The sequence below is a fragment of the Cavia porcellus genome, unplaced genomic scaffold (genome assembly GCF_034190915.1).
Source record: "Cavia porcellus strain 051 isolate PalLab524CR breed Dunkin Hartley unplaced genomic scaffold, mCavPor4.1 scaffold_8, whole genome shotgun sequence".
Lineage (NCBI taxonomy): Eukaryota > Metazoa > Chordata > Mammalia > Rodentia > Caviidae > Cavia > Cavia porcellus.
The window spans coordinates 16,619,934-16,764,112 of record NW_026947491.1 but is presented as its reverse complement, the minus strand read 5'-3'; the positions used below and the strand labels follow the sequence as shown (position 1 = coordinate 16,764,112).

Here is a 144,179-nt window from a genome sequence, read left to right as displayed (position 1 = left end):
CTTTGCCATTTTTATGTCCTCATCTTAGAATTATGTATCCATTGCAGATGCTCATTTTTAGGTTGGTCTTTGAATTAGGGGGGGTGCCATGGTTTATGTCAGTGGCCCCAAGTCTCATGCATTTATGGACTGGGCCAAATCTAGCATTTGTGATTGGATGGTATGAGTGTTTCACCCACCCTGAGGTGGAGCCAGGATACAATGTATCAAATGTATTAAATGTATTAAATGTATACATTTAGACCAGAAGAAAGTGTGTCTCTCTCTCTCTTGCCCATTCATGCTTGCTGTTTGCAGCTGGCCATTAACGGATGTCCCACCATGTCATGCTACCTTGGAGCCAGCTGAATGTGGACTGAAACCTCCAACCTGTAAGAAATAAATCTGTTCTTCCTCCATTTGGGGTGTTGGGTGTTTTGTCCCAGCAAGGAGAGAAAAATAACCAAGGCAAGGGGTCTGACTTTTTCATTTCTTTATATCTTTTGGATATAAATTCATTGCCTAAGGGACAACTGACTAAATTTTTTTCTCAACGTGTTAGTTTCCTCTTCACACTATTGCTGATTTCTTTTGATGCACCAAAGCTTTGTAATAAGATGATATCACAGTTGTTGGTTCTTTGAAGTATTTCCCATGCAATCTGGATTTTGTTTTTGAACACTCTACCTACATTTATGTCTTCTGGATTTCTACCTACATTCTCTTCCGGTATATTTAATGTTTCCATTCTAATATTTATATTGTTGATCCTTCTTAATTAGTGTGTGGAAATAGCCACACACTAATTTTAATCTTTGGCATGTGGAAAATCAATTTTTCAAGCACTATTTATTAGATACTTTCTTCTTGTGAACAAATTTGGCTCCTTTGTCAAAGGTAACGTTTGTTGAGTGTATGTGGAATAGTTTATGAATCCTCTAATCTGTTCCACTCATTTTGCCATTTTTGCCCATACCATGCTGACTTTATCATAGAAGTTTGTAGTAGGATTCCAAGTCAGGAATTGCAATGTCTGCTACCTTACCTTTAATGTTGAGAATTGTTTGTGCTATTCTAGGCCTGTTTCTAAATTAATTTTATGAATGTTTTCTCTAGTTCTGTGAGAAATGCTAATGGTACGTTGATTGAAATTGGGTAAAATCTGTATAGCAACTTTGTGAGTATGGTCATTTTCACTAGGCTGGTTCTTCTACCTAAGCAAGGTGTATCTTTCCATTTCCTGATATCTTCTTTGATTGCCTTTTTGAAGGCAGTTATTATGAATGTGTAGATCTTTCACTTCCTGCATTGTATTGATTGCTATTTAATTTTTTGCATGGTATTACAAAAGGTGTGGTTCCAATAATCACTCAGTCAATGAGTTTATTATGCATGTACAGGAAAGCTGTTGATTTAATTTTGGACAGACATTAGTTAATGTATTGCATATTGTTATCTTCAAAGTAGTTGTTCAGAACACAGGATTTAGCATTAAAAAGATGATTCACACAATCTAACAATGAAAACAAAAAAAACTATTCCTTTTTAACAGATTAGTAGTGTAGTAATGTTTATATACACAGATACACACACACACACACACACACACACACACACACACACACACCTTTTCCCTTCTTTCTTTTCTCCTTTTCCCATTCCAGTTGTTCTTTCCTTTCAAACATTTGTTTTCCCTATCATTTTCACAATATCTATTGTATATTTGGGGCCTGATTTACTCTTTCCGCTTTTTTTAACACTATGGTGACACCATACATATATTCATACATCTAAGTCTGATTTGCTCTACTCATGAATATGGACTCAAGTTGCATCCATTTATCTATAAAAGCCTTAAGTTTATCCTTTTTTGTAGCTAATACTCCATTGTCTCAGGCCGGGGATTTATCTCAGTGGTGTAAGCACCTGCCTGGCAAGTGTGAGATGGTAAATTCAATCCCCAGGACCAAAAGAAAATAAAAGAAAAAAAAATACAATGTCTTTTTGATCCGTTCCATGTTTGATGAGCATTTGGGTTGGTTGCAATATTTAGCTATTACAAATTGCGCTCCTATAAATGTGGATGCACATATATCACTGTAGCATGATGATTTCAATTCTTCTGAGAAAATACCCAGAAGGGGAATAACTGGATTGAATGGAATCTCCAATCCTTGTTTTTTGAAGAATCTGAAGACTGATTTCCACAGTGGTTTTACCAGTCTACACTCCTACCAAAAATGGAAAAGAGTTCCTTTTTCCCTACCGCACCACTGGCATTTGTTATTCACTGATTTCTTGATGACAGCCATTCTGGAGTGAGACAGAATTTCAATGTTGTTAATTTGCATTTCTTGAATCATCAGTGACATTAAACATTTGCTCATGTATTTTTTTGCCATTCATATTTCTTCTGAGCAGTGAGTGTTCATCTCATGTGCCCATTTTTGGATTTGGGGAGCCTGAATTTTTCAGTTCTTTATATGTTCTAGATATAAAACCTTTGAGGAACAGTTGCGATTCTTTGTGTGTGTGTGTGTTTGTGATTCTTTGGATTTTCTTTGCACTGTTATTTCTTTTGATGTGCAAAATCATTTTAATGATGAGATCCCAGCTGTTGATTCTGGTAAATATTTCCTGGGCATTATGATTCTAGTTCATGAACTCTCTGCCTGCCCCTATATCTTCAAGATTTCTTTTTTTTTTTTTAATTTTATTTAAGGAGGAAAAAAAAGCAGAGAAAGGGTACAAGTTATACAGATTTACAGAAAAAAATAAACAGTAGGAAATCACTAGTTAATGGATTACATATTGTCATCTTAGAAATAATTGTTCAAGTCACAAAATTAAAGCTTATAAAATGGACATTCCAACAGTGAGACTGCAAACAGTTCTGTTCAATGATCCAACAAAACTCAGTGATATCATTATCTATCTTATACACTTATATATACATGCAGTTATATCGTTTAGAGCACTTTCTTTTCCTCTCTTTTGTACAATGACAATTACCCATTTTGGGTTTTGTTGCTCCCACAGTTCTTATTACTTTTTTGGAAGGGAGTAGAACCAAATGTGACATAACAGAACAGAGTCAGTCAAATCAAAAGGGTGGACATAATAGATAATGTAAAAGCATAATACAAGGTGATCAACAATGGTTACCATAATGCCTCCCGCTATCTCTAATAGAATTGCCTATATCCTCAGTTATAATAAAATTGAACAAAACAGTAAAGAACAAAACCGACAAAACCAAAACATTGGAGACATTGTAGGTCTTCAAAAGTAGATAATAGTCAACGAGAATGGGCATTATAATGAATCTCACTATCTTCACAGCTGTTGCTTAAACTTTCGAACCTGGTACTATCAAGCAAAACAGAATAGGGGGACATCAGTCAAAAACAAGATGGTGAGAGTAATACAGGGCTTTAAATCAAGATAATGGAAAGTCAAAGTGGGTTACTATAATATATCCTGCTATTTTTTATTTGATTTTCCCTTAATTAAAAGGATAAAAATAAAGTAAATAATGAAGTGGAGACTGAGATAAAAGAGGGCATAACAGCAAAACAGCACAGATCAAAACATAACCATTTAAGCAGAATAGTGTTTCACCACAATAATCCTGATGTAAAAGTAGTTACCATATTGTCTCTTTCCTTGAAATTTTGAGCACAACTTCGTATACTGTAGCATCAAATATATCAAAACAATGTAAAACCATTCAAGAGAATGACAGCATTACAGGGTATTTAGAATCAACCAACAGAAAACGAACAATGGTTTCTGTATAATCTCCTTGTCTATAAAAGTTTTTGCTTATACTATCATACATAATAAAATCCAATAAGATACAACCTGTTTAGACCAATGGAGACAGAAGAACAAAAGCTTGATGAGACTTCAAAACAAGAGGATACTAAATCAGTATTACCTATTAAGATGTCATTTTCTCCAAAATAGCTGTTCCTATCATCCAATCTTCTCTGCCTCATTTCTGTTGAACTCTTTTTCTGCCATTAGTTGTCAGTTTGTCGTCTTCATTTTGTTTTCTGCTCCATTCATTGTGGCCTCTCTGCCACTATTTCTGGATTTTTCATATTTTTCTTTTTTAGAATATCCTGCAATACTCTCTGTAGAGTTGAATTGGTGGTTGCATAATCCCCTAGTTCCTCTTTATCCTGGAAGCACCTTGTTTTTCCATCAATTTCCAGGGATAGTTGTGCAGGATATATCAATCTTGGCTGGAGATTATTATCTTTCAAAGCTTGAATTATTTCCCCCCACGCTCGTGATTTGATGGTTTGTGCAGAGAAATCTGCTGTAATTCTGATAGGTGTTCCCTTGTAAGTGGTCTGTTTCTTGTCTCTGACAGCTTTTAATATTCTGTTCTTGTATTGAATTTCTGGAATTTTAATTATTATATGCCTGGGTGTTGCTCTGTTTGGGTTGTAGGTGGCTGGGGTCCTGTATGCTTCATACAACTGAGTATCTTTACCTTTTGCTAAATTAGGAAAATTCTCCTGGATTGTTTCTGTGAGTAGCTTTTGTAGTTCATTTGTTTGTGTCCCTACTTCTTCTTTTATGTTCTTAATTCTTACGTTATGGATCCTCTTATCATCTTCTATTCTTTGTATTATTGCTGTTTGTTTCTTTGTTACTTTTAAGAAGTTTTTCATTTCATTCTCCCATATTACAAATCTGCCCTCCAGTTCAGATAGTCTGTCCTTAGTTTCTTTCAAGCTGTTTTGCCAGTTTTCGATAGAGTTTTTCGTTTCCTGGTAGTCTCTTTGAACCTGCTTCACATATTCTATGCTTTCTCTATTTTATCCATCAAACAATTCTCCCCTCTTTCTTATCTTCCATTCCACCATCCGTTTTTTCTTGGGTGGTGCTTAGCATTTCTCTAGCTATTCTGCTTATTTATAGCTTCAGGTCATTAATAACTTGATTCCTGAACTAATCTATGAGGCTCTCTAAATGGCACTTTATGTCTATTGGTGTGGTGTCCGCTATTGCCTGTTTCTCAGGATTAGGGGCCAAGGATCCTTTCTTGTTACTGCCTCTTCCCATATTCTTTGTTCCTTATATATACAAGCTTATATAGGAGGCCCAGCTTCCTTTCCTGTCAGCCACAGTCTGATTGAATTGCGCCGGCTAGGTGTTCCCGCCCACTGCAGCACACCAGGAAGTTGTAGATCAGGCAGCCTATGTGGGGCCCACCCCTCCAAGTCACCCTCAGGCTCTGGGATCTGGGTTGTGCCAGGCTACTGGGTCTCCACCAGCAGTGTCACGTAGGCTAGGCACTTCTCACCAATCCCCCTTGAGAGGGGGATACGTGGCTGAAGTTGCTGCAGCGCCCTGCTCCCGCAAGTCTGCCCAGTCCCAGAATGTCCTCTGTTGGAGTCTCCCAAACCGTGGGAAGAGTGTCGGTTTCTCTTATTCACCTCACCACAAGTCAATGCACAGCTCCCCGCCCGTCCTGTTTTCAACTCCGTTCGCCGATTCCCGTTCTCAGAGTTTCCACGCGTCTGTCTCCCTGCCGAGCCGATGTAGACGCAGCCGCCGCGCAGCGGGAAACCCAAATCGTGGCTTCCAATGCCGCGGGCTCCAGCTTCCACAGAGGCTTTTCTGTTCCTGTTATAGCACCAAGATTGCACTCCAAGTTGGTTTCTTTTAGCCCAGTTCATTCTTGGGTCAGCAGGGCATATCTCCACCTGCTCACGACTCCTTACTCCGCACCATTCCTGAATTCCAAGCTGGTTCTTTCAGAGAGCCCCCATAGTTGCTGTTATCTCTCCGCCATGTTCTCCCGGCCAAGATTTCTACCTATCTTTTCTTCCATTAGATTTAGTGTTTCCATTTTAATATTTAGATCTTTGATCCATTTTGACTTTAATTTAGTGCATGGTGATAAATATGTGTCTAGTTTTAGTCTTCAGTATGTGGAAATTTAATCTTCCAGCACCATGTAATAGAGGTAATCTCTTCCACTGAATATGTTTGGCCCCTTTCTCAAAGATAAAATGGGCATCTAAGGAGATCAAAATGACTATTCAGTGGTATCCTTGTACCTCCGGGACTCCCCATACCTAGAATTAATATTTCTTTCTAACCCAGCAGAGTATGAGGTCATTAGAATAAGATGCAAAATTTTGCTGGTAGATGATCTCAGTAACGGTGAGTGGTGCCACTGTTACTTCCACCCTTTTATTCCTAAACTCATGAATGTTAGCTATGGGAAATACACCCTATAGTGGATACTGATTCAAAGCATGTACAATTTTTAGGAGAACCTTTAGTTTGTTGCCATGATACTCAGGTCTATCTATTTGCCAGTACCATGCTGATTTTATCACGGTAGCTTTGCACACCCAATGATTCTCAAATATGGCACCATCTTTTGGGATGAACAGCCTTTGACTGAGTGGCAGGTTGATCAGACTGAACTGTGCTTTCATCATGAAAAGGTATGCTTTGTGCTTATTGTCATACTTAAATTGGATTTGCTTTTCCTGCTTGCAGTGTTTCTACCAATACTCCTATTCATGGATTGACATGATGCCTTACCACCTATCATCAAATTCCACACAGCATTGTAACTCACACCAAGAAACACATTTGATAGCCAATGAAGTGAGGAGAGGGGCTCATACTCATGGAATTCACTGGGATTACTGTATTCAACACAAAGAAGCAGATGATTTGATAGAAAGTTGGAATGGTCTTTTGCCAAGACACACTTGCAGCATCAGTTAGGTGGCAATAGCTTGCAGGAACTGGGAAAGGTTCTCCTAAAAATTGTACATGCTTTGAATCAGCCTCCACTATAGGGTGTATTTCCCATAGCTAACATTCATGGGTTCAGGAACAAAAGGGTGGAAGTAACAGTGGCACCACTCACCGTTACTGAGATCATCTACCAGCAAAATTTTGCATCTTATTCTAATGACCTCATGCTCTGCTGGGTTAGAAAGAAATATTAATTCTAGGTATGGGGAGTCCTGGAAGTACAAGGGTACCACTGAATAGTCATTTTGATCTCCTTATGACTCTAAGGAATCAAGCAGGAAAGGGCATTTCACTGTTGAGAGGGCTGATGGACCAGATTGCCGAGAGAACACTGTAACAATCCAATCCAGACAGAATGTCAAATGGTCTAGAACCTTCAAGAATGAAGGTATAAGTCACTGCACCAAGAAAAGAACCAACATCTGCTGAGGGGCTTGCTGAGGGTCAAGGAAATACCAAATGGGTAGTACAAATAAGATCTAAATGAGAGCTATGGTGCTGTGATCAGCTACAGAAACAAGGATTGTAACTGTAATTCTTTCTCTTAATATGCTTCCAATGTAATGTAGTGTTAATAAACTTAACATTGGTTAAGTCTTATTAAACCCATGTTATAGTGTTCAAGTTATGAAATGTTAGCATCACCAAAGAAAACTTCCCTTCTGTTCTGGGAAGGAAACAAGTTTGTTTTCATTTGTATTCTGGACAGTCAAAACACATTAGGTGTATTTCTGAGCTTATTTCTGTATCCGGAGTATGGTTTAAAGAAATATGTCTGTAAAATATCAAGGGTGGATTGTGACAGTTAATTGTGACACCTTGAGTACTGTATGTCCAACTAAATTGGTCCAGCAAAATTCTGGGTGTGGAAGACCTACTCTAGGGAGGAATGTTGCCAGAATGTTATTTTTAAAAATGAAGAGTTTTTTTGTTTGTTTCTTTGCAGGATCTCCAGTATTCACTGTCACCTTGGAAGCCATCTCCAGGTTTCTAGCACAGACTCTTTAGTCTCCCGGAGCAGACCCCTCAGCCTCCAGTTCACACCATTGAACTTTTTGGCACAGACCCTTTGATCTTGTGATATGGCCTCCCGCAGGGTACTACAATGCCAGGCCTTCAACTGGAGTTGTTGTTGTTTTTTTTGTTTTGTTTTGTTTTTTTTGTCGTTTTCCTTTTTATCAGTACCAGGGATCGAACTCATGACTGCCTGCTTGCAAAGCAGGCGCTTATGCCGCTGAGCTAAATCCCCAGCCCCCACTGGAGTTTTTTGATATGCAGTGCAAAGTACTCCTTTTGCACTCTTGCACATTTGATTTGTGAGCAGTCTTTTAAGCCAATATTGCACATTTTTATGTATGTCCCACATTAAACTTCTCTAGTAAGTGCTGATACATTACTACAAATCATGATATCCTTTTGCAGACAAGTCATAGTCCATTTGATGTTGCACAATCAAAAACAGGAGTATGATTTTTTTTTTTACAAGTCATGGTAAAATTACCAGAAATTTGAAGTCATAGCAATATATAAATGAAAAGTCAAATGCGGATGGAAAGAAAACAAAATTTTATGTAAATTCCAATACTGACAGTGACTTGAAAGCAAACTAGATGAAATTTTATACTTGATATAATTATGCTGGGATATATTCAGCTGTACTGTTATGATATGAAAAGCCAACCATTTGCAAATCCATGTAGTGTGAAAACAATTCAACTTTTAAAAACCCCATTTCACATTTTCCTAAATACACATACATATACACACATACTGTAACTTGAAATTGAAAAAAAACTTTTTGCAAAGAATATGAAGCATATATACCAAAAAAATTAAAATCAAAACTGGTGGGAAATCTCATCAATTAAAAAAATTTATTTTTTAATGACCTATACTTTCCAATAGTAAAAACAAGTCAAAATCAAAACTATGCAAACAATAATCCTACTTAGAAGTGAGAAATACATTTCAATTTCCCTTGTTTAATCAGATACTACATATTAAGTTAGAAGATAATGGCTTAATCAAAAATATATTATGTCAAAAAATAAAATATACATGTCAATATTTTTTATAGTAAAGACTACAGATACTTAGTTGAGACATTTACAAGTGATTTACTGAAAAACATAGAAGGAATATATTCTAGGATTCTCCGTCCAGGAGTGTATTTTCTGCAAAATTTGTGAAGAAATGACGGCATATAATTTTTCATTTCATTTGCACGTCACCAATATATGAGCAATTTTCAAAAAAACTTAAGTATATAGGGTTTCTCACCAGTGTAATTCATTTCATGTAGCTGATAAAAACTATTCATTAAGTACTTTTACCACATTGCTTATATACAACAGGTTCCTACCCAGGGTCCCTACTGAGAGAGAGAGAGAGAGAGAGAGAGAGAGAGAGAGAGAGAGAGAGAGAGAGAGACAGAGAGAGAGAGACAGAGACAGAGAGAGAGACTGAGACTTACTTATAGAGGGGGCCAGAGAAAGAAAGAGACAGAGAGGGAGAGAGAGAAAGAGAGAGAGAGAGAGAGAGAGAGAGAGAGACCAGCAAATCTTTTTCCACATGGCTGACATGCTAGATTCTAACCTGTATGAGTTCTTTCATGTATTTGACAGTACCTGTGTGTAGTGAATGCCTTCCCACATTGCTTGCACATATAAGGTTTCTCTCCTGAGTGACATTTTTCATGTACGTTATAAGAACTCTTTCTGGCGAACGCTTTTCCACATTTATCACACAAATAAGGTTTCTCCCCAGTGTGAGTTCTTTCATGTATTTGACAAGATTGGTGAGTAAGAAATGCCTTCCCACATTGCTTGCACACATAAGGTTTCTCTCCTGTGTGACTTTTTTCATGTATTTTGAAATAACTTTTTGTAGTAAATGCTTTTCCACATTGCTTACACATAAAAGGTTTCTCCCCAGTATGAATTCTTTCATGTCTTTGATGGTCTCTGTATGTAGTGAATGCCTTCCCACATTGTTTACACATATAAGGTCTCATCCCACTGTGAATTCTTTCATGTCTTTGATGCACACTACGTGAAGTGAATGCCTTCGCACAGTATTTGCACACATAAGGTTTCTCTCCAGTATGAAATCTCTCATGTATGTCATAAGAACCCTTGGTAATGAATGCCTTCCCACATTGTTTGCACACATACGGTTTCTCACCAGTGTGACTTTTTTCATGTATTTTATAGGAATACTTTCTAGTGAATGATTTTCCACATTCCTTGCACACAAAAGGTTTCTCCCCAGTGTGAATTCTTTCATGCATTTTACAAGTATTCTGCATAGTGAATGCCTTCCCACATTGTTTACACATATAAGGCTTCACCCCACTGTGATTTCTTTCATGTATTTGACAGTACCGGTATGCAGTGAATGCCTTCCCACATTCCTTGCACACGTAAGGTTTCTCACCTGTGTGACTTTTTTCATGTATTTTGAAGTAACTTTTTGTAGTAAATGCTTTTCCACATTGCTTGCACATAAAAGGTTTCTTCCCATTATGAATTTTTTCATGTCTTTGATGGTCTCTGTATGCAGTGAATGCCTTCCCACACTGTTTACAGACATAAGGTTTTTCTCCACTGTGAGTTCTTTCATGTCTTTGATGAACACTATAGGAAGTGAATGCCTTTGCACAGTACTTGCACACGTAAGGTTTCTCTCCAGTATGAAATCTTTCATGTATGTTATAAGAACCTTTGGTAGTGAATGCTTTTCCACATTGCTTGCACACATAAGGTTTCTCTCCTGTGTGACTTTTTTCATGTATTTTGAAATAACTTTTTGTAGTAAATGCTTTTCCACATTGCTTACACATAAAAGGTTTCTCCCCAGTATGAATTCTTTCATGTATTTGATGATCTCTGTATGTAATGAATGCCTTCCCACATTGTTTACACATATAAGGTTTCAGCCCACTGTGAATTCTTTCATGTCTTTGATGCACACTATGTGAAGTGAATGCCTTCGCACAGTATTTGCACACATAAGGTTTGTCTCCAGTATGAAATCTTTCATGTATGTTATAAGAACCCTTGGTAGTGAATGCTTTTCCACATTGCTTGCACACATAAGGTTTCTCACCAGTGTGAATTCTTTCATGTATTTTATAAGAATACTTTCTAGTGAATGATTTTCCACATTCCTTGCACACAAAAGGTTTCTCACCAGTGTGAATTCTTTCATGCATTTTACAAGTATTCTGCATAGTGAATGCCTTCCCACATTGTTTACACATATAAGGTTTCACTCCACTGTGATTTCTTTCATGTATTTGACAGTACTGGTATGCAGTGAATGCCTTCCCACATTCCTTGCACACATATGGTTTCTCTCCAGTGTGGGTTCTTTTATGTCTTTGGCAATAACTGTGAGTACTGAATGCTTTTCCACATTGCTTACATACATATGGTTTCTCTGCAGTGTGAATTCTTCTATGTCTTTGACAGTTTTTGTATGTGTTGAATGCTTTCCCACATTGCTTACATACATAGGGTTTCTCCTCCATGTGAAAACTTTCATGAATTTTACAAAAACTTTGAGAATTAAAACTTTTTCCAAATTGCTTGCACATACATAGTTTCTTCCCAGTGTGAATACTTTCATAAATTTGAATATCACTGTGAATCCTCAAAGCTTTCATACTTTTCTTACCCACAATGGTCTTATCTCCAAAGCAACTTGTTATATTACTTTCAGAGCAGGATTTCCCATTTTGCTCATATTGATAAAGAATATTTCCAGTCTTTGTCCTTGCATGATTCACAAAGGACTGGAGATCACTGCAGGTTTTTCCACATTCACCAAATTCAAAGAGCTTGTCATCAAATCCCAAAAACTCATCTGGCTTCATGTCAATGTGAGGTAAAATGGGTTCATTTTGTGATAAATGCCCAATTGGGGGCTCTCTACAAGCAAAGTTTTCAACTTGGTTGAAAGCAGCTTGCTGCATGTCCATATTAACAAATGAAGCCCAAAGGAATACATTTTCATATTGATTACAAGGTTTATGTTCATACCATTTTGCTACCTCTTCATTTCTGTAAAGAAAAAAGGAACAAAGATTTTGAGCAAATTTATAAAAAGCGCTCTCTACAAATAGATTTTTTTAAAAGTCTGTCTATAATTTACCAGGACAAATTCTGTCTTGATGCTTGCTAAAAATTTTTGAGGAAAAATTGACTAAATGACCTAGAGGATGCCTCCAAAACACATTTCCCAGATGATGGTTTGCATTGGGGAATTTTAAGGTGATAAATATTGGCAATATGTTAGATCTAGCTTCAATTAAGTCATTGATCATATTGATCATTTTTGGCACCTTTTCCCTCATCACTCTCTCTTTCTCTTCTTACCCAGGTCATGTTTGCATCTCCAACAAATTAGCCTTTCTGTTCTCTATGACTTCTCCTTAATTTTACTACCTAATTTATACTTTGGTAACTCATATAAAAGTGATACTTCAGTTTCTGTGTCTAACATTTCATTTCACATGATGAGATGGACTTTTTTGTCAAAAGATAATGATATTCTTCTCTATGTCTGAATATACAGCTCATTTTTGCAGTGCTGAGAATTAAATAAGGGTTTTAGCACTAAACTCCATTTCTAGATTTGTCATGTCTTGTTTTGAGAGTCTCCCTGATCATGAATTTGGAGAGTGTGAACTTCATGTTGCCATTCTGCTTGCTTAGCTAAGCAGAGCACTGGGATTGTAAGAAGGCACCACTGTTGAGTTTCTCCCACACGCTCATTTATCCATGCATTCCATGGTAGGCAGTTAGGCTGCTAGGAGAACTGTGGTGCTGTGAATAATTTTCACAATCTAAGTATTGTGAATACTCATGCACACCCTGATTTCAGCATGACTATGCATGTACAACTAAGATATGAATAAATCCTTTCAGAATGTACATAGGGAGGTTTGCTGGATCAAATGCAAACTTGTATTTTAACATCTGAGACATCTATATATTATCTAAATGCTTATATTTTATACTCCTTCCAACATCATATAAGGGTGGCTTCTAAGAATTTTAAAGCATGAAGGCACTCAATTCTCTGGAGTATGCTTGGAAAACATCTATTATTGTACCACCATTAATTTGCCTTTTGAATACTGTCTCCAGGGAGGCAATTTTTTAGATAATGCAGGTCTCATACTCATATAGATAGATAGATAACTTGAAGATAAGTTTCTATCAATGTTCAAACTTTATTTTCAAATAAACCTATGCAAATCCCTAAAACCAAATTCATAAATTTTGATGACATTATTGTTAAAGTTTTTATACTAATGTATGAGATACTGTCATTTGTTGCATCATCTCTACCAAGTTAGTTTCCTATATTGGAAAAACTCTTTATTCAATGTCAGATTATAAAAAATAGCAACCTGTACGCATACCAGGAGAATTTCCATGAGATTAAATAAATGTGAACATAACATCATTTGTCTAGTTTCCTTGTTTGTAATATTTCTTCTGCTCATACATCAATTCTTAGAGAATATTACTTTTCCTTATGAATGCAAATTACCTTAGATTTCTTGGGAAATATTTGTATTCTTCTTCATGTTGCTGATTTCTCCAGGTATTTCCTGAATTGTAGCCACAGAAATACAAAAATATACATCATTATACAAAAATTGGCAGATGACATTACATTCATAAATAGTACAATGTTAGAGCCCTAGGATACTCTTCAAAATATTTTCACATTCTATTTAATGAATCACTATCAGTAACTAAAACCAATGCTCTCTGACAGTGTACATGAAAAAACAATATCATTCTTACCTACAGCAGTCATATTTACAAATGTTTCCCACATCACATCTCTGTAGAACTTCTTTTGGGATGGATTCAACAAAGCCCATTCCTCTATGGTGAAGTTTATAGCTACATCCTCCAAAGTCACGGGCTCCTAAATAAATCATAGACACATTTCCTAAAAGAAGGTTGAGATTCACATCCTAGGATATCTGAATTGCTCTTATAAAAGCTGAATTCAGTTAGATTCCTTCAAACATTAACTCCATATCTTGATCACAAACCGATGTGTGTTGGGAGCTGTTGAAGCTAGAAAATAACCACATGTGCAGGGCTATAGCATGGCTGGGACATGATCATAGCAAAAACAAAAGAATGCCTGGGGTAAGCCACCTGGAGAAGTTGCTACAGCCCAGAAAAATATCGAGACCCTAGACAATCCAAGCAATGAGTTTCTAGGCAGCAGGATTGAAACTGACATCATCCTTATGAGTATATAAATAAACATGCTACATTGGTTGAGTTCCTTTCCTCCCACCAGGAAGATAAGAACTCCACCTGACCCGGGCTTTGTCTCTTCTTTATTTTCTCATCTCTCCCAGTCCTTCACCCCAAGAACCTCAAGAACTTCATGGGTTGCAGCACATGTGTATACACATATATTCACATAACAATTCTGATACTAGATTACAACTCACTGTTACAGAAATACACAAATAGTAGCATAGTTGCTTGAAATGATCATAGATATTATACTTCTGAACTCATTGTAAACAGAGGTTAGAGACAAATTCTGGAAAATTACCAAAACACAGCATCGGATATTTAATGAATGGTTCTGACAGACCATATATTATACCTCTTCAAATATGACTATTCATACAATTAAGTCATTCTGTCTTTGATTATACTTAAGTAGCATTCTGAAATTTCAACCAGGCTTCATAGAAAAAAATCTTAACTGAATATTAAATAAGGCTGGTGTATTTTGGTCCTTATTTATACTTATGGTTTCTCACACCAGAGAAATTATGAGATATTTACATGTGTATCCAATCTATTTCACTTAAGTATATCAAAGTACATTTATTTAGCTAAAAATGTCTCAAGCTTATCAGACCAGTATTTTTTTCTTATTCTATCATTCTAATTCGATATCACTTGCAAAAAAAATCAATTAATAGTAACAATGTTAATCATACAAAAGACAAGAAAAAACAAAACAATCTTGAAGTAGCACAAGTCCAGAGGTAGTGGAGTAGGAGCATGAAGAAGCTGAAATACACACTTCCTTACAATGCTGTGTCCATTCAATTGTCTGATGAACCTCACATAATCTTTTCATCATCCTAACAATAATATATTAACCTCAATTAACTCTTTCAAAATTCCAGAGAGAAAACCAAATAACCTTTGTTGCTGAAGTTGTCCAAAGTCAAAGAGTGCACAAAATTCCATCCTGTGGCCATCATATGAATAGTTACATGAAATCAGGGAAATACAGGTGAAGTAATTACAGTTGATTTTCTTACCTCCATCTTAATTCTATGGATCTTTAAACATATTTATGATAAATGCAAAACATGCAAAATGCAAATATTTCTTTGCTTCCTCAGATGTTAATTTTTATTGTGAGCTGAGCTGTTGAAGCTGAAGATTGATCACATGTATGGGGCTGAAATAAGTCCAGCCCAGAAAAAGCAGAGAAACAAAAACAAACTATATAAACAAGTTGTTCCAGCACTGGAAAGGCAGAGGGCCCAGGCCTGCCAGGCAAACAAGTTGCTAGGCAGTGGAATGGAAATTGATACTCTTCTTTGGAGGGTATAAATAAACATGCAGCACTGGTTGAGCAATTCCTTTCCTCCCATCAGGAGAGTAAGGGCTCCATCTGACCCCAGCTCTGCTGTTCTTTATTTTTCTCATCTCTCGCCAGTCCTTAACTCAAAGAACCTCAGGAGCTGCATTGGGTCCCAAAAAATTTTACATTCAGTTTTAAACTAAGAAAATCACAATCATATGGTGAAATCTTGAAAAGAAATTCTTAAGTATTTGCTTGTATTTTAAACAAAAACTTCCTCCAAAAGAAGCAAAAGAGAAGCTAGAAGCCTGTTTTACTGCCATTCGCAAGGGAACTCACACTCAGAAGGGTAAATATATTCCTAGGATTATACTAATTCTTGGTGCCTCAGTAGCCCAGAGTATCTCAATTACAGATGATAAGACAGAGAAAGATGAAGTCAGAAAGTTTAATATGAGGATTTTTCACAAAATAGTCATCATCACAAGGAGAAACTACTCTCTTCTCCACAGTCTCAGTAATACCCAGAGGCAAAAATTCACCAACAATCAGCAGAAGTTGGACCTTTGACTTTTCTTAATTTTTCTTTTGAACTCAAGTATGTATTTTTGCTGAGCACTAACCCATTCCACAACAACAAAAAATAGTGTACCCCAAATCCATACTCCACCCAAAATGACTAAAATGTTAACAAATTCAGAGCAGAGTCCTAGTACCCCATGGCCAAAGAAGGTTGCACCCAAGGTAAGTGATGTTGCTTTCATTTTGAGTCATCATTCTGAAGTTCTACAGCTGTGGCATACAGTCACACCATTTCCACACCAGTAGAAAGAACTATATTGTGTCAAACTGGCTTATTATAATAAGAGAATGGAAAATTATATACAGAAAATGATGATACTCTCACATTCTATCATCTAGAATCTAGGGGAAAATATCACTTAAAAAATACCACACCAAAAGGGCCGGGAATTTAGGTCAGCCGCATAAGCGCCTGTCTGGCAAAGCATGAGGTTGTGCATTTGATCCCCAGTACAAAAAAGAAAGAAAGGAAGGAAGGAAGGAAGGAAGGAAGGAAGAAGAAAGAGAGAAAGAAAAAGAGAGAAAGAGAGAGAGAAAGAGAAAGAGAAGGAAAGGACCCAGATCCAATCTCAAATTTAAGATACTTATTTACAGCAAGAAGTTTCCAAGGAAGTCTTTCAGAATGACCAATGAACATTCTCAACATTATTTTTTATTCAATCCAATACTATTGGTATTTTTTCACTTTTTAAATACTTTTACTTTCTATTCTTTCCAACTTACCTTCCCTGTTAATTTGAGCATTTGAGCATTTTTTTAATTTCACAATATCCTTTATGTAGAGTACTACTTTATCCTTTATGTAGAGTACTACTCCATTGTATAAAAAAATCAACACCTTCATTTTCCATTTCTCAGTTGATGGGCATTTGGGCTGTAAGTTCTGGCTATTACAAATTCTACTACTATAAATATGGGAGTGCACAAACCATTATGGTATGATGCTTTTTAATTCTTTAAATTTTTTTTATTTAGAATGTAGTAAAAATACAACAGAACAAGATAAAACAAATGCAGTTGACACAATGTAGTGACATTGGTACAGAACTTCAAAGCAGGATACTGGGATAGTAGTAATAGGTATTATATATCTCATTATCTTCACAATAGTTGTCCAGTTGATTAGGTTTAGCCAAATCAAACCAGTAACAGATCATTGTAAAACCAATTGAAGGAGAATACTGAATAAAGCATAACTAGCATTACAAAACATAACAGTGAAAAAAAACCTTTGCCTTCAAACAGAACATAAAAGGAAATCCCCCTTATTTGCTATATTGCATATGGTCATCCTCCCAAGAGATCCTCAGAACTGTCGTCAGTTGCTGACGAGAGAGAGGGGCCAGGGGGGATGTTTGATTCTCAGTCTGCTGGCTGGGGCCAAGCGCACTTACCAAGAGGAAGGGCAAATTGCCTTCTTGTGCAGCTGCCTAAATCCCAACATGGCTGGGTCTGGAGTAGCCGCTTCTGATGCTTTTCATTCTTTCAGGAAGACACGCAAAAGGGAAATAGCTGGGTCAAATGAGACCTCTGGTCCTAGTTTTTAAAGCAGTCTCCACAATGATTTCCACAGGGGTTCCACCAGGCTATATACCCACCAATAATGAAGAAGGGTGCCTTTCCCTCATATCCCTGATAGCATATTTACTGGTTGAGTTGATGGTATCAGTCATTATTTCTAGGGTGAGATGGTGTCTCAGAATTATTTCAATGAGCATCTCTCAAATGACCAGTGATGGGGAACATTTTTCTATATTTATTTGCTGTTTTTAATTCTTCATCAGACAAGCATGTATTCATCTCAGATCACATCTTTGGATTGGGTTTTAATTCGGAAGCTTGATTTTTTTTTACTTTTTTTAGTTCTTTATATGTTCTCTGCTGTAATCCTTCATCTGAGGAATAGCTCACAAAAATATTTTTTCACACTATGGTATCTCTCTTTACTCCATTGGTCTCTCTTGCTGTGCAAAAGCTTTTTAATAAAATGACATTCCAATTGTTTTTTGTGACTGTTCTGCAATCGGTATATTGTTCATTAAGTGTGTGCCCACACCAATGACTTCAAGATTCGTACCTATTCTATCTTGCAGTTGATTTAATATTTCTCTTTTAATATTCAGATCTCTGACTCCAGTTTTGAGCACAGTGAAAGAGATGGGTCCAATTTTAGTCTTCAAAATTTGTGAAGCCAGCTTTTCTAGAACCGTATATTAAACATGCTATCTTTGAATATGTTTGGAACTTTTGTCAAAGATAAAGTGGCTAAGTATGACTGGAGTTTGCATCTTCTAATGTGTCCCACTGATACTCAGGTCTGATTTATTTTAAGTGTCATGCTGTTTTTAATCACACAAGCTTTGTAGTATAATTTCAAGTCTCAGATTGTGATGCCTCCTGCCATGTCTTTGTTGGCCAGAAATGAGTTTTGTATTCTAGCTCTTTTCTGATTGCAAATGAATTTTAGGATTGTTTTCTCTAATTCTAAGAGATATGTTGTTGGAATTTTGAACTGAATTGCATTAGTTCCTGCAAAACCTGCGTAAGTTTTGGAAATAGGGTCATTTTTACTATATTAGTTCTTCCTACCCAAGAGCAAGGGATTTCTTTCCATTTTCTGGTATCTTCATCTTCCTTTCTCAGAGTACTATAGTTTTCACTGACATATTCTACTTCCTTTTTTAGACTGATTCCTTGACATTCATTTTTCTTGATGCTACTGTGAATGATGTCGTTTCCTAATTTCTCTCTCAGTAAATTGGTTATTCTTGTACAGTAAAGCTATTTATTTTTGAATGTTGACTTTGTATTCAGCTACACTATTGAATTTATTAAATCTAGAAGTCTTTTGGTTGAATTTTTGGGGTCTATGTAGAGTATCTTGTCATCAGTGATATCCTTTTCTATTGTTATTTTCTTTTTTTCTCTTGGGTGGCTGCTCTGGCTAAAGTTTCCAGGACTATACTGAATAAGAGTGGTGATAGTGGAAATCCTTTTCTTTTTCCTGATTATGGAGTGAAAACTTTTAATTTTTGTACATTTAGATGACAGTGGCTGTTGGTTTCTCACAGATGACTTTTACTGGATTGAGATAAAGACCATCTATTCCAATTTTGTGAAGTGTTTTTAGATGAATGAGTGCTGATCTTTATGAAAAGCTTTTTCTACATCTATTGAGATGATCATATGGATTTTGTCCTTGGCTCTGTGTGTACAGTATATTACATTTACTGGTTAACGTATATAGAACCATTCCTACATTTCTGCAATGAATCCAAATTGGTTATGATGTTTGATGTTCTTGATGATTTGCAGCATTCTGTTTGCCAGTATCTTATTGAGGATTTTTCTATCTATGTTCATTAGGGAAACTGGGCTGTAGTTCTCTTTCTTGGTTAGGTCTTACTCTTGCCTTGGTATCAGGTGAGGCTTGCTTCCAAGAATGAATTTAGGAGTATTGCTTTTCTTTCAACTTCACTAAAGGGTTTGAGAATTAGTAGTATTAATTGTTCTCTATATTTCTTATGAAATTCAGCAGTGAATCCATCAGGGCCAAGTTTTTCTGTGTTGGTAGGTTTTTAATTACATCTTTGATTTCACTGACTAATTTTGAATTATTTAGGATCTTTTTTATTGTTCTTTTCTTGTTTTTGTTTCTTCCTTCTCTCTCTCTCTCCTGTCTTGTTATTTTCCCAAAGTTTGCAGTGTCCTCTAGCCTTATTTGAAATTTCATTCTATTTTCCCCCATAACCCCTCTTAAATGTTTACCCCTACAGGGTAAAATCAATATATTAAGGGCTTACTTAATGCATACAATTTTCTGGTTCTTTGTAGAATCTGTTATATAACAATATATGTAGTCCATATGTTTAAAGCTGGCAAACTAACTCTTGCCTCTGTTTGTCATTTTCTAGGCTGTTTAATGCTATTTTTATTAATGATTGAACCATTTTTTTTCCCGGCATACCAAGATTGAGATTACCTAAGGGTCTTAATAAACTGCTCTAGATCAGTGTCAAAGAACCAGATGTGGGACAAGTAGGCAGCAACTTCTCAGCCCCATAAAGTCAAGAGGTAGGATGAAAAAGGAGATAGCACCAATGACATTTCTTTAAAAAATATGTTCACAGAAGTCAAAGAAGAAAACATCCCAAGCAGGGAAAAGGATTTTGACATACAAATAAATGAGGCATACAGAAATATAATTAGCCATCATGAAAAAAAATACACCAAGGCATATAGTAGTCAGGATACCACAAATTCAACAGAATATTCATTAAATGTTAGAAATGAGAAACAAATCACATACAAAGGAATGTCCACCAAAATCTAAATGCAAATCCTCAAATCAAGAAGACCATGGAGTCAAATATTTAAAACCCCCCCCCCGAAAAAAAAGCCTTCACCCCAAGATTGATGCACCACACAAATTTATTTCAAAATTGATGGAAAAATAAAACATTTTTGTGACAAAGAACACCTGAAAATAATTCATAAACAACCATCCTGCACTCCAAAATGTTCTAAAGGACATTTGAAACAGATAACAAGGATTACAACTCCATGAATTCCAACAAAATGAATCCACCAGGCAATGCAAACAGTTAAACAAAGGAGAAAAAATGGGAGCCAGCAACAGGAAAATAACATGGCAAGGATAAGTCAATGTACATCAGTTATCACCATCAATCTTAATGGTGATAAAAATTATCACTGTGGTGATAATTAATGGTGATAACTTTCAATTATCTCAATTTACCAATCAAAAGAAACAGACTAACAGAATGTATTAAAAAGCAGTATCCAATAACATGCTGCATGTAAGAAACGTCTAAATTCAAAAAGAAATTCACAGACTCAAAGTCAATATTCCATAAAACAGGAACCCACGAAAAGAGGGGTAGCTATTCTATTTGTAGACAAAATGGGTTTCAACCTAAGAAGGATTAAAACAGACAAAGGATACTACATCCTTGTAAATGAAACAACTAAAGATGAAGAGATAACAATGATACATATATATGTTCCAAGTACCGGTGCACATGACTATGTAACACATACATTAAGAGACATAAACAATCTAATAATCAATAATACCATTTACCAGGTATGGGAACACATGCCTGTAATTCCAGTACTCAGGAGGCTAAGGCACGAGGATTGTTGTAAATTCAAAATAAGCCTGGCTACTTGGTGAGCTCAAGGCCAGCTTTAACTGCATAGTGAGATCCTGTCTCAAAAAGACAAAACAAAAAATTGTGACAGGGGACACATCGTTATATCACTGTTATAAACAAATGAACTAGACAAAAAAAAAAAAACAACAATGAAAGACCTCTCAAACTTTTGAACAAATGGACTTAGTAGATGCATGCAATGTTCCACACCACAAGATCAGAATATACATTCTTCTCAGCTGCACATGGACATACTCCAAAACAGACAACTAGCTCACAGAACAAGCTTAAGTAAATGTAAAAGAATTAAGTTATCCTCATACATATTATCATAACATAGTGAAATGAAACTGAAAATCAATGGCAAAGAAACCACAAAAATATCAAAAATGAATGAAAACGAAATATAACCCTCCTGAAAAAACATTAGATCACATGTGGAATAAAACAAGGAATTAAAATTTTTCTACAATTAAATAATAATCCTGGTATAACATGCTGGGACTTAAAGAAGACGATGAAATCTGTCTTTTGAGGGAAGAATACAGTGGTAAATTCCCCGATATGGGGAAGAAAAAAAAGCTCAAATAAATAGCCTAATAGTGTTTAATCTCAAACGTCTAGAAAAAGAAGAGCAGGTAAAGTTCAAACCTCACACAAGAGAGGATATTGTAAAGATCAGCACAAATTAATGCAACAGAAACAAAGAAAATACAAAGAATCAATGAATAAACACTTGGTTCCTTGACTGAAGAACAAACCCTTACCCAACCTTACCAAAAAATATGAGAAAAGACTCAAATCCATACATTTAGGAATGAAATGGGTGAAATTCCAACAGATTCTGTGAAAACTCAGAAGATCATCAATACCTACTGTCTTGGTCACTTTTCTCTCGTTGCTAGGACCAAATATCTGACACCCAAAGTTAAGGAAGGAAAGGTTTACTTAACTCATAGTCTGTGGAGATTTCAGTACTTAATCAGTCGGCTCCACAGGTGGTATGGCTGAGGTGCAACCATTCAAGGTGGCAAAAGATGGTAAAAACAACAAGAGCAAAAGTGGGGGAAAAGCAAGCCTCTTTTCCTCCCTTACACTGTATTCAGGTTACCCACCCTCAGGAGGGTGTAGCACTACTCTCCCACAGAATGAAGATTTTTACAAACTGAGGACCCAGATCCCCTGCAGAGTCACTTAAACTTCTAAACTTCTCAAGTTGACACTTCTACTTTGAGAACCTGTAAGACTGAAAATGCCAGAGAAAAGAGAAGATTCATACAAGCATATGAATTACTAAAGCTAAATCAAGATATAAAAATTATAAATAACCCAATATCAGTAAATGAAATAAAATATATAATTAACAAATTATCAACAAGGGGGGGCTAGGGGCTGGGGATTTAGCTCAGCAGCATAAGCACCTGCCTTGCAAGCAGACAGTCGTGAGTTCAATCCCCGGTACCGATAAAAAAGAAAAAAAAAAAAAAACAAGGGGGGCTGAAGATACAGCTCAGTGCCTGCTTGGCAAGCACAAGGTAATGAGTTCGATTCCTAGTACACTCCCCCTAAAAAAACTACCAACAAAGAAAAGTACAGATTCTGACAATTTCACTGCTGAATTCTACAAGAAGTTTAGAGAAGATCTAATGCCACTGCTTCTCAATTGCTTTAATGAACTTTAAAAGGAAACAATACTCCAAAATTTATCACTGAAAGCAAGCATTACCCTGATATGAAAATCAGAGAAGGATCCAATCAAAGAAGACCACTAACAGCAAATCTTCTTAATGAACACAAATAGTAAACGAAATACACCAAATCAACAAGAATGTTATAAACCTTCGGACGTAGGGATGGTTCAACATATACAAAGGAATAAATGTAGTACACCATATAAACCGAACAATAGACAAAATCACATGATCATCTCAATAGATGCAGAAAAACCATTTGACAAAGTTTACCACCAATTCTTCATAAAAACCCTACAGAAAATTAGAAAAGATAGTCTTCATCTCAATCTGGTAAAAACTAACTATGACAAACCAACAGCCAACATCATACTAAATGGATAAAAACTAAGTTTTCATTCTAAAATCAGGAACAAGTCAAGGAAGCCCACTGTCACAACTCTTGTTCAGTACAGTTCTAGAAACATTATACAAAGCAATTAGATAAGAGAAAGAAACAAAATAAGGATAGAAAAGGAAGAAATCATATTATCATGATCTGAAAATGACATGATACTTTACAAAAACTCCAAGAACTGCACCATAAGACTTCTCTATTCAATCACCAAATTTAGCAGCACAGCTAGTTACAAAGTGAATGCTCAAAATTAAACAGCCTTTCTGTACACAAATAACAAACTTAGTCATAGAGAAATTAGGGAAACAACACCTTTCACAATAGCATCAATACCTACTTGGAGAACCTGTATTCTAATAAGATGGCAATGTGGAAGAAATGGGCAGATTCCTAGGAACACGTGAATTAGGAAACCACAAATTAATGCACCAATGAAGTTAAAACACTGGAATACCTAGGAATCAATCTAACAAAAAGGGTAAAAGACTTCTACATTCAAAACTACAGTATTTTCAAGAAGGAGATTGAGAAGGATATCAGGAAATGAAAGATATCCCTTTTTCTTTGGTAGTAAGTGCCATCACAGTGAAAAACACCATGTTCTCAAAATTGTTACACAGATTGAATGCAATTTCCACCAAAATTCCAACAGCATATGTCACAGAATTAGAGCACACAATACTAAAATTTATTTGGAACCAGAAGAAACCTAGAATATCAAGGCAAATCTAGGAAACAAACAAAAGCAAGGGGCGTTACAATTCCCTACTTAAAAATGTATTACAAAGCTACTGTGAAAAAACAGCATGGTACTGGAAAAAAATAGACTCAAGGATCAATGGAATAGATTACAAGATGCAGAAACAACTCTAGACATACTCAGTCACCTGACTTTTGGCAAAGGATGCAAACATATTCACTAGAAGAAAGATCTCCTCTTCAATAAATGATGCAGGGAAAACTGGTTTTCCACATGCTATGTGCTAAAACTATACCTATATCTTTCACCATACACAAAATTAAAACTGAAATGTCTCACAAATCTATTTAGAAAAACAGAAAAACTAAACCTACCAAGGAGAAAACAGGTAGAACATTTGAAGACATTGAAAGGCAAAGCTGTATGAATAAAACCCCAACTGCACAGGAATTTGTACTCAAAAAAAGTGAGATATCATCTTATTACAAAGCTTTTGCACAGTAAGAGAAATCATCAATGTAGTGTAGAGTCATAACAGAGTGTGGGAAAAAAATGTTTGCAAGCTGTTACCCAGGTAAATGACTATTATTTAGACTATATAAAAAACTCAAAAATATCAGATGCCATAAATGAAAGACACATCTAAAAGTAGGTATCTGAAAGGAAGAGACACTTCTCAGGTGAAGAAGTAGAAATAGAAAATGAATATAGGAAAAATGTTCAACACCACTGGCCATTCAAGAGATACATATTAAAACAAGCTGAGATTACTTCTCATTTCAGAAAGAATGGCTATTATCAGGAAATCAACCAATAACAAATGCTGGGGGGCTGTAGGCAGACAGGAACCCTTTTCCACAGCTGGTTAGCATGTACACTGGCAAAAGCTGTGAGGGAATCAGTAATTAGTCCTCAAAAAACTATGACAAGAGATTACCACTGGACCTAGCTATTCCTCTTCTTGCTATATTTCCAAAAGTATTAAAGTATTTATCATGATCATACCACAGTAATATATCCACTTGTATATTGGTAGCAGCAGTTTAAAATGTCTAACTAAATACACGTAACAACCCAAATGGCCATCAATAGATAGATAAAAAACAAGTGGTTTTTCTATCCAATGGAGTATTACTTAGCCACAAAGAAAGATAGTCTTGAGATATTTCTAGGTAAATGGATGCACCTTCACACCATACTATTAAATAAAATACATTGGAGACACATATGTAAATAATGCATTTTCCTTTAGAAGTAAATAAGGATCAAAATGTGTATCACATATTGTAAAATAGGAAAAAATGTTCAAAGAATTAGGTAGAGAGGAGGGGGAAGCATAGAAGGGAAAAGCAAAAAACAAAAAAGGATGAAAACTAAGCTTTTCTAAACAGCAAGAGTAAGTGGGGTTGAAGGGAGGATAAGAGAATGGGGAAAAATGAAAATATATCATGTACAGACAAAAATTTTTCTATGATAAATGTGATCATTGTGTATACCTAACCAATAAACCTAGCTAATAAAAAACTAAATAAAATAAAAACTATTTCTTGACTCCCTCACACTTCAATTGACTCATCTAGTCATGTCTTTTAAAAATCCTTAGCATTTTAGAATTTCCTCTCTTTTTCAAAAAGTGCAACTTGGCAAAGATTCAATCATTCTGAGGTTTGTTCACTTTCTTAAAGTTACTCATTTCAAGCTGTGTTGTAGGACATACGGTGACAATTTAGGAGGATACTAGTGTATTAATTGTGACTTTTCTTCATGGCCCTCAAGCTACAGAAACTAGGGTAACATATATAGGTTTTTACAGGGGGGCTATAGTCTGATCCAAGAGCTTCTAAAATGTGTGGGATCTCTCAGAGCAAATTCTGTGTTTTGTATGTTAATAATAAGCTCAGAGACTGGGTAAACTGCACAGCATATAACTGACATACTCAAAGACAACATAATGTTTAAAAGGTAAAATTGTAGAAGCAATTTTGTTATTGCTACCCAGTGGGTTGAAATACTGAATCTTCCCACAGGATCTGTGAAAAAGGAAAAGGCAACTGACAATGAGTTAATCGAAAACAAAGAGTTAATTAAATTTGTATGCACCAAAGTCTTCTTTGAAATTCCTAACCTAAAGTTTTAAGCACAACTTCAAGGTTGGTTAATACTTAGATGCATAAAGATTTTGAGATCTCCAGAAAGAAATACTCAAAATTCACTCTTTCCTTCTACCATATTCTGAAATACACATAAATTAACTGTTGTCCTGAGCCCTGTGATTCATTCCACAAATAAAAAAGGAACAACAGGGTACGCTATCAGGATATCCCTTTGGCCAAGTACGGTAAAAGGTTAGACTGGAACACAAATCAGACTAGTGTAAGATCTAACAGTTTGGATCTTCACAAGCATATGTGTGAATACAGACTATAAACTGAGATAGTGTCAGAATTCAGGGAAAGGATGAGAGACATAGTTCCTGTTTCCAGAGCTAAACCTTGCTCTAGGCATAGAAAAAACTACAGTACACATTTGTTGGAAGAAGTATATTTATCTCTCTTTATGTGTAACAATTTACATTGTCCATACTTCATCCCACATCCATCCCAAATCTGGCAACTCATCAGAGTTCAAGCTGTGCCCAGCACACTCGACAACCTTACGAGGTCTCCACAAAAACCTGTGTTTCTCAGGCAGTATTCTTCACACAGCCAGAACAAATTCTATACAGCCAGACATCTGGCCATCCATGAAGGATTTACTTCTGAAGGTGATAGTTACTGTTAATTTGCTGTTATCTTGTTTAGAAGTTGTGCATCATTTTCATTGTTTTGTTGGGTTCAGTTTTATTCTGTCATTTTTTATTTTGTTATATATCTAATGGCATGGGAAGCTAATTTAAAGATAACAAGGTATATTATGGTAGCCATTTTGGATTTGCTATTGACTTGTTTTGAAATCCTTTACTGCATTCATTATTTTGTTTTTAGTGGTTCTATTCTGTTGTTTTGTTTGATTTTACTGTCTGAACGTATCTGCAGCTATTTTGAAGACAAGAGACATTATAGAAACCATTGCTGATTTCATATTGCTTTGAAGTCCTGTGTCACTTACACTGCTTTGTTTTGATTGGCTTTATTCTGTTTTATTTTGCTTGGTTTTATTCTCTTTAAAAAAATATTTTAAATGACTTCATAAATATTACCTTGCAAGATTATATAGATGCTCACATAGCACCATATCCAAAAACAAAATCCCTGAAAATGTTGACACAGTGTAATATTATACAAATTGTATCTGAATATATTCAAAAATACTTGGTCTTCATATTGTACTTTCTCATCTTTTACTCTTGACTTTTCTTACTTTTCTTCCTTTATTTCCCAGAACTTCCTAAGCCAGCCCAAGAAGATGCGGTTGTAGGGAACACCACTCTTGGTGAGTTCATGATAACTGAGCTCCCTGCACAATAGAAATAATGAAACAGATTGGACATATGGAAAATTAATGAACTAAAATGTCCCAGTGGAGTACACAGCACACTACAGGAATTCAGTTCTTTATCTGAAGATACAAGTGTACCTTTTGTCCCATGTTAGCTATGTAAAATAACAATACATTAAATTTCTCTATCAGATGTTTCACCAAGAACCACTATGTGAAATACAATTGGAGCTCACAAGGTCATTATGAAGTAAAAAGAATCTACTACACAACACATAGGAATCGCATTATCTTCTAAGTGTTTAATAATAGAATATGGATATAGGCTTGAAACTTAAAGTGCTAGCAGGAACAGTAAGTCCAGAGTAGAAAGATAGATGACAATGTAAAGGAAGGAAGACTTCCCCAAATCAGCATAAATTAAAACTAGAAATGGAAATGTTTTCCCTTCCACATTGCATATGATTAGTGTCTTGTTTCTAACTACTCAACCGTGTCTTTTCATTGGAAATTTCCATCCTACCCCTTTATCCTGATGATGTAATCCAAAAAATATAACCAGTCAGGCAAATGTTTATAATACTAATTTTAAAAATCAAAACAAAACAAAACCAAAAACCCAAGAGTATTTTTCCTTTTTCCAAACAGTATTATGCTGTTCTCAGAATTCAGCTGCTCAGGAAAAACTAATACAGCATTCAAAAACAGAATCTGGTGAGTGTCATGGTCTATGAAGAGTTGAGGGAATGAGTCTACAGATGCTACTCAAATGTGAAAGTGAAAATATCTTCATCAACTCAAAGGTCAGAACTGAACAGAAAATGTACTGAAAGTCATAAGCAAACATCATAGGTAAATCTTGGAATCTTTAAACCTGCTCAACACACATACCTAGATCTATATTTGGGCAAATTTAGGTAGTACAAAGCCAAATTCACAAAACAACACTATAAACCTCATTTATGTTACTGAATACAGTACACTGTAAACCACTGTTTGTTTACAGCTTGTGTTCTCTTTCCTACAGTGCAGTGACTCAGTACTGCTCTGTCTACCACCATGAGGAAGTAATGTACCATGTATGACTACTGTGAAAAATGTGTAAATTTCAAAATTAAAAATAAATTTTACACTAAATAATTTTTCATTTTCTCATTACTAGAAACTTAACTCAAGAGTTCATGCACATTAGACGTTAGTTTTGAGTGGAAGTACACCCCAAAGTATTTATTTCATATTGAAAAAGGATCTTGGTCAGATAACCAGGCTGGGCTTGGTAATTTAGTACTCCTAAATTTACCGAATGGTTGATATTAAAGGTATGCACCACCATGCATCAGTGATGTTTTCTTTAAGGCAGCACAAATCTGAGATCCCAATAGTCAGAGGTGGGAACTATTAAAATTTCTCCAAAGTCTGGGTAATACAGAGATATCTGTTTTTAAAAATTAAAAAACAATGGGCTCAGCGGCATAAGCGCCCTCCTTGCAAGTGTGTAATCGTGAGTTCGATCCCTGGTACCGATAAAAACGAAAAAGACAAAAAAAAGAAAAATTAAAAAACAAAACAATCCCAGGGCGAGGATTTAGCTCAGGGGAAATTTTCTCACTTCAGTTCCTGTACAATGAAAAAGAACAAACACCTTGAAATCTTTTGTATCCAAGAAAAACCCCTTTCCGTTCTTCATCACTCAAGGTGTCCACCCTGTTTTTAAACCTAAAACAATACCGGTTCCCTAATTTCTAACTTTGCCTCAAAAATGATTACGCGGGCTAATCAGTAGCCACAGAAGAAGTATTTATCTGCTACTAAATTCTTGCTTCTTTAGGCTGGTGACTTTTGATTCAATCTCAGAACAAGAAAACATACAACCTTTTTACTATCACACTAACAATTTGATGTCTGCAGAAGTTTATGGTCGTAGTTACTGATTTCTGCAACCCTATTAACATCCCTGAATAGTTCTCAGCATTCTAAATTTTAAGGAAACTAACTTAAATATTCGTGTTTTTCTAAAATGCCAGTTTCGTTTTAACAACTTCATGTTGAGGAAATGGATTAGAGTTCAAAAGATTGTTTTAAATCCAGAGCCCTCGGTGATAGGTGGTCACTAACCAACTGAGCACAGTAAAGGGCTCTGCTTATCTATAATTAACTCTGGAGAGGCCGGCCACAGGGCCGCTCAGTCGGGGCACTTCTGGAAATCATGGAGCTAGTCTTATTATTTCCAATAAAATCCCTCCTAACTCCTTTCTTCGGATTCGCGACCTCATTCCTCAATGTTGTGAGACCACGAGTCCTGTTTATGTTTAACATGGTTGAGAGTAAAAATCTCATGTGAGAAATTAAAGCGATGACTTTTCCATCACTGAGAAGGATCTCAGGATTCAAAGCTGCTGCTCCCCGCAGACCCGGGGAGAATCACCCTGCCTGTGCCGCACAGGAAGGGTCCGTGGGGCAGTGGTGTCACAGCATGGTGTCTGCATGCTGCGGACCGAGCACTGTCCCTGCCTGGGCAAAGGGGAAACGTTTCAGAGGGTGACACCGCGCCGAAGACCAGGAGACCCTGGCGTTTGCAGCTGAGCAGGAGGCGGGTACAGAGATCGCCACAGCTGTTTCTGACCACTTCCGTCCGGAACGCCCCCATTCCCAGCCATCCCGACCTCCCGTCAAGTAACTTCACCATTGCGTGCTTGAGGGTCTCCCAGGATCCTTCCAATGCAGCGCGCAGCCTGGAGAAGTTAGAGAAAAAAGAAGTTTGCTCAGCAGCGTCCTCTTAACCACGCACTCAGAGGGTTCAGCGCAGCGCCATGACACCGGAAGTGCCCTCCCCCTCTACCCACTTGATTGGGTAGTTCAGACAGCCCGCTTTCATCGCTGATTGGCTCCTGCTCTGTTGCCTGACAGCTCTGTTGAGAGTGTTAAAAACAATCTTTTCCAGGAGTGGCGCTCAAATAATTATTTATTTATTCATTTATTTATTTATTTGCTCTTTTTGAGATAGGGTTTCGCCTTGCAACTCAGGATGACCTGGAGCTCACATTTTATACCAGGCGGACTCGCAGCAATTCTCCTGCCTCAGCGTCCCTAGTGTGGAGATTACTGGCCTGAGCCAGGAAGCCTTATTCACAGGACGCCCTTGATTTTTCAGCTGGTTCATTGATCTTATAAATGTTGCTTTTTGCATGTGATATAGAGAAAAATATTTAAGTAAATAGAAATAATACATAGCAAAACATGAATCCTGATAAGATACCAACAATAAGGCAATAAATGAAGCCTGACTGGAACCAAGGTTTCTGTGTCGTGGTCGTAGAGAGTAAAGGGTAAGTGTAGACATCCACGCACTGTGGGTTGCTTCCTGGCTCATGTCAGAGGTTTCAAATCAGTAGCCCAATGTGAAATTCAGTGTGCCCTTTGGAGTTTATATTTTGGGGACAGAATATTTAATGAGACAGAGTTGAGATATGGGAGTATTTTCCTCTTCTGAATGGAATAATGTTGGTAATATGAAATACGGGGTCATATGACTGGGATGGGTATCTTGTTAAACTAAACAAGACTCACTTGTGCTTCCTATTCCACACATGGTCACCTGACATTCACAGTATACCACGCAGTAAAACTATTTCACTAGATTTTTGTGCTATGCTCTTACACTTTTCAGCCTCAGTGCTGCAGATTGTATTTCTAGTCCTTCTTAATTACTCTAAATGCGACATCCTGATGAATGATTATCTTGATTAGAACATGAAAACAATTATTCCCATTCACTGTGTCTGAGAGAGCAGCTGTATTGGGAGTGGGAATATTGCCGCAGATAGAGTTTGAGTGTACACATATCCTTAGCGGAGGGATAATATATTAGAAAGTTTAATTTCGCGGATGGAGTAGACAGTCAAGAATACAAACACTGGGGCTGGGGATTTAGCTCAGCGGTGTAAGCGCCTGCCTTGCAAGCAAGCAGTCGTGAGTTCGATCCCTGGTACCGATAAAAACGAAAAAGACAAAAAAAAAAAAAAAAAAAAAAGAATACAAACACTGAATCCCTTCCCTGAAAACACACATGCATTTCAATCTATTCCCAGCTATATGAACTTGAGATATTACATTTTTCTAAGTTCATCTTTAATCAGGAGAACCAGGGGCAGTCAGAATGCACCTCAGAAGTTCCTTAGGATGATTCAATAATCTACCATGCAAACAACATGCTGCAGGTCGGAAGCATTTACTTTCTTTGTTAACGATTACAGAACACTGAATACAGACACAGCCCTTTGACACTGTTGCTACAGAAATAATTCTGACCTTTAGCACACATACTTTAAACCAGGCCATAAACATGTAGAAGGGCAACAGAAGTGTAACAGGTCCCATAAAATTTCATGATTTATTATGATTTGCACAGAGGAGGTGATAAATGACAACAGAACTATGCTAAAGTGTGATTCAAATACAACAAAAAAAACCCCCAAAAATCCCAAAATACCCAAAAGAATAATTTCATTAACATGGTATAGAAATATTGAAATTTTAACAATTCAAGACAGGCAAAGAGTGGGCTAAATAAGAGGATTTATCCAACAATAAAAACAGAAAAACGATTGAAAAAATGGTGAATTTCACACATAGTGGCTGTCAGGGTAGGGGCATAAATGCCTGGAACCAAATGGGACAAAATGATCTTAAAGGGATCAAATGATCCTAAACGGATCTGTTCACTGTGATTCTGATTTGTTCATGTTTCTGAATCTTTCTTAACTTGCATCTTATCTATTATTAAATGGAAGTGTACAAAACCGTGATATGACTTTCACATTGCAGCTTCACAAGGTGAGCTAAACCATGAGGCTCATGGTCACTTCCTAGAGGCAGTGATTTCTGTGTGAGGACATCATCTACCTCTGCCTTCAGAAACCATGAATGTGAAGGGATTAGGAGTGTGAATCATTTCCTTCTGGTCAGTGTGTTCCTGATTCTCAGGAAACTCTTATGGGGTAGTGGGACCACACTATTTAGTTTTCAGAAGTCATATTATATTATATGGACAATCATGTACAGATGTGATCAACAATTACATAAGTGATGAAACACAATAGAGAGCTCTGGCAAAGAAAATGAATGTTGTGAAACAATGTGTGTTAGAATTTAAATATATTTTTCTTAAGTGAAATGAATATGCACATTGACACAGGTGTGTGTCTATGTGTGTGTGAGAAAGGGGGACTATGCACAATAGAAATAAATGCAATAAACCTAATTTTTATGTTCCCTGGTGGAAATGTCTCAGTTCTGCTCAGCTAGCATGAACAGAAAGAGCATACCACGGGGCCCTGGATGCTGCCCTCCTTCTCTCCTCCCCTGAGCACTGGTTCCAAATGGTGCTGGAGCCGAGCCTGAGGACCAGGTCTCCTTAGGTGGCCAAGGAAAGAAGAGAGCTATGTTCTCACAATCCGTGGAAAGGGATGGGGAGGATTTAATTCCCTCATACAAAAAACATAGTTCTACATGAGACAACTCCTCATATTTTGAATTAAACTGGAAGATTCATTTTTAGATGAGGATGATTTGACACTCCAAATAAAACTAATTTCGCAAAATGTTCAAGTTACTATGAGATGGATACAAGTCACGTTTACCCATCAAGAAAATTCATACAAAAATGGAAAAGTCACTATTTCAGTATGTATTTATGCAAATAAATGTAACAGAATATTTACTGGTTATTACAAAGAAAAGTGTTCATCATCTTGCCAAGGTAGACATGTAAAAAATGTTTTTTCTTCACAATAAACTGTACAACCATTATCAAAAATGGGATTAATTGTAAATTAATACATTTTCTTAAGCACATCAATGAGATAAAGTTACAAGGCAATAAAATGGCATAATAAAATAGAATCAAGACTCACCACCTAGGTCTGAGGTCATCCTGTGCCATGCGATCTAAAGTTTAAGTTGGAAGCAATTCCTGGATTACTAAAGCCTTGGTGTGCTGAGGCATCAGAGTGATGATAACAATGTGCAAACTCAGGAGTTGGGCATATCTATGGCCGCAGGGCTGTAACAAATCCCCCACCAGGAGAAACTTACTTCAAATATAGGTTTTTCCTATACTTCTGAACACTGAGAGTTCCAAAAGGCAGTGACAGAGTTGGGGTCCAGCAGGAGGCAGCTATGTGCTTCCAACCCTTGTCTAGTTTCTGCACCTCAGGTGGCCGAAGAGATGCACACTGTGTCCTTCCATTGCAGGGAGGCAAAACAAGAGATCAGCTCAGGTCTCAAAAGCCCGGGTCTCATCCAGGCACTTCAGTCACCTTAGGGAAATTTCCCAAAAAAGATGCCAGGTGGTAAAGACATCCTCCAGTGGGCGCATGAGCTCCAATACGGAAACATGAAGGGCTCCATGCTCTCAAATCATGGCTTTCCATCCTTCCCTGTATCCTGCTTTTATCTCTTACCATTTACTCCCTCAAAGTGGTCCCAAAGATTGAAATCATTCTAGTATCAATTTAAAATTCTGATGTAAATAACATCTAAATAAATTATGGTTGAGATTTAGGTATGACTCTCCCCAGGTTGCACTTATAAAATTAGCCATGTTAGCTACTTCCCAAATTAGAATGAGGGCCTGGCGTAAGGTGGACATTCCCAATCTACAGGCTGATAGAAAGGAGTAACAAGTACCACACACCACCAATACCTAGCTAGAGCAGTATGTATCCTTAATGATCCACAGTAAGTCTCTTTGATTTCATGTCACTGTGACTTTGTTTCACCACTTGATGAGTAACCCCTTCCACATGTTTTGACTATTGTAGTTGTTACAAGAGTTCATGCATGTTGGAGACTACTATGAAGTGGCTCTGAGCAGGATTTAAATTTTACTAATTGGCTTTCTATGTTTATCTGTGAGTCTGTCCTAGGCTTCGGTCCCTTGCCTGGTGACAGGAGCTGATTCATAGTAAGTGAACCTCTATGAATCACTGGTCTTGGCTGAAGCCTGTAGTGGCCTGTGAGGCCAGAGATAGCTCAAAGGGCAAGATAAGGCCACAGCTGAATACACTTGGCTCCAACCCCAATTAACAAGATAGAGACTACAACTTCAGAAATCACTCCTGCAGTCTCAATCCTACCATAAATGTAATCTTGGAGATAAGATGGTTCCCCTAAATTAGCATAATTCACTACTTGGAGAAGTCTTTGAAGTGACTCCCAAGGTCTTGCTCATTTCCTGTGCTTAGCTCAGTTTCCCCACCTTTTGTTCTTGGCCCTAATAAAAGTGGGCTGATCCAGAGAAGTCTTTGTCTTAGCCCTCGGAGTCTCAAGCTCAACCAAAAGGTTTTGACCTTCCTGGAACCCTAAATTCATACCATTTATCTCTTTTTATTTAAACCTCCGCCGTACACTCTTTTGGGAGATCGGGGAACTAGGTCAGGACCCAATACATGCAGGTGTAAGCTGAAGCCTGCAGCTCTCCCACATCAGCTTTTCATGCTGATGGCTCTGCAGGCCAGGGGTCTTGTGACAAATGAGGCAACACAGGTCTACAAGGCATTGTGCTCAGCACCTTGCTGAGATGGCTCTCACCATGCATTTGTGCTCGCACTTGTTCCATTGAGAGTCTCTCCACTTTCATCTTTTCAGCAGTGGTTCCTGCCTGCACCTGCAGATGTCCAAGGCTTGCTTTGAAAGCCAGATGGAGGCTTTGATGCACCACACCTATTGGAATTTGTGCACCTGTAAAGTGAGCACCCCATGGTCTCCTTGAGGAGACATGATCTGTGCAATCCACAGTGTCAGTCACTGTGGCCCACACTGCTCCTGGAAACATACAAACCACACATGAGGTTAGTAAGCAAGATCACCCCACAATATGTGAGGCTGACACTCAAGAAAACCCTGAGAAATGAGACTCAAAGCCACATGTCAACAATCAGTGACCTATCAGTCTCTCAAGTCCCTGTACCCTGAGCATATAGTGAGAGTGACAGACTCTAAACGCCACTGGGATGAGTTTCCTATTTTCCTGTTGAGCAAGCATCTGGCTTCTCTCAGCCTACACTATTCTCCTTAGCACATGATCCCTTTACAGGACTTGAACATTCAATCTAATAAATCTTGTGTCATTTATAACTTGGTAAGTCTGGGAAATTTCCAAATTATTGTTTTCCTTTCCTTTGCATTGATAACCTACCCTATCCTGTTTCTCTTTTCAATCACAGTATTATTAGAATGAACTATGCTGTGCCATTGTACAGACCAGTTTTTTGTCTGTTGTGTTATGTTTATACACCCATGCATGGCACCAGCATGGGTGTATTACTGAGATTTTACAATAAGTTTTGAGACAATTTGGTTTTTGCATTTTCTGTAGAAACGTATTAGGTGTTATAGATTTCAATTTTTCTTGGTAATGGCATTCTGCTTGAATTTTACCCTCATACTATAATATCAAAATTTATACATACAATTGAATGGGATTTTGTATACTAAATTATTAGTGAATCTATCATATTTAATCTGCATGTCATAAGAAAACATGACTATTTCTAATTATTCATTGTGTATTCAGATGCCCATTGTCTCTGGAAGCGGTACCTCTATTTTCTGTGTGAAATTGGGGTGGAAAATGTCAATTTATACATCACCACAGCCATACAGGTGAGAGATTTGTATCTATTAGTATGCTTCAAAGCATATTCAGGCAAAAAAAATGATATTAAACTTGTTTTTTAAGGGTAGTGAATACTCTATGGGTGCACATAATTTCTTTGATTGTCTTCTATGAACCAGAAGATTTTAGGTAGTTTCTAAGTATTGGTTACCATTAATAATTTTTGTAGGAATGTCAGTTTGTATAATTTAATGCAAATGTGTACCTTCAACCTCTTAATTAATTATGCATTGATGTAAATAATATGAATTCATTTTGTTAATGTCAAAATATACTCAACTATTTGGAGAAGAAGCATGAAATTAAACAATTTCATGAACATTATTGAGGGCTCTAATTTTACCACAACCTCATCAGTATATGTACCACATGTCATTTTTACCCTAACCATACAATGTCATATAAAAGGCAAAACCCTAAAATTATTGTTGCTAAACTTTGAATGTAGATATAAGCACTATTATTCTTTGAATCTTAAGAAAGTTTTCTAGAAAAAGCAAATTCACAAAGACAGTAAAAGATTTGTACTCACTTTGGCTGGTCAGATTATAGAAAATGCAAGAATGGAACTCCCCCAAGATGGCAGATAGATAAGAAGCAGAATACAGAGGCTCCCTGAGACAGACAACTCAGATGCTGGAATGAAACATCGTGGAGAGGTCTGGACACACAGAGATGGATCCTCTCAACCCATCAAGAAACTAAGGGGAATAAAACATGCAATCCCACGGCTACCATTGGAGCAACTAAGATTATGGGCACTGTGCATCAGTGGACATAAAGACATATCTTTGGGACCTCATAGATGAGTTCAAAAGTGAAATATTTAATCAAGTAAAGCAAGATATAAGCAGATTAATAAAAGAAATGCTAAGCACCTCTGAAGAAGACACAGACAAAAGAATGCAGGAACACAAAACAAGGAGAGAAATGTTCGATGAAGAATATAAAGAAAACCTAGAATACATGAAGCAGATTTAAAGAGATTAAGAGGAAATAAAATAACTCCATTAAAAGCTGGCAAATCTGCTTGAAAGAAACTAAGGATAGACTATCAAAACTTGAAGACAGGCTTGCAATGTGTGATCATGAAAGGAAAAATCTTTGAAAAATAACAAGGAGGGACTGGGGTTTTAGCTCAGTGGCTTAAGCGCCTACCTTGCAAGCAGGCAGTCGTGAGTTCGATCCCTGGAACCGATAAAAAGGAAAAAGACAAAAAAAAAAAAAACGAGGAAACAGGCAGTAACAATACAAAGGCTAGAAGTGGACAAGAGGATCTATAACTTCAGAATTAAGAATGGAAATGAAGATCGGCCTCTCTGTGTGTCTGGAGGACTATGGATATCTCCACCCACACTGTTGGAGTCCCTCCAGGCTTCCAGGTGCAGTAAAGGGGAGAGGTGGGTTTGAGGCCTCTACATCCGCCTCCCCATCCCGGTTGCACTTGGAGAACTGCTGAGCTCCCGACGGGTGGGCGGGCCCACACTATCCCCAGAGCCCAGCCTGTTTTGCTGCCACGTGTAGGCATCAGTGTACAGAGGAGGAGCTGGGCGGATCTGGGGTGCCTGAATCGGTCTCTCGGTGTGTCTGGAGGACTGGGGATATCTCTGCAAGCAGGCAGGGATCACAGGTTCCTGAGGCACCGCGGCCTGTGGTGAGTACCCTAACCCAGCTGCGATTGAAGAGCTGTGGAGCTTCCAAGGGGCAGGTGGGCGCACAGTGTCCCTGAGGTCCAGCTTATCTGGAACTGTGGAGTTCTGAGCAGGCAGAGGAGGGCCACTGGTTCTGCAGGCCCAATGGCTTGGAGTAGCGTGGTGCCAGAGTCTCGGTAGCTGCAAACATAGAAGGGGATTTTCAACAGATCCTGAGGAAGCTTTCAAGTAACACTTGAAACACAGAAATATAGGAAAATGACAAAACAAAAGACCAAATTACAACCTCAAACCTCCAGCCCATCTCAAGAAACCCTAGGAACAATGTATATAGAAGAAAATATATCCCATCCACCTCATATATCGGACACAATAGCTACTGAAATTGACAAGCAACTCCAGGAAGATTTAAAGAAATTCAAACTGGAAATAATCTCCCAGATAAAAGAAGAAATGATAAAAGAAATGAAAGAGATTCTGAATATATCTAAAGAAAACACAGATAAAAAATTGGAGGAACTAAACAAAAAGATAGAATCCCTAGATGAGCAATATAAGAAACAAACAGAATACATAATGCAGATGCACAGAGATATACAGAAAATAAAAAACTCCACTGAAAGTTGTAAAAACCGTCTTAATGAAAGTAAAGATAGAATTTCAGACCTTGAAGACAGGATTGCAGCTAGTGAACAGGAAAGGAAAGACCTTTTGAAAATAAAAAGGAATCAGGAAACAACAATTCAACAACTGCAAGACGATGCAAAGAAGAATAACATAAGAATGATAGGGATTAATGAAAGAGAGGGAGAGAACATGAAGGATGTCAGGAGGATATTTAGAGAAGTAATAGCTGAAAATTTCCCAAGCATGAGATGAGAAACTGACATCAGGATCAGTGAAGCATATAGAACTCCAAATAGTCATAACCAAAATAAAACTACACCCAGACATATAATAATCACCATCCCAGAAATCCAACACAAGAATAGATTATTAAAAGCTGTCAGAGAGAAAAGACAGATCACTTATAAAGGAAAACCTATCAGGATCACAGCAGACTTCTCAGAACAAACGATAAAGTGAAGAAGAACATGGAGTGAAGTATTCCAGATCCTAAAGCAAAATGATTTCCAACCTAGACTGATGTATCCTGCAAAACTATCATTCAAAATAGATGGTGAAATACGATATTTCCATGACAAAGAACAGCTGAAGAACTTCATAAACACCAAACCAACCCTGCAAAAAATATTGAAAGACAGTTTAGATACATAAAGGAAAAAAACCACTAAGCAAAGCAAATAATTAACAGAACAGAAAGATAAAGATGCAACAGCAGAGAGATAACATTCCTACAATTAACCAGCATTTAACAGGAATAACCATTAATGTAAATGGTCTCAATGCACCAATCAAAAGAAACAGAATAGCAGAATGGATCAAGAAACAAAATCCAACCATATGCTGTTTACAGGAAACCCATCTAACCCAGAAGGATACTCACAGACTGAAAGTCAAAGGATGGAAAACAATTCTTCATTCAGCAGGAATCCAAAAAAAGGCAGGAGTAGCCATTCTCTTTGCAGACAACGTGAACTTTAAACCAACAATGACCATAAAGGACAAAGAAGGTCACTACATACTCGTAAGTGGAAAACTCCAAGAGGAAGAGATAACTATCTTAAATATATACGCAAAAAACTCCAGGGCACACAGTTATATAAAACAATTATTAGCAGAAATGAAAACTCAAATTATCAGTAACACAATTGTAACAGGAGACCTTAATATGCCATTGACACCAAGGGACAGATCAACCAGACAGAAAATGAGAAAAGAAATAACAGAACTGAATAACACCTGTGAACAAAAGGGTTTGATAGACATATACAGAATGTTCCACCCAACAACAGCAGAATACACATTCTTCTCAGCAGTACATGGATCATTTTCTAAAATAGCCCATATATTAGCTCACAGCACATATTTAAACAAATGCAAAAGAGTAGAAAACATCCCTTGCATGTTATCGGATCATAGCGCTCTGAAATTAGAAATTAATGATAAAAGATACTGTAAAAATCCCGCAAACACATGGAAACTGAATAACACACTCTTGAGTAATCAGTGGGTCACAGAAGAAATTAAAGAAGAAATTAAACAATATCTAAAAGAAAATGAAATTGCAGATACAACTTACCAGAATCTGTGGGATACAATGAAAGCCGTCCTGAGACGAAAATTTATTGCACTGAGTTCCCACATCAGGAAAACAGAACGAATACAAATAAATAACTTGATGCTACACCTCAAACAGCTAGAAAAAGAAGAGCAAGTCAAGCCCAAAGCCAAAAGAAGAGAGGAAATTATAAATATCAGAGCAGAAAATCAATGCAATAGAGACTAAGAATAGAATCCAAAGAATCAACGAATCAAAGAGTTGGTTCTTTGAAAAAATAAATAAAATCGATAAGCCCCGAGCCAACCTTATTTTAAAAAGGGAAGAAAAAGCTCAAATTCATGCAATAAGAAATGAAAAAGGAGAAATCACTACAGACCCAATAGAAATACAGAGCATCATCAACACCTATGTCGAAAACCTCTACTCTCAAAAGTTTGATAACACAGAAGAAATACCCAGATTCTTAGAAGCATATGAAGTACCAAAGCTAGATCAAGAGGATGTAAAACTGTTGAATAACCCAATCTCTGTAATGAAATTGAAAATGTAATTAAGTCCTTACCCACCAAGAAGAGCCCAGGCCCAGATGGATTCACTGCAGAATTCTACAAGAAATACAAAGAAGACCTAATGCCGACACTCCTCAAACTATTCAATGAAATTGAAAGGGAAGCAATCCTTCCTAAGTCATTCCTGGAAGCAAATATTACTCTAGTACCAAAACCTGAGAAAGACCCAACTATAAAAGAGAACTATAGACCGATCGCCCTAATGAACAGAGATGCAAAAATCCTCAATAAAATATTGGTAAATAGGATCCAGCAAATCACCAAGAAGATTAAACACCATGACCAAGTGGGATTCATCCCAGGAATGCAAGGATGGTTCAACATACGCAAATCAATAAGTGTAATCCACCATATCAATAGAGCCAAAAATAAGAATCACATGATCATTTCTATAGATGCAGAAAAAGCCTTCGATAAGGTCCAACATTTATTCATGATAAGAACTTTACAGAAAATTGGAATAAATGGTCTTTACCTCAATATAATAAAGGCCATTTATGACAAACCAGCAGCCAGGATCATACTAAATGGCCAAAAATTGAAAGCCTTTACTTTAAAATCGGGCACAAGACAAAGATGTCCTTTATCACCACTCCTATTTAATATAGTACTAGAAGTACTAGCCAGAGCAATTAGGCAAGAAAGAGAAATAAAAGGGGTAAAGATAGGAAAAAAAAGAAGTTAAATTATCATTGTTTGCAGATGACATGATACTCTACATAGAAGACCCCCTAAACTCCATTGAAAGATTCTTAGATACAATAAATAAATTCAGTAATGTGGATGGATACAAAATCACTACTCAGAAATCAATAGCATTCCTATACATGAACAACAAAATCACAGAGAGGGAAATAAGAGAAACTGGACTATTCACATTAGCAAGCAAAAAAATGAAATATTTAGGAATTACTCTTACGAAAGAAGTGAAAGACTTATACAGTGAAAATTATAATACACTGAAAAAGGAAATTGAAGATGATCCAGAAAATAGAAAGACATCCCTTGCTCATGGATAGGAAGAACAAACATTGTGAAGATGGCCATTCTCCCAAAACTGTTATACAGATTCAATGCAATCCCAATAGAAATACCATCAACATACCTTATAGATCTAGAGAAATCACTCCTAAATTTCATCTGGAACCAGAAGAGACCTAGAATAGCAAAGGCAATTCTAAGCAGCAAAGACAAAGCAGGAGGCATCACAATCGCTGACTTGAAGTTATACTACAAAGCAACAGTAGTAAAATCAACATGGTATTGGAATCAAAACAGAACCGAAGATCAATGGAATAGATTAGAAGATACAACCACAACTACAAACACACTCAACCACCTTATCTTTGATAAAGGAGCCAAGCAGGTTCACTGGAAGAACGACAGTCTCTTTAATAAATGGTGCTGGAAAAACTGGCTCTCCATTTGCCAAAAACTAAAGCTAGACCCATGTCTATCATCGTGTACTAAATTAAAATCTAAATGGGTCAAAGATCTGAATATTAAAACAGAAACACTAAATCTATTGGAAGACAAATTGGGTAGAAACCTTGGAGACATAGGAGTAGGTAAAGAATTCATGAACAGGACTCAAACCGCACAGGAAATACTTCCCAGAATCAACAACTGGGACCACTTCTTATTAAAAAGTTTCTGCATGTCAAAAGAAATCTCCAACATAGTGAAAAGAAAACCCACAAACTGGGAAAAGATTAGAGTGAACTCTCTCTCAGACAAGGGACTCTTGTCTAAAACATATAAAGAATTAAAAAAACTCAGACCTCCAAAATTCAAAGATCCAATCAAAAAATGGGCATCTGAGATGAATACGCAATTCTCAGATGAAGAAATGCAAATGGCAAATAAATACATGAAAAATGCTCACCATCATTGGTCATTAGAGAAATGCAAATTAAAACCACACTGAGATACCATCTCACTCCTGAAAGAATGGCCAGGATCAAGAAAACCAACAACAAATGCTGGAGAGGCTGTGGGGAAAAAGGAACTCTCCTCACTGTTGGTGGGAGTGTAGACTGGTACAGCCTTTGTGGAGATCTGTCTGGAGGTTTCTCAAAAAGTTGGGATTGGAAATCCCATTTATTCCAGCTATTCCACTTCTAGGCATATTCCCAGAAGAACTGAAAGCATCATACCACAGTGAAATATGTGTACCTATGTTTATAGCAGCACAATTTGTAATCGCCAGATCTTGGAAACAACCCAAGTGGCCATCAACTGAGGAATGGATAAAAACGTTGTGGTATTTCTATACAATGGAGTATTATTCAGCTATAAAGAAGGATCACATTGAGATATTTATCAATAAATGGGCACAGCTTGAGACCATACTCATAAGTGAAATAAATCAATCTCGCATGTGTGAATACCAAATAGTTTCCCTAATGTAAGTAATGATTCAAATATATAAAAATATGTGGTAATCATGATTCCCCATTATGTGGCCTTGAAGCCTTGTAAAGTTTTCACTCATTAATTAGAAAGGCTTTATTCTGGGCTTCTTGATATGAAAATATTTGAAGCTATAGTATATGAAGTTTTATCCAAATATTTCAAGGAAAAAGACAGATACTATGGTAACTACTATTAAGTCGGGTTATATGGTGGTGAAGTACTAGGTTGCTGAAACAGTCATGCTTTGACCTCTATTGTTATATTGTTATGTCCTGTTTTATCTCAATCTCTCCCTTATTCTTTAAAAAAATTATTTAGTTATTTCTTATGTTTGTTTTAATTAAGGGGAAAAATTTAAAAAATTAGGATATATAATAGTAACTCTTTTTGATTTCCTATTAACTTGTTTTGAAGTCCTGTAATACTCCCACAATCTTGTTTTGACTGATTAGACTCTGTTCCATTCTGTATGATAGTATCAAGTTTGAGGGTATAGGCAACTACTTTGAAAGCAATAAGATTCACTAAGATGCCCATTCTGGTTTGATTATTGTCTCCTTTGGAAGTCCTGCAATGTTTACAATGCCTAAGTTTTATCGGTCTTGTTCTCTACTTTTTTGTCCAACTTTATAATATCTAATGAGATAGACAATTCTTTTTAAGGAAACAAGACAACGTTGATAACCATTGTTACTTTGTACTCTGTTCTACACCATGTGCTATGTCTATCCTTGGTTTTGACTGACAGCTTTGTTTTGCCATATTTGACTGTATTCTCTCCCCCGCCCCCAAAACGCAATAAGAACTAAGGAGTAATAAAATCCAAAATGTGTAAATTTTGTTGTAAAAAAGAGAGGGGGAAGAAAAAAGAGCTCTAACGGATATAACAGCAAGTGTGTTTAGGGGTGTTAAATAGCTGAATATATCAATGTTTTTGGATCATTGAACACAGCTGTTTGCAGTCTCCCTGTTTGAATGTCCACTTTGTATTCTTTGATACTGTGATTTGAGCAACTATTTTGAAGATGATAATATGTAATCTATTAACAGGTGATTTCTTACTGTTATGTTTTTTTTTTGTAGTTCTGTATTACGTGTACCCTTACACCGCTTTGTTTTGTGTTTTTCTCTTTTTCTTCTTAAATAAAATAAAATAAAATAAAGAATAGGAATGAAGAAGCAGAGGTACAAAGGAACTACAAAGCCTATTCACAGAAATAATTAAGGAAAAGTTCCCAAACATAGGAAAAGGAAATGATATTCAAATGTATAAGGCATACAGAACTCCAGCCACCTACAAACAAAACAGAGCTATACCCAGGCATATAATAATCAAGATCCCAGAAATTCAATATAAGAACAGAATATTAAAAGCTGTCAGAGAAAAGAAACAGATCACCTATAAAGGAAAACCCATCAAAATCACAGCAGACTTCTCAACACAGACCACCAAATCAAGAAGAGCTTGGAACAGTATTCCTAGCCCTGAAAGAAAAAAGCTCCAGCCCAGATTGATATATCCTGAAAAACTGATTCTAGAAATCAATAGAGAAACAAGATGCTTCTAAGACAAACAGGAACTGGGGGAATTCACGACCACCAATCCAAGCCAACAGAGAATACTGAAGGACATTCTAGAGAGAGAAAAAAGTACCAGGATTTCAGGAAAAGTGGCAGACAGGCCTCAATGAATGGAGCAGAAAGTGGAATGAAGGAGAAAAGCAGACAACTAATGGCAGAAAAATAGCACAACAGAAATGAGGCAGAGAAGGGTGGCTATAATCTCTAATATAGACGGCCTTGATACACTAAAAAAAAAGAAAAGAAAAGAAAGAAACACAGGCAGAGTAGATCAGGAGGCAGGGTCCACAGAGATGCTCTTTATAGGAAATATAATTAACCTGAAAAGAGTTTACAGGCCAAAATTCAAATTTGAGAAAACAATGCTCTATGTGACAGGGAACCAGAGAGTAATAGGGGCAACTCAACCAGCACCTGCAGGTAGGTTGGAAAGACAGGTTTTGTAGGTAAAGGAATACAACTTGAAATTAAGTCCAGGAGAGAGAAGGTTGGGAACCACTTATGTAAATAGCAGGTTGCCCGTCAATTTAAAAACTGAGGGAGTTGGTGGGACCCAAAAATTCACAGTGCACTCTGTGGGAGGGAAAGGGGAGGAATAATCTAAGAAAAGAAGGCAGAGGATATTGTTAATAGTGTATCAGGATTTAAAACCCACATTACTCACACCACTCTGTTTAGATAGATTATATTTTGTCCCAGTTTGTCTACTTGCACTAGATCTGAGGGCACAGACAGCTATCCCAGAAATAGCAGGATATAGTATGGTAATCATCCGTAATTCCCTATTAACTTAAGCTGAGGCCTTGTATAATTTATACTGTTTTACCATGAGTGATCTTAGGTTGAATCTGGTTTGTTAGCTTGCTGTTTGGTATCGATGGATTTTATTCAAAACTGTTACGATTGCTAGTATCAAGTCTGAGAGTATAGGCAACTACACTGAAGATGACAAGATTCATTACAATATCCATTCTGATTTTAATATTACCTGATTTTGAAGTTTTATACTATCTACAATGTTTTGTTTTTATCAATATTGTTGTGTACTGCTATATTCAATTATACTATGCCTGATGATATAGACAATTCTATTGAAGATAACAAGAGACAACACAGTAACCATTGTAGAACACCTTGTACTGTGGTTTTGTTTTCGTTTCATGTGTTTATAGGAATATGTTTTGTTTTGTTTCTCTCTCTAATATATAAAGGATAGGAATACATGTAGAGACTCATGCATGCATAGAACCTATAAATAGTTTATGAGAACTGATCTTATAATGCATGATGAAATGAACAACTACTTTGAAGAAAAAGAGACACTACAGTACGCAGTGCTGATCCTGTAGTGTCATGATGTGAAATCCAACAATACTATTATTCTCTGTTCAGGGTAATTTTAGCCTGTTTTGGTTTGTTTAATCTGAACATACATGAAGATATGGATAAGTGCATGTACGTTTAAGTGTTTAGGATTGTTAACCATATAACTAAGTTCTTGTTGGATAGTTGAACATAACTGTTTGCAGTCTTGTTATTTGAATCCCCACTTTGTATGCTTCACCTTTGTAACTTGAACAACTAATTGTAAGAGGACAATATGTAATTATCAACTAGCAATTTCTTACTGTTTATTTTTTCTTTGAAATTATATATTATTTCTACCCTTTTTCTGTTTTGCTTATTCTCTCTTTAAATAAAAATTTTTTTAAAATACAAAAAAATAGAAAATGCAAGAATGGAAAGGAACAACAAAAATGCTTGATGTTCCTTTGGGATTTGGGGAAATGATTTATAGTGACATTGTATTGGATGATGCAAGCTTAGTGACATATACTCACAAAAAGTGAACTTTTAAATTTTTAATTGGTGAAATTGTTGATATCTAAATTATTTCAATCAGTTTGTTAAAGATTATCAGGGTTATAATTATAAAATGTTATATAGTATAACTTGCATGAAGATGTGATGAAAGGCACACAGCACTCATTATTACTCCACTTCCATTGAGGGAAGTGGGTCACGGGGATGAAGGGGGCGGAGGACCCGGGTCTCAACAGCTAAAGTCCTCCCAGGGTCTCCGTGAAGCTGCTCCTGTGCTGGGACCTGGAAAGGCTGACTCCTGGGCACTGATCACCCTGTGCTCCTCGGCTCCCTCTGAAGGGACCACACACCCCTGGGCTGTGAGGAGCAGGGTCTAAGGGTCCTGATTCTTGCAGAGTTGAGGATTGTGGCTGTGACTCACACTGCCTGCCCCTGACTGCTGATCCAGATTCCATCCAGACCGTTACCAGGTTCCCTGAGCTTCATCAGGATTTGAGTGAGATGAACAAAGCAGAATGTTATTTTAAGTGATAATTTGAGTCCTACAGAGTTGAGAATGTGCTTTTCTATTAAAAAAGATACTCGGCTAAGACTGCAGAGGTAAGGAAATACATGAAATCACAGTATTGGGGATAATATTATATGAAGAAATCCCTGATCCTGACAGGAAACTACCTTTGACCTTCCTTTAAATGTGCTCTTGGCTGTATACCTGGAATGAAATTATACATAAAGGGGAGTGTATTGAAATAAATGGGTGAGAAGTAGATATTTTCACTATACAAAGGTGCTGATAAAGAAAAAATATGTAGACATTTATAAATGTAGGATTTTATTCTTTGAAGTTGTATTAAACAAAAGCAAAACAAGAAATCTTTCCTTTCATTAAGTGCGTTTTTCTGGTAGTTGTCAACTAACAAAAGACCCAAAGAGCTGTTTTGTCATTTTTTTAAGTATTGGAATAAGTCCAAAGAACAGAAAGAACCTTGTCTTCCTTCATGGTCATTTAGTCAAGTAAGATCAGCTCATTTCTCTTAATAAAAGTTCATGCATGTCAGTCACACAGTAATATGGAAAGAAAAGAGAGACAACTGAGTCGATGGCTTAAATTTTATGATCTCTGTCATGTAATCTTGATAGAAATTTGCCAAATCTGACACTGTGAGAGAATCTGACAACTTTTCTAATGTGTGCCTAGTTCATTTTAGAACATCATATGCTTAAACATCATAATTGTGTACTTTGGTTTATTACAACCTTTAGTGTGAGTCCAAAGGATTCTTAGATAAAAATTGTGTAAGATCTAAGTGTCACAACAAATATTACAGACAAAATTAGAGCTTTATTCTATTTGGAGGTGAGAGGTGTATTGGGTGTTTTCTTGCCTGAACATAACAGTATAAGTAGCAAAATTTTTCACACAATAAATGTTTGTGATAGTCATTGTAGAAAACATTATTTTTATTTTTTTAATACCCCAAATTTAAACAGACATCTTTATATGATACTACACATCTGTGTAGTCCATCTCTCAGATGACATTAGTAACCGACTCTCCTTTCATGCACACTTTTTATGTTTAGTTTACACAAGCAGTGAAATCTTTGTAAATTTTGATGATTCAAGAATCCCAATAGTGAGCAAAGAAATTGGCACATGTCCATCATCCAAACAGGCAAGAAGTTCGAAAAATTATCAGAAGCTTACCATGACCTCAGCAACTTAGCAAGACTTGGTCTCAAATATTATTTTAAAAATTGAAAACATAAATTTGAGGGGATGTAGCTCATGGAAAATTTCCTGAGTTCAGTCTCTGCACAATAAAAAGCATCAAAACACCTTGAATTCTTCCCTTTGTTCTTGCCTATCCAAAAACCCTCTTTATTCTATCCATTCAAATTCCAGAGAACTTAAACTTAGGAGTTTACCCTTATTTCATACTTGTTTTATACAACATCCATCTCAATCAGTGTTTCAAGAATCAAAACCTGTCCTGACACAGTCCACAGATTGCAAAGAAAGTATCTGAGAAAAGACACACCTATTTTTTTCAATTATATCAGCATCACATGCACACATCTCTGTAGATGTCCCAGTTCAATACATTTTTCAGTATGGGTCCAAGAGATAGTCCCTTCAGGAAGTTGTCATTAATGGAAACACTTTCCCAGCCCACATGGCTTTTTCTTTCTTATGCTATTGCATGCTCTTTCCACAATAGCATTGTGCCCATTATTAGGTATGAATGCCATGTACATAATATCAAGGCTTTTACATTTTCTGTTAATCTGTTAGACTCTATTGTTGTTTGATGCTGTTTGATGACATTTTGAGACAGGGTGTAGTGCATGATATCTTTGGACATACTTATGTAGCCCATGCTGGCCTTGACTTCACTGTGATTCTCATGCCTCAGCCTCCCAAGTGGGGGAATTTCAGGCATGTGCCACCATGCCCTGCCGTTAGGCTCTTACTAAATTCTAATTGGGTTCCACAAAAAAAAAAAAAAAAATAGAAGTTTCTCTCCAGTCTGAAGACAAATCCCAGAGTACTCTCACAGAACCAGTCTTCTTTGGAGCACATAGTGTTTTTCCTCTAATCGCAGAGCTACTATAAAGAATGTGTGAAAAATCTGAGTTAACGTATCTATATCTCACAGAAGTCAGTGGCCTTTCACAGCTCATAATTGCTTTTCTTTATTCCTACCTTATCTCTTTATTCAAATATCTATTTGATAAGTGACTGACTCAGAATGACTCCACATACTGAACATGTTTTCACATGTTTACTGGCGTATAACTCTACTAATTGTTAACTTAGTCTTGCAGATAAGACCCATCATAAATTTTAGATATGGCAACTTGGCAGCAAAAAGCAGGGCTAAACAGGCTTGCTCAAGGACTTGCACTGGCAATAGAGAGGGTCAGTGGCCAAATCACATGTCTAGGAGCCTAAAATAGTCAATCAAATTATAATATATTTCAGAGAGAGACTTGTTGGCATGAAATAACAGGGGCTAGGAACAAAGATCTCCAAGGACTGGCTTCAACTCCCTACCTTACTTCAACAAGGGACATCTATCTCCTCATTTCTCTCCTCTTTCCAATAAAGTGATTTTATTTCTTCTTTTAAACTTATATCTGTAATTCTTTGTATCTATAAGTTTAGGAATTTCTGTAGAAATAAAATTCACTCTGATGAGAAACAATAATTGGAAGTAAATGGACTCAGGATAAAACATCTTGTATTTTGAACATTTTATCACTGGCTGAATAGTGATAGCAATATACACTATACATCTTTCTGTGGTGGTAAGCTGCAGAACTGAGGTGTAGGGAATTTAGCCATATGTTCTAGGGTATAAAAAGTTGACATTATGTTCTGTAGTGTATTACATTCCATAAAATACATCATGTATTTCAGATATGAAATAGATGTAATTTTAGATGATACTACGAAACTGGTGACTAATTTATGGCTCTAAGTATGATTATGGTTAGAGCAAGCTATATTACATTTAAAGCATAATGGGTTTTTAGTTCATTGTTCACTTGTATTTTCTTACTATAGTTTTACAGCAATGCAAACACCTCATACTTTGAGAAGACTTCATATTGAGAAACACAGTACAAAGCCTTTTACAAATCATTTCATGTTAGCTCAGTGTGGTTACCTAGCATGAAAAAGTCCCTGAGTTCAGTCCCCAGTACCAGAGGAAAAAAAAACTTCACTGTTAAAAAAAAAGGCAAAATACAAGTCAGGGAGACCAACTTGGCCTTATGCTCACAACTTGCATAATTCTATGTGTTTCAAAATGTTGGTGACATACCTAAAACATCAGACAGTGCATCTTTAGAAAATTAAAAAGATACTGTATAAATTTATCTCTAAATCTGATAAAAACAGAATACAACCTGAATCACAAAGTTGTAAATTTCCTCCTTTTACTAAACTGGCATTTTTTCATCATGCCATTATTTCTTAGGTAAAAGCAATAATAATTATAAAAGCAATGTCACAGCATCCATCAAGGAACAGAATGAAATCATTTGTCTCTTGATGTCCAGTAACAATCATTCTCCCCAAACAACATCACTGTTGACAAAAATTCCTTTAACAAAGATGTTACAAAGAAATCATACCATCATTTGTACTTTTTGGAGAGATTTACTACTTCAGATAGTTAATGGGTTGTATCAACTTGGATAAGAAACACCCAACTAAATTGGAAAAGCATTGTCTTGGGACTAGCAGACTGACTATTACATATGTTGGTGTCACGGTAGTATAACAGAGAAACAAAGAAGGAAGAGAAGCTTGCTTGTTTTTCTTTGGATGAGCTCCCATATTTATGGTCACCTTGTATGCTGTCTCCTGGCTCTCAGCACACTCTCCAGCACCCTTCACAGACATTCAGGCTTCAGGCATAGAATGTCCAAACTCCTGATACAGACTTTCACAGAACACAAAACATTACAGTGGACTCCAGGAATTCAACTAGATGCTTCAGATCAACAGCTCAAGAATAAGCCTTTGCAGTCTTCCACACCTGATAGTATCAGTAGCCAATGTATGACAATCTTTTAAATATATTTGTGCACCTTGTACTACATCTGTTTCCCTGGTAAGCACTGACAGAGATTTTGGCAATGTGAGTAACTCTAGAGAAATAGAATTTCAAACAGGAAATTCTTTAATGGCTTTAGTATTGCCCAGCATTTGCTTTGTAACTTAATGAGATCTAAAGATACCATGTTGGCCCATCCTTGTATTACAGTGGTGAATATGTCCTTGTTTTGAACCTTAAAGTAGTACTCAGTGTAGATCCATTTTACTGTCCTAATTCATCACTAATGAAATGTAAGAAATAAAGCAAATTCTTCTATAAAACTATAAGTATTTTAAGCAGATGGGAAATGCAATGATGATGGCTGAATGATGTTGCTCTTAGCTTCTCTGCATAACTAAAGAAGGAAGACAGAGTTCAACCCACCCATAGCTGATCAAATTCTTGTAACTGTGAAGACAGATTAATAAAGGAGAATAAGGAGCTGAAAGATTCAAATTTTGAGCACTAAACATATATTAAAACTTTCAATATGTGTCCTAAAAGGTAATCTTCTCTCTTTAGCACTTGAATAACCTTGAGAAGACCCAAAATGAATCCTCCTAACTTGACAAGCTGAAATAGAGCGCCAGTTTAATACTCAGTCTGAAGGTATATCTGAGGTAAAGGTGAGAGCACTCATTGGATGTAGAGAGGCCATACTGACTACATTTTGTCCCGGACACATCCCATCAACAGTGTTTTGGGAAAAAGTGTAGGCCTTGAAACACTGCCCCACCCCAAGGTGAAAACATGAGGTCCTCTAAGGGCAAGAAGCAAACAAGTTATATAACCTAAGCATGTGCAATTTGAGTTTCTTTGTTCTTTATGTCAATAAAAGCTGTTTGTTTATGCTGGCCAGGTGGCAGCCATTTTTCTGATCCTTAGTGTGTGCAATCCTTTCTTTTCCCTTTGCTTGCAGAACCCCAACAATTGGAAAAGACTGGGATTCTGTAAATGGAGATGGAGACTTTTAGGAGGATCCTGATGATACTAAGGTGTTGAGCATCTAGAGTGCTGTTATGGATTAAAAACTGATGGTCAGCTAGGGATTCAGCTCAGCGGCATAAGTGCCTGCTTGGCAAACAGGAGGTTGTGAGTTTGATCCCTGGCACCAAAAAAAAAAAAAAAAAAAAAAACAAACAAAAAAAAAAAACCTCTACTTGAAAATATATTTTTAGCTGGGCATGGTGGCACATGCCTGTAATCCCAGCACTCAGGAGACTGAGGCAGGAGGATTGTTGCAAGTTCAAGACCAACCTGGGATGCAAAGGGAGCTCAAGGCCAGTCTGAACCATGTAGTGAGACCCTATCTCAAAAAGTCCAATAAATAAATAAAATAAAAACTGGTGGTCAATTTAACATCAGCTGAAGAAATAAGCATGGTGTTGAGTACAGATGACCCATCTGAGAAAAGTTGCCAGCATAAAAAGAGACATGGAGAGGAAGAGCATTACATTGTGGTGCTCCTAAACGCTGCGGTTTGGATTGTTGGTTCTCTTGGAGGAGCTTGTCATGCTGGCTCCCTGATACAAATTAGGCCATTAGCATTGGAAGAACTTGGGACCTTGTTGCTGAGAGTGGCTGCAGTTCACAGTCAGAGAGCTCTGTTCCTTATATTGAGCATTGCTTCCTGGCTCTAGAAAGGAAGATGTGCGCTGTTTAATCTCCAGAAGTTTGTCATGCTGGCTTCCTGATATGTACTTGGCTATTATCAGAAGACAAGCTTAGGACCTCCTTGTCACTGAGGATTGCTGTGACACTTTTCAGGGGAGCCATGGTCCTTATTTTGAGCATTGCTTCTTGGCTCCAATGTATAATCTCAACCTACTGGCATAGATCCTTTATTCCGCTGGCATAGACTTTCTACCTTCCACTGCTGATCTTTGGGCCTTCCCCAATGCAGATCAATGGAAAAAACTTACTTGTCTCATTGTCATGGGCTCTAGTCCTCCAGCTGGACTCATGGGAGGCACTGTCATGGGCTCTTGGTCTTCACCTGGACTCTTATAGCATATTACTGTGGGATCCAGGCCCTCCAGTGGATTTTTTAGGTCTTTAGTGTTGTGGACAGATTTCCTACATTTTCTTGTATTTAACTGTGGATGACCATTATAAAATAATATTATAAAATCTATATCCTGAATGTAATTGTTCTACTTGCAAACCCTGACTACAACTACTTTCATAAAAGTACATTGCCAGAGGAGGAGATTTCCCCACCTACAGTGGTGGTAGATTACCCAATTCCAATGGAGTAAGTTTCTGCTAGTATACTTGAGCAAACTAACCCTGTGTTGAGCAAGAACGATAAGGCTGATAGTATTCGGGACTCACTCTCACTACCCACATTTGCCTCTATAACTAGACTAAAGTTACAGGAGACTCCTATCAGTGAGGTACCTAGTATAACATATAAGGAGGTCCACTATTCTGCCAAAGAACTTCATGAATTTTGTAATTCTTTTTTTTTTTTTTTTGGTGGTACCAGGGATCAAACTTACCACCTCGCACTTGCCAGGCAGGTGCTTACACCACTGAGCTAAATCCCCAGCTCCCTGAATTTGTAATTCTTATAAGTAGAGGTTTGATGATCGATGTAGGAATGGAATTTACATGTGCTGGATAATGGTGGCAAAATCACATGCCAGGATCACGCTCAATTTATTGATATGAGAACAGTGATTCTGAATTTAATGTTGCAGCTCATGGATTAAAGAAATGTTTTAATAATTTATTTTTCTGGATGGCAGAAGGATATATACAAATACAGCCCAGTGTAAATACACTAGAAATGCTTGCTGTTTCATAGTTTTCTGTTGGTGGTGGGATTTAGAGGCTTAGGGAAGTGGGGAAGCCGCAATGGACCTGTCATGTCAGTCTCCATCTGCCATATTGGAGTGTTCATGAAATGTACTCTTCACTAAAACTTTGAGAAATGGGTTTGTGAGGGGAGCACCAACATCCCAAAGCATACTGTTACTGCTCTTCTTTGTAGCCCAGACTTTATGGTGGGGACCACAGATGCTGAAATGGAAAATTTAATGGCAATGGGTTTGAATGGATCATAGAGCCACAGGGGTCAAGTGGCCCCTTGTTATTGCCAAAAGCAAAGTTCACACATTTACCAAAACAGACAGCAGAAGCAGTGCAATGATCAGAATGGTCTGAAACTGAAGACTTACTGTGTTTGTTTATTATCGCTGGTGTTCCAAAAATTAAATAGATAAGAAGCCTACAAAGTGTTTGGTAGCCTTATAAAATCAAGAAAATAAAAGAGTAAATGAATAGAAATTTACATGAAATTTCTGTGACCCAGAATTGGACCCTCAGGGAGTTGCTGGACTTGAATCAATTTACAGATGCAGAACTCCTTTAATAAAGGGAAAACTATGTTCCCTTGAAGAATCCTGGTGAACCACAAAAAATTTATATGGTCCAGCTTTCTCCCATCCTTCTCCAAAAGGACCTAAAGCTTTTCACCAGAATAACTATACACTGAGGGACGGAGAATAATCACACTATTTGCACACTATTTGACACTGATTCTGTGCTATGATTCCAAAAGATGCAAAATATTGTGTGCCTGACTAAGAGTAGGGTCCTAAGAAGTTTGGATGACAAATGGAGTTTTAGAAAAGTTTCAACTCTCTGTTTGTCCAATAGAATCTATAATTCATCCTTCCCCAGTTCGAAAATGAGCAATTGGGATAGATATCCTTAATATTTGGCACAATTCTCACATTGGTTCCTTAAGCTGTAGTGCAAGGGATAGTATAATTATAAAGGCAAAATGGAAGTCATTAGAGTTGGCTTTGTTAAACAAAGTAGTAAATAAAGTACAGTATCACTTTCCTGGAGGGGTTCCAGAGATTATTGCTACTCTCAACAAGTTGAGGGATGCTGTGGTGGTATTTCCCACTATGTCTTCATTTATTTCTTCAGTTTGGCCTGTGCAAAAAATGAAGGTATCTAGGTGATTGTGGGTACACTACTATAAACTGAATCAAGTTGTGACCCCAATTGAAGCTACTGTACTAGATGTGGTGTCCTTGTTTGAGATGAACACATCTCCTGGTACTTAGTGTTGGGCGCAGGCGCTCAACATACCATACCCCACCCGGGACTAAGGATCACGCCAGCTTCCGCAATGCGCTATGTCCTTCTTTAAATTAGCCAACCCGTGCGCACTTCGTGCTTACTCCGTACTCTGTGGCAACTCCTGATTGGCCACAGCTGGATATGGTAGCCGGAGCCTGCGTCCCATTCCCGCCCTGCTTCCTCGTGGCAGCCTGTGATTGGTCACAGCCAAATATATAAACCAGAGCCCGCGTAAATAAACCAGCAGTTAACTGTCGTCCACAAGAGTGTCTCCTGTCTCCTGTTTCACTGGGGCTGCGCCAGTCAACTGGTGGCCCATACGGGGAGCGCTGAGACCCTCTCTCCGACAGTACGAGGAGAGCTGAGACCCTCTCTCCGATGGAACAGAGCGTCAACAGGTAAAACCGTCAAGCGCCGATAGCGGGGGCTACTCAGTGGGCGGGGGCTGACAGGTTAAACTGCTCAACGTTGGTAGCGGGGGCTACGCAACAGGCAGCGGGGGCTGCAGGGCCGGATGGCGGGGGCTATCGGGCAACCTTGGGCGGATGCGTCGCAAGGGTTAGGAACTCGTAAAGAGAGTTCCGGGGGCCATAAAGAGGCCGGTTTTGGGGGCGCCGTAAAGGGGCGCGGGGACTAAGCTGTCCCTGTTACCAAAAAAAAAAAAAAAAAAGGAAAAAGGAAAAAAAAATAAAAATAAAAAGAAACTCTTGAAATTCCGGTTAACATGGGTAACACGGCTACTCAGCCACTGTCAGTCTCCTTAAGTGACTTACTGAGAGAAAAGGGATTACAAATGAAACGAGAACAAATTCAAAACTTCCTCGATCAGGTCGATAAGGTAGCACCTTGGTTTGGTCCCACGGGGGTCCATTACCATCCCCAGCTGGGATAAATTAGGGAGAGATCTTGACTTTGCAGCAGAAAATGGCCTCCTGGAGCCAGGAGTCAGACCCCTTTGGGCAGTGGTGAGAAGCTGCCTTGCAGACACCTCTTGTCGTGACCATATAAGGGCTGGCGCCATGGCGCTTGATTACCATCAGGCAGAATCCTCCTGCGAGCAATCTCGTGAGCCCAGTGCCGCAGGTGAGGTGACCCCACCCAACCCAGAAACAAAGGACTCGTCAGATAATGAGGGGGAGGAAGAAGAAGTATACAAAATGGTGGATGCAGACACCACCGAAAGAGGGGAAGTCACACACACGCAGTCGAGAGGGCCTTACTCTGAGGCCATAAATGAGCTGCAATGCAGGATTTCTCAGAGTAAATGGGTCAATGAAAGCGAGTACGGGATCCCAGGGCCACCCCGTATAAGACCTACGGCTCTACCTCCCAACTCGCCAGATTATCATGCTCACCAGAGACCCTGCCATCAGCTATGTAGCTTTTCGAAACGGGTCCAGCCGTCCCCTGGGACATTCCAGGAAGACCTTTGGCATCAAGTCAAAAGAGAGGACCCAAGAGGCCTGGGCCGTTTTCTCCAGGCTTTTCCGGTTGCTGTAGATGCTCAGGGAAACAGAGCCCACCTGCCTATAGATATGAAGGCGATAAAGCATCTTAAGGAGGCCAGCACCATGTACAGTGTTAACGGGGCGTATACCCTGTCCCTAGTAGAAGCCCTGGCAGGAAATGCCATGACACCTGCTGATTGGGCCAGTTTGTGCAAGGCAGTGCTCAGCCCAGGCCAATATCTTGATTGGAAAGCCTGGAATGTTGAACTTGTCACAGAACAGGCCCAAGCTAATGCCCAGAACAATCAGGCCGCCTAGAACGCGGATATGGTATTAGGACAAGGGCAGTATCTCAATAACCAGCTGATATTCCCGCAAGAGGTGTATGCACAGATAAATAGAATAGCCATACAAGCATGGAAACGGGTCTCAGCTAGGGGAGAAGTCTCAGGCCACTTGACAAAAATTTTGCAGGGCCCGAGCGAACCTTTTTCAGATTTTGTGGCCCGCATGATGGAGGCGGCATGGGCCGCCTGGGGACAACCCAAGCAGTTAAAAACAGACAACGGCCCTACTTACACCAGCAAGTCATTTTCTGACTTCTGCCAAAAAATGCAGGAATCTCCTATAATCCTCAGGGCCAAGGCATAGTTGAGCGTGCTCATCAAACCCTCAAGTCTATTCTGTTTAAACAAAAGGAGGGTATTGCCCAGGGCATGACACCTAGGGCCAGACTAAATCTTGCCCTCTTCACTTACAATTTTGTAAACATCAACCCACAAGGATCCACGCCAGCACAGCTACATGCCAACCCTGTCGCACCCAAACATGGTTGGGTACGCTGGAAAGACCTCCTGCATGGGGTGTGGTGAGGCCCCAGCCCAGTACTTAGTTGGGCGAGAGGGGCGGTCTATATCTTCCCGTAGGAAGAAGGCAGCAAACCTGTCTGGGTCCCGGAACGCCTGATACATCCCTGCAAACCACCAGACCCCGACCCAGAGGAAACGTCAACCACAGAACAGGGGAACCAACAGGAGCCTCACAAGCCAGACCAAGCAAGTACACCCACAACTCCCATTAACCATGGCACCTTGGCCAACTCCCCTGGTTAGTAGCCTCCTTTTCCCCTCCTTCTTGCATCTCGTACGGTCCTTGCAGCCAACCAAACTTTTGGGACATCGCTCGTGCCTGGCCGATCCCTCAGCCAGTCCACACACTTAGTCCCCATCTCCCCATCCTTTTTCGCCTCTCAGTGTGCACACAATCTTCCCTGCATCCCAGACGCTAACTCCACCGCAAGTCACTGGTATAACACCTCCTTTTCCCTCAATAGCACTCTTTGCTTCAGTCCCTCTACATTATCAGGATGCATTCCCCTAAAAAACTACCAACCTCTCCTCTTGGATTGACCCCTTGCAGGGGGCCCAAGTCGAGCCTGCCGCGATTAAGGGCGCGCCAGCTCGGAGGCCCCAGGGATCCTTCTGCACCCCTATCTGGACAAGGGTCCTCCAGTTTACCGCCTGTGACCCCCTGGATGGATGCTCCCAGGAGATATTATGGGGATTCTCCCTGGCCATCATAAACACCACAAATATGACTTTTCTAAATTGCTCCACCGCAACCTGTTATATGTTACAATGTTGGGATAACAGTACACTTTCAGCTGTTGTTATGCAGGTACTCCAGTTCGTACCGGTTCCAGTTATGGCGGACTCAGACGAGTTTCCTGTGATCCAGCTCGGGCCAACTCTCCAATTGGCTTTCATAAAGGAATGGGCAGGAACAGGGGCTCTGGCTACCATGACTACACTTGCCGCATTCGGCAGTCTACTTCTGCTCTGTCGGATTCGCAGACAAAGGAATAGGGACAAAGTATCAAACAAGCATTGCTGATCATGGAATCTGGTCAAAGCTCGGCAGCATGGCTCGCCATGCTGTGATGCAGGTGTGGAGCAAAGCATCGCAGGGGGTGTCGTCCTTGGCCAGGAGACACCCCGGTCCCCATGTTGGTGAGCATGTGGGTTGGGCTCATAAAACAATACTCCCGCCCCCTCCAAAAGAGCACCAACAAGTAGTGAGGCATTGTCATGACTGCAGCGTGACACCTCACGAGGGGCACCGACCCCTGGAGACCCTGCGTCAGTTATAAAGAAAGGGGGAGATGTTGGGCGCAGGCGCTCAACATAGCATACCGCACCTGGGACTAAGGACCACGCCAGCTTCCACAATGCGCTACGTCCCTCTTTAAATTAGCCAACCCGTGCGCACTTCGTGCTCACTCCGTACTCTGTGGCAACTCCTCATTGGCCACAGCTGGATGTGGTAGCCGGAGCCTGCGTCCCATTCCCGCCCTGCTTCCTCGTGGCAGCCTGTGATTGGTCACGGCCAAATATATAAACCAGAGCCCGCGTAAATAAACCAGCAGTTAACTGTCGTCCACAAGAGCGTCTCCTGTCTCCTGTTTCATTTGGGCTGCGCCGGTCACTTAGTATGAGGCTATTGATTTGACAAATGCCTTCCTTCTCCATACCTATTCATATGGCATCAGAAACAATTTGCTGGGCAAAGCCAGAAATACACTTCTACTGTTTTACATCAGGGTTATATTAATTCCCAGGAGTGTGTCTCAACTTACTTTGCAGGGATCTTGATAGCTTTTCTCTTCAACAAGGCATCACACTTGTTCATTACACTGATGTTATTATACTTAATGAACCAATGAGCAGGAGGTAACAACTGCTATTAATTTTGTAGCAAAGGATTTAAGAGCCAGATGATCTGAAAAACAACACACTAAAATTCCAGATCTTGATTGATTGATTAGGAGTAGCTGTGACTGGCAGGAAAAGATTTGAGAGAGGGACCTCTCCCTGCCATTGATCGGCAGTTGCTGTGACTGGCAGAAAGGGTTCCAAGATGGGTTCCTCTCCCCCACATTGATTGGGAGCTGCTGTGACTAGCAGGAAGGAGTCTGAGATGGGCTCCTTCCCCTGCCATTGATAGGGATCTTCTGTGTTGGTGAGAAAGATATCCAAGATGGGCTCCTCTTTATGCCATTGATTGGGAGCTGCCATTGCTGGCAGGAAGGAGTCCAAGACAGGATTATATCCCTGCCATTGATTGGGAGTTGCTGCAACTGGTGAGAAAGGGATTGAAGTTGAGTACCCGCACCTTGCATTGATGGGACTCAGGGACTGGAGACCAGCTGGAAAGCTAGAGACTCAGTAGAACTCCAGCTAGAGTGCACATGATAGACAGGCAGCATTAGAAGTATAGAAAAATCCAGAGCAACAGTAACAATATGAACCAGCAGGTGAAGTGTGGAAACTGATCAGGAACCACAGTGGGCTGGGAGAAAAAGCAACCAGCCTTGCCTCTGCACATATATCGGCTGTCAATAGAATCCTCCCATGAGTAACCAGAGCTGGCCAGGAGAAATCAACCTTGCCAACATGAGCCTTATGGATTTCATTGGGGACCTGTAGCCAGTGTGGGCCAAGGGAACCAGCCAGCCTCACCTTGAAGAACCCTCATGTGTCTGGAGAGGCCCACCACACACCTGCCTACCTCCCCAGGGACCTAGGTTAGGAGCAACCCAGATGCCTGACTCATTCCCCTACACTGTGGACAGGTATTCAACAGAGAAAGTGCCTGAGACCCCACAACCAGATCATTCAGAGGAAACCAGGAAACTGTCAAGATGAAAAAGCAAAAGGCTTTTCTCTGGTCTCCAGCTCACACAGAATAAGTTCAAAAGATATAGATATGGGATACATTGGAAGTCACACATCTGAAATTTCTGGGATGATGGCTGAAGAAACAACTTCTAAAGAGTGTAAAAGAAATCAGATCAGAAATAATGTCTCAAGTAAAAAAAGAAATCACAAACAATGAAAGAATTACTAAGCATATCTAAAGAAGACATAGAAAAAAGAGAGCCTACTAAAATGATGGAAACCTTGAACGAACAGGAAGGAATTACAATGCATGAAACAGATTCAAAGAGATATTCAGGAAATTAAAAAGTTAGTCAAAAGCTGGCAAAACCACTTGAAAGAGACTGAAGATAGTCTTTCAAACCTTGAAGACAGGATCGCAGCTGATGATCATGAAAGGAAAGATCTCTTTAAAACAACAAGGAACCAGGAAATAACAATTCAATGGCTGCAAGATGAGGCAAAGAAAAATAATTTAAGAGTGATAGGTATCAATGAAGAAACAGAGGTCAACACAAATGAAATAAAAAGACTGTTTACAGAAGTAATAGCAGAAAACTTCCTAAACGTAGAAAAAAGTATCTGACACACAGATAAGCAATGCATAGAGAACTCCAACTAGCCATAACCAAAATAAATCTACACCCAGATATATAATCAAGATCCCAGAAATTCAACATAAGGACAGAATATTAAAAGTGGTTAGAGAAAAGAAACTGATCACTTATAAAGGAAAACCCATCTGAATCATGACAGACTTGTCAACACAAATCAAGTCAAAAAAACTTAAAAGTGTTTCAAGTCCTAAAAGAAAACAACTTCCAAACCAAATTGATGTACCCTGAAAAACTATCTTCCAAAATTAATGGAGAAACAAAATACTTACATGACAAAGAACAACTGAAGGAATTCATGACCAAACAAACCCTAAAAAGAATACCAAAAGACATTCTAGAGAGAGAGAAAAATGACCATGGTTCAAGGAACAGTGGCAGAAGACAACTGCTGAGTGGGGAAGGCAACTGAATGGAAGGGAAAATTAGGGAGCCAATTGCACGAAAATAGCAAAGCAGAAAGGAGTCAGTATATGTTGACCATAATCATTAATATAGATGACCTTAATTCACCAATAAAAAGTAACACAGGCAGAACAGATCAAGAGCCAAGATCCATCAATATGCTGAATATAAGAAATATTTATCTCAAAAAGAAATTCATGGACTGAAAATCAAAGGAGAGAAAACAATGCTCCTTGTGACAGGGAACCAGAAAAAAAAGCAGAGATAGCCCATCAACTGCTGAATGGATAAAAAGGAAATGGTATTTTTATACAGTGGAAAGTTACTCAGCTATAAGGAAGGATACTCACGAGGCTCCTATAGGTAAATAGATGCAAACTGAGATCACTCTCATGGGTGAAATGGTTTGGACTAACATGGGAGAAATCTTGTCTCCCCAGCGTAAAAAAACTAAAGGAGTTAGTGGAACCCAAAATGTATTACAGATATTGTGAAAGGGGAGGAAATCTCTAAAAGGGAAGGTGTTAGCCATTATTAATTTCTTATTGTCTTGTTTTTCAAGCCCTATATCATATTCATTGTTCTGTTTTATTTGGCTTTGTTCTGTTTCGTTTTGTTAGATTTTATTATATCTGATGGTATGGGCAGCTACTTTGAAGATATCAAAATATATTATGGCAGCCATTGTTAATATCCTATTATCTTGTCTTGAAGCCAGCCCTGAATCACTTTTATTGTTTTGCTTTGATTGATTTTATTGTTTTGTTTTATTTTATTTTATTATGTCTGATGGTATAGATGGCTTCTTTGAACATAACCACAGGCATTATGATAGCCGCTGTTGATTTCCCATTATCTTGTTTTGAAGCTCTGTATTGTGTTCATTGTTTCATTTTAATTGGCTCATACTGTTTTATTTTGTTTGGGTTTATTCTCTCTAAATTAAAAAAGCCAGGGATAGAGCTCAGCGCCATAAACAGTTGCCTGGCAAGCACAAGCTTCTGAGTTGAATCCCCAATACCAAAAAAAAATAATAAAAGAAAAGAACTAAAATAAAATTCCAGATCCTACCTCAGTGAAATTTCTGGTGTCCAGTAGTGTAAAGCATTTAGAGATATCCCTTCTGAGGTAAGAGATAATTTGTTGATCTGGGTCCTACTATCACTGAAAAAGAGATAAAATGCCCAATTACTTCTTTGAGTTTTAGAGGCAATAAATTCCCACTTAGGTGTTTTACTCAAACACATTTACTGAGTAACTCGAAGAGCTGCTAGTTGTAAGTGAGGTCCTGAACAATAAAAGGCTCTGCAAAGGTCCAGGCTGCTTTGCACACTGCTCTGCTACGTAGGGTCATATGATCCAACAGATTCAATGGTATTTCAAGTATCAGTAGCAGGTAGGAATGTTTGTAATCTCTGGCAAACCTTCACATGTAAATAGATTTGGAGACCTTTAGGATTTTAGAGCAAGTCTCTGGCATTATCTGCAGAAAATTACTCTCCCTTTGAAAAACAGCTCTTGTCCTGCTACTGGGCCTTAGTGAAAACTTGAACGCTTAACCATGGGACATCAGGTTACCATGTAACTGAGACATCTATCAAAGCTAATTATTATCAGAATCAATGAGGCCTAACGTGGATGTTCAAAGCAACAGTCTATCATTAAATCAAAATGGTATATACATAATCAAGACAGAGCAGGTCCAGCAGGTACAAGCAAGTTACATGAAGAAGTTCTCACATGCTGATGTCTCCAATCCTGCATAATCACATTGTTTCCCACCATGCACTTAAGGCCTCATGTTAGAGGAGGGAAAAAAAGTCTACCACTGTTTACTGATGGTACTGCATATTATGCATACACCATCTGCAAGTAGGCATGCGCAGCATTACAACCCCTTTCCAGAACATCCCTGATGGACAGTGGTAAAGGGAAACATTCCAAAGTGCAGAACTTTGAGCAGTGCACCTGAGAATGCATTTTACCTGGGAAAACAATTGGCCAGATATGTGAATTTACACTGATTCATGAGCTGTAGCCAGTGGTCTGATTGGCTGTCAGGAACCTGGAGGAACACACCTGGAAAATTAGTGACAAAGATTTTTGGGTATGTGGTATGTGGCTAGACCTACATATGTGGGCCAAGGATATAAAAATATTAGTATTCCATGTAAACACTAACCAAAAACTTATCTCACCAACAATTGAGAATAAGATGAACTGTTTTGTAGATAGTTGTCAAGTTCTCTTTAACCACACATGTAATTGCCCAGTGGGCTCATGAACACAGTGGCCATATTGGGAGGGTTGGAGGTTATGCACACTCAGCAACATGGACTCCTACTCAGAAAGCCAGATCTGGTTACAGCCACTCCTACCTGACCAGCAGCAGAAACCAACTGATTCTCCAATATGGCACCAGTGTGGAGATGATCAGACTTCCACCTGTTGGCAGCTTGATTAGACTTAACTTCTTCCATTATGGAAAGGAATGTGCTTTATGTTTACTGGCGTATTTATTCTAGACATGAATATGCTTTTCCTGCATGTAATACTTCTGCCAAAACTTCCATCCATGGATTTACAAATGCCTTATCAACTATGTGAAACTCCACAAAATATTGGCTCTCACACAAAGGAACACATGTGATGTCCAAAGAAGTGAGGTGACGGGCTTATGGTCATGGAATTCATTAGGTATACAATGTTCCTTAATACCCAGAAACAGCATGATTTATAAAAAGATAAAATGGTCTCTTGAAGATACACTTGGAGTATTAATTTTGTGGCAATAGCTTGCAGGGCTGGAGCAAGGTTCTTCAAAAGGTTTATGTGTTTATGCTTTCAGTCTGCATCCATTATATGGTACTGTGTTTCCCAGAACTGGGATCCATGGATCCAGGAATGAAGAGGCAGAAGTAAGAGTGGCACCACTCACTATTGCTGAAGTGATCTAGTAGCAAAAGTTTGTACCCTGTTCCCATGACCTTATGCTTTTCTGGCTTAGAAATAAGTCTTAGTCCCAGAGGAGGGAAGGCTTGTACCACAAACACAAGGATACCATTGAATTGGGTGTAGAGACTTCCTTCTGGTCATCTTGGTCTTCTTATGACTTGGAGGAATTCAGCTAAAAAGGGAGTTAGTGATGCATGGGGTGACTGACCCAAACTGTAAAGGGAAAATTAGACTATTACTCCACAATGGAGAAAAAATATACTTGGAGTGCAGGAGATACCTTGGGGCACTTCCTAGTATAACAATGTTGTCATAGTTTATGTCGGTGGCCCCCAGACCTCATGCATTTGCATTATGCATCTGTGATTGGTTCATTGTATAGTACTTGGATTGATGGTGTCAGTGCTACACCCACATAGGGGTGGAGCCAGGATGTGATATAATGGCAGGAAGAAGGTGTGTCTTGCTCTCTTGCCAGTTTCTGCTTTGCTGTTTACAGCCACTATGAACTAAGGACCCACCATGCCACCCTGCCTTGGGGCCAACTGAGTATGGACTGAAACCTCCAAAAACTGTAAGAAATAAACCTTTCCTTTCCCAACTGAAGGCATCAGGTATTTTGTCTCAGCAACAAGTAAAAATTAACTAAGACAAATGTCTTGCTTTAGTCAGTGGAAAACTATATGGATCTAACCCAGGCAGAATGTCAAATGGTCCAGGACCTTCAAGAATAAAATCATAGGTCACTCTATCAAGGAAAGAACCAAGACCTCATGAGGTGCTTACTGAAGGCCAAGGAAATTAGTACAAAGTAGGTCTAAATAACAGGTATGATTCAGTGATTAGCTACATAAATAGAGTATAATTATAACAATTCTTTCTGAATAGGTTTCCAATGTAATATAATATTGAAAGACTTAATAACAGTTAAGCCTTGTTAAACCTATGTTATAGTGTTCAAGTTAAACCTTGTTAAACCTATGTTATAGTGTTCAAGTTATGAAATGTTACAAGCATCACCCAAAAAAACTTCCCTTTTATTCTGAGAGAGTAAGTATTTCCATTTGTGTTCAGGACGATCATATTTTAGGCAGACTATGAGCTCATCTTTCATTTGCAGACTATGGTTTAAAGAAATTTCTGGTTGTGAAGTTGTCAAAGGACAGCCTGTGATACTTAACTGTGTCAACGTGAATACTATATGTACAGCTAAATTATTGGTATAAAAGACCAACCCTAGGGAGTAATTATATGCAGGCTGCTATAAAAAGAAAGGAAAGGTCTGGGGATATAGCTCAGTGGCACAGTGTCTGCCTGAGAAGTGCAAGGTCATGAATTCAATTCCCAGTACAAAAAAAAAAAAAAAAAAAAAAAAAGGACAAAAGGCTTTCCTCTGTCTCTTGACAGGAATTCCAGTATTCATTGCATGTAACCTTGGAAGTCATATCTGGGCTTCTAGCCCAGACTTTTCAGCCTTCAACTCAGACCATTCAATCTTCTGCAACAGACCTTCTTGATCTTGTTATACAGACTCACATGTGAGACTACAGTGAGTACCAGGACTTCAACAGGAGGGTTTTTTTTAAGGGGAAAAAAAAGCACAAAAAATTAAAAAGCAATCAAGTACACACACCCACAAAAGCCAATCAACACCATCATCATCACCAACAAAAACAAAAATGATAGAGCATTTCAAAACAAGATAATAGGAATTTAACAATGGATGTTATATTGCATATTGTTATCTTTTTTGCATATTGTTATCTTTAAAAGCTCAGATTATCAGACAAAGGTTTACAAAACTGATTAAATATGACTTCCCTTTAACTAGTTCCCTTTCACTATATCCATTATAACTTTTGGATCATACTTTCAGTTTCTTACAACAATGAGACAATACGGTGTTTACACATGTGAGTCTGATTTATAATTTCACTTATGAGTATGGTCTCTAGTTGTATCCATTTACCAATAAAAGCCTCAAGTTTACCCTTCTTTATAGCTAAGTAGTACTCCATGGAAAAAATACCACATCTTTTTTTTCTCACATTTTTTAAATCCATTCCCCAGTTGATGGGCATTTGTGTAGATTCCAAGATCTGGTTATTATAAATTGTGCAGCTACAAACATGGGTGCATGTATATTATTGTGGTCTAATTTTTCAATTCATCTGAAGAATATAAAGTAGGCAAACAGCTATATTAAATGGAACAAGCAAAGTAAAATGCCTCTCTGAAAGAAAGAGCTCAGATGCAGAATATGGCAGCGTGGAGAAGACCAGATGGAAGGAGATGGATCCTCTTGATCCAGGAAGAAACTAAAGTGAAACAAAAAGAAAGAAAGAAAGAAAGAAAGAAAGAAAGAAAGAAAGAAAGAAAGAAAGAAAGAAAGAAAGAAAGAAAGAAAGAAAGAGGGAAAAGAAAGAAAGAAAGAAAGAAAGAAAGAAAGAAAGAGAAAAGAAAGAAAGAAAGAAAAGAGGCTGTAGCCAGATGCATTCTCATTAGAGCCAGTCCTGCTGTATGCAAAACCCCACTGGAATCCAAAGACACATGGTCATGATAAAGTTGGGGTTGGCAAGCCCCAGGGACTCGGTGAGAGGATATGGTCATGGAGGGGAGCGGCAGACTGGATATTTGCACTGACTCACAGTAAGTGTGAGGAACTTAGTCCTTCCATGGGAGTAGGCAATTGTCCAGGCGACATTTTGGAGTCCAACCAGATAAGTCCAGAACCAGAACTGCAGTCAGATTCATTCAGCCACTCCTAGTGCAGAGCAGATTAGTGAGAATTGTTTGGACTGAGTCCTGCCCCTCTGTGTGAGGAGCAGGACTCCAATAGCCAAGGACAAGGTTTCCCTGAAGCTATCCCTAAACAGCCCCATCTGCACAGCACACACTAATGTGCTGAAGACTCCCAGTGGTTGACCAGCTCAGAAGGGAGGGGCCAGCATGCAGAATGGGGAGGGCCAGCAGCAGAATGGGGAGGGCAGCAATCCCTAGCTAGCATGCTTCAGAGTAACTGTAACTAATACAGAAAGTGCTGGGGACTGCCACTATCCAGTTGTCTGGAAGAAACCAGAAACGTGACAAGAGGAAGAAACAAAAGGAAGTCTCCAGCCTCCAACCCAAACAGTACTGGCCCAGGAGAGGTAAACACAGAAGAGATCGGGGGTTGAACACCTGCAGTTTCTAAAGAAGCAGCATCTCACATAGATACTTCTTTATAAGTATCTTTGTGACATTATAAAAGAACTCAAAACAGAAATACTAATATATGTAAAGTAAGATATAAAAAAAGAAATGCTAAGCACCTCTCAAAAAGACACAGATGAAAGAATGGAGGAGCATAGAAAAGGGAAGGAAACCTTCAATGAAGAATATTTTTTAAAATGTAGAATACATGAAACAGATTCAAAGAGACTACCAAGAAATTAAAAACTCCATTGAAAGTTGACTTGAAAGAAATTAAGATGGACTATCAAACCTTGTAGACAGGTTTGCAATGTGTGTTTGGGAAAGATTTCTTTAAAATAACAAGGAACCAGGAAGTAACAATACAAAGGCTGGAAGATGACGAGAATCTACAACTTAAGAATAAAAAATGTGAGAGAAGAAGCAGGGGTAAACACAAAGGAAATACAAAGGCTATTTACAGAAATGATTAAAGAAAGCATAAGAAAAGGAAATGAAACTAAGATATATGAGGCATACAGAACTACAGCCAGCTATAACCAATAGATCTGCAACTAGATATATAATAATAAAGATTCCTGAAATTCAACACAAGAACAGAATATTAAAAGCTGTCAGAGAAAAGAAACAGATCACCTATAAAGGAAAACCCATCAGAATCATGGCAGACTTCTTGACACAAACTATTAGTTCAAGAAGAGCTTGAAGTATTCAAGCCCTGAAAGAAAATAACCTCCAACCCAGATTAATGTATCCTGAAAAACTATCTCTCAAAATTAATGGAGAAACAAGGTGCTTCCATGACAAAGAGGAACTGGGGGAGTTCATGACCACCAATCCAACCCTACAAAAAATACTGAAAGACATTCTAAAAGAAAAAAAGACCATGGCTTCAAGAATAGTGGCAGAAGGGGCTCACTAAATGGACAAACAGTGGAATGAAGGGGAAAAGTAGACAACCAATGGCAGAAAATAGAATGGCATAGATGAGGCAGAGAAGATTGGCCATAATCACTAACATGGATGGCCTCAATACACTAATAAAAAGAAACACAGGCAGAGTGGATCAGGAGATAGGGTCCATCAAGATGCTCTATATAAGAAATATAATTAACCTGAAAGAGGGTACATGGACTGAAAGAAAAGGATGAGAAAATAATGTTCTATGTGACAGGGAAGCAGAAATAAGTGGAGGTGGCTCTCCCTTAAGCTGCAGATTGGTTGGAAAGACGTAACACTTTTATACAATGGAGAACTACTCAGCTATAAGGAAGGAAAACCTAGAGGCTCTTGTAGGTAAATGGATACAACATGAGATCAAGCTCAGGGTAAAAAGGTTCAGAACCACTTAGGTAAATAACAGGTTGCCTCCGTAATCTAAAAGCTAAAGGAGTTAGTGGGATACAAACTGTACAATACACCCTGTGAAAATAAAAGGGGAGGCAGAGGACATTGTGAATCTTGTATTATGATTTGAAACCCATGTTGGTTTCATTGCTCTGTTTAGTTTGGTTATATTCTGCTCCAGTTTGTCTACCTGTACTAGATTTGAGGATGTGGACAGCTATTTCAAAGATAGCAGAACATACTACAGTAACTATTTTTAATTTCCTATTAACTTAATCTGAAACCCTGTATTGCTTTCACTGTCTTGTTTTGACCGATTTTATTTGAATGTTTTGTTTGATCACTCTTGTCTTCACTGATTTTATTTGAATCTGTTATGTTTTTGATAGTATCAAGTCTGAGAATATAGGCAAGTACTCTGAAGACAGTAAGATTCACTTGGATACCCATTCTGGCTTGACTATTCCCTTCTTTTGAAGTCCTATAATGTCTCCGCTGAGCTAAATCCCCAGCCCCTCCAATATTTTGCTTCTATTTATTTTTTCTGTACCTGCTATATTCAATTTTATTGTGCCTGATGATATGGGCAATTCTATGGAAGATAACAAGAGACATCATGGTAACCATTGTAGATCATCTTGTATTTTGATCTTAAGTCATGTACTATGTCCATCTTTTTGTTTTCACTGACCCCATTTTTTTCTCATTTGGTTTTATTCTCTTCAAAATCAAAAAGATCAAATAGAACATCTAGTCCTAGTTTTTTGAGGAAGTTCCACACTGATTCCCACAGTGGTTTTACATCTGCATTCCCACCAAACAATGTAGGATTCCTTTCTCCTCACAGCATCTCCAGCACCTGTTATATGTTGATGTCTTCATATTAGCCATTCTTTCCAGAGTGAGACAATATCTCAGTCTTGTTTTAATTTGCATTTCTTGAACAACCAATGATGTTTAACACTGTTTCATGTATTTGTTTGCCATTTGAGTTTCTTCAAGTGAGAATTATATATTCATCTCAGATGCCTATTTTTGGATTGGGTCTTTGAATCTGGGGAAATTGATTTTTTTTCCATATGTTTTAGATAGAAATCTTTTGTCTGAAGGACAGTTGGTGAAATTCTTTTCCCAATCCCTGAGTGTTCTTTTCACTTTGTTGATTTGTTTGGATGTGCAAACACTTTTTAATGAGATCCCAGTTGCTGATTCTTTGAAAAACTTCCTGTGCAGTTTGGATTTTGTTCATGAGATGCCTAGCCCTATGTCTTTGAGATTTGTATCTACTCTGTCTTGCAGTACACTTAATATTTTATTTCTGGCTTAATGTTTATCTATTTGATCCATTTTGACTTTAGTCATGGTAATAGGCATGGGTAATAGGCATGGGTCAAGTTTACATCTTTGGCATATGGAAAGCCAATTTTTCTAGTACCATTTATTAAAGAGGCTACTATTCTTCCAGTGAACATTTGGCTTTTGTCAATGATAAGGAGGCTGAGTGTGTCTATAGTTGTATCTGTTTCTTCTATTCTGTTTCACTGATCCTCGTGTCTGTTTCCCAGTACCTCCTTTTATTATAGCAGCTTTGTAATATAATTTCAAGGCAGGGATGGCGATGCCTCCTGCCTTCCCTTTGTTGCCCAGGATTACCTTTGCCATTCTAGGTTTCTTATGTTTCCAGATAAATTTCAGGAATGTTTTCTCTAGATCTTTGAGGTATGCTAATATTATTTTAATAGAGTCTGCATTAAATCTGTGTAAGACTTGTGGGAACATGGCTATTTTCATGATGTTGGTTCTTCCTATCTATGAGCAAGGAATATCTTTCCATTTTCTGATATTCTCCCAATTTCTTTTTTTGGAGTCCTGTAATTTTCAATGTATAAATCTTTTACTTCCTTTGTTAAATTGATCCCTAAGTATTTCATTTTTTGTTATTATGAAGGGTGTAGTTTCTCCAATTTCTCTCCCAGTGAGTCTGTTATTTGTATAGGAATGCTATTGACTTTTGAATGTTGACTTTGTGCCTAGCTATCCTGCTGAATTTGCTTATTAAGTCTAGACGTCTCAAAAGGAAATTTTGGATATGCAGTACAAAACAGATTTGTTGTACTCTTACATATTTGATCATGTAGGAGTTATTTCAAGCCAACATTGTAAATTCTTATATATGTCTCATGTTAAACCTGTTTCTCTAGTAAACACTGAATAATACATTCCTAAAATTCATGGTATCCTTTTACAGTCAAGTCATGGTCCATCTGATCTCTCACAACCAAAAACAGCAGTATGCTTTATTTTTTCATAGAAGTGATGGCAAAATTACCACAAAACTTGAAGTTATAACAATATAACCATGAAAAGTAAAATGGTGATTGTAAAAAAACAAAATTTATGTAAATCATAATATTAACAATAATTTCAATGGAAAAATTACATACTTGATATAATTTTGTTGAGATATATCCAGGTATCCTATTAGAATATGAAAAAACAAACATTTACTAATATACAGGTTGTGTGAAAACAATTCAGCTTTTCAAAACTCATGTTTATATGTCTCTAAGTATGCATACATATACATATATACTATAACTTGAAATTTAAAAAATATTTACAAAGAATGTGAAGTATATACATCAAGAAAATTAAAATTAAAATTTTTTTTAAAAAATTAAAATCAAAGTAAATGGGATATCTCATCATTTAAAAAACAAAAAAAATTTTTTTTTGGCTTTTTAGTGGCCTATCCTTCCCAGTACTAAAACCAAAACAAAATCAAAATGATATAAATACTAATTCTACTTGGAAGTGAGAAATACATTACAATTCTTCTTATTTAATTAAAAGATACTATGTATTAAGTTCAAAGACAATGGCTTTACAAAAATATGTCAATATTTTTACAGTAAAGACTACAATTACTTAGTTTAGATATTTATAAGTCACTTACTGAAAAAGAGAAGGATAGGATCCTAGGATATCTCTACCTGAAAGTTTATTTTCAAAAAAATTTATGAAATGATGATATACAATTTTTCATATAATCTGACAGGTCTCCACTATATAAGAAATTTTCAGAAGATTTTCAATAGGCTTACATACATGGAGTTTCTCACCAGTGTAATTATTTCAAGTAGTTGATAAAATCTGTGTTCACTGAATGCTTTCCCCACATTGCTTATATATAAAAAGTTTCTCCCCAGTGTGAGATCTATGTATATACAATGAAAACTTACTAGCAAATCTTTTTCTACATGGCTTACATACATGGCTTCCAACCTGTGTGAATTCTTCCAAGTATTTGACAATATTTGAGTAGTAAATGCCTTTCCACATTACTTGCATACAAAAGGTTTCTCCTTAGTGTGAGTTTTTTCATGTACGTTATAAGAACTCTTTGTAGTAAAGGCTTTTCCACATTGCTTGCACCCATAAGGTTTCTCTCCAGTGTGAGTTCTTTCATGTATTTGACAGTATTGGTGTGTAGTAAATGCCTTCCCACATAGCTTGCACACATAAGGCTTTTCCCCTGTGTGACTTTTTTCATGTACATTGTAAGAACTCTTTGTAGTGAATGCTTTTCCACATTCCTTACACACATAAGGTTTCTCCCCAGTGTGAGTTCTTTCATGTTTTTGACAGTATTGGTGTGTAGCGAATGCTTTGCCACATCGCTTGCATGTATAAGGTTTCTCCCCTGTGTGACTTTTTTCATGTACTTTATAAGAACTCTTTGTAGTGAATGCTTTTCCACATTCCTTACACACATAAGGTTTCTCCCCGGTGTGAGTTCGTTCATGTATCTGACAACATTGGTGTGTACTGAATGCTTTCCCACATTGCTTGCACACATAAGGTTTCTCTCCACTGTGAGTTCTTTCATGTCTTTGACGATACTTGTGTGTAGCAAATGCCTTCTCACATTGCTTGCAAGCATAAGGCTTTTCCCCTGTGTGAATTTTTTCATGTTCTTTATAATAACTCTTTGTAGTAAATGCTTTTCCACACTGCTTGCACACATAAGGTTTCTCTGTTGTGTGACTTTTTTCATGTATGTTGTAAGAGCTCTTTCTAGTGAATGCTTTTCCACATTCCTTGCACACATAAGGTTTCTCCCCAGTGTGAGTTCTTTCATGTATTTGACAAAAACGGTGTGTAGTAAATGCCTTCCCACATTGTTTACATACATAAGGTTTCTCCCCAGTGTGAGTACTTTCATGTCTTTGGCAGTATCTGTGTGTGCTGAATGCCTTCCCACATTCCTTACATACATAGGATTTCTCCCCAGTGTGAATTCGTTCATGGCGTTTACAGGTACTGTGTACACTGAATGCTTTTCCACATTGCTTACATACATAAGGTTTTTCCCCAGTGTGAATACTTTCATGTATTTTACACTGAGTTTGTGTGCCAAATGCTTTCCCACATTGCTTACATGCATACGGTTTCTCTCCAGTGTGAATTCTTTCATGTATTTTACAGGTAATCTGCATAGTGAATGCTTTCCCACATTGCTTGCAAACATAAGGTTTTTCTCCTGTGTGAATTTTTTCATGTATGTTATAGTAATATTTTGTAGTAAATGCTTTTCCACACTGTTTACATACATATGGTTTCTCTCCAGTGTGAATTCTTTTATGTCTCTGACAGTTACTGTGAGTGCTAAATGCTTTCCCACATAGCTTACATACATAGGGTTCCTCACCAGTGTGGGTTTGTCTATGTCTATGAAATGCAGGCTTATCAACAAATCCTTTTCCACATTGCTTACATACCTTAGGTTTCTCCTCCATGTGAAATGTTTCATGAATTTTAGAAGTCTGAATACTGAAAGTTTCCCCATATTGCTTATATACATACAGTTTCTTACCAGTGTAAATATTTTCATGGATTTGAACACCACTGGGAGTCCTGGAGGCTTTCATACTTTTCTTACCTCCAGTGGTCTTCTCTCCAGGGTCAGGTCTTTCATTACATGCAGAGTAGGTTTTCCCATATTGCTCATATTGATAGGGTGTCTCTCCAATCTTTATTGCTGCAAGCTTCATAAAGGACTGAAAATCACTGCAGCTTTCTCCATGCTCAATACATTTACTCAGCTTATCATCCAATCCCAAATACTCATCTGGTTGCAGGCCAATGTAAGGTAAAATGGGAACAATTCTTGATAAATGCCCAATCAGGGGCTTTCTACAAGCAAGGCTTTCAGTTGGTTTTAAAGCAGCTTGCTGCATGTCCACTTTAGCATCTGGAGAACAAGGGAATAAATTTCCATATTGATCACAAGATTTATATGGATACCATTTTGCTTCCTCTTCATTTCTGTGAAGAAAAAAAGAACAAAAGTATCAATCACAATAGAAGGTCTCCATATCCGTAATTTATCAAGACAGGTTTTGGTTTGATACTTGCTAAAATTTTATGGGAATGAATTGGCTGATTGCCCTGGAGGATACCTCTAAAACACTCATTCTCCAAAGGATAGTATTCAATGAAGAATTTTAAATTGATAAATACTTGCAATACTTAGGGTCTACTTTCAATTATGTCCTTGATACATATATGGATTATACATTCCTTTTCACTCCTTTTTCCCCATCACTCTCCCCTTCTCTCCTTACCGTGGCCATGTTTCCCACCTCCAACAAATCAGCCTTTCTTTTCCCTAGCATTTCTTAATTTTACTCCCTATTTTAAATTTTGGTACCTTGCATAAAATAAAACAAATGATAATTCACATTGTATGTCTCATTTATTTAATTTAACATTATAAGATGGAGTCTCATCTGTTTGTGTTGGTTTTGGTTTTTTTGTCAAAAAATATATAATTATCCTTTATGGCTGAACATATAGCATGTTCTTCCAGTGCTAAGAATCAAACAAGGTTCTTAACACTAAATTAAATTTCTAGATTTTTTATCTCTAAGTCTAATTTTGAAGTCTAATTAATCACTAATTTGGTGAGCATGAACTTCATGTTGTCATCCTGCTCACTAAGTTTACCACAGTACTGGGATTAGAAGAAGGGACCACTGTGTTGAGCCTATCCAACATGTTCTTCATCCATACATTCCATGAAAGGCATCTAGACTTTCAAGAGAAATCAGGTACTGTGAATTATTTCCACAACTCAAGGACTGTGAATACCCATGCATTGCTTTGAGCATGACTACATATGTACAAGATAAAGTAATTGTGAACTGTTTCAAAATATACAAAGGGAAGTATGCCTGGATCATATGCAAACTTGCAATTCTACATTTGAGACATCTGTATATTTATAATCAAAATAGTTTATATTCCTAACAACAAAACATGAGGGTGTCTCCTAGGAATTTTAAAACATGAATGTATCCAATTCTCTGAAGGATGTTTTCAAACTATCACCACACTAACAATAATTTGCCTTATGAATATTGCTTCCAAGTTAGCAATATTTTAGATAATGTACATATCATATTTGCATATATAATTTGAAGATGAGTTTCTATCAAAGTCCATAATTTATTCTTCTCATACATACCTACGTACATTATCTAAATGCAAAGTCATACATTTTCATGACATTGATCATAACAGAAGGCTTTTATACTGATGTATGAGACAGTGTCTCTTATAGCACAGTGTTTTTGCCAAGTTAGTTTCCTATATTGGAGTATTTCTGTATTAAAGGTCAAATTATACAAAATCAACTATATGAAAACTAAAAGAATTTTTTGAGATTAAATAAATGTGAACATAACTTCATTTTTCTAGATTCCTTGCTTGTAATGTTTCTGCTCATACACCAACTCTTAGGGAATATTACTTTTCCTTGTAAATGAAAATTACCTTAGATTTCTTGAGCAACTTTTGTATTCTTCAATTTGCTGGTTTTCCCAGATCCTTCCTGAATTGTAGCCAAGAAATACAAAAAAATCACTATGTCATTATACAACAACTAGCAGGTAGCAGTTAGAACCACAGTAAAATATAAACAGGTCTGAGATGTTTTTCAAAATGTTTTCATGTTCTACTTAATACATCACTATCAGTGAGCAAGAACCAATGCTCTATGATTGCATAAATGAGAAAACAATGTCATCCTTACCTATAGCAGTCATATTCATAAATGTTTCCCACATCACATCTCTGTATAAGTCCTTTTGGAATGGATTCAGCAAAGCCCACTCCTCCATGGTAAAGTTCACAGCAACATCCTCCAAGGAAACTGGCTCCTAAATAATCACAGATACATTTCCTGAAAAAAGGTTGAGATTTACAACTTGAGATATCTGAACTCCTCTTGTGAAAACTGAACTGAGCTTGATTGCCTTGGTCAACAAACTCATGAATGTGGATATATTTTCACACAGCAATTTTGATGCTAGACTGCAACTCACTGCTACAGCGGTAGCAAAAGAGTACCATGGTTGACTGAAAGAGTCCCAGAAATTGTATTTGTGCACTGTTTCAAAACAGAGCTCATAGAAAGTCCATGGAAATTACCATCCACAAAACGCAAAAGAGGATAAATATTAAACAAATTTTTCTAATAGATCAAACTCTATGCCTATTTAAATCTGACTATTCATAGAATTAAGTCATTCTTTCTTTGATTGTACTTAGGTAGCATGAACACCAACAGAACGAATCCACCAGGCAATACAAGCAACTCAATGGAGGGGAAAAAATGGGAGCCAACTACAGGAAAATAACATGACAAGGATAAGTGCATGCACAACAGTTATAACCATCATACTTAATGGTTTCAATTTACCAATCAAAAGAAACAGACACACAGACTGTATTAAAAGGCAAGATCATGACATGCTGCATATAAGAAACACATATAATTCAAAAAGAAATTCCCACACTCAAAAGTCAAAACTTCATATGAAAGGAACTGAGAAAAAGGCAGGGGTAGCTACTCTGTTAGCAGAAAAAATGAATTTTAATCCAAGACTGATTAGGAGAGACAAAGAAAGTTACTAAATGCTAGTAAAAGAAACAATCGAAGAGGGACAACAAGAATATTAATGCACCCAACTACATACAACAAATATTAATGGACATGAAAAATCCAATATTTACTAATACAACTATAATGGGAAACACCTCAATAAAACACTGTTACAAACAGGCAGATCAACTAGACAAAAAAATCAACAATGAAACATCAGAATTGAACTAAGTGTTTGAACAAATCAACTTAGTAGATGTCTGCAGTGTTCTACCCTATAATATCAGGATATGCATTCTTCCTAGCTACACATTGACATTATCCAAAATAGAAAACATGCTAGTTCACAGAACATGTTTAAGTAAATGCAAAAGAACTGAAGCTATCCCATGCATATCATCAGAACACAGTGGAATGAAACTGGAAATCAATGGCAAAAAGCCCACACACAAGAACTTCAGAAACACATAGAAATTATAACCCTCCTGAAAACAGATGAAATAAAGGAAGAAATTACACGTTTTATAAATGATAATCTCAATACAACATAATGAGACTTATGAGACACAATGAAAGCAGTCTTTGAGGGAAATTTATAGTGAGGAATTTCAACATCCAGGAAAAAGAGCAAGATCAACCTCAAATTTGTAGAATAAGAAGAGAAATACAAGACCAAAGCTTATACATGGGAGAAAGAGCACAAATTAATGCAATGGAAAAAAAATTAATGCAATGGAGGCTAAGAAAACAATACAAAGAATCAATAAACAAATAATTGGTTCTTTGAATGAATAATAAAATTAGGAAAACCCTAGTCAATCGTATCAAAAAAGAAAAGACTCAAATTCATGTAGTTAGAAACAAAATGGGTAAAATTGCAATAAATTCTACAGAAATCCAGAAGATCATCAATACCTATACTGAAAATCTATATTCTAATAGAATAGAAAATGCAGAAAAAATGGACAGATCTCTTAATACATATGAATTATCAAAGCTGAAGCAAGAAGATATAACATTTTAAATAACCTAATATCACTTAATGAAATTGAACACATAATTAAAAATCTATTAACAAAGAAAAGTCCATATCTGTTAAATTCACTGCTGAATTCTACAAGAACTTTAGAGAAGATCTAATACCATTGCTTCTCAAATGCTTTAATGAAATTTAGAGGAAAATAATAATCCCAAATTCATTCCTGGAAGCAAGTATTACCTTGACACCAAAGCCAGAAAAGGATACAATTAGAAGCTAATCTCCCTAGTGAACATACATATAAATATCCTCAGTAAGAAACTGGCAAAAAATGCACCATATCATCAAGATTATATACCATGGCAAGCAGAATTCATCCCAGGGCTATAGGGATTGTTTAACAACAAAAAGCTATAAATGTAATATATAAATGTAATATATCATGTTAGCCAAGGACAAAAACAGTATGATCATGTTTAAAGATACAGAAAAGCCACATGACAAAGTCCAACATCCATCCATGATAAAAACTCACTGAAAATTACAATAGGTCTTTATCTCAGTCCATTAAAAGCCATTCATGACAAAGCAACAGTGTCTTAGTTACATTTTCTCTCATTGAGACAAAATATCTGATCCAAAGTGAAGGGAATGTTTATTTCTTACAGTTTTTGGGGTTTCAGTCTATATTCAGCCGGCTCCAAGTAAAGATGGTGGGGCTGCTGTTTATGGCAGCAAAGCGCAAACCAGCAAGAGAGAAAAGACAAGGCTTCTTCCTGCCCTTACACTGTATGTTAGCTCCACCCCTGGGTAGATGTAGCACTCATACCACCAATCCCAGTGCTAGACAATGAACCAAACATGAATGTTAGATTCAGCTGTGCCCATTATTATATGAGGCTTGGGGAGGGGGCATCTGAATAAACCATAACATTCCACCCCTGCTCCCCCAAAGATGTATGCACATACTTTATACATTTAGTCCATCTCCAAGAGCTGTCAAAGTCCTAACATTGCTGAAAAGGCCAAGTCCCAAGTCTCCTCTGAAATATAAGGCAAACTTTAGCTGCAAGCCTCTGTATAAATGAAAACAAAGTTAAACATTTCCAACATACAATGGCAAAATATTACCATTTCAAAGGGTATAAACAGGGGGATACAAAGAATTGGGACCAAAGGAAGTCCAGCAGGGCAAACGTTAAGTCTTGGAGTTCCACATTCAGCATCTGAAGCAATCTGGTTGTGAGCTCCAAAAGGCTTGAGTGACTTCACCCCCATTGCACTTGCAGGAGTTTCCACTCCCACAACTTCTCTCTTAAGCTGATTCTGCTCAGTATTTGCAGCTTTCCTTGGATGATCCACGCTCCTGGCTTTTCCACACTTCTGGGGTCTCCACTGTACCTTAGGCTTCACACTCCCGGCTTCACATATTGTCCTCTCAGGGGCACAATGCTTGGCCTCCCAGGGCTTCTGAAATTGGGGAGGAAGCTGCCTTAATCTCAGAACTTCTGCATTCTCCATTCACCTAGAATCAGCACCACATGGAGGCTGCTGAGGTCTGCTGCCAGCTGGAGCAGTAGCCAGGTTTCTTCTCTCTTGGCTGTAGGGGTCAAGTGCCTGGTTTGCTGAGCTCTCTGAACCTGATTGTGAGGAACAGATTCTCTATGCCACCATCATCCAGGAATCTGGTGTGGCCACTACCATTTTGGAACCTCCTATAGCCTGTGTTGCCACTCTAGAATACAGTACTCTGTGACGTTCTTCTCCATGCAAAGTTTTTCACATTTGCATTTTTTATTTCTTAAAAACACAAAAGCAAAACAGACAAAAAGGTAGAAACAGTTTTGAGGCTGCAAAGGGTAGAGACCCACTGCTTCCTGGGATGCCCCTAGGCCATCGTTTTTATTTTTCTGTTCCTTCTGAGCAATCAAGGTCTCAGCTCTATCTTTACAGTTCACAGCTTTCTGGCCTAACTTACACTATTTTAAATCATCATGCTGAGGTCTTTGCTCTTGATTCACAACATAAATCTAGCTAAAATTTCCCAACAATAGCCACGCCACTGCCTCAACACTAGACTGCCTTGAAATTTCTTTTACCAAACTAATCAGTCTGCTGCTCTTAATCTTAGTCTCAGGCAAAGTCTCTGGACACAAGAAAAATGCAGACAAACTTTCCGCCAAACTATAACACACATCATGTGGAGTTCAACAACCAATAAAGTCTTTCTTCCCAGCAGAAGTCACCCAAGCTTGGTCTTTACTGACAAGTTTTCTATCAGCCTTTTGGTCTCCTGAGCTCTGACCAGAATCTCCTCTATAGAACAGCAGGCTGCTCTAGCTTTTTGCATTCAAGCAACATATCCAAACCTTTACAAACTCTTCCTACAAGCCATTAACGCTCTTGAACCACACAATCAGGTACAGTCACAGCAAAAACCCCAATCCCAGTACCAAATTCTGTCTTAGTTACTTTATCCTCTCATTGTTGAACCAAATACTTGACGCCCAAAGTGAAACAAGGAAAGCTTTATTTATTACAGTTTTTTGGGTTTCAGTCTATACTCAGCTGGCTCCAAGGCAGGATGGTGAGGTCACTGTTCTTGACCACCCCAAACAACAAAGTGTAAATCAGGCAAGAGAAAAAAAGACATGCCTTTTTTCCTGCCCTTACACTGTATATCAGCTCTACACCTGGGTAGGTATAGCACTCATACCACCAATCCCAGTGCTGGACAATTAACCAATCACAAATGCTAGATTCAGCTGTATCCATGATTGCATGAGGCTTGGAGGAGGAGCATCCAAACAAATGACATCAAACAGCCAACATCATACTAACTGTAGAAGAGCTGAGTGCTTTCACTCTAAAGTCAGGAACAAGACAAGGAAGTCCAGTTAAGTTTTTTCAAAATAGTCCTGCAAACAAAGCAATTAGACAAGAGAAAGAAATAAAAGCAATAAGAGGAAAGGAAGAAGGCAAATTATCATTATTTGCAGATGACATGACACCCTATATAGAACAGCCCAAAAACTCCACCAAAAGACTTCTACATTTAGCATCATAAAATTTAGTAGTGTAGTTGGATACAAAGTCAACGCTCATAATTCAATAGCCTTTCTGTACACAAATAACAAACTCACTAAGAGAGAAATAAAGGAAACAACATCTTTCACAATAGCATTTAAAACAATGAAACAACTAACAATCAATCTAACAAAGAAAGTAAAAAGACTTCAAGATTGAAAACTGTAGGGCTCTAAAAAACAAGATCAAAAAGGATACTAGAAGATGAAAAAATGTTCTTTGGTAGGGAAGAATCAACGTAGTGAAAATCAACGTAGTGAAAATCAACATCATCTCAAAATTGTTATGTAATTCTACTAAGAATTCCAGCAGCATAATTCACGCATTTACAACACACAATCCTAATATTTGTTTGGAACTAGAAGAGATCTAGAATACCAAAAGCCAATCTAAGCAACAAAGGCAAAGCAAGGGCATCACAATTTCTGACTTGAAATTCTGTTACAACACTAAAGTGATAAAAGCAGCACTACATATAAAAAAGAAAGAAAAAACAGACCTAACAGTAAGTAGAGTAGATTATGTGATGCCGAAACAACTCCAGACACACTCAGCCATCTAATCTGTAATAATGCAAGCAAAAATGTTCACTGGAAGAAAGACAGCCTCTTTAATAAACGGTGCTGGAAAAACTGGCTTTCCACATGCTGAAGATTAAAACTGGATTGACATCTTTCATCATTCACTAAACTAAAACTGAAATGGATCAAAAATCTAACTATTAAAATAGAGACATCAGGGGCTGGGGATTTAGCTCAGCGGCATAAGCACCTGCCTTGCAAGCAGGCAGTCGTGAGTTCAATCCCCGGTATCGATAAAAAAGCAAAAAAAAAAATAGACATTAAATTTGCTGGAAGGCAGGATAGGTAGAACACTTCAAGACATTAGTGTAGACAAAGATTTCACAACAAAACCTGCACAAAGAATTAACAGCTAGGATCTCATTTTACAGAAAAACTATTACACAGCAAGTGAAACCACAGGATGTATAAACGTAATACATTGTGTGGTAAAAATTTTGCCACCTATTCTCCAGAAAAAGGACTGCTATCTGGAATATATAAAGAACTAAAAAAAAAAAAAAAATCAACCAGAAACCCAAATTTAAAGGCCCAATCTTAAAATAGTCATCTGAAAGGAACAGATACTTCTCAGGCAAGTAGGAATGGCAAATAAATACATGGAAAAATGTTCAACATCACTGGTCATTTAAGACATGCAAATTGAAACAATGCAGAGATTTCTTCTCACTTCAGGAAGAATGGCTATTATCAGGAAATCAATCAATCACATTATATTGGTGGAGCTACGGGTAAAAAGGAACCTTTCTCCACTGTTAGTATGAATGTAGACTAAGCACTATGGAAATCAGTGCAGAGATTCCTCAAATCACCAGGACTAGAGGTCCCTTTTGACTCAGTTATTCTTCTTGGTATCTTCCCTAAACAATTGAAAGTATCATACCATAGTGATACATGCACACTATATTTATAGCAGCACAGTTTGTAATTTCTAAATCTTGGAAACAGCCCAATCGTTCATCAATTCTGAATGGATAAAAAAGATAAGAGTTTTTTTACAATGGAATACTACTCAGGCATAAAGGAGGATATTCTTGAGATATTTTTGGTAAATGGATGCACTTTGAGACAATATTCTTAAGTTAAATAAATTGGACATGTGTAAATACCACACTTCTTCTCTGGTGTAAGAAATCAAAAGTGCAATTAAAACAAAAATATGTAATAGATAATGTGAAATATGAGGAAAATCTTTAAATGGCAAAGAAACTAGGGAGGAGGACAGAGGATGGAAGGGAAAAAAGAGACAAGGAAAAATGAAAACTAAGTTCTTGGAGAGAGGAGCAACGAAGATGGCACATAGATAGCAACGGATTACAGAAGTTCCGTGAAATAGTTGACTTAGAATTCAACATAATACAGAGTGGGGAGCCCCAAACAGAGGGAGATGAATTCTCTCGTCCCAAGAAGAAATTAAGGTGACTTGCCAGCCATCTGAAGTCCCACCGCAACTGGTCGAGGCCATGACTTGCTGGGGTCCCATCGTGATTTGCGGAGGTCCTGCAACTGGCAAGGTCCTGATGCGACTGGCCGAAGTCCCACCACAACTGGCTAGGGTCCTGCCATAACTGCCCTGGGTCCCACCAGGACTTGCCAAGCTGTCTGAGGTCCCGCAACTTCGACTCACTGGAGGCACAGTTACACTGAATTCAGGGGTAGGCCAGCCGAAAGGAAGGCTGAGTTGGCGGGGAGCCCACATCGACCTGTGAGTGATGGGAGTAGAACCATTCCAAAAATAGGGGGGATCCGGCAGATGACATTCTGGGAATGGGCAGGACTGGCAAGGACAAGGGGCAGCAGAGACTTCAGTCAGTTGTTCCCTTCCCAAACGGGATTGGTGGAGTAAGCTAGGCCTGGGTCATGTGACCCGGCTGAGACCCAATAGGTTATCCGAGGTCAAGTCCCTGCAGAGGTGGCACACATTGGCCCAGTGAGGTCTCGGAGGTTTGGCTGGTCTGGAGGGGAGGCAACACAAAGTAATACAGTAGTGCAGGCCACAGCAGCTTGACGGATCTGGAGCGAAGGGGCTGGCATACCCTGTCCCTGTCTGCAACTCACTAACACACTGCAGTGTGAAGGGTCATCTAGCCAGTGTGCTTCAGAAGAATTGTAACCAATAAAGAAAGAAACTGGGGCCTCCTGGAAGAAGCAAAAAAGATGGGAAGAGGAGGCAACAACAAAAAGTCCCCAGGTGCCAACCCTGAGAACACTTACCCAGGACAGGTAAATACAAAGGAGAATGAGAACAGCAAACATGCAATATCAGACACAGCACCAGTGACATACAGAGATATATTCGGGACCTCATAGACAAGTTGAAAAGTGAAATATTTAGCCAAAAAAAGCAAGATATAAGATTAATAAAAGAGATACTAAGCACCTGTCGAGCAGACACAGATGGAAGAAGGAGGACCTCAAATACAGGAGAGAACCATTTGGTGAAGAATATAAAAAAAATACAGAATACATAAAGCAGATTCAAAGAGATCACCAGGAAATTAAAAACTCTATGGAAAGATGGCAAATCTGCTTGAAAGAAACTAAGGATAGATTATCCAAACTGGAGGACAATTTTGCAATGTGGGAGTATGAAAGGGAAAACTTTTTAAAAATAACAAGGAATGGGGCTGGGGATTTAGCTCAGCGGCATAAGTGCCTGCCTTGCAAGCAGGCAGTCGTGAGTTCAATCCCCGGGAACCGATAAAAAGGAAAAAGACCAAAAATAATAATAATAATAATAATAATAATAATAAGGAAACAAGCAGTAACAATACTTGAGAATAAAGAATGTAAATGAAGAAGCTGGGATACAAACAAAGGAACTACAAAGGTTATTCACAGAAATAATTAAGGAAAACTTCCCAAACATAGGAAAAGGAAATGATATTCAAATGTAGAAGGCATACAGAACCCCAACCACCTACAACCAAAACAGAACTACACCAGGCATATAATAATCAAGATCCCAGAAATTCAATATAACAACAGAATATTAAAAGCTGTTAGAGACAAGAAACAGATAACCTACAGAGGAAGGCCCATCAGAATAATGACAGATTTCTCAACACAAACCATCAAGTCAAGAAGAGCCTAGAGCAAAATATTCCAAGCCCTGAAAGAAAATAATCTCCATCCCAGATTGATATACCCCGATAAACTGTCTCTAGAAATTAATGGAGAAACAAGATGCTTCCAAGACAAAGAGGAACTTGGGAAATTTGCAACCACCAATCCAACCCCACAGAGAACACTGCAGGGCATTCTAGAGAGAGAGAAAACTACTAGCATTTCAGGAACAGTGGCAGAGAGGCCTCAATGAATGGAACAGAAAACAGAATGAAGAAGACAAGCAGACAATAGATGGCAAAAAAAGAGCATAACAGAAATGAGGCAGAGAAGATTTTATTCAAAACTGATATGATTGATAGTATCAAGTCTGAGAGTATAGGCAACTACACTGAAGATGACAAGACTCAACAATACATTCTGGTTTGATAACTGCCGGTTTTTGAAGTTCTATATTATATACAAAGTTGTGTTTTTATTAATGTTATGTACTGATACATTCACTTATACTATGTCTGATGATATAACCAATTCTATTGCAGATAACAAGAGACAACACAGGAACCATGGTAGAACTCTTTGTACAATGGTCTTATATGTTTATTTCATGTGTTTATAGGAATATGTTTTGTTTTCCCTTGCTTTGTCTTTTTTCTCCCTCTAATATAGAAAGGATACAAATACATGTTAAGACTCATGCATGTGTAGAATCTATAAACAGTTTATGAGAACTGATCACATGACACATGATGAAATGAACAGATACTCTCAAGAAAAAGAGACACCAAAACACCCAGTGCTGATCCTGGAGTGTCATAATGTGAAACCCAGTAATAGTATTATTCTTTGTTCAGAGTGATATTATGCTGCTTGGGTTTGTTCAATCTCAGCATAACTGAAGATATGGATAACTGCATGTATGTTTAAGTGTATAGGATTGATAACCATATTTCTAAGTTTTTGTTGGATAGTTGAACAGAACTAGTTGCAATCTCATTGTTTGAATCCCTACTTTATAAGCTCCACTTTAGTATCTTGAATAACTATTTGTAAGAAGACAATCTGTAATCATCAACTAGTGATTTCTTACTGTTTATTTTTTTCTTTGAAATTGTATATTATTTCTACCTCTTTTCTGTTTTGTTTAGTCTTTCTTTAAATTAAAAAAAAAGACACTACAGTACCCAGTGATCATGGAGTGTCATGATGTGAAATCCAACAATACTATTATTCTTTGTTCAGAATGATTTTAACCTGCTTTAGTTTATTTAATCTAAACATAAATGAAGATATGGATAACTGCATGTATGTTTAAGTGTATAGGATTGACAACCATGTTACTAAGTTTTAGTTGGATAGTTGAACAGAACTGTTTGTGCTCACTGTTTGAATTCCCATTTACAAGTTCCATTTTTTATCTTGAACGATTTGTAAAACAACAATATGTAAACATCAACTAGTGATTTCTTACTGTTTATTTTTTCTCTGAATGTATGTATTATTTCTACCTATTTTGTTTTGTTTAATCTTTCTTTAAATAAAATTAAAAAGAACACTAAGCTCTTGTAAACAGGGAGGGGAACTAAGGTTGAAGAGAGGGTAAGGCAATGAGGAAAAAAATCAAAACACATACAGATAAAAACTGCCTATGATGAATATGATCATGATGTATATTTAAAATACAGATACAAACTGCCTATCATGAATATGATCATGATGTAAATTTAAAATGTACCAACAAAATTAGTAAAAGATAAATAAAATAAAAACTATTCCTTTACTCTGCCACACTTCTATTGACCCATCTATTCATATCTATCAAAAATACTTAGCATTTTATAATTTCTTCTCTTTTTCAAAAAGTGTGACTGCACAAGGTTCACTTCCTTCACTTTAGGTTACCCATTTGAAGCTGTGTTATAGGACATATTCTTGAGTTCCCAAGTGGTTACTATTAAAAGTATGCAGCACCATGCTTCAGTGATGTCTGTTTTATGCAAGCATTGTACTCTTGGTAAATCATGGTAATTTAAGATCCCGATCTTCAACTAGCAAGGTGACAAACATCTATGATCTCCTAAGACAGGAAGATGAAAACTATCAAAATTTCTCCCAAGCCAGTATACCTCAGTAAGATCTGCTCTCAAACAGTTTTTTAAAAGTTGCGAGTTAGTGATGTAACTTAGGAGAAAGTTTGACTTCAGATTCCGTACAATGAAAAAGCTCAAACACATCTTGAAATCTTTTGTATCCAAGAGGAACCCCTTTCCATTTTACAACAGTGATGATGTCCAATCTACTTTTAAACCTACAAGACAAGTTTCCTAACTTCTAATATTGCCTCAAAAAAATTCTCATATTGCCTCTAATATTGCATTACGTGAGCCACAGAAGAAATACTGATCTGTTACTAAAGCCTCCTTTCTTTCCGTCCGTGAACTCTGATCCAATGGCAGAACAAGTAACAAGCTTTCATTTATTATCACACTAAGAACAATCTGACTTTTGGAAAAGTTTACTTTTGTAGCTGCTGGTTTTTGCCAGCCTTCAAAATCCCCTGCTCTCCCATTTCCATTTGCTCTTGCCTGTTCAAAAAATTCTTTTATTTTATTCATTCAAGTAATCACTGACCTTAACTATGGGAATTTACTTCTACTTCGATACTTCTTTTAATAAACATTTCATTCAGTGTTTCAATTTTTAAAAACAGCGTCTAGAAACAGCCCACAGACTACAAGGCAGTTAAGTTTAGACATGGAGTCCCTGTCCTCTTCCAATTATTATGCCTCCCTGTAAATGCTCCAGTTCAGTGCATTTCTCGGTGTGGTTTTAACATGCAGTCCTTTGAGGAAGCCGTCCTTAGAAGAAACACTTTCCGCCCCCTTGTTAACACATTAACATTCCCTGAATGATTCTCAGCATTCTAAATTTTATGGAAACCCTCACTTAAATATCCAGTGTTTTTCTAAAATGCCAGGTTCGTTTTACAAGTGCATGCTGAGGAAATGGATGAACAAGCCTGAGTTCAAAGTGATTGTTTTATATCCACAGAGCCCTCTGTGAAAAAAGGTGGTCACAAACCAACTGGGCATTTACTGGGCTCTGCTTATCTACAATTAGCTCTGGATTGAGCGGCCATAGAGCTACTAACTCGGGGCACTTCTGGAAATTACGGAGCTAGTCTTATTATTTCCAATAAAATCCCTCCTAACTCGTTTCTTCGGATTCGCGATCTCTTTCCTCAATGTTGTGAGACCATGAGCCCTGTTTATGCAGTAACATGGTTGAGAGTAAAGGTCTCATGTGAGAAACTGAAGCGATGACTTTTCCATCACTGAGGAAGGATCCTAGGGTTCCCCAAAGCCGCTGCTCTCTGCAGACCCGGGGATATTCACCTCCGCCTGGGCCGCACAGTAAGGGACCGTGAGGCAGCAGTGTAACAGCACAGTGTCTGCATGCTGCGGACCCAGCACTGTCTCTGCCTGGGCAAAAGGGAAACGTTTCAGAGGGTGACGCAGCGCCCAAAGGAGACTTCGGCGTCTGCAGCTGAGTACGGGAGCCGTAAGGCGATCCTCACAGCAGTTTCCGACTACTTCCGTCCGGACCGCACCCTGCTCCATCCCAACCCCTAATCCCTTCCCGCATCGTCACCATTGCGTGCTTGAAGGTCTCCCAGGATCTTTCCAATGCAGCGCGCAGCCAGGAAAAATCACGGAAAAAGGTGGTCTATCAGTGGGGTCCTGTCGGTGTCATAGGAACAGTGGTTCCCGCGGCGCCATGACACCGGAAATGCCCTCCCCCTCTTGCCACCTGATTGGGTAGTTCAGACAGTGTTCATCGCTGATGGATTCCCGCTTCTTTGCCTGACAGCTGAGCTGAGAGTGACAGGCAAAACAAACCTGCTCCAGCTGGAGTGGATCTAAAATAATAAATTGTTTATTTTTTGTCTTTTTTGAGGTAGGGTTTCGCTGTGCAACTCATGATGATCTTGAGCTCACTTTCTACCCCAAGATGACCTCGAACTCGCGGTTGTACTCCTGCCCCCAAAGACTTTAGTGTTGAAATTACTGACTTGAGCCACGAAACTCAGCTCAAATGATAAACTGGAACTCAGGAAATTCTGAATCAGTCTCTTTCCCACAATATCAGTCTCACTTTCCATTTAGAATGATTGTATTTAAAGACTTTACTTCTAGCTTTTCAAAGCTCCCTTTTTTTAATGGATGCAGTGGACTCTTCTTGAAAATGAGTCACAAATATGCTCAGAAGGTTTCAGAGCCACTGTCCTTCGGAAGAATCAATCCCTTTATCTCAGAAGACGTCATGAGTCCAGGCCAGTCTGGAACAAAATGGAATACAGGGAGGATCACAGAATTGGAAATACAGATCTGTATCCAGATTGTGTAGCATGTCTTTGCTCTGTCGATTGAAATTATTTTTTATCTGTAATATCTATTCCTATCACATTTGAGGCGTCACTTAAGCCTCACTTAATGATGACCTTGAGCTCACTTTTTAATTTATTATTAAGAACTACAGGATACTCACTGTGCTAGAACCTTAGAATGCTTTCAAGGCTTATAAACACATAACAGATCCTTTCTTTGTAATTTAATACTTGAATCCAGAACAGATGAACAGAGACCAAAGCAAATCATAATATAGGTCATATTAAAGGTGCGAGTAGATTGTGGACAATGTAACATCAAATGCTGAATGATTTCCTATGGGAAATAAGTGGATCCAGAAAGAAAAATCAGGCCTCAAAAACCAGATTTACAGAAGAGGGTAGAATTTCAGACCAATGCTTCAGTGAAGAGTACTAAGAGATATGTTAAGGACCTCAGCACTGACTTCAGTTTTCCTCTCACAGTATCCTCCGGATACACACTTCTAAAAATATTCTTCTATAAAATGTTGTGAGTGGGCCAGAGGTTTAGCTCAGGGGCACAAGCACTTGCTTGGCAAGTGTGAAGTCATGAGTTTGATCCCCAGTACCAAAAAAAAAAAAGTTATGAGTCTACAGTCTTAATAAAGATATCACAATACGTGTTTCATTCTATTCATTTACTGTGAAAGAGTGCTTCAGAGTATTTAAATTACTGCAGTATCATTGACAAGTTGTGAATTTATAATAATAAATTAAACACATTTGCAGGGAACCCTCGATCTTTCAACCAGTTGAATCATTGTAATAAATGTTGACGTTTGCATGTGATGTAAGGACAAATATTTAGGCAAGTAAGAATGATGCACGGCAAAAACTGGATCCTGATCAAGTCACCAACAATAGAGCAGTAAATCAAGCCTCCCTGATACCCAGGTTTCTGTGTTTAGGGCATGGAGATTCAAGGGGAAACAGATATCCATGCACTGTGGATTGCTTCCTGATTTATGTCAGTGGTTTCAAATCAGCAGCCCAATGTAAAATTCAATATGACTTATATAGTTTATATTTTGGGAACAGAATATTTAACAATACAGAGTTAAGATATGGGACTGTTCTGCTTTCCTGAATGCAATGATGTTATTAATATGAAAAAGGTTATATGACTGAGGTGGGTATCTTATAAAACAGAACTCACTTGTGCTTTCTATTCCACACATGGTCACCTAGCATTCAACATTATATCATGCAGAAAAAGTGTTTAACTAGATCTTTTGTGCTATTCTTTTACCCTTTCCAGCCTTAATATTCCAAAGAATTTGTTTCTATTATTTACTAATTACTCTATGTATGACACCGTGACAAACAATAGATTGGAACATTGATAGTCTTGTTAGGAATGAGAAAAAAATTATTCCCATTCACTGTCTGAGACAGCAATTGTGTAGAGAATACTGATTGCAGCAGGTAGAGTTTCCATGCACACACATCCTTAGCTTTTCCACAATATTAGGTAGAGTTTCCATGCACACATATCCTTAGCTTTTCCACAATATTAGGAATTAGGAAATTTCCCAAAAGGAGTACAGTCCAGAGGAGGGGATAAATGACACTAGAACTAAGATGAAGGGTGTTTCACATACAAAACCAAAACAAGTAATACCCCCCAAAATCCCAAAATACACAAAAGAGACAGTTTATGAAAATAGTATAGTGCTGGAACTTTCACAATTTCACACAGACCCAGAGTGGGCAGAATAAAAGGGTTTGGAATTAAGGTCAAATGCAAAATATTGGTTGATAAAATGGTGAGTTTCAAACATGACATTGAAGACAAAGCCATAAACTCAGGCACTGAAGCTTTGGGGCAATTGCTAACTTAAAAGGATCTGCTCACTGGGAGTCTGATTTGACAAAGCTGCTGAAGCTTTCTTAACTTGCATCTTATCCTATTAATGTGCAAAACTGTGATATAACTGCTACACCATTGCTTTCCAGAAGAAAAAACTTGTGTTCTTGTACTGCAGGTACAAAGACAAGACAGTATTATGGCACAAAAGTGTCAGGCCAATTTCTCCTCTATGCTCAATTTAAATTATTTATGTAAGATACATAGAGTAAAAGTCAAATAGAATCCAAAATTGCAAAAAAGAGAAATATCATTAATATGGAAAAATGTACATAAATGGGTTGATATATCTTAAATGTTATTTTCAATTTAATGAAATTCTAAACTATTTCCAATCACTATTTCCTCTTTTGTTTCTTCCTTCCATCCTTCCATCATTCTTTCGTCAGTCATACCTGTAATTGCCCAGTAGGCTATTGAATAGATTGGCCATGTTGGGAGGGGTGGTGGTCATGCACACTCAGCAATATGGACTTACTCTCACCAGGCCAGATCTGGTTATAGTCAATGATATATGCCCTATATGGCTATATGCCCACTGATTCTCCAATATGGCACCAATTCTGGGAATGATCAGCCTATGACTGGGTAGCAGTCAGACTCAACTGCTTCCAGCATGGAAAGGAGAGTGCTTTGTACTTATTGTCACACTTATATTGTAGTTGGATTTGCCTTTCCTGCTTATAATGTTGCTCCCAGTACTCCTATTCATGGATTTACATAATGCCTTTTCACCTTAAATTCCACACGGCATTGGATCTCACACCAAGAAACACATTTGACAGCCAATGAAGTGAAGAGATGGGCTCACACTCATGGAATTCACTGGGCTTACCATGTTCTTCAACATCCAGAAACAGATTATTTGATAGAAAGTTGAAATGGCCCTTTGAAGACATGCTTGCACGACAAGGGAAAGGTTCTACAAAAGGTTATACATGCTTTGAATCAGTATCCAACATAGAGTAGTGTTCACTATTACCAGGATACGAGTTCAAGAATCATGGGATGGAAGAGTGGTAGCACTCACCATTACTGATGAGATCTACCAGCAAAACTTTGAACCCTGTTCTCATGACTTTATGGTCAGCTGGTTTACACAGAAGTCTTAGTTTTGGGGGCTGGAGCAATCACAGAAAGGATACCACTGAATGGGATGCAAAGACTTCCCCCTTGGTCATTTTTGTTTCCTTATGACACTGAGGAATCAAGCTAAAAAAGGAGTTTCACTGTTGAGGGGGTGACTGACCTAGATTCAAAGAGAAAACTAAACTCTTACTTACTCTACAATGGAAGAGAGAAAAATATATTTGGAGAGCAGAACCTGTGAGGTACCTCCCAGTATAACCATGCCTTGTTACTAGTCAAAGGTAAACTATAACAATCCAATCCAGAAAGAATGTCAAATGTTCCACAACCTTCAAGAATGAAGCTATGGGTCACCACATCAAGGGAAGAACCATCTTCTGAGGGACTTGCTGATGGTCAAGGAAATACCGGGTGGGTAGTACAAGTTAGATATAAATGAGAGCTATGGCCCTGTGATCAGCTACAGAAACAAGGATTATAATTGTAATAGTTCTTTCCCAATATGCTTCCAATGCAATATGTTAATAATAGACTTAATTAAGCCTTGTTAAACGTATGTTATAGTCATCAAGTTATGAAATGTTAGAAGCATGTTCCAAAGAAAATTTCCCTTCTAATCTCGGGACGGAATTAGTTTGTTCCCATTTGCATTCTGAAGTTACAACACATAAGGTACATTTATGTGCTCATCTTTTCATTGAGAGTATGGTTTAAAGAAATGTGTCTGGTGTGAATGTAGCAAGGGATAGATTGTGAGAGTTAACTGATTGTGTCAAAACTAATCGTAGTACTGACTGAGTACTACATGCCCAACTAAATTAATCCAGCAAATTCTGGATGTGGAAGACCTACTCTAGGGAGGATTATTGCCATATGGTATAAAAAAGAAATGAAAATGGAAGGCTTGTTTCTTTTCAGGTACCGTACTCACCATCATCTTGGAAGTCATCTCTAGCTTCTAGCAGACACTTCAGCCTCCCAGTGCAGACTCTTTAGCCTGCAACTCAGACCATTCATTCTTCTGGCGCAGATGCCTTGTCTCTTGACACAGCTTCCCACGGAGACTGCAGTGGGCACCAAGCTTTCAACTGGAGTTTTTGTATATCTAGTGCAATAAAGATCTTTTGCAACCATATTTGATTGTGCAGGAAGTCCTTTTAAACCAACATTGTAAATTTTTATATATGTCTCACATGAAACTTATTTCTCTAGTAAACGCTAACTGATACATTATTCCAATTCATATCCTTTCACAGAGAAGTCATGGTCTATCTGTTCTTACACAATCAAAAACAGTATGGTTTATTTTTTGGTATAACTGTTAATAAAATTACAATGAATTTGAGTTCATAAAAATATAAGCATAAAAAGCCAAATGTTGGTGAATAGAAAACAAAATGTTATGTAAATCATAATACTAACATAGACTTGAAAGCAAAATACATGAAATTACAAACTTGATATGTTGGGATATATCCAGGTGTTCTACTAGGATATGAAAAACCAAAGGTTTTCTAATATACAGATTGTATGAAAACAACTCGTATTTTTAAAACTCAATGTTCACATCTCTAAATATGCATATACATGCATACATACTATAACTTTAAATTTAAAAAATTATTTTACAACCAATGTTTTATATATATATATATATATATATATATATATATATATATATATATACCATGAAAACTAAAATCAAAGTTACTGGGAAATTCCATCAATTAAAAAACAATAAAATTTGTTTCCTTAAAGGGCATACTTCCCAATATTAAAAACAAAACAAAATCAAAACTATACAAATACTAATCCTACTTGAAGTGAGAAATAAAATTCAATTCCCCCTATTTAATTAGAAAATACTATATATTAACTTGAAAGACAATGACTTACACAAAAATATGTCTGTATTTTTTATAGTAAAAAACATGGATACTTAGACATTTACTGAAACACAAAAGGAATACATTCTAGGGTATCTCCCTCAGAGTGGTTTTTTCTGGAAAATTTATGAAGAAATGATAACAAAGTTCCCATTTAATTTGTACATATCTCCACTATATGAAGAATTTTCACAAGATTTTCAAAATAGGCTTACATGTTTAGGGATTCTCTCCAGTGTAACTTGTTTCTATTTTGTAAAAAGTGTATATTGAATGCTTTCTTCACATCACTTAAACACAAAGCGTTCCTACCCAGTGTGAGATCTAGATAAGTTGAAGATATAGTAGCAAATCTTTTTTCATAAGACTGCCACGCTAGGGATTCTAATCTGTGTGAGTTTTTTCATGCCTTTGGCAATATCTGTGAAGTGAATGCCTTTCCACACTACTTGCTTGTTTCCTTAGGGAAACAAGCATAGGTTTCTTCCCTATGTGACTTTTTCATGTACACAGTAAGAACCCTTTGTTGTGAATGCTCTTCAACATTCATTGAACTCATAGTTTCCCCCCAGTGTTTGAGTATTTTCATGTATTTGACAGCATTATTGTGTAAAGAATGTTTTCCCACATTCATTGCATACATAAAGTTTCTCTTCACTGTAATTTTTTTAATGGCTTTAGAGATACCTGTGTGTAGCAAATGCCTTCTCACATTGCTTGCAAACATATGGTTTTTTCCGTGTGAATTTTTTCACATTCTTTATAATAACTCTGTAGTGAATGCTTTTCCACGTTGCTTGCACACAAGAGGTTTTTCCACAGTGTGACTCTTTTCATGTCTATTATGAGAATTCTTTGTAGTGAATGCTTTTCCACAATGCTTGCACACATAAGGTCTCTCACCAGTGTGCATTCTTTCATGTTTTTGACAGTGTTGGTTTATAGAGAAGGCTTTCCCACATTCCTTGCACACATAAGGTTTCACTCCTGTGTGAGTTCTTTCATGGATGTTATAAGAATTCTTTGTAGTAAATGCTTTTCCACATTGCTTGCACACATAAGGTTTCTCACCAGTGTGAATTCGTTTATGTATTTTATAAGAATACAACCTAGTGAATGCTTTTCCACATTCCTTACACATATAAGGTTTCTCCCCAGTGTGAGTTCTTTCATGTTTTTTACAAGTACTCCGCAAAGTGAATGCTTTCCCACATTCCTTGCACACATAAGGTTTCTCCCCAGTGTGGGTTCTTTCATGTATTTTACAACTATGCTTTGAAGTGAATGCTTTACCACATTTCTTGCATACATAATAACGTTTCTCCCCAGCATGAGTTCTTTCATGTCTTTTATGAACTTTGTGTGTAGGGAATACTTTTCCACATTGGTTGCACACATAAGCTTTTTCCCTTGTGTGACTTTTTTCATGCCTTTTAGAAGAACTCTTTGTAGTGAATGCTTTCCCACATTCCTTGCACACATAAGGTTTCTCCCCAGTGTGACATCTTTCATGTATTTGACAATATCTGTATGTAGTAAATGCTTTTCCACATTGCTTGCACACATAAGGTTTCTCTCCAGTGTGAGTTCTTTCATGTCTTTGGCAGTTACTGTATACGCTGAATGTTTTCCCACATTCCCTGCATACATAAGATTTCTCCCCGGTGTGCATTCTTTCATGTACTTTACAATAACCAATTGTGCTAAATGCTTTCCCACACTGCTTACATGCATAGGGTTTCTCCCCAGTGTGACATCTTTCATGTATTTGACAATAACTGTGCGTAGTGAATGCTTTCCCACATAGCTTGCAAACAAAAGGCTTTTCCCCTGCATGAATCTTTTCATGTATGTTACAAGAATACTTTGTAGTAAATGCTTTTCCACACTGCTTACACAGAAATAGTTTCTCCCCAGTGTGACTTCTTCTAGGTCTTTCACAGGTTTTGTGTGTGCTGAATGCTTTCCCACATTGGTTACCTATGTAGTGTTTCCCCTCCATGTGAAATCTTTCATGAATTTTAAAACAGCTTTGAGTACTGAAAGTTTTCCCATCTCGCTTGCATATACATGGTTTCCTCCCAGTGTGAACACTTCCATAAATCTGAACAGCACTGGGAGTCCTGGAGACTTCCACACTTTTCTTACCTACAATGATCTTGTCTCCAACGTGAGTTCTTTCACTATGTGCACAGCAGCTTTTCCCATATTGCTCATGTTGAAAAGGCATGTTTCCTGTCTGTATTCCTGCATGTTTGAGAAAGGACTGGAGATCACTGCAGATTTTTCCATGTTCATTAAATATACACAGCTGGTCATCAAATCTCAAACATTCATCTGGCTTCAGGCCAATGTAAGGAAAAATGAGTTCATTTTGTGATAAATTCCCAATCAGGAGCTCACTACAGACAAAATTTTCAGCTACTTTTAAAGCAGCTTGTTGCATATCCATATTAGCACCTGGAGTCCAAAAGAACAGATTTTCATATTGATTCCAAGGTTTGTGTTGATACCATTTTACTACCTCTTCATTTCTATAAGAAAAAAGATAAAAGTATCATTCACAAGAAAAAGATTTCTCTATGAAGAATTTACCAGGACAAGTTCTGCTTTGATGCCTGATAAAAATGTTTAAGAACAAATTGAGTGAATACCTCAAATGATGGTGTTCACTTGGGAATTTCAAATTGATAAATATTTACAATACTTGACATCTAATTTCATTTAGGTATTTATATTTTCTGACACCTTTTGTCTCGTCACTCTACCCTTCTCTCTTTACCTAGTCATCTTTCCAATCTCCAACAAGTCAGCCTTTTAGTTCTCTACCACTTCTCAACTTTACTACCTAATTTAAAGTTTGATATCTCATAAAAATTCACTTTATGTGCCTGACTTTTCACTTTACATAAGATAGAATCCATCTTTTTTTTTTTTTTTTTTTTTTTTTTTGGTCTTTTTCCTTTTTATCGGTACCGTGGATCGAACTCACAATTGCACTTATGCCGCTGAGCTAAATCCCCAGCCCCCGAATCCCATCTTTTTTTGTCAAAAGATATGATATTATTCTTTATGGCTGAATACATAACACATGGTTTCAGTGTTGAGAATTAAATAAAGGTCTTAGCATTAAACTATATTTCTAGATTTGTTATGTCATGTTTAGAGAGTCTTCTAGATCAGTAATTTAGAGTGTGAATTTCATGTTGTCATCCTGCTCACTCAGTTTATTAGAGTGCTGGGATTATAAGAAGGTACCACTATGTTGAGCCTCTCCCACGTGATCATTATGGGTACATTCCATGGTACATTCCATGGTAGGCATCCAGGCTGTTACAGCAATTTAGGTATTGTGAATTATTTCCAGAATTTAGGTACTGTGAATACTCATGTACACCCACCCTGCTTTGAGCATGAGTATGCATGTGTAAGAAAGATATGATCATTTAAAACTCTTTCAGAATATACATAGAGAGGCTTGTCTGGATCATACACAAACTTGTATTTTTACATTTGAGACATCTGTATATTGATTATCTAAATGCTCCTATTGTACACTCCTACCAACATCATTTGAGGGTGGCTTCTAAGGCTTTAGAAACATAAATGTACCCAGTTTTCTGGAGGATGTGTTGAAAACATCTATCATTACACTTGCATTAATTTGCCTTTTGAATATTGCTCCCAGGGCAGCAATTTTTTAGATAATGTAATGTCTCATATTCAGATATACACCCAAACATGTAACTTGAAGATGAGTTTCAGTCAATGTCCAAAATTTATCCTTTTCATACATGCCTATGCATAATACCTAAAGGCAATTGATACATTTTCATGATGTTAATCATGAAAGTTTTTTATACTGATGTATAATGTCTCTTGTTGCATAGTGTCCCTACAAAGTTAGTCTGTTATATTAAAGTATTTCTGTATTCAGTGTCAGATTTTATAAAAGCATATGTAGCATACCAGGAGAATTTTTATGACATTAAATAAATGTGAACACAACATCATTTGTCTACTTTCCTAGGTTGTAATATTTGTGCTTATTCAACAACTCTTAGGGAATATTCCTTTTCCTTATGAATGCAAATTACCTTAGATTTCTTGGCAAACATTTGTATTCTTGTTCAACTTGCTGGTTTTCCCAGGTCCTCCCTGAAATACAGTCATAGAAATACAAAAAGTCACTACATCATTATATAAAAATTGGCAGATAGCAATTAAATTCATGGTATTATCATGTTAACAGGCCTGAGATATTCTTCAAAATTTTTTCATGTTCTATTTAATGAATCACTAGTAATGAGTAAGAACCAATGTTCTCTCACTTCACAAATGAGAAAATGATGTCATTCTTACCTATAGCAGTCATATTCATAAATGTTTCCCACATCACATCTCTGTAGAGCTTCTTCTGGGATGGATTCAGCAAAGCCCACTCTTCCATGGTGAAGTTCATAGATACATCCTCCAAGGTCAAGGGCTCCTAAATAATCACAAATGTATTTCTTAAAAGAAGAATGAGGCTCCCATCTATGATATCTGAACTGCTCTTGGAAAAGCTGAATCGAGTTTGATTCCTTCAATCAACGGCATGTCTTGGTCACCAAACCTATGTGAATGGACATATATTTACATAACAATTCTGATACCAGATTTAATTTTTTTTTGTCTTTTTTCTTTTTTTATCAGTACCAGGGATCGAACTCATGACTGCCTTGCTTGCAAGGCAGGTGCTTATGCCGCTGAGCTAAATCCCCAGCCTCTGATACTAGATTCTAATTCACTGCTACAGAAATAGCCAAATTGTAGCACTGATTGTCTGAAATGGTCACAGATACTGTATTTCTGTACTGATTCTAAACAGAGCTCAGGGATGGAACCAGCAAATCACCATCCACAAAACATAGGAGCAGATAAATACCTAATGAATGGTTCTGATAGACCACAGATTATATCTCTTCAAATCTGACTATTCCTAGAATTAAGTCATTCTGCCTCTGATTGTAGTTAGGTAGCATTTTAAAATATGAATTAGATTTGATAAAAAAGTTAATTGCACATTAAATAAGGTTGGTTATTTTGGTCCCCATTTAGAGTTCTGGTTTTCACCCCACAGAAACCATGAGATATTTACATGTATATCCAATTTATTTCACTTAGGAGTATGACATCAATATGCATCTACTTAGCCAGGTATGTCTCAAGCTTATCAGACCAGTACTTTTTCTATAAAACATTTTACTTAAAATATCACTTACAGAAAAAAAAATCACAGTAATAGTTTTAATTGTATGAAAGATAATAAAAAACAAAACCTATCTTGAAATAACAAGCCCACAGGCAGTGGAATAGAGGCATGAAGAAGTTGAAATACGAATATCCTTACAATGTGATATTTATTAGGTTATCCAACAGAAACCTCACATAATCTTTTCATTATCCTAATAATGATATATTAATTAATGTCACCTATTAACTCTTTCAAAACTTCAAAGAGAGGAAAACCGATAACATTTAATTGATGAGACTGTTAAAAGGCCAACAAGTTTCCAAATTTCCATCCTACAACCACCACAGGGATAGTTATATGAAATCAGGGAAATGTAGAGGAGACAATCACAGATGATTTTCTCATCTCTATCTTTATTCAATAGATCTGTAAGCACACTTATGATAATGTGCCATAAGGTTTGGGTGTTTTGCATGTGGATATCCAGTAGTTCCACTATATTTATTGAGGATACAATCCTTTCTCCACTTAATTGCTTTTGTATCTTTGCCAGAAGTCATTTGTCTGTTATGTGGGTATCTATTTTAGAACTTTATATTGGTACTTTGGTGGTTTGTGTATCTTGATATCAATGCTGTTTGTCATGACTGGTTTAACTTTGTGATAAGTCGTGAGACTACAGAGGGTTAGAGCTCTAATTTTGTTCCTTTATCAAAGTTATTTAGACTATTCTGAGTCTTTTCCATTTTTACAGAAATGCAAGCATAAAAAATGTTAATCTTTAAGAAAAATGATGTTGGCAGTTTGATAACAGATTGTGTTTTCTGATCTTTATTATTTTCTTCTATTCAATTTTGGTTTTATTCTGTCTTTCATTTTTAATTTCTTAAGGAAAGATATGAGACTATTTCATAACTTTTTTCTTTTCTCATAAATGTACTTGGTGTTAAAAAAAAAAAAGAAACCATGAGCCAAAATAAAGCATTCTTCCTTTTAAAAATAACCCACATATTTATGATAAATGCAAAACAAATAAGGCATCTAAATATCTCTTTACCTTCTCAGATGTTTTCAATTGTACACTTGGTTTTAAATTTATAAAATCACAATCAAAGGGAGAAATCTTGAAAAGCAATTTTTAAGTCCCTGAGGTAACTTGTATTTTAAACAAAACTTCCTCAAAAAGAAGCGAAAGGGAGAATAGTTAGGTAAGAAGTCTGCTTTACTGCCATTCACAAGGGAACGCACACGCAGAAGGTTAAATATATTCCTAAGATTATATACAATTCTCAGGGCTTCTGTAGCCCAGAGTGGCTCAATCATGGATAGTGAGGCAGGGAAAAATGAGAATCAGGAAAGTTAAAAATGGCAATTTTTCACATCACAGGGAGAAATTGCTCTGTTCTTTATAGTCTCAATATGGAGCAGAGGCAAATATTCACCAACATCAGCAGAAGTAGGACTTTTGACTTTTCCCAAAATTTTTTTGAACTTGTATATATTGTTTGCTGAGCACTAATTCTACAATGACAATAAAAAATAGTGCCCAAAATCAACACACCACTAAAAATGATCAAAATGTTGACAAATTCAGAGCAGAATCCTAATGCACCGCTTCAAAGGGAAGACTGGTGTTCAAGGCATATAATGTTGTGGCTAAGTACATCTGGAGTCTCACTTTTTAAAATTTGTTCCATTCTCAAGTCTCTCTCCTTCTCTCTCCTCTCTCTCTCTCTCTCTCTCTCTCTCTCTCTCTCTCTCCCCCTTATCCCTCCCCCGTGAAAGAATCATGATTTTTATCACAGTTTTGTAGTATAATTTCAAGTCTGAGAATGTGATGCACCTTGGCTTGCCTTGGTTGTCCAGAACTGTCTTTGCTATTCTAGGTCGCTTTTAATTGCAAATACAATTTAGGAATGTTTTCTCTAATTCTGTGAAATATGCTGTGGGAATTTTCATACGAATTGCATTAAATCGGAATAACAGTTTTGGAAGTATGGCCAATTTTACCTCATTGGTTCTTCTTATGCAAGAGCAAGGCATATCCTTCCATTTCCTGATAACCTCTTCATTGTTGTTTTTTTTAAGAATACAGCAGTTTGCAATGTTGAGGTCTTTTATGCCATTTTTAATCCCTCAACATTTGATTTTTTCTAATCTTTTTGTGCTTTTTCATAATTTCACTCAATTAATTTGTCATTCTCCCACAGGAAGACTATTAATTTCTTAGTGCTTACTTTGTATCCACCTACAATACTGAATATATGAAATCTATACGTCTTTTGGTGTAGTTTTAACGTCTTCTGTGTAGAGTATCTTGTCATCATGGAGCAATGACAATTTAATTATTTTTTTTCTTTTAATTTTCTTTCTCTTGTGTAATTGCTCTGGCTAAAGTTTCCTGAAAAATATTGAAGATGAGTAGTGACAGTGGATATCCTTGTCTTGTTCCCAATTTTAGAGTGAAAGCTTTCAGTTTTTGTCCATTTAGTATAATGCTGCCTGTTGGTTTGTTATACATGGCATTTATCAGATTGAGATAAAGACATTTACTCCAACTTTATGAAGTGTTTTTATGATGAATGGGTGTTAATCTTTGTTAAAATATTTTTCTGAATCTAGTAAGAGGATCATACAGATTTTGCCCTTGGCTTTGTTAATATGGTATATTATACTCCCTGATTTATGTACATTGAAACATCCCTGCATCCCTGGGATAAAACCAACATGATCATGATGTGTAATCTTCTTGATGAGTTGCTGCATACTGTTTGCAACCATCTTAAAGAGGACTTTTGCATCTATGTTCATTAGGCAGATTGGGTGATAGTTCTACTTTTTACTTGGAACCTTCTCTTGTTTTGATATTTGGGAAAGGCTTGTTTCCAGGAATGCGTTTGGGAGTGCTGCTTTTGTTTCAATTACAATACAGAGTTTGAGTACTACTATTATAGTTCTCTACATTTCTTGTAGAATTCGCAGTGAATCCATCAGGACCTGAGATTTTCTTTATTGATAGATTTTTAATTATATCTTTGATTTCTTTTTTTTTAATTTAAAGAAAAGGAAACAAAAAATACATGGAGATTTTTAAAAAGGTACAAACAATACAAAATTACAGAAAATCAAACGGTAAGAAATTGCTGGTTGATAAGTTACATATTGTCATCTTAGAAATAGCTGTTCAGGTTCTAGAATTAAAGTATTTAGAATGACATTCAAAAAGTGACACTACAAACAGTTCTGCTCAATGATCGAACAAAAACTCAGTAATATGTTTATCAATCCTACACATTTGTTTTACATCTCAAAGAGGGTAAGATTAAACATATCAAAACAGAACAAAACAGTTAAAAAAAACAATTTAAAGAAATACAGATTTCAAAGCAAGTCCACTGGAGATCTTCACTGTCTATCTAACTGTCTCTAGTTTCTTACAAAAAGTTGTCCCCATCTTCACCCACTTTATATACTTATTGCATATTATAGAACTAATCAACTCATTACAGGATGATGAAGGCTTTTTAGGTCTTCAAGATCTAACATTAGGGAAGACAATAATAACTACCATCGCATCTCTCATTCTCTTCGTGATAGCTGTCCCCATCTCTACATATGCTGAAATTGAACTCAAGAGACCAGACCAATGTCATTTTAATCAGCGAACAATAGTATTGCTAGAATTTATATCATAATGCTACAAAATTAGCCTCGGGTTTCTTAGCGTCTCTTCTTGAGTATCTGTTCATTACATCTTGCATTATATAATCTGTTCCCGTAAATAATTTAAAAAAAAAAACTCATGTGTGAATTTCTACATATATATCTATCCTCTCTGTATTATAGGGAAAACCAAGTCATAGCAAGACAGCAAAACAAATTCCTAGAAAAACATGCAATGGATAAGACATATAAGACCACAATATAGATGATCTTCCATAGTTACTATGTTTTCTCTTGTTATTTTCAATAGATTTGTCCACAACACCGGCTTAATTATCTTTGATTTCTTTGGCTTATTTAGGATTTTTATATCTTGATTCACCTTTGGTAGTACATATATATCTAAGAATCTATCCATTTCTTCTGTGTTTTTCATCTTACTAGAAAACAAGTTCTTGGGGCTGGGGATTTAGCTCAGTGGCCTAAGCGCCTGCCTTGCAAGCAGGCAGTCATGAGTTCGATCCCTGGTACCGATAAAAACGAAAAAGACCAAAAAAAAAAAAAAAAGAAAGAAAGAAAGAAAGAAAGAAAACAAGTTCTTGGAAAGATGATGTCCTGATGAATATCTGTGCATCCATTATGATATTCCATTTTTCACTATTAATTGTGTGGATTTAAGGCTTTTCTTTCCTTTTGTTTTTTTTTTTTTTTTTTTTTTTTGGATTGGCTAAAGGCTTCTCAACTTTATTTAATCTTCAAAATAAAACCCCGAACTCAGAGCCACCGATTCTTGCAATTGTTTTCCTTATTATTCTTTGAATTAATTTCATCTCTGATCCTTATACTTTCCTCACTTCTGTGACATTTGAGGTTGGCCTGAGCATATTTACTGACAACTTTAAGGTTCAATATTTAGTTGTTTATTTGACCTTCCTGTATTTTCTTGCTATGGATCTTCATAGCTATCAATTTCTTCATTGGACAGCTTTCTCTTTCTTTTATTTTAAAGAGATTAAGACAAAAGAGAACATAACAAAGCAGTTCAGATCACAACAATGCAAGCAACACAGCGATTTACCCCAAGACAACCCATAATTAACAGTAACTACCATAATGTCTCTGTCTTTGAAATAGTTGAGCATAACATTATATATGATAGTATCAAACATAACAAAAATACAAAACGATTCAAGAAAATAAAAGTATTACAGGGTTTTCAGAACCAAATAACAGAGAACAAACAATGGCTACTGTATTATCTCATTTTCCATAGAAAATTTGTTTATACTATCACACATAATAATATCCAATAAGATATAACATGATAGAACCAAAGGAAACAGAAGAACAAAACCATAATAGGACTTCAGAGTAAGATGATATTAAATAAGCACTGGTTATTCTAATGTCTTGTTTTCTTCAAAATAGCTGTTCATACTATCACAGATAATAAAATCAAACAAACCACGATATAACAATTCCAACTAATGAATGCAAACATGATAAAGCTTCAAAGCAATGTAATTACACTAGGGAGACTATATGGAATGTAATTACACTAGGGAGACTAAATGGTATTTACACATGTGAATTTGATTTACTTCACTTATGAGTACGGTCTCAAGTTCCATCCATTTATTTAGAAATATCTCAATGTGATCATCCTTTATAGCTGAGTAGTACTCCACTGTATAAAAATACCACAACTTTTTTATCCATTCCTCAGCTGATGGACACTTAGGTTGTTTCCAAGATCTGGCTATTACAATTGTGCTGCTATAAACATGAGTGCACATATATCACCGTAGTATAATGTTTTCAGTTCTTCTGGAACTATGCCTAGAAGTGGAATAGCTGAGTCAAATGGGACTTCCAATCCCAGCTTTTTGAGGAGTCTTCAGACTGATCTCCACAGTGGTTGCACCAGTCTACACTCCCACCAACAGTGCAGGAGTGTTACTTTTTTCCCCAGAGCATCTCCAGCATTTATTGTTGGTAGTTTTCTTGATCCTAGCCATTCTTTCTGGAATGGAATCTCAGTGTAGTTTAAATTTGCATTTCTCTAATGACCAGTGACAATGAACATTTTTTCATCTATTTATTTGCTATTTGTATTTCTTCATCTGAGAACTGTGTACTCATCTCAGATGCTCATTTTTAAATTGGGTCTTTGAACTTCAGGGCTCTGATTTTTCTTAATTCTTTATATGTTTTAGAAACAAGTCCTTTGTCTGAGGGACAAGAGAAAGATTTTTTCCCAGTTTGTGGGTTTTCTTTCCACTATGTGAGAGATTTCTTTTGACATGCAGAATTTTTTTAATATGACATAATCTAGTTATTGATTCTGGGAAGTATATACTGTGCGGTTTGAGTCCTGTTCATGAATTCTCTACCTACCCCTATGTCTTCAAGATTGTTATCGAATCAGATTTAGTGTTTCTGTTTACTATTCAGATCTTTGATCCATTTAGATTTTAGTTTAGTATATGGTGATAGGCATGCGTCTAGTTTTAGTTTTCAGAATGTGGAGAGCCAATTTTCCAGCACCACTTATTAAGGAGACTGTTGTTCTTCTCATGAACATGTTTGGCCCTTTTATCAAAGATAAGGTGGTTGAGTGTGTTAGTAGTTGTGGTTGTGTCTTCTAATCTATTTCATTTATCGTCAAATCTGTTTTTATTCCAGTACCACATTGATTTTATTATAGTTGCTTTGTAGTATAACTTCAACTCAGGGATTGTGATGGCTCCTGCCTTGCCTTTGCTGCTTAGAATTGCCTTTGCTATTCTAGGTTTCTTCTGGTTCCAGATGAATTTTAGGAGTGATTTCTCTAGATCTATGAGGTATGTTGATGGCATTTTCAATGGGATTACATTGAATCTGTGTAACAGTTTTGGGAGAATGGCTGTTTTCACAATACTTACTCTTCCTATCCATGAACAAGGAATGTCTTTCCATTTGCTGAGATCCTCTTTGATTTCTTTTTCATGGTATTATAATTTTCCCTGTATAGATCTTTTACTTCTTTTGTGAGATTAATACCTAAGTATTTCAATTTTTTGGATGCTAGTGTGAAGGGTGTGGCTTCTCTGATTTCTTTCTCAGTGATTTGGTTGTTAATGTATAGAAATGCTATTGATTTTTGAGTATTGATTTTGTATCCAGCTACATTGCTGAATTTATTTATTATATTTAGGAGTATTTCAATGGAGTTTTGGGGGTGTTCTATGTAGAGTATCATGTCATCCACAAATAATTTAACTTCCTCTTTTCCTATCTTTACCCCTTGTATTTCTCTCTCTTGTCTTATTGCTCTGGCTAGTATTTTCAGTACTATGTTGCATAGGAGCAGTGATAAGGGACATCCTTGTCTTGTGCCTGATTTTAAGGTAAAGGCTTTCAGTGTTTGGCCATTTAATATGATGCTGGCGGTTGGTTTGTCATAGATGGTCTCTATCATATTGAGGTAAAGACCATTTATCCCAATTTTCTGCAAGGTTCTTATCATGAATGAGTGCTGGACCTTATCCAAAGCTTTTTCTGCATCTATAGAAATGATCATGTGATTGTTACTTTTGGCTTTATTTGATATGGTGGATTAAATTTATTGATTTATATATGTTGAACCATCCCTGCATGCCTGGAATGAATCCCACTTGGTCATGGTGTATAATATATTCTTTTTTTGTTTGTTTGTTCTTTTTCATTTTTATCAGTACCAGGGATCGAACTCACAACTGCCTGCTTACAAGGCAGGCGCTTATGCCGCTGAGCTAAATCCCTAGTCCCATGGTGTATAATCTTCTTGATGATTTGCTGCATCCTGCTTGCCAATATTTTATTGAGGATTTTTGCATCTGTGTTCATAAGGAAGATTGGCCTGTAGTTCTCTTGTTTAGTTGGGTCTTTCTCAGGTTTTGGTACTAGAGTAATATTTGCCTCCAGGAATGACTTAGAAACAATTGATTCCCTTTCGATTTCATTAAAAAGTTTAAGGAGTGTTGACATTAATTCTTCTTTGTATTTCTTGTAGAATTCCAAAGTGAATCCGTCTGGGCCTGGGCTCTTCTTTGTAGGTAAGGACTTAATTACATTTTCAACTTCATTAATACAAATTGGGTTATTCAGCAGTTTTACATCTTCTTGACCCAGCTTTGGTACTTCATGTGTTTCTAAGAATCTGTCCATTTCTTCTGTGTTATCGAACCTATGAGAGTAGAGGTTTTTGAAATAGGTGTTGATGATCTTCTGTATTTCCACAGAGTCTATAGTGATTTTGCCTTTTTCATTCCTTATTGAATGAATTTAAGCTTTTTGTTTCCTTTTTTTTTTTAAATAAGGTTGGTTAGGGGCTTATGAATTTTATTTACTCTTTCAAAGAATCATCTCTTTGATTCATTGCTTTTTGGATTGTTTTCTTAGTTTCTAATGCATTAATTTCTGCTCTGATTTTTATAATTTCCTCCCTTCTTTTGGCTTTGGGCTTGACTAGTTCTTCTTTTTTCTAGCTGTTTCGGGTGTAGCATCAGGTTATTTATTTGTGTTCATTCTGTTTTCCTGATGTGGGAACTCAGTGGAATAAATTTTCCTCTGAGGACTGCTTTCATTGCATCCCACAAATCTGGTAAGTTGTATTTGTATTTTCATTTGCTTGTAGGTATTGTTTAATTTCTTCTTTAATTTCCCCTGTGACCTACAGATTGCTCAAGAGTGTATTATTCAATTTCCATGTGTCTGTGGGGGTTTTGCAGTTTCGTTTATCATTAATTTCTAATTTCATGGCACTATAATCTGATAACATGCCTGGGATAATTTCAATTCCTTTGCATTTATTTAAATATGTTCTGTGTGCTAGTATATGGTCTATTTTAGAGAATGTCCCATGTGCTGCTGAGAAGAATGTATATTCTGATGTGGTTGGATGGAACATTCTGTATATGTCTATCAAGTCCTTTTGTTCACAGATGTGATTCAGTTCTGTTATTTCTTTGCTGAGTTTGTCTGGTTGATCTGTCTCTTGGTGTCAATGGTGTGTTAAGGTCTCCTGTTATAATTCTGTTATTGCTTATTTGATTTTTATTTCTATTAATACTTGTTTTATATAACTGGGTGCTCTAGAATTTGGTGCATATATATTTAAGATAGTTATCTCTTCCTCTTGAAGTTTTTCCCTAACCAGAATGTAGCGACCTTCTTTATCTCTTAGGATCATTCTTGGTTTGAAGTTTACATTATCTGCAAACAGAATAGCTATCCCTGCTCTTTTTTTTTTTTTTTTTTTTTTTCCCGGTTCCTGTTGCATGATGTATTGTTTCCATCCTTTGACTTTCAGTCTGTGAGTTTCCTTTTGGGTTAGATGGGTTTCTTGCAGACAGCATATGGTTAGATGTTATTTCTTGATACATTCTGCCAGCTGGTTTCCTTTAGCTGGTGAACTGAGAACATTTACATTAATGGTTATAACTGTTATATATTGGTTTATTGTTGACATGTTATCTTTCTGCTGTTGCTTATCTTTCCATGCTGTTTAATTGTGTACCTTGCTTAATGGTTTTTTCCTATGTGTATCTAGACTGTCTTTCAGTATTCTTTGCAGAGTTGGCTTGGTGTTCATGAAGTTGTTTAGCTGTTCTTTGTCATGGAAGTATCTTATTTCTCCATCAATTTTGAAGGACAGTTTTTCAGGGTACATCAGTCTAGGTAGAAAATCTTTTTCCTTTGGATCTGAAATACTTCACTCCATGCTCTTCTTGACTTCACTGTTTGTGTTGAGAAATTTGCTGTTATTCTGATAGGCTTTCCTTTATAGGTGATCTGTCTTTTCTCTCTGACAGCTTTTAGTATCCTATTCTTATGCTGGATTTCTGGGATGGTGATTATTATATGTCTGGGTGTAGTTTTTTATTTTGGTTATGGCTATTTGGAGTTCTATAAGCTTCACGAATCCTAATGTCAGTTTCCATTCTCATGTTTGGGAAATTTTCAGCTATTACTTCTGTAAATAGCCTCTTGGTATCACTTGTGTTGTCCCCTTCTTTTTCATTTATCCCTATCAATCTTATGTTGTTTTTCTTTGCATCATCTGGTGACTATTGAATTGTTAATTTCCTGATTCTTTGTTTTTTTAAAAGATCTTTCCTTTCCTGTTCACTAGCTGCAATCTTGTCTTTGAGATCTGAAATTCTACCTTCAGTTTTGTTGAGGTGGAATTTTTTATTTCTTGTACATCTGTTTGAATCGGCTTCATGTATTGTTTATTTCTTATATTGTTTATCCATGGAGTCTATCTTTTTGCATTGTTCCTCTAATTTTATAAATGTGCCTTCTTCAGATGTGTTCAGCATTTCTTTCATTACTTTTATCATTTCTTCTTTTACCTGGGAGATTATTTCTGGTTTGAATTCCTTTATAGCTCCCCAGAGCTGCTTCTTTATTTCAGTTGCTATTATCATAGGTATTTCAGGTGTTTGGCATATATTTTCTTCTATGTACATGGCTCCTAGGCTTTCTTGGGATGGACTGGAGATTTGAGATTGCATTTTGGTCTTTCATTTTTTCATTTTCCTATATTTCTGTGTTTTAAGTGTGGTTCCAAGGCTTCTCCTGGGTGTGTTGGAAACCATCTCCTCTGCCCTCGGCTCCAAGGAATGAATGGAGGTTGCTGAGCGTGACCCTCAGAACCTCCCGTGCCACCTTCTGTGTTCCAGGTAGCTGGGCAGGCACCTAACCAATGTGGGTGGTGGGCTAAAGCTCTCTCCAGGCAAAGACGAATGCCCTGAACTCACTCACCTGCTCTCAACTACCCTGATTGAAGAAGGTTGCTGGGCATACTGTAGTCAGTCCGCAAAACCTCCCAAGGCTAGTCTACTGTGGCTAGGACCTGGGCAGGTCCTTTAGCCCTAGGAGCAATGATATTAAAGTCTCCCAGGGCTCAGGATGGCACGCAGGACTCACGCCAGCTGCTAGCTCAGTTTCCTTGTTTGAAAGAAGGTCACTGGGCATAGTCTGGGCAGGCCTGAAACTTGCCGAGCATAGCCTAGTGTGGCTGGGATCTAAACGGGCCCATGAGCTCTGGGAGCAATGATCTTACAGTCTCCCAGGGCTTGGGATGGCATGCAGGACTCACCCCAATTGCCAGCTGAGTTTCCCAGTTTGAAAGAAGATCCCATTGGACAGCTTTCATTGTGTCACATAAGTTATAGTATGTTGTGGGCTGGGGATTTAGCTCAGCGGCATAAGCACCTGCCTTGCAAGCAGGTGGTCGTGAGTTCGATCCCCGGTACCAACAAAAATGAAAAAAAAAAAAAAAGAAATCTTTAAAAAAAAAAGTTATAGTATGTTGTAATGCCATTATCATTTAATTGGAGAAACTATCCAGGGTCTTCTTTAATTTCATCTGTGACATTTTTTTCTTCAAGAGGGTGTTATTTAATTTCCATGTATTTATAAAATTCTTCATGGTTTCTTTTGCCATTGAGTTCCAATTTTATAGCACTCTGGTCTTTTAATATGCATTGGATAATTGTTTTGCATTTACTTAAGCATGTTCTGTGTGCTAGTATGTGAACCATTTTGGAGAATGTCCCATGTGCAGCTATGAAGAATGTTTATTCTGATGTTGTGGTTTGGAATACTCTCTAAACGTCTAAGTCTGTTCAATAGTTTGCTTCTTTTCTAATCTTTCATTGTTGACTATTTATGGAGTTGATCTTCCTGTTTATGCCAGTGGAGTACTGTGATCCCCCAAGAGAACTGTATTAATGCTTACTTGATTTTTATGTAAGTTAATATTTGTCTTATATAGTTGGAAGCATTGGTATCTGTTGTATATTTATGCTTGTTATTTCTTCCTCTTGAATTGTTCCCTTTACAAGAACATAGTGACTCTTTGTCTCACTTAATGAGTTGTGGCTTGAAATCCACTGTGTCTGCCAAATGAATAACTATGTGACTTTTTCTGATTTCTTGTAAAAAATATGGTTTCCATCCTTTCATTTTTAGTCTATGAATTTCTTTGAAGTAAATGTGTTTCTTGTGTGCAGCACATTGTTGGATCTTGCTTCTTGATCCATTTTGCCAGTCTGATTCTTTGACTGGTGAATTAAGACTATTAACAGTGATGACTGTATCTGATAGTGCATTAATTTATCATTGTTATGTTATTTTCCTGTTGTTGGCAAGCATTTTTCTCTTGACTTTTGAATTATTTGCCTTGCCTGGTACATTCCTTCTATTGAGGTTCATGGAGTTATAGTCTTTCATACATCTTTCTAGAGTGCCCTTCAGAACATTTTGGAGTGCTGGTTTGGTATTTATGTATTCCTAAGATTTTCTTTGTCGTGGAAGTATTTTATTTCTCCATCAATATTGAAAGATAGTTTTGCAGATTACATCAATCTGGACTGGAGATTGTTTTCTTTTAAGCTTTGAAATACTTCACTCTATCTGAGCATTTGTCTGAGAAATCATTTGTGATTTGAATGCGACTTCTTTTATAGGTGATACATTTCTTCTTTCAAATGGCTTTTAGTATTCTGTTCTTGTGTTGAGTTTCTGGAATCTTGACCATAATATGCCTTACTGTAGTTTTGTTTTATTTTTTATCATGGCTAATGGAGTAGTATATGCCTCATTTATCTGTATGTCAAATTCTTTTTCCATGCAAGAGAAGTTTTTTTCCATCACATCTGTAAACAAGTTGTTTTTCATACCATTTGTGCCATCCCCTGCTTATTCATTCAGTCCAATCTTGTATTATCCTCCTTTCTATCATCTAGCAGCTCCTTGATTGATTTCTCATGGTCCCTTCCTATTTTTAAGAAATCTTTCTTTTTTGAAAATGAAAATGCAGATACAACTTACCGGAATCTGTGGGATGCAATGAAAGCCGTTCTGAGAGGAAAATTTATTGCACTGAGTTCCCACATCAGGAAAACAGAACGAATACAAATAAATAACTTGATACTACACCTCAAACAGCTAGAAAAAGAAGAGCAAGTCAAGCCCAAAGCCAAAAGAAGAGAGGAAATTATAAAAATCAGAGCAGAAATCAATGTAATAGAGACTAAGAAAACAATCCAAAGAATCAACGAATCAAAGAGTTGGTTCTTTGAAAGAATAAATAAAATCGATAAGCCCCTAGCCAACCTTATTAAAAAAGGGAAGAAAAAACTCAAATTCATGCAATAAGAAATGAAAAAGGAGAAATCACTACAGACCCAATAGAAATACAGAGCATCATCAACACCTATTTCGAAAACCTCTACTCTCAAAAGTTTGATAACACAGAAGAAATAGACAGATTCTTAGAAGCATATGAAGTACCAAAGCTAGATCAAGAGGATGTAAAACTGTTGAATAACCCAATCTCTGCTAATGAACTTAAAAATGTAATTAAGGCCTTACCCACCAAGAAGAGCCCAGGCCCAGATGGATTCACTGCAGAATTCTACAAGAAATATAAAGAAGACCTAATGCCGACACTCCTCAAACTATTCAATGAAATTGAAAGGGAAGCAATCCTTCCTAAGTCATTCCTGGAAGCAAATATTACTCTAGTACCAAAACCTGAGAAAGACCCAACTATAAAAGAGAACTATAGACCGATCTCCCTAATGAACACAGATGCAAAAATCCTCAATAAAATATTGGCAAATAGGATCCAGCAAATCATCAAGAAGATTATACACCATGACCAAGTGGGATTCATCCCAGGAATGCAAGGATGGTTCAACATACGCAAATCAATAAATGTAATCCACCATATCAATAAAGCCAAAAATAAGAATCACATGATCATTTCTATAGATGCAGAAAAAGCCTTCGATAAGGTCCAACACTTATTCATGATAAGAACTTTACAGAAAATTGGAATAGATGGTCTTTACCTCAATATAATAAAGGCCATTTATGACAAACCAACAGCCAGCATCATACTAAATGGCCAAAAACTGAAAGCCTTTACTTTAAAATCAGGCACAAGACAAGGATGTCCTTTATCACCACTCCTATTTAATATAGTACTGGAAGTACTAGCCAGAGCAATTAGGCAAGAAAGAGAAATAAAAGGGGTAAAGATAGGAAAAGAAGAAGTTAAATTATCATTGTTTGCAGATGATATGATACTCTACATAGAAGACCCCCTAAACTCCATTGAAAGATTCTTAGATACAATAAATAAATTCAGTAATGTGGATGGATACAAAATCAATACTCAGAAATCAATAGCATTCCTATATACGAACAACAAAATTACAGAGAGGGAAATAAGAGAAACTGGACTCTTCACATTAGCAAGCAAAAAAATGAAATATTTAGGAATTACTCTTATGAAAGAAGTGAAAGACTTATACAGTGAAAATTATAATACACTGAAAAAGGAAATTGAAGATTATCTCAGAAAATGGAAAGACATCCCTTGCTCATGGATAGGAAGAACAAACATTGTGAAAATGTCCATTCTCCCAAAACTGTTATACAGATTCAATGCAATCCCAATAGAAATACCATCAACATACCTTATAGATCTAGAGAAATCACTCCTAAATTTCATCTGGAACCAGAAGAGACCTAGAATCGCAAAGGCAATTCTAAGCAGCAAAGACAAAGCAGGAGGCATCACAATCCCTGACTTGAAGTTATACTACAAAGCAACAGTAGTAAAATCAACATGGTATTGGAATCAAAACAGAGCCGAAGATCTGTGGAATAGATTAGAAGATACAACCTCAACTACGAACACACTCAACCACCTTATCTTTGATAAAGGAGCCAAGCAGGTTCACTGGAAGAACGACAGTCTCTTTAATAAATGGTGCTGGAAAAACTGGCTCTCCATTTGCCAAAAACTAAAGCTAGACCCATGTCTATCACCATGTACTAAATTAAAATCTAAATGGGTCAAAGATCTGAATATTAAAACAGAAACACTAAATCTATTGGAAGACAAATTAGGTAGAAACCTTGGAGACATAGGAGTAGGTAAAGAATTCATGAACAGGACTCAAACCGCACGGGAAATACTTCCCAGAATCAATAACTGGGACCACTTCTTATTAAAAAGTTTCTGCATGTCAAAAGAAATCTCCAGCATAGTGAAAAGAAAACCCACAAACTGGGAAAAGATTTTAGTGAACTCTCTCTCAGACAAGGGCCTCTTGTCTAAAACATATAAAGAAACTCAGACCTCCGAAATTCAAAGATCCAATCCAAAAATGGGCATCTGAGATGAATACGCAATTCTCAGATGAAGAAATGCAAATGGCAAATAAATACATGAAAAAATGCTCATCATCATTGGTCATTAGAGAAATGCAAATTAAAACCACACTGAGATACCATCTCACTCCTGAAAGAATGGCCAGGATCAAGAAAACCGACAACAAATGCTGGAGAGGCTGTGGGGAAAAAGGAACTCTCCTGCACTGCTGGTGGGAGTGTAGACTGGTACAGCCTTTGTGGAGATCTGTCTGGAGACTGGAAATCCCATTTATTCCAGCTATTCCACTTCTAGGCATATTCCCAGAAGAACTGAAAGCATCATACCACAGTGATATATGTGCACCTATGTTTATAGCAGCACAATTTGTAATCGCCAGATCTTGGAAACAACCCAAGTGTCCATCAACTGAGGAATGGATAAAAAAGTTGTGGTATTTCTATACAATGGAGTATTATTCAGCTATAAAGAAGGATCACATTGAGATATTTATCAATAAATGGGCGCAGCTTGAGACCATACTCATAAGTGAAATAAATCAATCTCGCATGTGTGAATACCGAATAGTTTCCCTAATGTAAGTAATGACTCAAATATATAAAAATATGTGGTAATCATGATTCCCCATTACGTGGCCTTGGAGCCTTATAAAGTTTTCACTCATTAATTAGAAAGGCTTTATTCTGGGCTTCTTGATATGAAAATATTTGAAGCTAGAGTATATGAAGTTTTATCCAAATATTTCAAGGAAAAAGACACTATGGTAACTACTATTAAGTCAGGTTATATGGTGGTGAAGTACTAGGTTGTTGAAACAGTCATGCTGTGACCTCTATTGTTATATTGTTATGTCCTGTTTTATCTCAATCTCCCCCTTATTGTTTTAAAAAAATTATTTAGTCATTTCTTATGTTTGTCTTAATTAACGAAAAAATTCAAAAAATTAGGATATATAAATAGTAACTCTTTTTGATTTCCTATTAACTTGTTTTGAAGTCCTGTAGTGCTCCCACGATCTTATTTTGACTGATTAGACTCTGTTCCATTCTATATGGTAGTATCAAGTTTGAAGACATAGGCAACTACTTTGAAGACGGTGGGATTCACTAAGATACCCATTCTGGTTTGACTATTGTCTTCTTTGGAAGTCCTGTAATGTTTACAATGCCTAAGTTTTGTTGGTCTTGTTCTCTACTGTTTTGTCCAACTTTATAATATCTAATGAGATAGACAATTCTTTTTAAGGAAACAAGGGACAACGTTGATAACCATTGTTGATAACCTTGTACTCTGTTCTACACCATGTGCTATGTCTATCCTTGGTATTGACTGACAGCTTTGTTTTGCCATATTTGACTGTATTCTTCCCCCCCCCCCCAAAAAAAAGTAATAAGCACTAAGGAGTAATAAAATCCAAGATGTGTAAATTTTGTTGTAAAGAGAGGGAAAAAAGAAAAAAGAAAAAGAGCTCTAACGGATATAACAGCAAGTGTGTTTAGGGGTGTTAAATAGCTGACTATATCAATGTTTTTGGATCATTGAACACAGCTGTTTGCAGTCTCCCTGTTTGAATGTCCACCTTGTATTCTTTGATACTGTGATTTGAGGAACTATTTTCAGTATGATAATATGTAATCTACTAGCAGGTGATTTCTTACTGTTATGTTTTTTTTTTGTTTGTTTGTTTTGTTTTTTTTTTGTTTTGTTTTGTTTTTTTGTAGTTCTGTATTACGTGTACCCTTACACCGCTATGGTTTGTTTTGTGTTTTTCTCTTTTTCCTCTTAAATTAAAAAAAAAAAAAAAAAAAGAAAGAAATCTTTCTTTTCATGAATGCTAAGTACAAGTCCATTTCTTCTGAGATTCTGTCCTCACCTAAGCTCACTCTGCTGTGAATACTTTCAAATGACCTAGTTGAATATTGTATGGCTCCATTTCTTTCCTGTTTCTGGCATTTGTGGCTTCCATCATTTTAAACTCCTCTCTGTATTTTTTTTAACCCATATCTGTTCTAAAGTCACTCAGCATGGTTTTCATTGTGGTCATCATATTTGTATTACTGGAGCAATTATTTTTGATTTGATTTTTAACACAGCTTTGTTCATTTGCTTTGTGTTTACCACTAGAGAGGCCAGTGTAGTGAGTGACTGATTGTGTCAACTTGAGACATTTAAAAGCTTAACTAAATGGGTTTAGCAACTCTACACCCAAGGATGTAGAAGTAGACCCACCCTAGGGTAGCTCATCATCTAGAGGTATAAAAGGGAAAGAGAAAGGACAAATGTATTCCATTCTTGGGAGAAGCTCTAGTGTTCACCTTTGGTTTGGACATCTTCTCCTGGCTTCCAATGTAAACTCTTCAGCTTTCCGGCATAGACTGTTCAGCCTTTCATCATAGAGCCTTCAGCCTTCTGTCACAGACCCATCAGCCTGCTGCTGTGGGCTTGCACAAGACACTAGGGTGAACTCCAGACTTTGGATTGAATCCTTCAGTCTCCAGTGTGTAGATACCACCTCCCATGCAGGGAATCCCAACTCAGGGTGAAGGCTCTGCTGGCTATCTCCTTCTTCTTTGTCAGATTTTCTCTTTGCTCTCCAAGTGAGCTTCAACTCTATCCCCTTTAATGTCCTCCCTCACTACTAAGCAACCAGCTGCTTTAGAGGAATGGTTTTGTTTGATGAGTTTGTGAGTTTAAAGGTGATATTCTGAGCAAGCATTTAGAGGATAACAATATTTGAGATAATACGTACTGCAGATTTCCAAAAAAAGAAGAAATACTGATAAAAATAAAACTCTAGTATTAAAAATAAAATAACAATAATAATAAATTGAAAGAGTAATAAGATCCAAAGTTATAACAGATACTGTGATAATGAAAGGGAAAGAAAGTACTCTAAAGGATATAACTATATGTATGTTTAAATGTACAAGATAGACAACCATACTACTAAGTTTTTGTTAGTTCATCAAACAGAATGCTTTGTACTATCATTGTTTGACTGTCCACTTTTTATGCTTTGATTTTGTGACTTGAGCAACTACTTCTAAGATAACAATATGTAATTTATCAACTAGTGACTTCTTACTAGTTTTTTTTTGAAATTTTGTACTATTTCTACCCTTTTTTCTGCTTTGCTTTTTTTTCTAAATAAATAAATTTAGTAAATAGAAAATGACAGGATCAAGAAGTAAATCTCAACCCCAAATGTGCAGCCCACCCAGGAAAATTCCAGAACATAATGAAACAGAGGAAATCAGAAGACATCCATTAGAGCTTTCTAAAATGACAGCAGCAAAAGTGAGAAAACAAATGGAAGACACTAGAATAAAAATAATATCTAGGGGCTGGGGATTTAGCTCAGCGGCATAAGCACCTGCCTTGCAAGTGTGTGGTCGTGAGTTCGACCCCTGGTACCAATAAAAAAAGAAAAAGACAAAAAAAAGAAAAAAGAAAAAAAAAGGTATAATAAAATACTTCCATGACTCTAAGGTATAAAACAAAATGACAATCAAATGAAAAAGATTAATTACAGCAGACAGATATTAAAGAAAAAAGTAGATAAGCTTAGCAAAAGATAAGAACCATGAATGTTCAACAAAGAAAACAAATGGAATCAACTAAAATTCAAATGGAAATCCAGAAGATTAAAAACTCTATTGACAGTATTCACAACATAATGAATGAAGGCAAGGATACAATATTATATTTATAAGAGATTGCAATCAGAGGCATGACAAGAAAAACAAATCACCTGTAAAGGAAAACGCATCCCAATGACATCAGATATTTTAACACAAATCCTCAAAGGAGAGCTTGGAGTGAGATATTTAAAGTCTTAAATGAAAACAACCCTCAACCCAGATTCATATGTCCCAGAAAACTATTTTTTCAAAATCAATGAAGAAATAAGATACTTCTATAACAAAGAACAACTGAAGAAATTTATGAGCACCAAGCCAGCTCTGCACAATGCTCTGAAGGATATATTAGAAAGAGAAAAATAAAACCACAAGCACAGAAACACCAATAGAAACAAACCACCAGAAATGGCAAGCAACTAGCAAGAGGAGATACAATAAGGAGCTAACAAAAGGAAAACAACATGAAAAAGATCAACCATCAATCTCAAAGGTCTCAATTCAACAATCAAAAGAAACAGCTTAGCAGAATGGATCAAGAAACAAGATCCAACAACATGCTATATTAAAGAAATACATTTAACCAAAAATTAAATTCACAGAATAAAACTCAAAGGATGGAAAACACTACTCCATGCCATAGGAACTCAGAAAAAGGCACAGGTGGCAATTCCATTTGCAGACAATGTAAACCTTATGCCAAAACTAATCAAAAGAGACAAAAAAGGTTATTATATACTTGTTAAGGGAAAACTGAGATAAAAATCATAAATATATATATGAACCAAATGCTGGTGTACCAAACTACATAAAACATATTAACAGACATGAAAAAGTAAATAATCACTAACACTATTGTCATACTCAGGGTTTGCAAGGAAAACAATTCAATGTAGGACACATAATTCATAGTATTGTTTTATAATAGACCCCAAGAGAGTCAAATACAAAGAAAATGCAGGAAATCTGTCTACACACACAAAAAAAAACCTAGACAATCCAGCTGAAGGTCTGGATCCCATGACAATATCCTGCATGAGTCTAGCTAAAGTCCTAAAGCCCATGATAATGCCCACCACAAATTTCACGGAGGCCTAGAGCACACAATGTCTCATACAGTCTGTTTCATGTATGTGTGCTGGGAAGATCCAACTGTCCGCAATGGAAGATAGAATGTCTATGTCTAGAATGGAAGACAGAAGATAGGATGAAGGATATGTGCCAGTAGATTGAGGGAGCTACACTGGAGCCAGGAAGTGATGCTCAAAGTCAGGACCAGAGCTCCTCTGAAAAGTACTGCAGACATCCTCAGCGAAAACAAGGTCCTAAGCTTCTCTAGTTATGAGAAGAGCCAAGTTCATATCAGGAAGCTAGCTTGACAAGCTTCTGGAAATTGAATAGCACACCACCTTCCCTTCCAGAGCCAGGAAGTGATGCTCAAAGTCAGGACCAAAGTTCCCCTCACAAGTACCAAAGCCATCTTCAGCAACAGGGAGATCCCGAGCTCCTCTGATGTTGAGTATAGTCAAGATCATATCAGGAAAGCCAGCAGAACAAGCTCCTCCAGGAGGACAAACAACACTAGGAGAACCAACCACACCTACTTCTTCTTCTTCAGTTCTTATTTTTATGTTGTTAGCAACAATCCTCATGTGTGTCCTCCCCACTCAGCATCATGCTGATTCAGTTAAGCTGATGTTCAAGTTGACCATCAGTTTTCAATGCACCAATATTGTCATGGGAGACCTTAATACTTCCCTCTCACAAATAAATCAACTAGACAAAAATTCAACAAGAAATATCAGAATAAAATCAAAGGGACTTGATAGATGTCTAGTGTTCCATCCCAAAACATCAAATAAACATTCTTCTCAGCTGCACATAAGATGTTTTCCAAAACAGACTACATATTAACCAATAAAGCATGCTTACGTATGTGCTGAGGAACTGAAATCATTCCACGTATATTACTTGATCACAGCACGGTAAAACTGAAAATCAACAGTAAAAGAAATCACAATTACAGAAACACAAGGTATTTACACAACAACATTCTGACAATGAATCAAAGAATAAATTAAAGACAAAACTAAACAGAATGTGCAATTAAACAATAAGGCCAAAACAATGTTCTAAGACTTATGGTATACAATCAATAAAAGCAGTCCTATAAGGGAAAATGATAGTGATCAACTCTCACATTGGGAAAACAGAATGAGCTCAAACAACCTAATGTAGAACTTCAAACTTCTAGAAAAGAAAGAAAAAGTCCAACTCAAAGCTTGTACAAAGAAGAAAATTATACAGGTAAGAGTAGAAAATAATGCAAATGAGATAAGCTAAACAATAAAAAGTAGCAATGAATTAAAGAGTCAGTTCTTTAAAAGAATAAATAAAATTGATAAAACAGCCAGCTTCATCAAAAAGAAAAAAACCCTCTCAAAGCAAGCATTTAGGAAAGCAAAAGGGAAAATCACAATAGATCATACAGAAGTCCAGAAGATCATCAATACCTACTTTGAGAAACTGTATCCTAATAAGATATAAAACACAGACAAAATGCACAAATTCCTAGATGCACTCAAATTCCAAAAAATGAAATCAAGAAAATATAAAAATTTTAAATAACCTGATATTGATCAACAAAATTCACTCCAAACTTACAAAGAAAAGCCCAGGTCTTGATCAATACACTGTTGAATTTCACAAGAAATTGAGAGAAGAATTAATGCCACTAATGCTGAAACTCTTTAAGGAAACTGAAAGGAACACGATACTTACAAAATCACTCCTGGAAGCAAGTATTACCTTGATTCCAAAACCAGAGAAGAATCCAACTGAAAAAGAAAACAACATGCCAGTCTCCTTAATGAACATACATGCAAAAATCCTCAAACTGATACTAGCAAATACAATGTATGAAATCATCAAGATACACACCATGACCAAATAGGATTCATTCCAGGGACACAAAGATGGTTCAATATACACAAATCAATAAAAGTGACACAACACACCACCAGAACCAAAGTAAAAACTACATTATCACTATTAGTAGATGCAGAAAAGTCATTTATTAAGGTCCAATATCCATTCATAATTTTTTTTAAAAAATGACAAATTTCGAATAGATAGTCTTTATCTCAACATGATAAAAGCCAAGTATGACAAACCTACAATCAATATCACACTGAATGGTCAAAAACTGAAACTCTGGGGCTGGGTATTTAGCTCAGTGGCATAAGCACCTGCCTTGCAAGCAGGCAGTCGTGAGTTCGATCCCTGGTACCAATAAAAAGGAAAAAGACAAAAAAAAAAAAAAAAAAAACCAAAAACTGAAACTCTTCACTCCAAACTCAGGAATAAGACATGGATGTCCACTTACACTATTCCTATTCAAGGCAGTTCTGGAAACATAACCCAGAGCAGTACAAAAGAGAAAGAAATTAAAGGAATAAAAATAGCAAAGGAAAAGTTAAATTATCATTATGTGGGGATGACATGATACTCTATATAGAAGACTTCAAAAACTCCACCAAAGGACTTTTAGATTTAATAACCAAATTCAGTAGTGTAATTGGATACAGATTCAACACTCAAAAACCAACAGCATTCCTATACTTAGGTAACAAACTCACAGCAAGAGAAACTGGGGAGCTACACACTTTACAATAGTATGTTTAAAAAAAGGGGGGGGGAGATATTTACCAAGCATTCTAACAAAGTAAAACTTCTATACACTGAAAATTACAGTACTCTAAAAAAGGAGATCAAAGAGTTGTTACATAGATTTACATATTGTCACATATGTTACATATGGTTATATAGATTTAATATAATCCCAATGAAAATAACACTAGCATACCTCAAAAAACTACAGAAAGAAAAAAAAAAAAAACTACAGAAAGCATTCCCAAAATTCCCTTGGAAACGGGAGATGCCTAGAATAGCAAAAACAAATCTGGGCAACAAAGACAAATCAGAGGGCATCACAATCTTAGAACTGAAATTATACTACACAGGCTGGGGCTTTAGCTCAGCGGTGTAAGCGCCTGCTTGGCAAGCACAAGGTTGTGAGTTCAATCCCTGGTACCACAAAAAAAAAAAAAAAAAAAAAAGAAGAAAGAAAGAAAAAAATTATACTATACAAAGCTACTGTGATAAAACCAGCATGGCCTAGGGGAAAAAAAAGATCTAAAGATCCGTGGAACAGAATAGAAGATGCAGAAACAACTCTAAACACACTCAGTCACCTTATCTTTGACAAAGAAGCCAAACATTCACTGGAAGAAAGAACCTTTTCAATAAATGATGCTGCAAAAACTGGCTTTCAATATGCCAAAGACTAGAACTAGACTTACATCATGAATTAAAGTAAAAAAAAGGATCAAAGATGTATATATTAACGAAGTAATAGTAAATCTATAGGAAGAAAAAGTAGGTAGAAATCTTGAACACATAGGGGTAGCCAGAGTTCATAAACAGAACCCAGACCACATGAGAAATATTTCAAAGAATCAACAACTGGGATCTTATTTTACTAAAAAGCTTTTGCACATCAAAATAAGTCATAGAGTAAAAAGACAATCCATAGAGTGGGAAAAACTTTTAGCCAGTTCTCTCTCTTGCAAAGGACTTATATCTACAACATATAAATTGAAAAACATCAGGCCTCCCAAATTCAAAGACCCAGTACAAAAATGGGCTTTTCAGATGAATATACACTTATCAGATGAAAAAACACAAATGGTAAATAAATATATGAAAAAATGTTCAACATCACTGGTCATCTGAGATAATTAAAACAACACTGAGATTTCACCTCACTCCAGAAAGGATGGCTATCATCAAGAAATTCAGTAACAATTGCTGGAGACAGTATGTGAAAAAAGGAAATCTCCACTGTTGATGGGAGTACAGACTATGCAACTACTGTGGAAATCCATGTGAAAGTTCCTCAAAACTAGGTTTAGAGGTCCCATTAAACCCAGCTATTTCTCTCCTGGATATCTCCCCAGAAGAATTAAAAACGTCATATGACAGTGATACATGTACATCCATGTGTACAGCAGTTATATCCAATGGGATGGGCAGCTATTTCAAAGATAACAAGATATATTATGATAGCCATTTTGGATTTAGTATTATCTTGTTTTGACTGCATACACTGTTTTGTTTTTATTGGTTCTATTCTGTTCTGATTTGATTTTTATTATGTATGAAGGTTTTTGTAGTTATTTTGAAGACAAAAAGAGGCATTATGGTAACCATTGTTGATTTCCTGTTGTTTTGAAGTCCTGTGTCACTTACACTGATGTGTTTTGATTGGCTTTATTGTTCTATTTTGCTTGGTTTTATTCTCTTTTAAAAAAGATGACCACAATTCCAAGAACAACAGAATGAAAACACCAAGCAGAGTAAGTACTTACACAAAGAGTAAAAGTAGAGAACCAAGAACAGAGTCAATACATTTGTGTTACAACTCTCAATGTAAATAATCTCAATTAACCAATCAAAAGAAACAGACTGGAGAAGACCCTGGGAAGCCAAGCAAGCACCTCCCCTCCCTGGTAATCAGCAGCAGTGTGGCAGACTGCAGCCCTTCCAGGGGGAGAACCAGCAGCAGGTCCTGAGATCCACGCCATGTTGGAACTTAGGACGCTGGGAAGCAAAGCAAGCACCTCCCCTCCCTGGTAATCAGTGGCAGACTGCAGCCCTTCCAGGGGGAGAACGAGCAGCAGCTCCCGAGATCCGCACCATGTTGGAACTTAGGACCCTGGGAAGCCAAGCAAGCACCTCTCCTTCCTGGTAATTGGTGGCAGTGTGGCAGAATGCGGCCCTTCCAGGGGGAGAACCAGCAGCAGCTCCTGAGATCCACAACATGTTGGAACCTAGGAAGCAGGGAAGCAAAGCAAGCACCTCCCCTCCCTGGTAAGCGGTGCTGGTCTGACAGACTGCGGCCCCTCCAGGGGGAGAACCAGCAGTAGCTCCTGAGATCCACACCATGTTGGAACTTAGGACACTGTGAAACCAAACAACCAGCCTTCCTCCCTGCTAAGCAATAGTGAACCTACTGATGCACAGCCTAGAATCAAACATCCCACTTCCGCTACCCCTCTTCTCCCCGCCCCCACCGCCCATTAGCAAATGGGAACCAGAAATCTGAGCGTCTCCTGCAAAGTTGACCATAGCAAATAAGGGGGACTTCCTTCTACCATCTCTTTGAAGGCAAATATTTTTATTACTGTTTTGCTCTTTTCTGATTAATGGTACTGCTCTATTCAATATTCTGTTTTGATAAGTTCTATATTTCATCTCAATTTGATATATGTGATGGAAAAACAACTATTATAAAGATAACAAAATATACTGTGATACCTATTACTGTTATCCTGATAACCTGCTGTGAAGTTCTGTACTAATTTCACTGTACGATCTTAGTTGGCTTTATTCTGTCTTGTTCTGTTGTATACTTTCAAAACAAAATTAAAAAAAAAAAGAAACAGACTGGCAGAGTAGATTAAGCAACAAAATTCAACAATATACAGTACACTACGAACACATTTAACTCTAAAGGAAATTCACAGACTAAAAGTCAAACGATGGAAAATAATACTCTATGCAACAGGACCCCAGAAAAAAGCAGACATAACTATTCTGTTTGCAGAAAATGTGAACTTTGAACTAACAACTATCAAAAGAGATGAAGAAGGGCACTACATACTTCATAGGGGAAAATTTCAAGAGGAAGAGTTAACAATTATAAATCTATATGCACCAAGGAGATGCATCCCAAGGGTAAACAGCTCAGGTCTGGGAGGCAGCGGCCTGCCCTACCCCCACACACACCAGTCACCATCAGGGGATGTTTCCTCCCAGTAACCAGCTCAGGTCCAGGAGGCAGTGGTGCCCCACTACACACACACATACACACACATACACACACACTTTAGCAGCCATCCGAATGCTTCCCGCTCCAGGATGCCAGCACAGGGTGGGAAAAACAGCAGCCAGCCCTGCACTAACACACCCAACAGCCACCACTGGATACTTACAGCCAGTACCCGTCAGGCGAACCAGTCATGCTTCAGAGAAATTGGAGCCAACACAGGAAGTGCCTACTAAGACCTCACTACCCACTTGTAGAAGAACCCAGGAAAATGTCAAGACAAAGAAGCAAAAGGCAGTCTCTGGACTCCAACCCAAGCAGAAAAAGTTCAGGAGATATAAACATGGGAAGAGAGTTGGAATCACTGAAGTTTCTGAAGTGATGGCAACTGAAGTAAACAAACAACTTCATGAGATTATAAAAGAAATTAGAACAGAAATATTATCTCAGGTAAAACAAGAAATAGAAAACATAATAAAAGAATTGTTAAGCATCTCTAAAGACACAGATTAAAAAAATAAAGGAGCATAGGAAAATCAGGGTAACAATGAATGAAAAATATGAGAGATTTAGAATGCATGAAACATTCAAAGAGATATCCATGAAATTAAAAACTCCATTGAAAGCTGGCAAAACCTCTTGAAAGTAACTGAAGACAGACTTTCAAAGCTTGAAGAAGATGTACAGGTTGTGATCGTGAAAGAAAAGATCTCAATAATAACAAGGAACCAGGAAATAATTCAACAGCTGCAAGATGATGCAAGGAAAAATAATTTAAGAGTAATAGGTGTCGGGGCTGGGGATTTAGCTCAGCGGCATAAGCACCTGCTTGCAAGCAGGTGGTTGATCCCCAGTACCAATGAGATTAAAAAAAAAAAAAAAGAATAATAGGTGTCAGCCAAAAAAGCAGGGGTCAACACAAATGACATTAAAAGTCTACTTACAAGGGTTGGGGATTTAGCTCAGTGGCATAAAGCGTCTGCTTGGCAAGTGTGCAGTTGAGAGTTTGATCCCTGATATCACCAAAACAAAAACAAAAACAAAAAAGTCTATCTACAGAAGAATAGCAGGAAACTTCCCAAGCATGGGAAAAAGACATAATGTACAGGTAAGTGAGACATATAAACCTCCAGCTAACCATAAGCAAAATAAATTTATACCTAGACATATAATCCAGAAATACAGCACAATAAAAAACATTAAAACTGTTAGAGAAAAGAAACTGATCACCTAATAACGGAAAACCCATCAAAATCATGACAGATTTCTCAATACAAACTATCAAGTCAATAAGAGGTTCAGTGACGCTATTTCAAGTCCTTAAAGAAAACAACTGTCAACCGAGATTGATGTACCTGTAAAACTATCTTTCAAAATTAATGGAGAGGGGCTGGGGATTTAGCTCAGTGGCATTGGCACTGTCTCAGCCCAAGAAGCTGCTGATGATGGCTGGTGTTGATGACTGCTACACCTCTGCCAGGGGCTGTACTGCTACTTTGGGCAACTTCGCTAAGGCCACCTTTGACGGTATCTCAAAGACCTACAGCTACCTGACCCCTGACCTCTGGAAAGAGACTGTGTTCACAAAGTCTCCCTTTCAGGAGTTAACCGACCATCTTGTGAAAACCCACACTACAGTCTCTGTCCAGAGAACTCAAGCACCAGCAGTAGCTACAACATAAGGGTTTTTACACAAAAGAAATAAAAATGAATGAAGTCTGTCAAAAAAAATTAATGGAGAGGGGCTGGAGATTTAGCTCAGTGGCATAAGTGCTTGCCTGGCAGGCGCAAGGTCACAAGTTTGAACTCCAGCCCAAAAAAATAAATAAATAAATAATGGAGAAACAAGATACATCCATGACAAAGAACAATTGAAGGAATTAATGTCCACCAATCCAACCCTATAAAGAATACTGAAGGACATTCTAAAGAAAGATAAAAAAAAGACCAAAGTTCCAGGAACAGCAGCAGAAGGGGAATCACTGAGCAAGGCAGATAACTGAATGGAGGGGGAAAGTAGGCAGCCAACAGAAGGAAAATAGAATGGCAGATGAGCCAATGCATGTTGGCCATAACCATTAACGTGGATGGCCTACATTCACCAATAAAAAGAAACAGAGACAGAGTGGATCAAGAGACAGGATCCAGGGGGCTGGGGATTTAGCTCAGCGACATAAGCACCTGCTTGCAAACAGGCAGTCGTGAGTTCAATCCCTGGTACCTATAAAAACCAAAAAAAAAAAAAAAAAAAAGAGAGAGAGAGAGAGAGAGAGACAGGATCCATCAATATGTTTTATGCAAGAAACACATTTAACTCAAAACTCAAAAGGAAATTCATGGGCTAAAAGTCAAAAGAGAGAAAACAATGCTCTCCTTTGACTTTTAGTCTATGAACCAGAAAAAAGGTAGAGATAACTTGCCCATCAACTACAGAATGGATAAGAAAGATATGGCATTTTTATACAATAGAAAGCTACTCAGCTATAAAGATAATCTTGAGGCTCCTGTAGGTAAATGAATACAACTTGAGATCATACACATGGGTGAAATGGTTCAGAGTCACATGGGTGAGTATCATTTTGTCTGTCTAGTATAAAAAACTAAAGGAGTTACTGGGATCCAAAATGCACAATAGATATCATGAAAGTGAAAGAGGAGGAAATATCCAAAAAGGGAAAACAGTAGCCATTGTTAATCTACTGTCCTGTTTTGAAACCCTGTACTGTTTTCATTGTTCTGTTTGGTTTCATTAATGTTACATTTTGATTGATTTTGTTATATTTGAAGGCACAGATACCTATATCAAAGATAACAAGACTTCCGGGAGAACATAGCGGACAGATAGCAGCAGGTACGGAGGCTCTCTGAAAGACCCAGCTTAGAATTCAGGAATGGTGCGAAGTAAGGAATCATAAGCAAGAGGAGACATGCCCCGCTGACACAAGAACGAACTGGGCTGAGAGAAACCAACTGGGAATGCAATCCTGGTGCTATAACAGTAATAGAAAAGCCTCAGTGTGGAAGCTGGAGCCCGCACCATTGGAAGCCGAGATTCGGGTTTCCCGCCGCCACTGCTGCATCTACATCAGCTCAGCAGGGAGAGAGACACGCAGAAGCTCTGAGAATGGGAATCACTGAACAGAGTTGAAAGCAGGACGGGCGGGGAGCTGTGCATTGACCTGTGGTGAGTGAGAGAAACTGGGACTCTTCCATGGTCTAGGAGACTTCAACAGAGGACATTCTGGGACCGGGCAGACTTGGGGGAACAGGGCGCTGCAGTGGCTTCAGTCACATATACCCCTCTCAAGCGGGATTGATGAGCAGTGCCTAGCCTACGTGACACAGTCCTAGCCTACATGACGCTGCTGGCTGAGACCAAGTAAGCTAGCACAACCCAGGCCCCAGCGCCTGAAGGTAGATTGACCTGGAGGGGCAGGCCCTGCATAGGCTGCCTGGTCTGCAACTTCCTGGTGCTGCGGTGGGCGGGAACACCTAGCCGGCGCAATTCAATCAGACTGTGGCTGACAGGGAAGGAAGCTGGGCCTCCTATATATGCTTGCATATATAAGAAACAAAGAATATGGGAAGAGGGAGCAACCAGAAAGGCTCCTCAGCCCCCAATCCTGAGAAAGAGGCAATAGCAGACATCGCACCAATAGACATAAAGCGCCCTCTCCAGAGCCTCATAGACGAGTTCAGGAATGAAGTTATTAATGACCTGAAGCTAGACATAAGCAGAATAATTAGAGATATGCTAAGCACCACCCAAGAAAAAACAGATGGTGGAATGGAAGATCAGAAAAAGAGGGGAGAATTGTTTGATGGAGAAAATAGAGAAAGCATAGAATACATGAAGCAGGTTCAAAGAGATTACCAGGAAACTAAAAACTCTATCGAAAACTGGCATAACAGCTTGAAAGAAACTAAGGACAGATTATCTGAACTGGAGGGCAGATTTGTAATATGGGAGCATGAAATGAAAAACGTCTTAAAAATAACTAAGAAACAAACAGCAATAATACAAAGAATAGAAGATGATAAGAGGGTCTATAACTTAAGAATTAAGAACATAAAAGAAGAAGTAGGGACACAAACAAATGAACTACAAAAGCTACTCATAGAAATAATCCAGGAGAACGTTCCTAATTTAGCAAAAGGTAAAGATACTCAGTTGTATGAAGCATACAGGACCCCAGCCACCTACAACCCAAACAGAGCAACACCCAGGCATATAATAATTAAAATTCCAGAAATCCAATGCAAGAACAGAATATTAAAAGCCATCAGAGACAAGAAACAGATCACTTACAAGGGAACACCCATCAGAATTACAGCAGACTTCTCGGCACAAACCATCAAATCACAAAGAGCATGGGGGAAAATAATTCAAGCTTTGAAAGATAATAATCTCCAGCCAAGATTGATATATCCTGCACAACTATCCCTGGAAATTGATGGAAAAACAAGGTGCTTCCAGGATAAAGAGGAACTAGGGGAATATGCAGCCACCAATTCAACTCTACAGAGAATACTGCAGGATATTCTAAAAAAGAAAAATACGAAGAATCCAAAATAGCGGCAGAGAGGCCACAATGAATGGAGCAGAAAACAAAATGAAGAAGACAAACTGACAACTAATGACAGAAAAAGAGCTCAACAGAAATGAGGCAGAGAAGACTGGATGATAGGAACAGCTATTTTGGAGAAAATGATGTCTTAAGAGGTAATACTGATTTAGTATCATCTTGTTTTGAAGTCTCATCAAGCTTTTGTTCTTCTGTCTCCATTGGTCTAAACAGGTTGTATCTTATTGGATTTTATTATATATGATAGTGTAAGCAAAAACTTTTATAGACAAGGAGATTATACAGAAACCATTGTTCATTTTCTGTTAGTTGATTCTAAATACCCTGTAATACTGTCATTCTCTTAAATGGTTTTACATTGTTTTGATATATTTGATGCTACAGTATACAAAGTTATACTCAAAGATTTCAAGGAAAGAGACAATATGGTAACTACTTTTATGTCGGAATTATCTTGTGGTGAAACACTATTTTGCTTAAATGGTTATGTTTTGATCTGTGCTATTTTGCTGTTATGCCCTCTTTTATCTCAATCTCCATTTTATTATTTACTTTTTTATTTTTAACCTTTTAATTAAGGGAAAAATAAATTTTAAAATAGCAGGATATATTACAGTAACCCACTTTGACTTCATTATCTTGATTTAAAGCCCTGTATTGTTCTCACCATCTTGTTTTGACTGATGTTCCTCTATTATGTTTTGCTTTGACAGTACCAGATTCAAAAGTTTAGGCAACAGCTGTGAAGATAGTGGGATTCATTATGACGCCCATTCTGATTGACTATTATCTACTTTTGAAGACCTATAATGTCTCCAATGTTTTGGTGTTGTTAGTTTTGTTCTTTACTGTTTTGTTCAATTTTATTAGAACTAATGATATAGGCAATTCTATTAGGGATAGCGGGAGGCATCATGGTAACCACTGTTGATCACCTTGTATTATGCTTTTACATTATCTATTATGTCCACCCTTTTGATTTGACTGACTCTGTTCTGTTATGTCACATTTGGTTCTAGTCTCTTCCAAAAAAGTAATAAGAACTGTGGGAGCAACAAAACCCAAAATGTGTAATTGTCATTGTACAAAAGAGAGGAAAAGAAAGTGCTCTAAACGATATAACTGCATGTATATTTAAGTGTATAAGATAATGATATTACTGAGTTTTGTTGGATCATTGGACAGAACTGTTTGCAATCTCACTGTTGGAATGTCCACTTTATAAGCTTTAATTTTGTAACTTGAACAATTATTTCTAAGATGACAATATGTAATCCATTAACTAGTGATCTCCTACTGTTTGTTTTTTTTCTGTAAACCTGTATAACTTGTACCTTTTCTCTGCTTTTTTTATCTTTTTCTCCTTAAATAAAATTTTTAAAAAATAACAAAATGAGGGGCTGGTGATTTAGCTCAGCGGCATAAGCACCTGCCTTGCAAGCAGGCAGTCGTGAGTTCGATCCCTGGTACTGATAAAAATGAAAAAAAAATAAAATAAAATAACAAAATGTATTATGGTAGTCATTAATTTCCTTTGACCTTGTTTTGAAGCCCTGTGTTGCTTTAGTTTCTTTTGATTGATTTTATTCTATTTTGTTTTGTTTGATTTTATTATGTCTAATAGTATAAGCAGTTGCTTTGAAGTAACAAGATGAATTATGGTAGTCTCTATTGTATTCTTATTGTCATATTTTGAAGTCCTCTATTGATTTCATTGCTCTGTTTTCATTGGTGTTATTCTGTTCTGTTTTGTTTGATCTTAGTACACCTGATGTTATGGACAGCTATTTTGAAGATAACAAGAGGCATTATGGTACCCATTATTGATTTCTTCATACCTTGTTTTGAAGTCTTGTATCACGTTCATTGTTTTGTTTTGATTAACTCTATTGTTTTCTTTTGGTTTTATTCATATATATATACCAAATATGGGAGCACCCAAATATGTAAGAAAAATATTAACAGACATGAAAATTTAAATAAGCTATAGTACAATTATAATAGGGACTTTAACACCCCATTGTTAAAAAAAGATAGACCAACTAGACAAAAAGTCAGCAAACAAAAGAACTGAATCAAACTTTGAACAAATCGACTTAGTAGATGTGTACAGTGTTCCACCAAACAATATCAGAATACACATTCTTCTCAGCTGCACATGGGTCATTCTGTAAAACAGACCATATACTATCCCACACAACATGCTTAAGTAAATGCAAAGGAATTGAAATTCTCCCGAGCATTATCTGACCACATTGCAATAAAGTTGGAAATCAATGACAAAAGAAATCACAAAAACTCGATAAACATATGGAAATTAAATAGTACTCCTCAACAATCAATGGGTCACAGAAAAAAATAAAGAAGAAATTATACAATATCTATTATCGAACAAAAATGCAAATACCAATTACAGGAATCTCTGGGACACAATGAAGCAGTCCCCATGTTAGCTGTGTGAAATGCAACGTATTAAATTTCTCTATCAGGTGATTCAACAAGCACTACTTTGTCAAATACAAGTGGAGCTCATAAGGTCATTATGAAGATGAAACAATCTAATAATGCAAAGTATGTCCTGCACAGAGAACCTGAACATCTTCTAAGTGTTGATATAGAGTATGGATACAGACACGCTTGGAAGTTAAAGTGCTTGCAGAAGGAGTAAGGCTCATGTACAAAGGTAGATGATGATCTAAGGTTAAAACAGAAAGAAGGCTTCCCCAAATCAGCATAAATTAAAACTAGAAATGGAAATGCTTTCCCTTCAACCTTGCACATGCTTCGTGTGTTGGGTTCTAGCTACTCAGCACTGTGTCTTTTCTTTGGAGCTTTCCCTCCTATCCCCTTGTCCTGCTAATGAAATCCAAATAGTGTGGCTGGAGTCGGGCAACTATTTTAATAATGATTTTTAAAATTCAAAACAAAACAAACAAAAAACATCCAGAGTATTTTTCCTTTTTCCAAACGCAACTATACTGTTCTCAGAACTGTATACCTCAGAAAATACTGATTAATACAGCTCTCCTAAAAAGAAACAATCTGGTGAGTGTCAGACTCTACAGAGGACTACAACAGTTGAAGGAATTAGTCTACAGATGCTGCTTGAGTGACAAAAAGAAAGTATCTTCATCAACTGAAAATTGAAGAGAAAATGTACTGAAAAGGCATGAAACGTAAGCACACATATGCCTAAGCCTTGAAATCTTTAAACCTGTTCAACACACATCTGTATTTGATCTGTATTTGGGCAAATTTATATACCAGAAAATCAAATTCACAATAAAACACTAAAACTCTCATTTATGTTACTGAATACAGTACACTGTAAACCACTGTTTGTTCACAGTTAATGTCCTCTTTCTGACATTGCAGTGACTCATTACTGCTCTGTACCATCTTGAGGAAGTACTGTACCATGTACCATTAGTGTGAAAAATCAGGAAATTTCAAAATTTATAGTAAAATTTGCACTAATTTTTCATTTTCTCTTCATTACTAGAAACTTAACTCAAGGCCTCATGCACATTAGACAAGTTAGTTTACGGTTGAGGTACACCCCAATATATTTATTTCATCAATTATCCAGGTTGCACTTACTCCTAAATTTACTGAGTGTCTGATATTAAAGGTGTGCATCACCATGCCTCAGTGACATTTTCTTTATGCAACCATTGTAATCTTGATAAATCATGGTGATGGGTAACCTCAATCTTAAACTGCCAAGGTAGCACACATCTAAGATCCTAACATTAAAGGAGGGAGAAGCTATCAAAATTTCTCCCAAGCCTGGGTAATTTAGTGATACGTAATCTCAAACTTTTTTAAAAAATAAATTGCAGGGGATGGCCGGGTGGGGGGTAAAAAATAAATAAATTGCAAGACAGGGACATAGTTCTGGGAAAAATTTCTGACATCAGTTCCTATACAGTAAAAAAGATCAAACATCTTGAAATATTTTGTATGCAAGAAAAAACCCTTTGCACTCCTCATCAGGCAAGATGTCCACTCTATTTTTAAACCTAAAGACCAGTCTCCTAATTTCTAACTTTGCCTCAAAAACGACCACATAAGCTGCTCAGAAGTCACAGAAGAAATATTTTCCTTATACTAAATTCTTCCTTCTTTAGGCCTGTGACTTTTGACTCAATATCTGAGCAAGCCAGCATATAATCATTCATTTATTATCACAGTGAGAACAATTTGATTTTTCGAGAAGTTTACTGCTGCACTTGCTGATTTTTGCCATCCTTCAAAATCTCCTGCTCTCCAGTTCCATCTCACTCTCATTTTCTTCTACCATTTCACTCATTTCCTCTTGCCTATTCAAAAAATGCTTTAATTCGGGGCTGGGGATTTAGCTCAGCGGCATAAGCACATGCCTTGCAAGCAGGCGGTCATGAGTTCAATCCCTGGTACCTATAAAAATGAAAAAAAAATGCTTTAATTCTATTCATTCAATTGCCCATCAACCTTAACTACGGCAGTTTACCCCTGCTCAAGTACTTCTTTTATATGAACATCTCATTCAGTGTTTCAGTTTTTTTTATGGTACTGGAAATAGAACTCAGGACCTCACACTTGCCATGCAGAGTGTTTCAATTTTTTAAACAATGGCTGGAAACAGTGCACAGACTACAAAGCAATTAGTTCTGAAATGATGCCTCTTTGCTTTTCCAATCATAGCAATACTACATGCAAATGCAACAGTTCAAGGCATTGCCGGGTTTAACAGGCAGCCCCTCCAGAAAGTTCTTCTTAGCAGGACAAGTTTCTCCTCCTTTGGTAATACATGAACATCACCTCCATCTTTCTCAGCATTCTAAACTCTATGGAAGCCCTTATTTGTAGTCTAATTGTAAAGAATAGTTTAGAGTTAGGAAATGACCTATTTTTTTAAGAATTAAACTGAGAACAGCCAATTACATATAGCATCAGAACAAGAGTATACTTTCTGCAAAAAAAGAATGCAGCCTCCTCCCCACTAAAAGGACTTGCAGCCACACTCTAATAAGTACCTGAATTTCAGAAACTGAAATTACAAAATATCCAGTTTTTCTGATATCTCAGTTTTGTTTTAACAGTGTATGCTAAAGAAATGAGTGAGAGAGCCTGAGTTCAAAGTGGTTGTTTTAACCCTTCAGAGTCCTCGGTGATAGGTGGCCACTAAACACCAGAGCATCGGCTGGGCAAGGTGGCACAAGCCTGTATTCCCAGTAGTTGAGAGGCTAAGGTGGGAGAATCCCTATGAGATCTACGCCAGCCTGGCCTATACAGTGCGTGCAAAGCCAGCCTGATCTGCATTGAAATACTACCTCAAAAAGTCAAAAAGATTAAAAATAAAAAATAAAATAGAATAACCTGAGAATTTACTGGGCTCTGCTTATCTAAACTTAGCTCTGGATTAAGAGGTCACAGTGCCACTCACTCGAGACACTTCTGGAAATCATGGCGCCACTCTTATTTCCAATAAAATCCCTTCTAACTCCGTTCTTTGAGTTCGCGACCTCATTCCTCAGTAATGTGAGACCATGAGCCCTGTTTATGCAGTAACATGGTTGAGAGTAAAGGTTTCACGTGAGAAACTGAAGCGATGACTTTTCCATCGCTGAGGAAGTATCCCAGCGTCCCCCAAAGTCGCTGTTCTCTGCAGACCCGGGGAGATTCACCTCCGACTGGGCCGCACAGGAAGGGACCGTGGGGCAGCGGTGTCACAGCACAGTGTCTGCATGCTGTGGACCCAGCACTGTCCATTCCTGAGCAAAGGAGAAATTTTCAGAAGGTGACACAGCGCCCAAGACCGGGAAGATCTCGGCGACTGCAGCTGAGCAGGGGGGCTGTAAGGAGACTGCCACAGCTGTATCTGACCACTTGCGTCCGAAACGCCTCCTATTCCCTACCATTCCCACCACCCGTCAGGTAACTTCACCATTGCGTGCTTGAGGGTCTCCCAGGATCCTTCCAATGCAGCGCACAGCCAGGAGAAATCACACAACAAAGCGGTCTAGTCAGCCAGGTCCTCTCAGCAAGTCACTCAGTGGTCACTGCGGCACCATGACACCGGAAGTGTCCTCCCCTTCGACCCACCTGATTGGGTAGTTCAGACAGCCCGCCTTCGTCTCTGATTGGCTCCTTTGCAGTTCCTTATCTGACCACCAAGTTGAGAATGATAAATGAAACAAACCTGCTCCAGCGAGAGTTAAGCTCAAATGATACTTGTTTGTTTATTTGGGGGGTTTTGGAGTCAAGTTTTCGGTATGCTACTGAGTCTCTCCTCGAGCTCACTTTTTACACCAGGCTGACCTCGAACTCCAAGCAGTCTCCTGCCAAAACGTCCCTATGTTAAAATTACCGGCTTGAGCTGCCAAGCCCAGCTCAAAAGATAAATTGGAACCAGGAAATTATAAACCACTCTCTTTCCCAGTGTCAGTCTCACTTCCTATTGTTCCTGGCAGCTGAGTTAGATAGAAATATTATAGGCAGTCAGACAGGGCTGCACACTCAAAGGAGCCTGTGAGAAGCCCAGATAACTTGAGCCAGACCTCAAGACAAAAGATCAAGCAAAGGCACCCACATCGTAAGTATTGATATTCTAAATAGGTCTCTATCACCCTGAGGAAGGCAGGAGTCATCCCCAACCCCTTAGGGAAGAGCCACTGCTCTCTAACAATGCCCGATTGTTTTGTGACTCGCTTCCCCATTTGTCCTCGATGTAACCAATTTTACCTGCGCAATTAATCTTACTGGTTGACCATAGTTTTGCCCCAACTCATGCTAGTCTGCCTTGCAAGTTCCTATGTGTTCCCCACCTTAGACCTGCCCACTTTGCGGTTTTATTCTATAAAAATCCCTAGAAAAGACAGTCTTTGGCAATCCACTGGGACCTCTTCAGTCTCTCTCTCTCTCAGACAGAAGCTTTCTTTCTCTCAGTAAATATATTCTGCTCTTAACCTCTGTTGTCCCTAAAATTTATTCTTCGATTTTAGAGAACACGAACTCATACCAGATATATAATAGGTTGGGAGTTTTGTTCCCCTTTATCACTATGAAGAATGCTTATATTTAAGGGCTTTACTTCTGGTTTTTCAAAGCTCCCATTTTGTTGTTGTTGTTGTTGTTGTTTTCTTCTTCTTCTTCTTCTTCTTCTTCTTCTTCTTCTTCTTTCTTCTTTCTTCTTTCTTCTTCTTCTTTTCTTCTTCTTCTTCTTTTTAAAGAGGCGCAGTGGACTCTTCCTGAAAACGGCTCACAAATATGCTCAGAAGATTTCAGGGTCACTGTCCTTTGGAAAAATCAATCCTCAGATGTCAGAAAACATCATAGGTTCAGGCCAGTCCACAACAAAATGGAACTGAAGTAGAGTCACAGAATTGGGAACATAGATCTATATACAGATCATGTAGCATGTCTTTTTTCTGTTAATATTTCAATCCTGGAATATTCAGGATATGGAAACATCGAGGTAAGGATGTACTGATCATGCAACATGTAGCAAATATTTGCTCTGTCAAATGAAATATTTTTCCTCTGTACTATCTGTTGCTATCACAGATAGCACTCAAGCATTCACAGTACTAGGACCTTAGGGTGCTTTTAGGGGTGATAGAGACAAGACAGATGCTTTCCTTATATTTCAATATTGTGATCTAAATCAAATGAACAGAGAGACTAAGGCAAATCATAATAGGGGTCACGAAAAAGATATTAGTAGACAAGATGATATCAACTGATGAATGATTTCCTATGAGAGAAGAGTGGAAGCAGAGGGAAAAACCAGAGCACAAAAGATACATTAAAGAGTCATGGCACAAGAGTTTGCAAAACACAAAACACACAAAAAGCGGGGCTGGGGATTTAGCTCAGTGGCATAAGTGCCTGCCTTGTAAGCAGGCAGTCGTGAGTTCAATCCCCGGTACCGATAAAAAGGAAAAAGACAAAAAAAAAATTAAAATAAGAAATGCTCTCCTCTGTAAAAATTGTAAAATCTTACCTAATTGATATGTTAACCATTGTTGCCCTCTACAAATACAAATAACAGATGTTTGCCCAATCTCAACTTGCTTGTATGCAGGGAGACTTGCTTGTTAGCCCAATCCTTATCTGAAATTTGCTCTTCCCAATGTAATTGCTGCGTTCCTGTCCCAGCCCCCCTCCTTGCATTGTGAGACCAGCAGCTGTTTGTGGTTTTTACAAGCTAAAAGCCCTGACTTTTAGCTGTCAGGCACGCAGTCTCCAAATTGGCTCCTGGAGATTGTGACACCAGGCCTGGCCTAAAACAAAGCCTTTGCTCCCCAAATTTTAATTTCTTGCTTCCTTGGGTTTTATTCCGGGGTCTGAGCTATCACAAATTCAACAGCAAATTCTTCATGTCTTGGGCTTTGTTTTGTTGGGAAGATTTTAATTGCATTTTCAATTTCATTGACTGATATCAGGTTATATGGAATATCCTCTTGATTCAGTTTATGCAATTCACATGTTTCTAGGAATCTATCCTTTTTTCCCAGTCTTTTCTCTTATTAGAGTACAGGTTCTTGAAGTAGGTATTGATGATCTGCAGGATCTGTTGTGTTTTTTCCCTTTGCATTCTGAATTGCTTGAATGTAAGTCTTTTCTTTCCACTTTTTGATGAGTTTGGCTAAGGGTTTATCAATTTGATTTAATCTTTCAAAGAACTCATTCCTTGATTGATTCTTTGTATTGTTACTTAGTCACAATTGCATTAATTTCTGTTGTTATATTTATAATTTCCTCCTTCATACAAGTTTTGGGTTTGATTTGTTCTTTCTAGAAGTTTGAGGTTCTAATATTTGCTGATTTTTTTTGTCTAGTTGATCTGTCTCTGTGACAATGGGGTATTGAGGTCTCCCATTACAATTGTGCTATTACTCCTTTAATTTTTCATGTCTATTCATAATAGTCTTATATAGTTGGGTGCTCCTGTAATAGGTGCATACATATATGTAATTATTATCTCTTCCTCTTGAATTTTTCCCCTAACAAGGATGTAGTGATCTTTCTTGGTTTGAAGTTCACATTCTTAGCATACAGAATAGTACCCCTACATTTTTCTGGATTATGATTTCTTGAAAGATTATTTTTCATCCTTTGAATTTCAGTCTATGAATTTCTTTTTGAGTTAAATGGGTTTCTTGCATATAGCACATTGTTGGATCTTGAATCTTGGACCATTCTGCCATTTTGTTTTTTTTGATTGGTGAGTTAAGGCCATTTACATTTCTGGTTTTAACTGATTAGTACTGGCTTGTCTTTGTCATGATATTTTCCTGTTACTGGTTCCCTGGTTTTCCTTTCTGTTTAACTGATTTTCAACACTGGGTTTTTATTTGAGCTTTTTCTCTTTTCCTGCGGTAAGAGTTCATCCCTGTAAATTTCTCATATAGGCCTGCTTTCATCATGTCCCATAAGTTCCAGGATGTTGTATTGGTCGTATCATTTGAGACACTATTTAAATTCTTTTTAAATTTTCTTTTGACTCTCTAGATGTTCAGGAGAATGGTTTTTTAATTTCCATGTGTTTATGTCTTTTTGTGATTTCTTTTGCTGTTGATATCCAATTTCATTGCACTATAGTCATATAATATACATGGGATGATTTCAATCTCCCTGAATTTACTTAAGCTTGTTTTAAGAGCTAATATGTGGTTTATTCTGGAGAAATTTCCCATGTGCAGCCAAGAAGAATATGTATTCTGGTGTTGTAAGGGCAAACACTCTGTAGACATCTATGTAGACCATTTGCTCTAAGGTTTGGTTTAATTCAGATATTTCCTTGTTAATTTTTTGTAAGTGTTTTTAAGAGTGAGTTATTAGGGCCCACGTTACAATTGTGTTACTGCTTATTTGATTTTTCAAGTCTGTTAATATTATGTTTATGTAGTGGAGTGCAATGGTGTTTGGCACATATGTATTTATGATTGTTATCTCTTCTTGGAGTTTTCATTTAACGAGTCTGTTGAGATCTTCTTTGACTCTGTTGGACTGTCTTGGTTTTAAGTTCACATTGTCTGCAAATACAATTGCTACCTCTGCTTTTTTCTGGCTTCCTGTGGCCCAACATTGATTTTCCATCCTTAAAGATGAAATTCTTTAATGGCTTTAGTATTTCCTGTACTTAACTTTCTAATTTAATGAGATCAAAATTTACCATGTTGGTCCGTCCTTCTCCTACTGTGGCAAATATGGGATTTTTGTAAACTCTTAAAATAATACCTAATGTAGATTCCTTTGTCTGTGCTAATTCACCATTTACAGAATAGGAATACAGCAAATTCATATATATACAGCTATAAATATTTTTAGCAGAGAGGGAAATACAATGATGATGGCTGGTTCCCATTATCATCTCTGGACAACTAAAGAAGACAATGAGTTCAACCCATGTATAGCTGATCAAATTTATCTAACTGTGAGGAAAAATTAATAAAGGAAAACAAGGAATTCAAAGATTCAAATTCATGGTTCTGGATACACACTAAAATTTTCAGAATGTGTCCTGAAACAGAATTTTTCTCTTAAGCACTTGACTCAGATTGAAAAAACCTAAAATGGACCCTCATAGTTTGACAAGCTGAAATGCAGTGCAAGTTTAATGCTCAGCCTCGATGGATATCTGAGGTAAAGGTGAGAGTACAGATTGGAAAAGACTGAGATTCTGTAAATTAGGATGGAGACACTTAAGAGGATCCTGATGCTGCTGAGGGTGTTGAGCATTTATACTGTAACAAGACTACTCTACAAGAGGAAGAGATTGACGACACCACTGTAGAGTTAGCTTCTGCTAGTATACCTGAGGTAACTAATCCTGTGTTGACCAAGCATGATAATGCTGGCACTATTTGGGGCCTACCCTCATCCCCCACATTTGCCTGTACACCATGCTCAAATCAAAAGATGCCTATGAGACAGGTACACAGTGTAATACATGACAATACAGATTAGGTCTACTATTCTACCGAAGAATTTCTTTTAAGTATAGGCTTGATGATTAACGTGGAAATGGATTTTACCTGTGTTGGATAACAGTAGCAAAGTCAGGCTAAATTTTTTGGTATGGGACTGTTGAGCTGTGATTTTGAATTTACTGTTGTAGCTCAGGGAGTAAAGAAAGGTTGTAACAGTTCCTTTGCTGATTGACAGAAGTATGTATACAAATATAGCCCAATGTGAATGAGTTAGAGATGTGTGACATTTTGTGGTTTACTGCTGCTGATGGGGTTTATTGACTTAAGGAAATGGGAATGCTGGAATGGACCCATTATGTCATTCCTAATCTGCCACACTGGAATGTTCAGAAAATGTACCCTTCACTAAAACCTTGAGAAATGGGTTTGTGAGGGAATCACTCACATCCCTGAAGAGCCCTGCCACTGCTTTTCTCTGTATGCCACACATTATTGTGGGGACCAGAGATGCTCAAAAGGAAAACTTAATGGCAATGGGTTTGAATAGATCACGGAGCAGCAGGGGTCAATTAGTCCCATGCAATCACTAAAAGCAAAGTTCATGCATTTGCCGAAACATGTACCTTCCAGCAGTGTGTCACAACTTACTTTGCAAGGGTCTTCTTACTCTTTCTCTTCCACAAGACATCACAATGGCTCATTACATTGATAATATAGTGCTGATTGGACTAATGAGCAGGAGGTAGCAAACAATTTGCATTTTGTAGTAAAGGATTTGAGAGCCAGAGGATCTGAAATAAATCTCACTACAATTCTCAGTCCTTCTGCCTCAGTGAAATTTCCATGTGAGGTATGTAGAGATATATAATGTCAGTGTGGCTTCCCATAAACCCAAAAAGAAGGTACATGCCCAGTTGGCTTATTTGGACTTTGGAGGCAATAGATTTCTCATTTAGGTGCTTTACTCCAGCACATTCACTATTTATCTCAAAAAGCTGCTAGCTTTAAGTGAGGCCTTAATGAGGAAAGGTACTGCAACAGGCCCAGGCTGCTTTGCAGGCTGCTCTGCTACTCGGGTCACAGAATCCCGCAGATCCGATGGTATTTCAACTGTCAGTAGCAGGTAGGGGTCTGGTTGTAGTCTCTGGCAGCCACTCATATATAAATTGCTATGGAGATATTTAGGATTTTGGAGCAAATCCCTGCTATCATCTGCATATATTTACACTTCTTTTGAAAAACAGCTCTTGGTCTTCTATTGGGCCTTATTGGATACTGAATGCTTCACCATGGGACACCAGGTTATCATGCAACCTTAGATGTCTATCAAGAGCTATGTATTACTGTATCCAATGAGTTCTAACTTGGATGTGCATAGCAACAGTCCGTCATTATACCAAAATGGCATACATATAATCAAGACAGGGAGATTCTGGGCGGGCAAGTAAGTTATGTGAAGAAGTTCCACAGATGCTGATGGCACCTACTCTCACATAATCATATTCTGCTTTCCAACATATACCTAAGGCCTCATGGGGCATAACATATGAGCAATTGTCAGACAAACAAACAAAAAAGGCCAGCCACTGTTTTCTGATGGTTCTACATGTTACATAGGCACCACCTGCAAGTGAACAGCTACAGGATTACAATTCCTTTCCAGAACATCCGTGATGGATAGTGGTGAAAGAAATCATTCCAGTGGGGAGAACTTTGGGCAGTGCACCTGAGAGTACATTTTTACCTGGGAGGGAAAATGATCAGATATGGAAAAGTATACTGATTCATAACCTGAAGCCAATTGTCTCCTCGGGTATCAGGAACTTGGAAGAACATAAGTGGAAAATTGATGACAGATATTTAGGGGTCTGGTATGTGGGTAAACCTATCTATATGGGCAAAGGATATAAAAATATTTGTATCCCATGTAGGACTTTAACAATCAAGAGAATACGATGACCTGTTTTGTAGATAGTTGTCAACTTCTTGTCAGCCCAGTGGACTTCTGTAATTGTCCAGTGGGCTCAGGAATAGATTGGCTATGTTGGGAAAGTTGGAGATCATGCATACTCAGGAACAAGGACTCTCACTCACCAGGCCCGATTTAGTTACAGCCACTGCTATATGCCCAATATGGCTATAAGCCCACTAATTCTCTAACATGGCACCAGTTTTGGGGATCATCAGTCTTTGACTGGGCAGCAGGTTGATCAGATTGAACTGTATACATCATGGAAAGAGTGTGCTTTGTGCTTACTGTCATATTGGATTTGGATTTGCCTTTCCTGCTTGCACTGTTTCTGCCAATACTCCTCCCCATGGATTCACATGCCTTACCAACTATCAAATTCTACACAGCACTGGATCTCACACCAAGGAACACATTTGAGGGCCAATGAAGTGAAGAAATGGGCTCATAGTCATGGAATTCACTGGGCTTACCATGTTCCTCAACATCCAGAAGCAGACGATTTGACAGAAAGTTGAAATGGCCCTTTGAAGATACACTTGCAGCACCAGTTAGGTGGCAATAGCTCGCAGAGATGGGTAAAGTTTTTTCAAAAGGATGTGTATGGTTTGAAACAGCATCCACTATAGGGTACTGTTTCTCATAGTTAGGATTCATGGGTTCAAGAATGAAGGAGTGGAAGCAAGAGTGGTACCACTCAACATTACTGCTGTGATCTACCAGCAAAATTTAAAGCCTGTTCTCTCTCTTTTTTTTTTTTTTTTTTGTTTTTTTCCTTTTTATCGGGTACCAGGGATCGAACTCAGGACTGCCTGCTTGCAAGGCAGGCAATTATGCCACTGAAATCCCCAGCCCCTAAACCCTGTTCTTATGACCTTATGCTCAGTTTAGAAGAAGTCTTAGTTCTGTGGGTTGGGGCAAGCACAGAAAGGATACCACTGAATGGGATGCAAAGACTTCCCCCTTGGTCATTTTTGTCTCCTTATGACACTGAGGAATCAAGCTAAAAAAGGAAGTTTCAATGTTGAGAGGGGTGGGTGATCTAGATTCAAAGAGAAAACTAAACTACTACTCTACAATGGAAAAGAGAAAAATATATTTGGAGAGCAGTTCCTGTGAGGTACCTCCCAGTATAACCATGCCTTGTTACCAGTCAAAGCTAAACTATACAAATCCAATCCAATCCAGAAAGAATGTCAAATGTTCCACAATCTTCAGGAATGAAGCTATGGGTCACCACACCAAGGGAGGAACCATTTTCTGAGGGACTTGCTGATGGTCAAGGAAATACCAGGTGGGTAGTACAAGTTAGATGTAAATGAGAGCTATGGCCCTGTGATCAGCTACAGAAACAAGGATTGTAATTGTAATGGTTCTTTCCTAATATGCTTCCAATGCAATATAACAGACTTAATTAAGCCTTGTCCAACCTATGGTGTGGGAAGCCACCTATGATGGCGCCCATTTCCTGCTTCCGGGTTCTTCCCGGCCTGAACAAGCCCGCCAAATTGTCATGTCTGCCCAGTTACCCGTGACGCTAGCCTATCAGCTTGTTAGGCGCGCTTCTCTGTGATTGGATACTGCTTCCCCTTATAAGAGGTTGTTCCTGCCCCCAACGGGCGGAAGAGGAACCAACGTTGAGGGTGGCGGACCTTGTTAGGTCCGGTTCGCTGTACGCAATAAAGTTTGAGAGCTGATCCTGCTCGAGTTTGGCCTCCTGTCTTCCGCGGCTCCGGTCACTATGGTATAGTCTTCAAGTTATGAAATGTTAGAAGCATGTTCCAAAGAAAGTTTCCCTTCAAATCTGGGGAGGGAATTAGTTTGTTCCCATTTGTATTCTGGACAGTTATAACACATGAAGTACATTTATGTGCTCATCTTTGCATTGAGAGTATGGTTTAAACAAATGTGTCTGGTTGTGAATGTGGCAAGGATGGATTGTGATAGTTAACTGATTGTGCCAATTGAGTACTACAAGCCCGACTAAATTAATCTAGAAAAGTTCTGTGTGGGGGAGACCCACCCTATGGAGAATTGTTGCCACAATGGTATAAAAAAAAAGAAATGAAAATGGAAGATTTCATTCCATTTCTTGGGAGGAGCTCCACTATTCACAATCACCCTGGAAGTCAACTCCAGCTTCAGGCAAAGACACTTCAGCCGCCCAGTGCAGACTCCAGCCTGCAACTCAGACCATTCGGTCTTCTGGTCATGTGGTCCCGACCCCAGTACCAGGAATTGAACTTACGACCTTGCACTTGCCAAGCTAGCCCATCATTCAGTCTTCTGGCTCAGACCCTTTTGTCTCATGACATGGCCTCCCATGGTGAACTGCAGTGAGCACCAGGCCTTTAACTGGAGTTTTTGGTATCTAGTGTAATATAGATCTTTTGCATTCTTCGATATTTGATTGTGTGGGCAGCCCTTTTAAACCAATATTGTAAATTTTTATGTGTCACATAAACCCCTATTTCTCTAGAAAGCA

At 37.4% G+C, this 144,179-nt stretch overlaps 3 protein-coding genes across 11 annotated transcripts; all 3 read right to left on the bottom strand.

Moving 5' to 3' along the window:
- Positions 1-8,328: 8,328 nt before the first annotated feature.
- LOC100722517 (zinc finger protein 709-like) lies at positions 8,329-30,184 on the bottom strand. Of its 2 annotated transcripts, none has more exons than XM_005001530.4 (4): positions 30,041-30,184; positions 13,599-13,725; positions 13,339-13,399; positions 8,329-11,840 (listed from the first exon to the last, which is right to left on the bottom strand). In XM_005001530.4, the coding sequence occupies exons 1-4, from the start codon at positions 30,041-30,043 to the stop codon at positions 9,368-9,370; spliced, it is 2,664 nt and encodes an 887-aa protein (XP_005001587.4). In that variant the 5' UTR covers positions 30,044-30,184; the 3' UTR covers positions 8,329-9,367. The 2 variants fall into 2 exon arrangements, with proteins under 2 accessions (XP_005001587.4, XP_063110519.1); XM_063254449.1 differs by lacking the exon at positions 30,041-30,184 and adding an exon at positions 17,349-30,032.
- A 40,728-nt stretch (positions 30,185-70,912) lies between these two features.
- LOC100722795 (zinc finger protein 709-like) lies at positions 70,913-92,813 on the bottom strand. Of its 6 annotated transcripts, none has more exons than XM_063254444.1 (5): positions 92,622-92,813; positions 87,957-88,644; positions 75,741-75,890; positions 75,482-75,539; positions 70,913-73,972 (listed from the first exon to the last, which is right to left on the bottom strand). In XM_063254444.1, the coding sequence occupies exons 3-5, from the start codon at positions 75,826-75,828 to the stop codon at positions 71,986-71,988; spliced, it is 2,133 nt and encodes a 710-aa protein (XP_063110514.1). In that variant the 5' UTR covers positions 75,829-75,890; positions 87,957-88,644; positions 92,622-92,813; the 3' UTR covers positions 70,913-71,985. The 6 variants fall into 6 exon arrangements, with proteins under 6 accessions (XP_063110514.1, XP_003465038.2, XP_063110513.1 ...); XM_003464990.5 differs by having other exon boundaries at positions 75,741-75,867; XM_063254447.1 differs by lacking the exon at positions 87,957-88,644 and having other exon boundaries at positions 73,661-73,775; positions 73,952-73,972; positions 75,741-75,867.
- A 152-nt stretch (positions 92,814-92,965) lies between these two features.
- On the bottom strand, positions 92,966-134,877 carry LOC100723071 (zinc finger protein OZF-like). 3 transcript variants are annotated; one of them, XM_063254448.1, is made up of 5 exons: positions 134,736-134,877; positions 120,113-120,168; positions 97,939-98,065; positions 97,674-97,734; positions 92,966-96,110 (listed from the first exon to the last, which is right to left on the bottom strand). In XM_063254448.1, the coding sequence occupies exons 3-5, from the start codon at positions 98,036-98,038 to the stop codon at positions 94,337-94,339; spliced, it is 1,935 nt and encodes a 644-aa protein (XP_063110518.1). In that variant the 5' UTR covers positions 98,039-98,065; positions 120,113-120,168; positions 134,736-134,877; the 3' UTR covers positions 92,966-94,336. The 3 variants fall into 3 exon arrangements, with proteins under 3 accessions (XP_063110518.1, XP_013002684.1, XP_003465039.2); XM_013147230.3 differs by having other exon boundaries at positions 92,966-96,036; XM_003464991.5 differs by lacking the exon at positions 120,113-120,168.
- Positions 134,878-144,179: the final 9,302 nt, after the last annotated feature.

Coding starts and splice junctions, on each gene's coding strand:
- LOC100722517 (XM_005001530.4), bottom strand. Junction 13,400..13,598: donor TGTAAATATGACTGCTGTAG/GTAAGAATGATA, acceptor GCTACAATTCAG/GAAATACCTGGAGAAATCAG. Junction 11,841..13,338: donor TATTTCCCAAGAAATCTAAG/GTAATTTGCATT, acceptor TTTTCTTTACAG/AAATGAAGAGGTAGCAAAAT.
- LOC100722795 (XM_063254443.1), bottom strand. Junction 75,540..75,740: donor TATGAATATGACTGCTATAG/GTAAGGATGACA, acceptor GCTACAATTCAG/GAAGGATCTGGGAAAACCAG. Junction 73,973..75,481: donor AGTTGCTCAAGAAATCTAAG/GTAATTTTCATT, acceptor TTTTCTTCACAG/AAATGAAGAGGAAGCAAAAT.
- LOC100723071 (XM_003464991.5), bottom strand. Junction 97,735..97,938: donor TATGAATATGACTGCTATAG/GTAAGAATGACA, acceptor ACTGTATTTCAG/GGAGGACCTGGGAAAACCAG. Junction 96,111..97,673: donor TGTTTGCCAAGAAATCTAAG/GTAATTTGCATT, acceptor TTTTTCTTATAG/AAATGAAGAGGTAGTAAAAT.